The sequence below is a fragment of the Cyprinodon tularosa genome, unplaced genomic scaffold, assembly GCF_016077235.1.
Source record: "Cyprinodon tularosa strain WSP-4 unplaced genomic scaffold, ASM1607723v1 ctg54, whole genome shotgun sequence".
NCBI classification, from domain to species: Eukaryota; Metazoa; Chordata; class Actinopteri; order Cyprinodontiformes; family Cyprinodontidae; genus Cyprinodon; species Cyprinodon tularosa.
This window is the reverse complement of record NW_024039274.1, coordinates 1166955-1311133: the sequence shown is the minus strand read 5'-3', so window position 1 is coordinate 1311133 and position 144179 is coordinate 1166955. Positions and strand designations below refer to the sequence as shown.

At 38.7% G+C, this 144179-nt stretch overlaps 1 protein-coding gene across 9 annotated transcripts; it reads right to left on the bottom strand.

The window, feature by feature from the left end:
• Positions 1-48942: 48942 nt before the first annotated feature.
• Positions 48943-122415, bottom strand: fgfr3 (fibroblast growth factor receptor 3). 9 transcript variants are annotated; one of them, XM_038304683.1, is made up of 18 exons: positions 121950-122415; positions 113891-114121; positions 91613-91876; positions 88647-88712; positions 81491-81660; positions 70533-70656; positions 69865-70055; positions 67025-67169; positions 64833-65014; positions 60211-60356; positions 59065-59186; positions 58832-58942; positions 58563-58753; positions 57762-57884; positions 56291-56361; positions 52149-52286; positions 51868-51973; positions 48943-50376 (listed from the first exon to the last, which is right to left on the bottom strand). In XM_038304683.1, exons 2-18 carry the CDS (start codon positions 114036-114038, stop codon positions 50212-50214), a joined length of 2463 nt encoding a protein of 820 aa, XP_038160611.1. In that variant the 5' UTR covers positions 114039-114121; positions 121950-122415; the 3' UTR covers positions 48943-50211. The 9 variants fall into 9 exon arrangements, with proteins under 9 accessions (XP_038160611.1, XP_038160614.1, XP_038160610.1 ...); XM_038304686.1 differs by having other exon boundaries at positions 64833-65011; XM_038304682.1 differs by lacking the exon at positions 67025-67169 and adding an exon at positions 65521-65665 and having other exon boundaries at positions 121950-122414.
• Positions 122416-144179: the final 21764 nt, after the last annotated feature.

The window sequence follows — 144179 nt, the reverse complement described above, 5'->3', positions numbered from 1 at the left end:
TCAGTTTTCTCTTCCTTCTGAATTGTTCTACCATTGGTCAAAAATCTCAAGGAGCTGTTGATAAAATTTGATGAAAGAGCAACAAAGAGTTAGTGCTACACATAGGATATGTGGGAAATGTGTTTGTGTGGGAGAAAGCCCCCCCCAGATGTCTCATTAGCTATATCATTAGGGAGACAGCTGGAAGGGGGCAAAGACAGCTGACATAGGCCCTGTAGTGGCAGGATTAGCCACAACTTTAGGATGGCTGAGTGTTTGGGCTGTCTGATGTATTCAGTGTTTAAGTGTCCAGAGACCCAGCAGAAAATTTACTTTTATTTTAAGCATTTATTGCACCATTAAGTTTGTTCAAACAACAATTGCTGGGTGGGATAAACTTTACTGTGATACATCAGCAGCTCTAACCGGAGCACCTTTTTCTTTTATGAGATTAGCTGCTGTTTGAAAGTATTGGTTTAAGTGAAAAATGTCAAGGTTAGGCTATAACTGCTCAGAATTTATGGAAAAACAGCAATCTAATTTTTCACTCTGCATCAGGACCCTTAATATTTCTAGTTTGCAACTTGCTATACCTGAAACAACAACAGTTTAATCATATGTAAAATTAATTTATGTGGATTTGTTGGGTGTGAACAGACTGAGTCTAGGCTTTGTTCTGTGTCATTTGAATTTATTATATCTGTTCCATCACATAGAAACAAGTGTTTCTGCAAAATTATAATCAAAACTATCTTCTTCCATTTTAAAGCTGCAATGTGTAAGATTTACTTTCATTCAGTGGTGCACTAAATTAATTACAACCAACTGAAAAGCAGGCTCTGTGAACAACAACAGACGCCTACTACAGAAGAACACATCTACTTCTGCAACACTTGTCAAAATCAGCTAAAATTAACATAAATAATAGTGGAAAATATCTCTGAAAACAGGTCTGAAATATGCTTATGATCACCAACTGGTATGACGCCTGTAAAAACATAAGAGCAACAGAAAACTGCTGCAACCAGTGTAGGCTAAAAACAAATTTGCCATCTCTCTGCTGGCTGGGACAGACTAGTTACTGGATTATACCACACTTTCTAACAAAATGTCCAAATAAACATCACTATTATATTAAATTATCTTACCTGTTCATCCCCTCATACATTGCCTCCACCTTGTACACAACAGAAAGAGGAAGGTACAAAGACTCAGGGTCATTTTTGCTTATTTAAAAGTGATATACTCCTCTATAAACAACACATTTTCAGATACAGGTAAAACGCAAAAAGCTGAGAAGTTTGTCCCCTTTCAGCTACTCTATTGATAAAATGGCGATAGAACATGGCATCTTCCATTGGGTGCACCGCCCAATACTATTAATTCTAAGCTACTACTAATTCAGTTTTGGAGAATATGTGTTTATGAAAACAATACTTAATTTTTGATAATAAAAGCAAAAATCGTTAAATATAATCCATGTTTATATTGAACGTTTATCTTTAATCTGACTATGCCATTTTTAAATAAATGCAGGATGTATTTTTTATTGTTTGCTTTATTGAAATTTCCTTATTTTTTGGTCTTAGGTAGTTTTATTTCTACCTGTAGGCTTCAACTGCCTATTGTACTTGCTAGGAACAACTGGAGGGCGAGAGGCTCAGAAATAGCTGGTGTTGAATTTTCCTTGTATATATCTGGGTGGGTAGGGACGGGTGAAAAAAAAGAGAGAATGAGAAAGTACCTGTTATGTCCAATATATAGAGCTAGGGAGAAGATGAAAGAAAATGAAAGGAAACCAGCCTTAACAGATTATATATCCAGCAAAGAGAAAAACAAACTGTTTAAAATGACAAATTGTAAATTGACAAGCAGGGTTGTCATTTGTTGTGGGTTATTTTGGGCAGAAAATCCTTCAAATTTATGAGATAAGTTTCAATATGTTTTATCTCAGTTAATCCAGAAGGAAAGCCTGTGTGTAATTAAGCACTGGTACTAGAAGAGGGGCATATCAGTCGACTGGTACCCACAAAGACCTATGTGTCTCCACAGTGTAAAATATTTTTAGGTAAATTGGCATTAAATTGTCTGCATTATGTAATAAACACACGGCCTATGTGTGTTTAGGCCTACATATGGCCTATGTAACAACCCTCAAAGACGAGATGCACACCAGGGGTTCAGCTGGTCAACATTAACACACATTAAGACCAGGGTGTCCGTCTATCAACTGCAATTCCAGCATGGGAAGATCCACCTGCAAAGATGATGCACAGTGCAGACAAAACGGCAGGCAACATACAAAAAGCTCCCTGAAACTATATAATATAAAGAATGTTCATTAATCTTTACATGTTTTACAACCACGTACATGCATTCATGAGAACAACACACTAAGACCAAGGTGTCTGTCTCTCGACTGCAACTAAAATCTAATTAAGAAAATAAATAAGAAATCAAGACCTATACTTCAGACATTACTTTTTCAGTTAATCATTTAGTACTATTTATATACATTCATATTCAAACAATGATTTGTAATTAGAACACATTCATTTAATAAAATATGAAGTTATACCCGGAGCCCTAATAAACACTGCTTAACTTCAGCATGGGAAGATCTAGCTGGAGGTATGGAAAGCGCAAGCACACAAAAAATACAAAAAAGACAGTGCAGGCCCATGGTCAACCAAGTGAATGTGGTACAAAATTTAGAGTCATTTCAAACAAAGAATAAAAAAGGAAAATAAAAGATTTTGGTGAGAATTCTACAAAATGAGCATATTTTAACTCAAAATCCAGACCTTTACACTAACTACTAACCTATACCTAACCCTAAAGCTAACCAAAACCCAAAGAAGATAACTTTAACATTTGGGAACCAGAATTTTGGTCCCCATAAGGATGTAGATCCCCGTGACATGACTGTGTAAACAGATTAAACTCCCCACACCATGATAAAAATGACTCTAAACACTCCAACAAAGGTATGCCTTTAATGATAGCTGTGCAGGAGTTGGGATGGGTGTAACATTTTTTATGGTGTTACATACCCTTCCACCCCCATCTATTGCTGAATCGCGACTGCAACCCTTAGTGACCGAGCGGTTGAGCGGGTGACAGCTGCCATGCTAGAAAAACAACGGCTGCTATTTTACTCCATGTGAACTCATGAGATATTCCAAGAATGGCTGTGATTCGACTATGGCCCTATAGCGTTTCATAATGAGTGCGCTTTATAAACATAATCTCTGCTTCCTTTTTCTTTCCTCTTCCCTCAGTGACACCTTCTCATCTTCTGCCTGAGCACAGGCTCACTTTCTCTTAGAGCTGGATCTGTTTCCCACCCCTTGCTGTCTTTTTACATATTTCACATTATGCATTTGGAAGCACACAGCTGCGCTCCCACAGCTGTTATTTAATTGCAGTTGAGATTTACTTTTGCACATTGTGGTGATTTTTAAAAAATATTCTAATCCATTGGCGCTGTCTTTTGCTGCACAAGGAAACCTTGACAGGGCTATTTGTCTGTACAAATAAAAACAAGAAACAATTATAATATGACTATGTACAAGTCTTTGTGAGAAAGTAATCTTTTTAATTAGAAACTTCCACTTCCCACTGGGGATCTAAAACGACAGAAGGAGACATACAAAGGGAACTCAACAGCACGCACTGAGCCACCTGTTGATGCAGCAGTATCAAGGCTAATAAGGTGCATGCTGGGTTGTAGCAAGACTTTAAAAACTACTGAGATCAATTGAAATATTTTTGTAAGCGAACAAAAATATATACAAAATGTGCTGCATATAAAAAAGAAAAAACACTCACTGTATACATTTTAATGAATATAAATTTTAGCTTTTATTTAAATCAGACATGGTCAAGGTCTCTACAACTTCTACATAATAATTACAACTAGCAGACGCTGCTGTTGAGATTAAATCATTTCTAAACAGGATAATAAAAATAGGATTAACATGGAGCCATTTATAATATCTTTGTTGCTTCTGAATTTATAGGTTTCATAATCTTCGTTCGTTTGAAGAAGATCATTGTTGATTCAGTAGTAAATAACTGCATGGACAAAGATTCTCAGTCACAGTCTTTTATTCTCCCACAGTTAAATAATCCAAAGGTTGGTCCTGATTCTCTCCTCTCTGCGGGGCTCTCAGATCAGCTGTGTGCACGTCGGGGTGGTCATAGGGCTCTGATGAGAAGAGGCGGACAGGAGGCGGACGGATTGGACCTATCTACGCAGCTTTTTAAGAAAGCAGAGAAATTCCACAAAATATCAAAGCATGTGCTTTATTTGAGCATTAAAATAAATTACTGGAATTTAAAAAGCATTAAAATATATGCAAAAATATATAGACTTAATATTTCTTATGTCAAATAACAAGCTTTATGCTTTTTTATTTAGAAAAATTTGTTATTTGCCTACTATGACGATTTTTTATGAGCCTCATTTTCTTTTATATATATAATTTATTTGGTAAAGGCATAAACCATTTCTTTACAGCATTTCATAAATTGTTCACATTATCCTTTCCCAAAGGTGTTGATTTAGAAATACAAAAAAAATAAAAAAAATTACAAAGGCCAAAAGAAATACAAATACATAATTAAGAAAAAGAAAATCTCAAAAGTTTAGAGAGAACACTATAACAGTCTATTCTGTATTCATATCCATTCCAAAGATGAAAATTATTACAGTTAAAGTTCCAGAGCAGTTAAGGTTTTTCTATCTCCATAAGTACAGGTGCCAATGTCTCTTGAAACAATTTATCTTTAAACTGTAATTTTGCTGTTATTTTTTTCCATTCCCATCACTTCCTTAACTCTTTCCCAGTCCCATTTTCTGGCAGTGCGTAATGCGTCTGGGCGGTGCACCGGAGCTCGCAGCAGGAAAAACACCGTAGCCCAGACCTCGGAGTCCTCAATGGTAGCTACGACCATGGATATATGTTAAACGTTTGCTTCTTCTAGAATCTTAAGCATTAATTTCAGTCGCTGTGGTTACGACAGCTTCCTGTTCCAGTAGTGCTAGGGGAGGCCATCTCAAAAGCAGAGGTTGTAGTTATACCCTACAGTGTCATCAAGGGGACTCAGTTCAGCAAAGAGGGAACTTCACAGTTAGTGTAGTGTGAAGTGAGTAGGGGGAGGTAGGAGTAACCTATTGGGCCCTGAGCTTGGTTAAGCTGGAGCTTCCTTCTTATTAAAAATAAGGTTTTCCTCTCCACTGTTTCTGCATGCAGGCTGTTTGATCGATTGCTGTAGAGTAAACAACACAATGCAACTAAATACTCTTGACACCTGCTCATGCAGAAGAAGTGAATCCTGCAAAGTCAATGACTGAATGCAATCAGCTGGTTTTCCTTCAATAGAAAACTTTTAACCAATCTGTCTGCATGATTCGATTAACTGTAAAATTCCTTGAAATAATGTGTGACGTGAATTGGCGCTATATAAATAAACTGAAATAAACCGACACTTTTCTGCCATTATTTTTCACTGAAGGAAAGTGAGTGAGTCTTAAGTTTTGTGGATTTGTGTGTTTTTTTTTGTGCCCTGCCCATAGTCATCAGACAGTTTTGGTTTTGTGGTTCAGACATCGACTCATGAGAATACACAACTATGACAATAACTTAAACAGATATCAAAGCTGGTTTTATAATGAATAAAGTCTTGCCATGAAATCGCTTTATAAAACTCTCCTGTTCAGTTTTCATTTTTGTACCAAAAACCACTTTACTCGTTGTGCTGGCAGCCTAAGCTAACAAGTCTGTGACTGAAAGAACTAACTGTACACATTTCCTCCACAACAGAGAGAGTATACAGTTTAGAGCCAGATCAGCTTCCATATGCTGAGTTTTGTTTAAATAGCATCCATCCTCATCTCTGGCAGGCTTTCTTGTTTTTCCATTTTCTTTTTTTTTTTGAGCAGCTGTGCCTCTTAGAAACTGGCCCCCACTTGGCCCCCAAATGTCAACCTCATATCAGAAACTTATGAAACAACACCAGAAAATACTGTACGACTCTAAAAGTTTTTTTTTTAATTCTCTTCAGGTAATGTGTGAGTCAGTTTTGAACCTGCATGAGGCAACTTCTACTCCAAAAAATACACTTTGACAACTTCAGACTGCCACTAAGAAATCCCACAGTAGTCTGAGTGTGATGTAATCTTCAACGCATGTTAACCAGGGGATCAAAAAGCTACCTTCCATATCAGACTGATTGACCATGATTTAATACCCCCCTGACTTTCTCACCCTGGATGCATTTTGTCACTCTTACCGCTTCACCCTTGAGATACCCCCACCCTTTTCACCCTTCCTCCTTCTTTCTTCAGACTGGAACAGCAGATGAAAGGGAGCCAGCGCAAGCATTAAAATCCGTGCTTTGGCAGTCAAGTTGACCTCCAGGCTTTGCTCTTCTGCTACGTTTTTAATCCACCTCCCCTCACTACTTACCTGTAAAACCCTCCATGTGTGCTCACTCTCCTTCTAACCCCAGGGTGGAACAGTACTACTTTAAAAGAAGTTCCATAATTCCTTTTTTTAAGGCTCTAGGAAGACAGGTTCTTTATTGTTTTTATCTTTGTAATATTTTACCTTTAAAATCTTTATTATTCTCAGAGCTATATCTATTTTTTCATTGGGGTTGCAGCTTTCTTTAGAAGCAGGACATGAAAAGGACAGGCTAGAGCAGATAAAAAGTCTGAGTCTGATTCTCAGGGATCATTTGGCTTTAAAAGGAAGTGAATTATTATTTGAATGGACTGCCAAATAAAAAGAAATATACAGATTTTATTTATATGTGAATATTATCTTTTTAAATAATGTAATTATTCTTAATTAGTGTTGCGCCGATGCCATTTTTTGGCCCCGATACCCGATACCTGGCTGTGCAGTATCGGCCGATACCGATACCATAATAATGTAAAATAATTGCCTTCATGGCTTTGTCAAGCTGCTGCCTACCTTTGTGAAGCAGGAAAAAATCTAATACAAAGTGAATCCAGTAGAACTTTTTGTTGCCTACCAGGAGTGGGTGACAATAGTTGAATAAACTTATGGCTCTCAAAATGGTATCAGTGTCCTATTTGTTGGTACTTGCCGATACCGATACCAGCATTTTAGGGCAGTATCGGGGCCCCGTCCGATACTGGTATCGGTATCGGTGCAACACTATTCTTAATAAAAATAAAGCAATACAATCCATGCTCTACTGCTCATTCATCAGGATCTGGGGGCGTGGGGACCATCTCCAGTAATGCTTGGTCTACAAGTGGGTACACCCAGGACAGGTTACCGGTCCACCAGAGAACAAGTAAACAGCCTCAAGTGTTTGTTAAAACAAAACCATTTTAACTCTGCAGATTAACGCCAACTCTTTGCCAACTAACTCTTGCATAAGTGAAACAGATAAAACAAGTGATTTAACACAGCAATTTCAACATATAACCTCAACACAGGAAATGTAACATAGTTGATTTTGCTGTGTGCAAGTCTAACCTTTTTGTACAGCATCAGTGTTGGGCCTCATGCATTTTCTTCTTGAGGTTATTCCACATAAAGCACACAGCTAAATATTTATACATACATGTTACAAAAACATGCAGAAATCCTTTACAGATTAGTCAGTTTTAGAAACTGCAAAGGTGTGGGCAGGCATCATATTAAACAGTCTATTTTCAGATAAGGTTGCCACTCAAGGTCATATGTGTGTTTAAGTGAACAAGGAAATAGTTTGTTGATGTAGTGTACATACACAGGTACACACAAGTACGCCACTTTCATGGAAAATTAGAAGTCGCAGAGTAAATACCCAAAGACTTCATATGAATTCTACACACTTGATCACACAGCACATGTAGATTACACAACATGTGACAAGATGAGTTAATTTTAAACAAACAGCAATCAGTCCACTGTTGTTTTCACCCAAGTTACACATATTATGTATCTTGTAATTACATTCGATGGAATACAAAGTGACAGCAAAGAAAGAAAGAAAGAGATGTTTAATAAAGCTGTATTTGTTCAACCACTCACTATTAGCTCCCTCTGTTGCTCATAGGAATTGGCTCTTTCTTTTTGTTGCTTCAGTACAGTATCTCCAATTTTGGCTCCCTCTACCTCATTGGCATATTGGTCTTCTAATTTTCTGGAAAGAAACTGTTGTCAAACATTTGTGGCAGTGCTTGATTTCAGCTTTTTTGTTCCTCTGTTGAAACCCTTCTGCTCTCCTTGGCCTTGAGACAAAGATGTCGCTATATGGGAGCAGCAGATGCCTTTACATGTGTTGAAGAAGAAACAAGAACAACTGGATGAACTCAACATCCCTTCAAAGCACCTGTCAGGCTCCCTGGTTGCTAGGCAACAGCTCCCCCTGCCCACCTCCTTCACTCAACTTCCTTCTCATAGTCTGCTTTCCTGCTCCTTGCTTTGTACTGAGCTAAACCTGGGTTTCTGCTTAGTGAAGGGGTTCTTATTACCCTCTGGGAGAACATCATTTCATCATGCTGAGAAAGAGAGAGCTGCATCCATCTACTGCTGATGTGTGGACAACTTTTGCACTTTGGTTCACTTGGTTTAAATACCCCCAAAAAATGTACGTCATTGCCCCTCCTCCCTTGGTTTTCTCATAATGATAAACAGCAAGGCACTAACAACCATAAGAATGCAGGCATGGTATTACTCAAAAAGCAATTTAGTCCAAACAGTGGGAAAGAAATGGAGGTAGTCTTTGACTGAAGTAGGGCGCAGGTGGAAAACCCTCACAAGACCCATTTACTTCACCCTTAGAGTGATTTAAACATTGAAGCAACATCTAAAAGACTCTGTATATAAACTTTACAGCATAATAACTGGAAGATGGATGTTTCTATTCAGTATAAAGTCTCAGATTTTATTGAGAGCCTCAATTATTTTTTTATTTCAGTTTATACTATTATCATGACATCAATCAGCTCACCATAATTAAAAAGCAGAGGATTCTTTAAGGTATGTTTGTTTTTACTTTGTTCCCTGGAGGCATTTTTACTGCTGCTCTGTAGGAATATTGCTTGTATGTGGACAGACTTGGATTATGTATGATTAAGTACATAATATTATTTCTTGTGTGTCCTCCCTGGTCATAATGAGGTGTGACTGAAATTATGAAGTCAGACAAAAGGCGACAGCAAAGGCATCCCATACAGGTGATCTCTAAGAGAAACGCTACCATCTGCAAACACATTTGACTGGTTTCCTGTAACAATCGTGTATCATTTGTTCAAAGTTGACATTTTTGTATTGTTGACATTTTTGTATTGTATTTACTACTATTGTTGTACTGGTAAGAGTATATTTTTTCTTGAAACTTAATTTTTTTATATATATGTATGCTTTATACTCGGGTGTGTGATTTTTGTATGTTTCACTTTAAAAACTTAATAAACATATATTTAAAAAAAAAAAGTTGACATTTTTGTATATGGAATTCATAGCAACCTAGATGTCATGTTATGACTAATTTGCTTTTGTTTTGTTCTTTTGCAAGGTTTATTTTAAATGTGCCTTTGTGCGTTAGATGTGCGTTCAGATTTTTTTACACAGCAAGTTTCAAGTCTTACTAGAGATTTACATTTGGGCTTAGGACTTGACTTTGGCTGTGCCCTTTAGAGACATTAATATACTTTGATGGTCATTTTCCAGCTAGAAGATAGAAGATAAACCTCTAAAATGCTTTATACCAGGATTACAATATATATACTGTGACCCTTCTTTCTGGTAACAGCAATAAGCTTTCTTTCCCTGTAAAAAAAAAAAAGCATGAGGTTGCCGTTGCAGTTCAGGGTGATGCGTAGTCTGATATTAAAATATCACCAAAATAAGAAAAGCCAAAAAAAAAACTAGTCCATTTATTTCTAAATTAGTTGGAGTTCTGATTAAAGAAAAATTATAATATTTTTCCTGTTTTAACCTCCTTTTATCTGCTTTCTGTTAAATCGCTAGCTGCACGGTGTCGCAGTGGCTAGCACTGTTGCAGCTGGGTTGATTCCTAATCCGGGCTCTTTCTGCATGGTATTTTTCATGTTCTCTCTGTCCATGCGTGGGTTTTCTCTGGGTACTCTGGCTTCCTCCCACAGTCCAAACTTGACTGTTATGTTAATATACTCCTTTAAATTGTTATTAGGTATGAGTGTGTGTGTCCATGGTTGTGTGTCTTAGTGTGTCTCTGTGTTGCCCTGCGACAGACTGGCGACCTGTCCAGGGTGTGCGCTGCCTCTTGCCCGCAGACAGCCGGATATAGGCACCGGCCCCACCGCAACCCTGACAAGGACTAAGCAGGAGAAAATGGATGGATGGATGTTAAATCATTAATAGGATTTAAAATTCTCCTCTTAATAATAAACCTACATCATACAGAGATCTGATTTTTGCTTATGTTCATAAAAGAGCACTTCACTCTCAGTCTTCAGGTTTGGTATTGGTTCCTAGAATTTCTAAAAGTAGTACAGGTGGCATATCTTTTAGATTAGGCACTTCTCCTTTGGAACCAACTATCAGTTTTAGTATTTGAAGCAGACACTCTGTCTACGTTTAACACCGAGAATTCATTCTTGATAAATCTTGCAGTTAGAAGGATTCTTTGCTATGCATTTAGTTATGCTGTTATAGGCTTAGGGTGAAGGAGGACATACTGATGTCTTTTCCTTATTATTTTATTTTCTCCTACTACTCTCAAATTTTATACCATTTGCTTCCTTAGGCTCCTACAACCTTTTATTTTTATTTTATGCAGAATGCATTCTAGATCAGTATTTCTGTGATGTTTATCGTATTTGTTAGTGTGTGTGCTGTCTTCTTATATCCCCAGTCAGTCAACTGTTTCTCCAAAATGTACACCTTCTCCATAGTTACCAAGCGCTGGTTGTTGCTCTCCTTGTCCAGCTGGTTTGTTGTTTTATAACGCAATCCTGCTTTAAACTTTGGCAACTTTGTTACTGACCTTAAAGTAAACTAAAATGGAACTTTATGTTGCTAGATATTTATTTCCCATTGGTGGGGTGCACCAAAGCTGTTGCTCAACTTGCTCTTTTGTTTTTAGCAGCCAGTTTTCATACCACAGGTTATGAAATATGTTTTATTTATTTTTACTGAGAATCAAATCAAAGTCTTGGTAATATTATTTTCTTTTCTGACCTTAATTTTACAAACAGCGGCACATTTCTAAGTAGCAATAGAGTATAATTTAACACAGGAAAAGAGCCTCAGTCACTTCTCGGTCTTGGAAAAGAAAACTCCTGGTAGATGTTACAGATTATTACCCAATGTGTTCCTGCTCCATTTAAATGAGCAAGTAAAAGTTCCAGATGCTCACTTAACGCTGACCCGGTCATCTCTGGTCAGATGAAAGGTTGAGCAGGTGGTGAATGTTTGTTGAGGAGCGAAAAAAGTCAAGAAGAATGTTTCACATGTGATAATTGTTCACAGTTGAACAGGAAAAAAAAGCTAAAAGAAAGATAAAAAAAAATCTGAACAGATGGAGTAATCTCTTACTCAGCTTAGCAGAACCTAAAGTAATGATTTCTGTTTGAAAACAAGACAGATGTGTGTTAATGTTTGTGTGTATTACACACAATTGAACATATCAAGAATCTCATAATTTCCTTTATACTTTTGTGCACATTTTCCTGAAGACTCTTTAACTTTTCTGTAGCAGTTGCAACCCCAACATTACATTATGGTGTGAATTTCATTCCATTATTTTTGTTCAGAGCAAATAAAATGTTTTTTAAATGGAAATAAAAAAAAATAAATAAATAAATAAAATAAATCCAGATATGAAACTTTGAAAATTTGTTTCATTAAAGAAAAAAAAAAGCGAGATTGTATTTTTCTTTTAATTTTTAAATTCGGGTTGCAGCAATTTTTTATGTTTTTATGGGTTTTATATTTTTAGATTTTAGTTTTCAGATTTTACAGATTTCATATTTCAAAAAAATATTTTTCTTCTGATTGAGTTTTCAGATTTTAATTGTTTCGAAACGTCATGTTATAGATTAAATTCTCTTCACTGAGGGCGGGCTTTCCTATGGAGTGAGAAGTAAAGATGCATTTGTATTGGTCTACATTGACATTAGCAACAACATGGTATTAGTCAACTTGCTTGTCATGAATATTACAACAGAAGTGAAGAGAATGTTACTGTTAAACACAATATGAAAAGGTGCAATTTATAAAGCTCAATCTGTAAAACAGATATGGAAAAAATTAAACTGTAAAAAAGTGAAAATATGAAAAAAAATTATGAAAATGATATATGTAAATACATTAAAAAGTAAAATTGGAAAAACTTAACTGAAAAAGTAAAACATGAAAACTTATTTGAAAAAAGGAATAATTAAGATAACAAAATCTGAGAAAACAGCAAAGTTAGTCTCAGAACCAATTTTTCTTTGATTTAAAAGGTTATTCAATGCTTAATTACTAGATTGCATATTTTGTAACTAAAATGTCTTCCTTGCTTGCAACAATATTGGAACATATTCACTCCCTGCAAATAAAAGCAAATTTTTTTTTACAAACGTCAAGTTTGGTCAGTATTTATAGGCAAGGCAAGGCAAGGCAAGGCAAATTTATTTGTATAGCACAATTCAGTACAAAGACAATGTTTTACATGATTAAAATATAGGAAAATAAAACAAAGCAAGTAGGGAAAAAATAAAAAATGCAGAAACAATAAAGAACATTAAAAACTGTTGGACTAAATAAAATAAATTTATTTAACTAATGATGTTTCAATTGAACTTTTTAACTAGAACAGTCTGAGGCAATCCTAAACAAATGTGTGTTTAGTCTTGATTTAAAGGAACTCAGGCTTTTCGCACTTTTACAGTTTTCTGGAGGTTTGTTCCAGATAAGTGGAGCATAGGAACTAAATGCTGCTTCTCCATGTTTAGTTCTGGTTCTAGGTTATGCAGAGCAGGCTGGAGCCAGAAGACCTGAGTGGTCTGGAGGGTTGATACACTGATAGCAAGTCTGCGATGTATTTAGGTGCTAAGCCATTCAGAGATTTATAAACTAACAGAAGTATTTTAAAGTCTATTCTCTGAGATACAGGGAGCCAGTGTAAGGACTTTAGAACTGGGGTGATGTGCTCTACTTTCTTAGTCTAAGTGAGGACACGGGCAGCTGGATCAGCTACAACTGTCTGATCCACTTTTTAGGCAGGCCTGTGAAAACACCGTTGCAGTAATCGATTCGACTAAAAATAAACGCGTGGATCAGTTTTTCTAGATCATGCTTATACATTAGTCCTTTAATCCTGGAAATGTTTCTCAGGTGATAGAAAGCCGACCTTGTAATTGTCTTTAAATGCTTTTGGAGGTTCAAGTCTGAATCCAGCACTACACCTAGATTTCGGGCTTGATCAGTGGTTACTAGCTGAAGCGACTGAAGCTGTGTGCTAACTTTGGGTCTCTCCTCTATTAGTCCAAAGATTATTACTTCAGTTTTGTTTTTATTCAGTTGAAGAAAATTATGGCACATTCAGGCCCCGTCCACACAAAGTCAAAACGAACACGAAACGCTAATATTTTCCAGAACGTTTGTCGTAAAGACGGAGACGTAAAATAAATGTGATCGTCCACACGAATGCATGAAAACGCTGCAAAATGTATGAAAGGCCTGTAAGTGGCGCTGTCGTGCCAAAGCAAAAATAGGCGACGAAATGTTGGGCATGCGCACTAATATTTATACATGGTTGCCCTGCGGGTCCATTTTTGTGGTTCAGTAAAATTCAGGTGCTGAACTATGTCGTCGATATTGCTCTGTTCTTCCTGGAGATATTCCAGAAGAAGAAGATTCTGTTGTAAGCCCGACAGCAGGGTGAGTAGCATGAGCAGCAACCATTCAACACAGTACGGCGCCATTGTTGTTGTGATACTGTGTCGCGCATGCGTGTTTAGAGGCGACGCTATGACGCATGCGTGTAAAAAAAAAAATGCGGTTAGAGCTTAAAGATGGAAACGCGAAAACGGCGTTTCAAAATCTTCCCACTCTGAAGCCTGAATAAAAAAAAGATCGTTTACAGACCCCCGAAACGCCGGCTTCGTGTGGATGAGAGGCTGGTTTGGTGAAAAATTTGTGCGTTTAGGCCAGGGTTCGGCTTCGTGTGGACGGGGCCCCAGGCATTGATTTCTTCTAAGCATTTCCTCAGTGCTTGAACTGGTTTATAATCACCTGGTGACATGGTGATGTAAAGCTGTGTGTCGCAGGCTGATTTATAGTCAGTCCCCATCTATTCATACATTTTACAATCACTGTTCAATGCAATTCTAGCCATAGCAGCTTTTTAGATCTGGAGATATCTGGAGATTTAAGCTCATCCTTTAGTATTGATAGATTTTAAAGTGTTGCCAAAGAAAGAAAGATGATCCCCAAAGCATGAGGCTGGCAGTACATTGTCTTACTTTGGCGTGGTGTGATTGGAGGTGTTTGATTTGTTTGTCAAATGACTTCAGTTTCAGCTTAAATTATCAAATGGAATTACTTCTAAATGTCTGCAAATAACACATAAAACTTATTGAACTTTTTTGTGAAATACTTTGCAAAAACATTTCATGGTACTACAAAGAAATAATATTTGTCACCAGATATACTTTAATATTAAACACCATGATCATGGTCTGTTGAGTAGGTATATTTTACAAATTTTCCTAAAACAATGTTTGTGTCAGTATTTGATACTGAAAACTAAGTCTAGGCTTTCAAAATCAAAATATCTATATATGTCTTTGTGTTAATTGAATCCATGTCCTTCTTTAGTGTTGCTTTCACGCTTTTACTTCCCTGTTTTTTCTACTCTGAATTCTCCTCGTTTAGTTTCTAGTTGTTTCTTCCTGAATTTGCCTCATTCATTTTTCCTCATTGGTCCCGCTGACATCTCTCCTCAATGTCTTCCTTTCCCCCTCATCCCAGCCTTTCTCCCCTCTTTCTTGTCTCCTCTATCATCCTTTTTTTCTGTGTTTATTTCCCTGCCTTCAGGAAGCGCTTTATCAATGGAAACCATTCAGTCTTTGGGACTTTGGCCCAGTTAGGCCCCTCTGGCTTGTCAACAGTTGTCTTGGAGAGGCACTGCACTCACCAGGGCTGGCTGTTCTCCCACTGTGCCTCTTTGACCCGGCCCGGCCTGATGCTGCTGGGCTGCTACTCCTGGCCCAAATCAGTCGGTCCACAGCCAGCTCTAGTGCTTTTAGGAGTGTGTGTACAGATTTGTGTGGGTATATCAGTTTGCTGGCTGAGTCACACCACCATAAATGTCTGAAGTCACTGATCTGATGTCATAGAAAACAGGTAACTTTTAAACTGGGAAACTGTATAGACTTTTCCATTTTGATTAACCATTATTCGATAACCATATATTAACCATAAAACAGTATGAATCAGAAAAAGGTGCTCTTAGGACATGATCTTCAAATATTTAAAATTAGGAGTGCTAAACTGGGTAAAAAAAAAACATAAGAGCGTTGCATCAAGAGAGCATGTGACAAGTTATTCATAAAGATTGCACACAAGAAAGGCAAACAGTTCTGCCAGATTAAAATGAGCAAATTGTGCAATTATTTGATAACCGTTTGAGAGCAGCTGTATAAGAAAGATGAAGGTTATATTGGAGATGAAGGTTATATCATTGGTTATTTCAAAAGCAACAAAGGTAATATGGTAACAAATATTATTTATAGTAAGCTTTACATACGATTTTCAAAGTGGTACAAAAAAAAAAAAAAAAAAACAGAATTAAAATTATGCAAGACACAAAACCTAAATATAAAAGATTTCATATCAGTCATAAAACATGTAAAACTTGTCTTTTTCTGCTTGGTCAGGTTTACAGTCAGGGGCAATGTAAAGTAAATGGGAAATATAATGTAAAGATAACTGTAAACAATGACAGAATAAAACTAGAACAAAGACTAGGGAAGGATGAATAGGAGACAACTAAATAAAAACACCAAACAGGAACAGTAAGACTAAAAAGTAATTTAAAAAGGATATAACTCTTAACAGTAAAAACAGAATAACATAAATCCAAGACTATCTGAAAACCCAAAGTGAAAACTAAACAGAGCCAAAAAATCCCAGAATGGCAGATCATAACTTGAACTGTTTGATTTACCTTCTTAACCCTAAGATCACAACGCATAGATCCGCCCTGATACCATCCATTCTGGGATATGGGCCAAATATGTACATGTCTTCGGTCAACACTATTTACTTCTTATATAGCTGCTGAAGGAATTTGCTTGACATGGATTGTGTTTGGGAGTGTCAATAGGGAGGTGGCCTTACAGTATATATATATAAAATATATCTTTAAACAAAATATTGACAAACTATTTACAGTTTATTTCACTTTCCAGTTACTTTCTGCTGCTCAGCGACAGAAACTCCAGTGAAAACGCTCTGGAGTTTATGATTATACTCTAAAATCTAAAACATCTTTGTCTGTGCTCTTGAAATTGAATGCATAGATTCCCAAAGTAGGAGTTGGGATTCCAAGGGAAGTCAGGAGGCACCAGATGGAGGGTCGTGAGATGGTTTTCACGATCATTTTGATATGATAACAAGATATACTGAACGCAAAAATATGAAGATATTTATAAAAATTAATAAATATGGAGTACATGTTACACATGTTTAGTAGATGTTACATTTATTTACTTATTTTTTCATCTGTACATTATCTAAATATGATATACATATTAAAATGGTGACATCATCTAAATAGTTAAATGTCCCAAAATACATTACAACATTACAATAATTATAATAAATGATTAAATGTCACTTAAAAACCTATAAAAAGGGTAAAGTCATTATCTGTATTTTTAAGGGTCACCAGTCTGTTGCATTGTTATTTTTTGGATCATAGGAATAAATACTGAAATCCCGCATCTAATGTAGAATCATATAATTATTTTATATTTCTGATGTATTTATATACTGTTCAGAAATACACCCGCTTTCTGAACTCCATACTTCTGTGGGTCGGGTTAGGTTGAAAAGATCTATATCTGTAATTATGAGCTGCAGTGCATGTTTGAAAATAGAGCCAAGTCTGAAATCTGGGACTCATGTAATTATACATTTGTCTCTACAGAGCATGGCATCTCTGAATAAGTGCTTAAAATTCTATAGAAAGCAATGGAAGCCACATTTGTTGCCTATGTTGTGGGAATTTATTTTTTTCCTCCATGGCACAATGAAAGGAAAGCTATGTCCAATTAAATGGTTATGCAATACTATATTTATGTGATGTGCATATATAGCCAAACTCTAAATCACAAGCTGTACTTTATCTAAAAAAGATAGCCTTTTGTTGAGAAAAGATACAAAGAAGTTATCTTGAACAACAAGGCTGTAAATGGATATTGCTTACTGGAGTCTGAGGAAGTCACATACTGCTGCCTGGTAACACTTAGCCTCTACATATAAATGTATTTATTCAAATAGGTCGCAGCGCAAGGTCAAACCATCAAGTTTTGCTTGCAGATAAGTAGACCAAACTGGTGACATTCTAGAGATATCTGGTTTCACAGCAGTTAAACGCTGAGACATGATGTCAGTTTTTGTAAAATCAAACCTTCCCTTTTTAAAAAGACACCCATCCTGGTAACTGCTTACATTATTACTGATGTTAAAAATACCTCAGATATGAGCTGAAATAACAGGCAAGTACTTTTTTTTATCTTATTTGTTATGAACCAGGAAATTTAGGGAGGGTGATACTCAGCCAGGGGCGAAGTTGTGTTTTCAAATATGTTTATTAAAAAAATATATCAAACTTTGGTGCAGACAGTTTAGCAAGGCTGAAAGTAGACAGTGAAGTAAGGCATGCAGGCAGAGCAAAATGGCTTTGCTAAGTTTGTGCTGCAAACAGTCTAGGTTGTCAAGAAAACAGGATGATTAGATGTCAGGCAAGGGTGAGGGAGGAAAATCCAAGAGGAGAGAAGTGGGTTATTAACAGGTAACGAACACTGGACATCTAATCTGGATTCTGGGTCCTTGTAAGTGTAAGCAGGCAGATGAGCAGAGCGGATTGGCTTGAGGAAGCTGCTGGCAGAGGAACACGGATGCAGCTGACGATCTAAATCGCTGAGCAGCGGCAGACGCATGGGCTCGATCCGAATGCCTCACATCATGATGCAAATTATAGTTCTGTTAGAGAGGAAGGAGAGCAGGAAACTGGATGCTTCCTACGAGGGGCGTTCAATATGTAATGCCCCTGACCCACTTCAAGTTTTCTGATCTAGATGAAATTTTGCATGTGTGATGATTTACATCTTTATGGGTTATGTTGCAAAAACACAGCTCTTAACTAATTGTGGTGTCTGTTTTACAGGTGTTTGAACTGAGTCAGGTGTGAAATGGAGCCAGTTGAGTTTCACAAAGTGATCCGTTTTTTTTTTTTTTTTTTAAAGGACGCACACCAAAGGAGAGTTTTGATGAGATCAAAGAAACTTATGGTGATGATGCCCCATCATATGACCTTGTAAAACACTGGCATCGTGAATTCAAACATGGCTGGAAGTCTGTGGAAACAGCTCCCAGACCTGGTCGTCCCTCTTCTGCCATTGATGAGGCAGCTGTCCGTCAAGTTGAGGCAGCCATTTTGGAAGATCGATGCATTACTGTTCGCCAAATAGCCCAAGAGGTCAAGATTAGTATAGGGTCTGTGGAAACAATCATTCATGTCCATTTGCATATGCATAAGGTGTCTGCCAGATGGATGCTCAGGTTGCTCACAGTGTTCCAGAAGCAAGAACGCGTTGAGTGCTCGAGGATAAATTTGGAGTCCGGTTAGCATAGGCACCTCCTGATGTCCCTAATCACTTCTACACAGTAACTGTTGCAGTGTTAAAGTAACACTTTAAAAGTACATTTGATTCCACTCAGACGTAGTGTGGGACAAAATGTAGTTCCTTCACAGTTACTGTGAAGGAACTACAGGTTGCCCACAACAGGCAACCTGTGCCTATAGACAGCACATCTCACAAAAATAAAAATTTTCTTCTCTTGTAATCTGCATGACACATGCTAATATACACACCTTTATCTGTTTAGGTTTTATAAGGGAGAGCTTCAGCTGTTCACCACGTTTGTATTGTTTTTTTGTAGCTCTTTTTGGGAGAGCTGTGGTACCAATTTGACCAGCATCATTATTCCTACCCTGGATCATTTTTGTACCGTTGTCCCTGCAAAACAGGAAGGAATAGGAGCTGGTAACAGAAGAAAAGGAGCTACAATTTGAGATATTCTGATAGAGCCACGGACAGCAATGCCACAGTATGTCGTACACTGCTGATCAACATAATGAACCGCAGACTTTCAGTACACATACGGTTTTGATCTCCCATTAAATACCTATCCTCAGTATATGGATTGTATTTTTATAGCATCTACCACCCTCATGTAGCGTAAGAGAAATATATGTGTATATTAGGGCTGCAACTAACCATAATCTTGCAAATCGATTAATCTGTTGATTCTTTTATTAATTAATAGTTGTATAGCCAAAGGTTCCTTAAAGAGCAGTTTTTATGACAAAAACTGCTCTTTAACAACAGTTTTTTATCTTAAATGCAATTTGTTTTCACAATTTTGATATATTACTGCTCTAATTGGGTCGCTCTGTCAGCTAAAGGCATGTTTTAGAGTCTCTATACTCAAATGAATGATCAATCGATCATTTAATTAGTTGATGATTATTTCAGTAATCAATTAATCATGATTAATCACATTAATTGTTTCAGCCCTAGTGTATATATATTTATATACATAGATATATATGAATTCAGTTCCCATCTTTGACAGTCCAAAGCCCAAACCAACAGGCAATGTGAGAGCAGACGCAACAGAACACGAATAAAATTTGTGAATAAAATTTGAATTCATGTTAAAACCACAAATCTTACATCAAAAGAAACATCCCCTTATGATAATTTCTATAATTCAGAGTCCGAGGTTAGTTTTTCATCTGATACTGCTCCCAGGTTCTAATAACTGTATGTATCTTTCTTTTGAGAAATTACAACCAGCTGTGATACAGCTTTAGGCCCTCAGAAGGAGCAGAATCAAGTGGAGTGGAGTCTCGTACAAAACACTTACACTTCCTGTATCCAACTACATCAAATACAAATGATTTTTAATGCATCAAAAAGATGTGCGATCAGTGTCTACATGGATTTCGCTCTTGTGACTAACAAAGACATAAAAAACTCAAACTCCACAGTATACCCTAGAAAGGTGTTACATTATGACAAGCAGGGTAGTAGCATGTTCATTCAGCCGCAGACCCTAGGTCTCGTAAGGTACGAAGAAGGACCTACATCAATCAAAAATAAAATGTGACATTAAAAAAACACATTTGGAAAAAATAAAATGTGAAAAAATTTAATGAAAAAACATTTTCAGAAAAAAAGTATGATTCAGGAAAACAGCATAGTTCCTCTCAAAACCTTTTTTGAATGCCTGATCTGTACGTTGTGGTTAAAATTTAAGTTTAGTTTTTGCTTCACTGCGCTCTCGCTGCTGCCGGCATAAACTCTGCCTTATCCTCCATGGCTGGCAATTTCTAAAGCAGCTCTCTACCTTGATGTGTTATCTTTCATCATCATTTTAATTAAACTTCCTGAAGAGTGCTTGTGGTCCCTCTGAGCGCCGCTCTTCCATATTGATCACGGTGAACAATAGAGACCTGGAAGGGCTTTTAGTCTGGCTCAAAAAATAAAAATCCTATGAAGAGAGTTACAAACTGCGGCATGCAGCACAGAGCCGCTGGAATCAGCTGTCACTGCACACCGAGGAGCGTTTAATCTTCACCAGAGCTCATCCATCACACCCTGACAGCAAAGGAGACAGCGGCTGTGTTTACATGCCTATAGTATTCAATTCTAAGTAACCCAGTTACCAGACCATGGCCAGTTTTTTTATTCTCAGGGAAAATAAAGGACTACCTCAGCAAAATATAAACTCCAACACATCCAAAATTAACCAAGCTGCATAGTGCTGATCATCTGAATGTTCAGAAGTTTTTTTCTTCCTTTTGGATGTTTCATTTGAATGCACAGAGGCAGCCTGGATTGAATTGCTGAATATTAATGAGTCGACTTTGAGCAACCTTCCAGAGCTTTATGATTTAATTATTGGTCACAGGTAGATTTGAATGTCAATAAAACGACAAGGCAAGCCAGGGGTACAACAATCACAGATGCCATGAGAAACCTCCTTTATAACCTCCCTGTGGGCTATTAGGGGAAGCCTCTGCCTCACACAGGGAGCTGGTAGCCAAACTCTTTCATGTGTTTTGTGAAGCAGCATGCTGGGAGCAGACAGGAATTCTCTATTAACTTATTTTCAATACAAAGAAAATTCAATCCCAGCGTATCAAAGGTTCATGTCATGGTATGGCACCTTAACCTGAATAACATTTTTAAGACGACCAATGGGACTGACTCTGAACAAGACTTTCTCCCTGGAATGTGGGCGGCCATTTTTAACACTACCTTAGTGGGATTTTAAGCTCCATCAGTTTTTTTGAACAAGTTTCCAATGTTGTTTGAAACACTTTAATCGCTTGTGTTACAGTGTACTTTGCATTTGAGGACAGGAATCCGAACAGGCTGTCCATTTTCAGTCAGGCCGAGAGGTGAATTGAGATTCACCTCTCGGCCTCTCTCTCTCTCTCTCTCTCTCTCTCTCTCTCTCTCTCTCTCTCTCTCTCTCTCTCTCTCTCTCTATATATATATATATATATATATATATATATATATATATATATATATATATATATATATATATATATATATATATATATATATATATATATATATATATATATATATATATATATATATATATATATATATATATATATATATATTTTACACATATATTAGTTAATGTTGGCTGCCATTTTGCAGGTGGACATAGATACAGTATATACAATATTCTATTTACAAGATACAAACATTAATATTTAAATGTTACTTCTGAAAAAATTGTCCATTAAATAGGTAAATAGTCCATTGATTTGAACAAGAACAGGTTGAACAGCTTTGGGGCATCTTCTGTTTTTGTTTTAGTCAAAGCGGTAGGAAGCCCGCTCAGTGGAACTATCAGAGGACCCGGAGTCCTAAGTAATGAAGCTCATAATGTAGGACCCAGAGTCCGAGGCCCAGTCAGGGAAAGCGATGAGAACAGGAACAGGCTGGTCAAGGGATCCAGGAGTCCACAGAGAGCTCAGGCAGAACGTTCAGATGGGAAGAAGCAAGCTCAGTAGTTGAGAGGCAGAACAGGGCAGGGTATCAGGAACTACGATATGCTAAAACGCGCTCTCTCCGATGAGCCAAGACGGGAACAGGGCACACTCAGTGGATAAGAGACAGAACATGATCAGGAAAACAGGGACTCTACGATACACTAAAAAACCCTCTGTCAGCACTGGCCCCCCGAAAACGAGAACATGAAATATGGCATCAGCAATGATCTCCAACTCAAAAACCTCAGTAATCACAAACTCAGTGATCTGGCCCCAATAGCTGGGACTGAGGCATATATAAAAAAGCAGAAGTAGGTGGATTATATGAATGGTAATTGTAAACCGGGCAAAGTTAGACAGGTGAGTGAAATGAGCAATTAGGCCAGCTCTCCCAGAGCCATGATCATGACAGTCTGTTTGATTGATGCATTTTTACTTGTCAGACTAACTCTCTGATGTAAAACTTAAACAAGTGAAACTGTTATTCTGGGTGAAGTAAATACGGATTTGTTACGTTTTGTTCTGTGCTTTACTCTTACAACACATGTTCTATTTCCAGTTTATATTTAGACAGTATATATTATTCCAGTAAATATTTTTTTTCTTCCTAAAAGAAGCAACAGCTGACAGAAAAACAAAGCAGAGACTGTTATCCTGTTTAAACACAACAAATCCACATGAATTACACTACTAAAACTATCTAAAAATTTGTCATATTTAAGAGTATTTACCCTTATTTTGAACAGGTAACTAAGATGATCTGCAATTGGAATGAGTATTTTTATCCTTAAAATAAGATAATTAAATATGCACTTGAAATAAGAGACTGCAGAAAGCAATAATCTGCTCAATTCAAGAAACTATGCACTTATTTTAAGAAAAATTGACTTACTTAGGTTTCTATTTTTTGCTTTGTAAAGATGATAATTTGGCTGTTTTTGAATCAAAAGGAAACAAACTAATTGCCTTGGAATTACACTATATTTATAAGTTTCTCAAAAGCACAATTTTATTTCAGGCCTTGCACAATTTATGCCACGTAATAAAGTTAGATGTTTTTTTGTATTCTTGCAGCTCTGTGTTAAAAATTAGGCCCACATGCAAATCTCTAACATGAAAGTGGTAGTATTTAACCCACCGGTGTCACTGTGCGTCACACTGTGTGGAAATATCCTCCATCGCTGGCTGAAAAACGTCCAAACTTCCTGTTCACACCTTCTATCCATCATGCTCCCCCTGGAACTGTGTGAAAGGACTTCATGAGTTCTGTCTCGAAGGAGGCAGAGAAGTTTAGCGCAGCCACACGAAATTCCACACACGCAGCTTAGAGCCACCTTTGTGTCATGAGTCATGCTCATTTCTGAAAAGGAAGAAGTCAAGTTTTACTTTGTCGGTTTGTATTAAAAACATACAAGGACAAATAAATATGCTGTAAGGTTTCTTTTGGTTCAAATCTTTTAGATTCGATATTTTTAGGCAAGTCTACCTGCAAGCAGGTTCTAAAAATAAAGGCGTAGAAGTGAGAGGGAGCGATAAGGCTCCCTTTCTTTCTTGGTTGTTTACCTTTAACATTAGAGGGAAGGTGGTTTCTGCATGTGGAACCATTTTTCTCTAGCCCTAATGACTCTTAATTTCATGGCAAATAAACTAAACAATGATACCTTTGAGTCTTGTTTCATTTATGGAGCATTGCAAGACAAAATCACATTCTTTTCCAGTCAAAGTCCAGCTTAAATGTTCCTTTCTTATCTACTGATCGACCTGTAAATGCACCCAGATTGTTTGGATTTAGTTGTTCAGGCTGTTTGAGCTCTGGTCATGTTTTTTTTTTTAATGAACAAAAAAATAGTAGTTTTAGAAGTGTATTTCTTCAGAAAACTTGATTATTTCTCTGGTTTTCTAACATATTTGAATACCTTATTTCAATGTCAGATATACAGACTCTGATGATAGGTCCAAAGTTGTAAAACTTTTGAAAGGCACTGTAATTCTCTTTAAAACTCAACACTGAACTCTTTAAAACCTTAAGTTTAGGAGGAAATATCAGATAATAGCAGCAGTACCACTAAATGCCTCAGTTGCTATTATCTGATAGTTTTCCCACTATGGACTATTAGTAATTCTTTTTGCAGTACCCTTTTTTAAACCACCGTGGGCAGCCAGTAAATTGCCCAGAGGAAAGCCAGTGCAACCTTCTTTCCCTTAAATCATTCCAAAAATGCAATTTAACACTGAGAGTTTATGACCTACACAGACTTTTTTCATGCCGTGATCGCGCCTTATAGTGGAAAAAATGTCAAAACAGCTCAGGGGCAACTCTCAGCAACCATGGGTTTTCCTGTCACCTTCTAATCCAGCAATTAGGGACAGAACAGATGTTCCATAAATGGGAATGGCAGAAGAAGTCTGGATTGGAGTTGGTATTCTTATGTCCAAGAACAATGACCAACGGGACAAAGATAATCACTACCATGCGTCTTCTTTAAGGGTCAGGGGTTTACCAGCATCACTAGGCTGCATTCCTATGAGGTGAAAAAATTAGCATTTAGAAACATTTTGATTAAACACGCATTTAAATAGGTTCTTTTATACAGTTGAACTTTTAAAAAATACACATTAAGTCAGTCCAAGCAACTCATATAGTAGGATTCAAATGAATTTCAGTGTATTCCATTCTAATGCTTTCGTACTTATAATACAATTTAGTCTGTACCTCTGTGAATGATTTATTTAAGGAAACTGGGGCAGCTATATCGACACACTTACACTGCAACACGTTATTCTCCTGCACCGGCAATAAGCAATGGCAGGCTGTTCATTTAAATTGCTAACTTAAAAAAGAAAAAAAATCAGGATTCTGTCAAAAAGGAATGCGTGTAATAAAATAATCGCATGAATGTTTTTTTTATTTCAAAGACATGCATGTAAACTACTATCCAGATGCATTTTTGAATGTTTTAAGCAGCAGATTCAATACAATAAGGCCGGATATTTCACAACCATGAGTTCATGCTCATGGTTGTAAACTGCCTGTGATTGGCTACTTTTCATAAAATCCAGCCTCTTAAAACAGTACTGTTGTAACTAGTATCGTTAGCAAAGCATCTTTGGGCCAATAGCTGTCCTCCTTAATATTAGAATACATATGTAGATCTATATCTAGTTGTTTGTTACAGAGAATGGGCAAAATACCTGCTGTGAAGAAGAGGTCTCATTGACAGTTACAGAAATTGTTTGACTGGAGCGATTCCCTCAAAAGCTTGTGCAAAAAGATTTTAAGTTCAGACTGTCTGCTGTTCACAGTATTATTTCTGACGGTCCATATGCCCATGCCTCCTTTGTGCCCACAATGACTGCAGATATTTTAGTGTGTCAGTTTGTACCTGAACCTTAGAAGTATTAAAAAAGACAGCATCTTTTTGGTTGGGTTTCAGATGTTGAAAATCGTTTAGCACGTGGTAATTGTTTACATTGGCTTATCCTCCACCCATGAATTTGTACAATATATTTATTAGGGCATGATCTGCGTATTGATAAATTCAAACATGCAACATAGGGTTTACAAATGCCTTCTGCTGAATTGCAAATGCCAATAGCAAAAGGTTTTAATCAAATATTGAATTATTGTCAAAAATGTTTATTTGTTAAGGTTGACCATTGAATGTGGATCCATCTTCAAATAATCAACTAATTCTAGCCAATTAACCAATGTTGAAAAGATGTTATTTAATATGTTGTTTAAAACCTTTACTGTTTGTTGTAAATTTAGATAATAGTTGATTGAACAACCATTACATGTTGTAATAATAAACTGAAAAACCATTTATTCAACATATAAGTTGCCAATAATTTTTTGTATTAGTTAAATATTGCTGCCAAACTATAAGCCTAACCAATCATATTTTGTTAACTGCATTTGGACCCTCTTTAAAGATGAGATCTACATGTACAGACATGTAGCTATTTTAGGACATGCTATCTTTCTAAAGATCAGGCCCCAACATTAGGCCATTAGCATCTATGTCTGTCTAAAAAAACTTTAATGGTAACATCAAATTTCCCTTTTGGATTAATAAAGTATTTTTTAATTAAATTGAGTTGTATAATCATTGACTGCAATTAAATAAAATTGTCAGAATAAGTGATAGGTCAATCAGCTTTGAGATATGAAGCCATGACATATTATTGCACCTCTGCTACAGGTCACGTCATTATCTGAGGTTTATGTTTTCTCAACTAACTTTAAAAAACGTTCAGTTTTTTCTTCATTTTTTTTTTATTGTTGACTGTTCAGACAAGGCATTGGTCTTCAGCCACCCTGAGTGTTCAGGTACAGTTATAACTACAGGTGTGAGTGCACAGAAAACACTGTCAAGACACTGTCATACATTTTATCTGAAAATATTTTGTTTAGAGACACATCAGTTAAATTTGATGAATTTTAAGACTTTGATTTTCTATGGGAATTTTGCAAATACAGAATGTATAAAGGTTGGTTGTTTTTCTTATTTATATTTTCATATAATGAATATAAATTAGATTTCTTGTTGGAACTCACCTTAGTTGATGTGCATGATCTGTAGATAACAGAATGACGTGGGTGTTTTTTTTCTTTCTTAAGTGTATTTGTGTAGCTGCTTGAACCAATTATGGTCAGAGCATAATACCCCCTGTCAATCATACAAATATGCACTCAACAGACATTTTCTGCTACATTTACAAATTTCAGAGCACCAGCAGCGGCTGCCTACTGCCAAGAAATCAAATGTGGATTGGCAGGGGGGTAAATCTGTTGTTGTCAAGTGGGAAGCAGATCATAGCCGGGGGCAGGTCATTTAGCCGTTATAGATCAGCTTTCCAGGAACATACATTTTCATATTTTTAAACTAAACATTTTTGTAATACGTTGCTTGCTAACAAACAAGCAATAAAAAAGAAAACAAAATAAATCCAGTTGTTCACCCTTAGAAGCCTTCAAGGCATTTAGAAGCAAACATACCTATGTTAGCTTCAAACTATCATCAGGTCTATTCCTGCTGCCCAGTGAGGCTGCATTTCTCCAAGGAGCTCCAAAAACCAGATAGCTTTACACACACCTGTTCCTTGATGTCACTCGACTACACGGCTGTCTCAGTGGAGCGCAGTTAATCGCTGATTTGGCACACTTACAGTGACAACATACCGAGGTCCAGTTTCAGGAACACACCATCCACGCATGCACATAAGCAAACACCCTTTCATTCTTTTCCTCACCCACACAGGGAAAACACATATCACTTTAGGAAAATTTACACACAAACACACAGAACAGAAATAGCTTATTTCCACCCAAGTCGCACATTAATTGAGCAACAGGCATGGAGAACGGCCATGTCTGACTTCCATCTGAAGGCCTATTCTGCAAAACGGCTTCAAACTGTGCAAACCAGCACTTTCATAGCCAGTTTGAAATGTACAATTATTTCAGTCTGCCGACAGTTTGTATATGCTGGAACACTCCAAGTTTTGTGGCTTTGCCTAAATGGGAAACAATTAAAGAGGCTTTTGGCAGCAGATGAAACTAGACAGATTAAAAATGGCTGAGAGAGCAGTCGGAGAGCCTGGCCAGGGTCGAGTCATGGGAATCTTATTGTAAACTTCACTTTTACTCTCGATGCATTTGTATTTGCAGCGTTTTTTATGTATAGTTACCGGCACAGTTTTTCACCTCATTTGCAAGCCAGGAAATGAAGAGTGGTTTTCAGTTAGTGACATACTCTGAGGTTCATGACTGTTATGCACCGAATTATCTGGAGCCCAATGCACAAATGTATGAACCGTCAATACAAGTTTATATTTTACTTTGAGCTTAACTGAATCATTTGGTTGCTTTAAAAGCTTTTTTATTTTTGCTTTAATCAATTCCACAGAAACTAACATGGTAACAGAAAACGTCATATTTTACATATAGTCTAAATTTGATTAATAGTTAAAATTTATGAATATTTTGTTTTATCACAACTGAAAATTGTGTATGATTCCACATTATTTATATAGAAAGTCTGCGTAAATCAGTCTGAGCCATTTGTGTGAGCGGCCTGATCGGGATAGGAAGAATCTCGTCCACATAGACGTTTCTCCTTGGCTCTGCCTTTCTCATACCTCATCCAAGTAGGTTGTCCTGATTTATGCTGCTGTAAGTTTAGGCTGCTGGAGGACATAGGGCCACTTTTCATCATTCTGCTTCATTCTTTTTTTATTTAAAATTGATACTCTACAGTATCTGTTAACTTAGTTTATAAATGATAAAGTTGCACTTACTTATTCAGTGTAGTTCTGTTTCTCACACTGTGACTTATTGCATGTGTTTTCTTTCATCCTTTGACATGGGAAATAGCACAGGGCTCATCTGCTGGCTGTGTCTTTACTGGACACGAGCTAGTTAACGGTTACCTTTTGTATATTTTCTTCTTTTTGTATGTCTGCTTCTATCTCCCTAAACTCTAGTCAGTCTTGGTAGAAGGCTGCTCACACTGAGTTTTGTTTTGCTAGAGATTTCTTCCTCTTAAAAGGGAGTTTTTCCTCTTTACTATCACTGCATGCAGGTGCAGTGTGAGGTATTGCTGAAGAGTCAATGACAAAATGCAAGTGAAAATTGTTAGAAGCTCATCCAGGAGTGGCATGTTTTGCAAGTCACTGACTCGATGCAATCAACTGGTTTTCCTTAAAGGAAACTTTTAACCAATCTGACTGTGTTGTCTCTGTAAAGTGTTTAACGGTCACATGTGTTATGAATTGGGACTGAATCGAATTGAACCTTTGTGGATCTTTGGATTTTCAGTGCGGCTCTTAATAACATTGGAAAAAAAAAATATGAAGAACAACAAATGTTTTTAAGTATGGATAAGATATTAAGATTCTAGCAGGATTTCAGTTTTCCCTCTGAACATATATATATTTTTAAATTTCCACAACAGAATAAATCTCCAGTAATAGATTTTCTTGCGATTGCGTTTCACAGCATGTGCAAAAAATATTAAGATCCATTGTAAAATGTATCCATCATGTTTTTACAAAAGTTTAAATCTTTTTTTAAATCTAAAAAAAATAATAAAGTTTTGTTTTGTTTATTTACAAATGACACATTTCCTGGGCAGATATATATTTAAAAAATCAAGTTCTATTTTTAAAAGGTTATGTCAAGTAACTGCACTGAGGGTCAAAGTAGCTCTTTATTCCCTCAAGGTTTCAGAAGCTGCTCCATGCTAACCCGTGTTTAACCGGTTGTTACAACAGAAAATCAAGTTGAGAGACATTGTTTAGTCTTGAGAAATAATCTTCTGCTGGGGTTATACCAATTAACAATCTAATAGGCATGTAAACCTGACAGATTACAGTTATTTTGAATGAAGCAAGCTGACCTAAGTAGTCTGCATGTGCACCCTGGCTCAACATGACGTATATCCACCATGATTGGCTAGATGCCCTGACTAGATGCTATCACAACATTCTAATTGGCATTTTCACGCGTGATACACTTTTTAGTCTGTATTCTGATTACCTGTGTCAAAAAAACAGAACATTCAACTATTTCCTTTTAAAAAAATCTAATCCCCCAATTCAGTGATTTCACTCTTATTATTTTATTTTTTTTGGTACATTTTAGATCACACATTTATACAATTATTAATGTTTCCAAACCCAGAAATCAAGCTATGTTTTCTTACAACAGGATTAATGTCCTGAACCTCAACATGACAGACAGGTAAATGCTCTTAATTTAAGCCCCAACATTATCAATCAGAGAAGACTCTGTTGAGATTCTTTATAACCCCTTAAAATAAAAATAAAACAACTGAACACCCCACAATGATGCATTCATTCACATAGTATGCAATCATTCACATAATTTCTAGACGTGCACAATTTTGTTCCTTTTGAGACAAAAACTTTCAGATTCTGGGTTCTGACATCACAGACCATCCACATATACCTTTAGACTTTTGTCTTTAGACAGATTTTATTTGTCATTTTGTTTACACAAGTGTAAAACAAAAATAAATGTTGTTTGGAAACAGCTCACTGGACAGTTTCATCTTTTTTAAAAGTGCAGCCTTGAAAAATTGTAAAAATGAATGTAAATTTACAGATTTACCTAGGACCTCTGCAAGAAAAAGTTATTCAAAAAGGAGGACAAACACATGTTTAACACATGTAAATTCTGCTTAAACAAAAAAATAAACAAACAAACACACAAAACAACTGTATCTGTATACTAAGAGACAGCAGAGACAATCCAAGAGAGACTCAATGGTTGAACATTATTGGAAAATTGAATTTTTGTCTGAGGTTAAAAACAGGCAATGTTGGACAACAATGGAAAAGACTCTTTTTCAATCCAATCAATGGGAAGACATTTAGGGTGATCTATTTTCTACTTGCTTGGGGCACCCCTCACAATATTTTTGTATGTGTTTTTTTTTATTTTTTTTATTTTCTGTTTTGTTGTTGTATGGAATAACAGAAGATAAAGAGTAAAAATAAAAAGCCAGTTTGCACCAGCTGCCTGCCCAAGTTTCAGCCAAGGCCTGAAAAAGCGTTTGTGGAGACTATGCTGTTACCTTCAACTTCCTCAGTGATTATATTTACTTTACATCACCACCTCCAGCTCCTCCTCTTTGGATGAGAGAGGAGATTTAATGCTTGCATGGAGGGCCCAAGGAGCTGATAGATGCAGTTAGCTAAAGGGAAGTGGGCAGAAGAAGAACAGAGGAGAAAGGAGGTATGGTAGAGGAGGAGGAAAAGAAGTGGGGGACGGGAGGCTGGATTTGTGGAGAGCAGCCACTGCAGCAAACACCTCTGAAACAGAAACATCCATTTAGCAGCGAAAACAAGCTCCCCTCACAAGATGTCCATGAATGGGCCACTTCAGCCGGCTAAGGAAGTTCCAACGAGGGGCAGGATGTTCTCCTCAGGATGCTCTTGAGCCGGGCCCTGTGCCAAAAGTATGTTTACATAGACCCGTCTTTCTCTCTCCCTCTGTCACCGTCCAGCTTTGCCCTCCTTCTCTGGCTGAGTAGAAAAGAAGTAAGGAAAAAAAAGTACTCTACTATGCCTGCTTGCCCTCTCCATCCCCTCCTACCAACCATTTACAGAGCGGCAGCCAGCGAGGCGGCAAGGGAGGGCGTGGAGCTGTACTCTGCAAACAAAGACAGAGAGGCAAAGACTTTCTTTGATTAAAGAGCAGTTAAGATGCTATGAGAGACTAATTTGTTCACCATGTAACAGAATCAACAGCAATGTGGTGCAAAATATCTGGGGCTTATAATTCTTGTATCGTTTTAGAATAAAACTTTACTTTTTTATTCATATCAAAACTCATTTATTATTCCAAATCCTCTATATAGGATCTGGTAATACAAAATGCTCTTCATAAGTCCTTCATAGGTACAGATCCCAAAACCAAAAACAAAAAAAAGTACTGAGCCGTACTTCCTTGGCGCCACTGACAACCATCTCATGGAGACAGCAGAAAGGTTAAATTCAATTCAGTTTATTTCTATAGCGCCAATTCACAACACATGTCATCTCAAGGCACTTTACAGTACACCAGATCATACAGTGAAATTGATTCAAAGCTTTCTATCGAAGGAAAACCAGTTGATTGCATCGACTCATTGACTTGAAGGCAATCCCTCACACTAAGCATACTTGTAGCGACAGTGGAGAGGAAAAACTCCCTTTTAACAGGAAGAAACCTCCAGCAAAACCAGGCTCAGTGTGAGCGGCCATCTGCCGAGGCCGACTGGGGTTCAAGGAGACAGAAGCAGACATACCGAAAGAAGCAGAAATACAGAAGGTAACTGTAAAAGGCAGCCCCATACAGGAAACACACAGCCAGGCAGACGAGCTCCGAGCCAGCTCCCATGTCAGAGGATGAAGAGAGCACATCCAGCAAGTCACAGTCAGAGAAACAGGACTACACTGGAAAACAGGCCGATCTCCAACACTTATAAACAAAGGTGTTGATGGCAGCAGCACAGCTGATATTTCTCTACAGGATGGTATCACAGCCAAACAGGAACAGATGAGGCGAAGCTACTATGAGAAAAAGCAGAGAGAGCATAACCTTAGAGATTGAAATAACAGATTCTGCAGAGTGGGAGAACAGATATAGAATGAAGCAGAATGATGAAAAATTGGTCCCTATGTCCTCCAGAAGTCTAAGCCTATAGCAGCATAACTATAGAGATAGCTCAGGATAACCTGAGCCACTCTAACTATAAGCTTTATCAAAAAGGAAAGTTTTAAGCCTACCCTTAAAAGTAGACAGGGTGTCTGCCTCACAGACTAAAACTGGTAGTTGGTTCCCCAGGATAGGAGCCTGATAACTAAAATATCTGCCTCCCATACTACTTTTAGAAATACTAGGAACCACTAGTAAACCTGCTGATTGAGAGCGAAGTGCTCTGTTAGGAAAATGAGGAACAATCAGATCTCTAATATAAGATGGAGCTTGGCCATTTAAGGCTTTATATGTGAGAAGGAGGGTTTTAAATCATCTTCTGGATGTAACAGGGAGACAATAAAGAGAAGCTAGTATAAGAGAGATATGATCTCTATTTTTAATTTTCATCAGAACACTGGCTGCAGCATTTTGGATCAGCTTAAGGCTTTTAACTACAGTTCTTTCTTAACTTCGCTCGGTGTTTCACTATGGGAATCGCCTTGGCGTGACCAACTACGGAAGCTCCAATGACATCACGTCTGTCTGAGACAGACAGGTTGAGCCGTGTCCGTGGCTCCACCCACCAGCTAGATCACGGCCAACCTACCCGCCTCAACTCATTCTCGCTTTCTTCTCGTGTGAAGACTACAACTAAGCTCCCTCAGCGCGCTCAGGCTAGCTTGGACCTGTTTAACTGTTCTCAGGCGTTCCGTAAAGGAAAACGTCGCTGAACGCAGGACCAGGACAGGCCTGTACCGTGCTGAGTAAGCGCTTCGGCAGAAGCACTTTCTGGAACACAAACGCTGGGAGCGGTGACCGCGTAAAGGCGAGCTGTCCCTGTTTCTACTCCGTTTTAATTAACGGAATAGAGAGCGCTTGTGTCAGCCGAGCTAACACGTAAAGGTGGGCTTGGTTTTTGGCTAGCAGTGTATCGCTAGCATAAGAGTCCGGTTAACGTGTTGTGGCGAACGGACTTTATATCAGTAAAGAGCTAACGTGTAGCGACGAGCTCCGTGTTTAACCACAGTCATGTCTGCGGCTCCTACCCCTGCCAAAGGTTCGGAACCGAAGGCTAAAGAGGTTGTACCCGTGTCCAGCGTCATGCGGGGCATCTATCTCTGGGCGGGACCCTCATCCGATGTGTATAGCATGTATGGGCGCTAAGCACGCTCAGGCATCGCTGGCGGACCCTCAGGGATGCCAGCACTGCGCGTTGATGCCGGAAAAGATCCTGGAGAGGCGGCTGAGGGTGGCTGTCGCTAACAGCCAGGACCCTTGCTTCTCCTCACCTGCAGCCGTTGCGGCGGCGGGTGAAAACCATCCGCCGCTAGCCTCTAAGAGCTGGGCGGACGTGATGGAAGAGGAGTACCCGTCCATGCCTCCTCTGTTTGAGGGCCTTATGGACAGCGGGAAACTCGAGGCAGACATCGACGAAACGGAGGGTGAAGCTAACTCCGACCTCCTGGAATTGGAGGACATGGAGGAGGAGGAGGAGGAGGAGGACTCGACCTTCCCGGGTCATCACTCCAGGCCTCCAAGCGGGGCAGAAGTCACCTCCCCGGGGGATAGTGATCTGTACGATGTGTGCAGACGGGCGGCTTTAAAGCTGAACATCCCCTGGCCTGCAGCGCAGGATTCAGAAGGAGCAGAACGGGACCTGTACGACGGTAAAAGGCTTCCACCAGCTTTACCACCAGCAAAGCAACTTTTACCAGCCGTTCCTGCTTGCATGAGAGAAATGAGCCGTTTCTGGTCCAGCCCATTTAAGAGTAAGCTTCCCACCAAGGGCTTCTCTAAGCTGGAGATACAGGGCATGGGTGAGCTGGGGCTGGCCGAACCCCCAGCTGTAGAGCCTTCAGTGGCTTACCACCTCGACCCTAACCGCAGATCGGTTTCAGCATCCTCAAACATTACCAATGGATGTACAGATATGCGGGTCAGTCAGTGTGCTCACTTAACGCGGTTACACTGCTGTCTGCGTACCAAGGTGAAATCTTGGAGGAGATGGGGCGTCAACTGGACTCGGGGACACCTAACCCCAGTCTATGGGATGAGATCTGTGTGGTGAACGATCTCATCTTGCGCTCCTCTAGAGGTGCTGTTCAAGGTTGTGGTCGGGTCATGGGTCTGGCTGTCTCAGGGGAAAGAGGCCTATGGTTAAACCTGTCAGGCCTGAGTGATTCCCAGAAGGCCGAGATCATGGATGCGCCCTATGACCCGACAAAAGGTCTATTTGGCCCCTCCTTGGAGAAGATGAGGGAGACGAGTACCCTCAGAAAACAGGAGGGAGAGGCTTTTAACCTTTGTTTGCCTCGTAGGCCCAGCCAAACCCCCCCACAGGGACCCAGACCTGGGTTTGCGGCTGCTGCAGTGAGAGTACGGCAAGGTGGAGCCAAGCCTTCAAGGAGACCTGCCACACAATCCACCCAGCAAAGCAAAGCGGAGAACCCAAGACCATGGGGGAAGCACTCTTTTGCAGCGGCCGCTGCAAAAAATCGTCCATCCCACCCTGGGGAGAGCAAGAAAAAGCGGGCAACCTAACCCCACTGTTAACCATCTCCCCTCTGAAGAGAAGGTTTCCAGGCACCAGGGCAAACTTCTCTGTCCAGGATTCAGATGCTCCTGTAGTTCCCAGTTCACGAGGAGGCATGTTAAATTCTCCCTCTCACGTTCAGAGAGAAGACATTTTGGGGTGGAGGACACAGTGTCACAAAACACTCCACAGCACGTTATCAGTGTCACCAAGCACTCAGCTGTGCCCAATGTTACAAAGTGTTGTTCAGGGGGAATTAGAGAAAATAAACACAGCTTTTCTGCAGCCAGGCATGTTGCCAAGGGCAGAAAGCCCCCCACAAAAAAGAAAAAAATTAACACAAATGGCTCTCTGCCACTCCCCTCTGCGCCCAGCAGAGGGAGCTCGCGCTCTTTACAACAGAGCCGAGCGCAGCAGTGCAGAGGGGATGACGTCACTCAGCAGCGACGCTTCTCCTCTCTCTGCTCGGGCAGATCAGTGGCGCGCATGCGCTGTCTCTCCATGGGTTTTGCATACAATCTCCAAGGGTTACAGACTGCAGTTTGCCACGAGACCTCCGAGATTCAACGGAGTGCTCTCCTCGGTTGCCACCGGGGATTCAGCTCACGTCCTGAAAGACGAAATAGCATCCCTGTTAGAGAAAAAAGCGATCAGAGTTGTACCGCACGAGGAGGTTCGTCAGGGCTTCTACTCGCGCTATTTTCTCATTCCAAAGAAAGACGGCGTACACTTACGCAGATATACATTCAGGATGCTCACACACAAAGCACTGTGCCGTTCCATCCGTCCGGGGGATTGGTTTGTAACCATCGACCTCGCGGACGCCTATTTTCACATCTCCATTTACCCCCCACACAGAAAGTTTCTCAGGTTCGCTTATCAGAGCGCAGCCTACGAGTTTCAGACCATCCCGTTCGGGCTGTCATTAGCCCTGAGGGTGTTCAGCAAGTGTGTGGAGGCGGCGCTGTCCCCTCTGAGGACGCGCGGGATCAGAATATTTTCGTACATAGACGATTATCTAATCTGCTCTCGGTCAAGCGAGCAGGCAGTCAGCGACTCCCTGGCAGTGATCAACCACCTCATCAACCTCGGGTTCAGGATAAATCAAGCCAAAAGTCGCCTGACTCCCGTGCAATGCACGGAGTATTTGGGTCTCAAAATAAACTCCCTCTCTTATCGTGTCACACTATCAGAGGGGAGAATCCTGTCATTCACCCAGTGCATGACGCGTTTTCAGTTGGGAAACGTCGTTACATTCAGACTGTGCCTGCGGCTCCTCGGTCTTATGGCATCCGTGATTTCAGTGGTCCATCTGGGGCTTCTGATGATGAGGGACTTTCAGCGGTGGGTCGCCTCGCTGTCCCCGCCGTCATCTGTGCCGCAGAGTAAAAGTGACACAGACATGCGTGGCGGCTCTTCAGCCCTGGAGAGACCCGACGGTTCTCACGTCGGGCGTCCCGCTGGGGACCGTAGTATCCAGGGTTACCATGACAACCGATGCTTCCCTGACAGGTTGGGGCGCAACTATGATGGGCAGAGCGGTGAATGGCATATGGTCGCCGAGAATGAGGCGGCTTCACATCAACATGCTGGAACTGCACGCAGTGTTCCTAGCTCTGAAGCACTTCATGCCATATGTGATGGGTCGCCACGTCTTGGTAAAGACCGACAACTCCACTGTGGTGGCTTATATCAACCGTCAGGGCGGCACCAGGTCCCTGCAGTTACACAGACTGGCCAGGGACATAATTATGTGGAGCAGCACCAGAGTTCTGTCGCTCAGAGCAACGCACGTAGCGGGAATTCTGAACAGAGGGGCCGATCTTTTATCCAGAGGGAACCCTCTCTATGGGGAATGGAAGCTGCATCCACAGGTGGTGGAGCAGATCTGGCAGAGATACGGACGGGCTGCCGTAGATCTCTTCGCCTCATGGGAAAACACTCATTGCCCGCTGTTTTTCTCCCTGTCAGACCCAGACGCTCCACTGGGTATGGACGCGCTGGCGCACCCATGGCCAGACGCGTTGCTTTATGCTTTCCCTCCTCTCAGCCTGATATCCCCAACTCTAGTCAGAGTGAGGGAACAGGGGCTGTCTTTGATTCTGGTGGCTCCCTGGTGGCCATCGAAGCCCTGGGTGGCGGAGATAATCCAAGTCCTGTCAGCCGAACCATGGCCCCTCCCCGTTCGAAGGGACCTGCTGTCTCAGGCTCAAGGGGAGATTTATCATCCACACCCAGATCACCTGGCTCTCTGGGCCTGGCCCGTGAAAGGTGGAATTTAAATGCAACAGGCCTCCCCCCAGAGGTGATCGACACCATACAGAATGCTAGGGCTTCTTCTACTCGCAATCTTTACAGTGGTAAATGGCGAGTGTTTGAGGAATGGTGTGAGGAAAAACAGACCATTCCTTTTCAGTGTTCAGTGGGGGACGTGCTCTGCTTTCTGCAGAGCTTGTTGGAGAAGGGTAAGGCTTTTTCAACAATTAAGGTTTATTTAGCCGCAATCTCTGCTTGTCATGTAGGGTTTGGTGATAAACCTGTGGGGAAGCACCCCTTAGTGTGTCGTTTTATGAGAGGGGCCCGACGTAAGTTACCAGTTTCTAAGCCTCTGGTGCCATTATGGGATCTCTCTCTGGTGTTGGATGCCCTCTGTCATCACCCATTTGAACCTTTGGAGGGTGTTGGCTTAAAGTTCCTTTCATTGAAAACTGCCCTGCTCTTAGCGTTGGCTACGGCTAAGAGGGTGAGTGAGTTGCATGCACTTTCAGTCAGTCCGGCCTGTTTACAGTGGGCACCCGGGCTCTCTAAGGTGTGCTTGAGACCCAACCCGGCTTTTGTGCCGAAGGTGTTGGATTCAGCATATAGGTGTTCGATGGTGGAGTTGCTGGCATTCCATCCACCCCCTTTCTCTTCAGCAGATGAGCAGAAGCTTCATTGCTTATGTCCAGTGAGAGCTTTAAGAGCTTATGTGGACAGGACAGCCTGTTTTAGAAGAGCTGACCCTCTGTTTGTATCCTGGGCTACTGCTCATAAGGGCAAACCTGTCTCCCGCCAAAGATTAGCACACTGGGTTGTGGAGGCTATATCTCTGGCATATAGGTGCGCAGGATCAGAGCCCCCTAAAGGGGTGAGGGCCCATTCTACCAGAAGCATGGCCACCTCTTGGGCTTTGTTCCGTGGTGTGTCAGTTCAGGACATCTGTGCTGCAGCCAGTTGGGCTACGCCGCACACATTTGTGAGGTTTTACAGGCTGGATGTGGCCCGGCCATCGCTAGCACACTCAGTGCTTGGAGTAGGGATGTTAGGGTCCAACTGAGACCTGGGTTGTGATTCCTATCATATATGGCTTCGGGGTCATCATGCAATCCGGGAGTGGGCCATATCTCCCATAGTGAAACACCGAGCGAAGTTAGAAAAAGAACGTTGGGTTACTTAACGTAATCCCTGGTTCTTTGATAACAGAGTGAGGTGTTTCACCAACACATCCCTTCTTGCATGGGCACGGAAAGAAACCTGCCTAGAATGAGTTGAGGCGGGTAGGTTGGCCGTGATTTAGCTGGTGGGTGGAGCCACGGACACGGCTCAACCTGTCTGTCTCAGACAGACGTGATGTCATTGGAGCTTCCGTAGTTGGTCACGCCAAGGCGATTCCCATAGTGAAACACCTCACTCTGTTATCAAAGAACCAGGGATTACGTTAAGTAACCCAACGTTTTTGGACTCCCTGATAAAGAGGAAGTCCAGGCTTGAACCAATAAATGCGTGGACTGGTTTCTCAGCACCACATTTTTGCATAAAACGAAGAACATTATGGACATAGTGAGCATCCTCTTCAGTATATTGCTAAGCAGCAACAGTGTCTCCCGTCAAAAACTTCTCCAGATCTGGTGCAGGACAGACCGCTACAGAAGATCATTCCTGCATACAACGTTCAAACCCCAGAAGAACTGGTTAAAAAACACAAACTATGAGTTACTGCAACATTTAATTTTCCTTTGGAATTAATAAAGTATTTTTGAATGGCATTTGAATGAAATAAATAACACCCCTTCTCTTTGAGAACTGTGTTTGTTTGCTAACATGGTCATGCAAAATGATTAATTGAAATGATCATGTCTCAAGGATCCAACTTTAGAATTTCCATTTGTAATACTTAAAGCCCCACAATTACCTCAAAAATGATACAACCCTTGTTGGGTTGATGACGCTGTTATGTCTTAGTGAACTGGGACCTACTGAGCAAACACAGACAAGCTAACTTTACAAGAGCTGTCTTTTTCCCCACCATATTTCATTTGACTGGTGAAAATCTAGACAGTGCCACACTGCCTCAAAGGTTTCATGAGGCCTTATACATGAGCTATCTGTTATTGGCTCATGATCTACTGGTCACTATACTGTATGTTTGCTTTTGACTACTTAAAACCCCAGTTAGGCTCAGCAGATGGCCGCTCACACTGAGCAATAACAATATTTAATTTAAATGTATTAAAATTGAAAAGCTTGCAGTATTTTTTTACGGAATTGGATTAAAATTGAAAATAGATACTTCTCATATAAAGACTGTTGTTGCAATGAAAACACAACACCACAAGACAACTTTTTTTTCCTACTCATCCCCTAGCTGAAATTCTTTTTCATGTTAAGCAGAACTCCAACAAACAATTAAAAATGTTGTTTCCATTGTTGTGGAAATACTACTTATGGCTCAGTTCTATAATTTCATTATTTTTAATGAGACGAGCAAGCTAAACACAACAACACAACATGAATACTCCCAAGAAATAAAGAAGGCAATAATTCTTCCTATCCCTTAAAAATCATGACTTTATCATTCCCCAAACCTGCAGTTACACACTCAAACCAACAATTTGTGTTGATCAAGAACAAACCTTGTTACAACATCACTGAGATAAAACAAACTTGGGCTAAGCAGCTAACATTTGTACTCTGTGGTACTTTCGGTTCTGGGTCATTTAGATATTCTTCTAAACATCAAGTCTGCTGGAGTTTTGTTTTTTCACCAACAGAAGTGTTTGCTTTGCAGAGACACAGCAACAGCAACACTGCTGACAGAAAGTTCTGTTATAACTTGTTTATTCAGTACGAGGTTTGACAGCATAGTTTGTCAGGCACGGAGAAAAAGAGGGAGACTGTGATGTTATGAAATACTTCTTTTTTTCCTCTTTCTCCCATGAGGGGAAATGTCTGCCCAGAGGGATTGTTGAGGTGGAATGTTTCACTGTGATAAAATACAAAACAATACATGAAGACTGGCAAAAAAAACAAACAAAAAAAAACTCTGTTAGCTCCACCTTTCTAGAGGGAGAAATAAATTATGGATGAAATGATACAAAAACCCAAAATGAAATGTGCCAAAATAAGATGAAATTGAAATGACAAACTAGGCTCACATAGCTACATGAATATCTAGTCATGCACATCAGCAATGTTTAAGCATATTTCTAACTACAAATTGATCCACAATTGAATTTCAATCTTTTTAGGAGAATAAAGAGGAAGAGTTGTTCAGAAAACTTAATAAACCTATTCCAAACATCTACTGTAGCTTGATTATCGTTAATTTCTAAGTCACTGAACACAACAGAGAATCATCAGGTTTCCTAAAATAGAGACCAGCGATGATTTAGGGTCAATTAATGCCTGCATGCAATGTTGAAGAGTCGTGTCAGTCAACACAACCCCACAACATCCAGGACCTTGAGGAACTCCGGGCGGATCTCATCCACCCCCGGGGCCCTGCCACCGAGGAGCTTTTTAACCACCTCGGCGACCTCACCCCCTGGATTGGCAGACTGGGGTGGTGGTCCCCCTATTCAAAAAGGGGGACCGGAGGGTGTGCTCCAATTACAGGGGAGTCACACTCTTAAGCCTCCCCGGCAAGGTCTATTCGGGGGTGCTGGAGAGGAGGGTCCGGCGGATAGTCGAACCTCGGATTCAGGAAGAGCAGTGTGGTTTCCGTCCTGGTTGTGGAATGCTGGACCAGCTCTACACCCTCAGCAGGGTCCTGGAGGGTGCATGGGAGTTCACCCAACCAGTCTACATGTGCTTTGTGGACTTGGAGAAGGCGTTCGACCGTGTCCCTCGGGGGGCCCTGTGGGGGGTTCTCCGGGAGTACGAGGTGCCGGGCCCTTTGATACGGGCTGTCAGGTCCCTGTATGACCTGTGTCAGAGTCTGGTCCGCATTGCCGGCAGTAAGTCGGGCTCGTTTCCAGTGAGAGTTGGACTCCGCCAGGGCTGCCCTTTGTCACCGATTCTGTTCATTACCTTCATGGACAGAATTTTTAGGCGCAGCCAAGGTGTTGAGGGGATCCGTTTTGGTGGCCTTAGCCTCTTACACCCTAAGGGGGTATAAATAAATTTCTGCCTGACAAAAACACACAAAAGTAAATCACTTATAGCCTCAAAGCTATTAGATTTATTAAGAAACTTTTGGTACGTCTGTAAAGGTAAGATGTCATAGAATGGTTTTCTGGTGTCAGCACCATTGTAGCTTTGACCCTGCCTGAAATATTAGGGACAAAATACAAAATATTTTGCATTTTTTGAACCTCGCCAAAATTTTCTTTGAAATAAACATTGCAAAACACTACCAAAATATTATTTATAGCACAAAAAAGTAGTACAGACTTTCAAATCTAAATGTTGTGTAAAAATATACAAAATGTGGACTCAATCAGATGAATCATATTTATTTTAGAATGGTATTAGTGAGAAATTTCTTAGGCGGAGAGGCCATTTTGGCACATTTATCCATAAATGTCACCAAACTGTGCCAAATATGGTTTTTACATCAATACTGGGGGTTTGGTAAAATTACGAGGTCATGTAGCAGCTAGACCCGCCGGTGGGTCCGTAGGGTTCAAGGGGTTAGGATTGCATCTCTGCTTTTTGCAGATGATGTGGTCCTATTGGCTTCATCAGGTTGTGATCTGCAGCTCTCGCTGGATCGGTTCGCAGCCGAGTGTGAAGCGGCCGGGATGGGGATCAGTGCCACCAAATCCGAGGCCATGGTCTTGAGCCGGAAAAGGGTAGAGTGCCTTCTCCGGGTCAGGGGGGGTGTCCTGCCCCAAGTGGAGGAGTTTAAGTATCTTGGGATCTTGTTCACGAATGAGGGAAGAAGGGAGCGGGAGATCGACAGGCGGATTGGTGCAGCGTCTGCCGTGAAGCGGGCGCTGTACCGGTCCGTCGTGGTGAAGAGAGAGCTGAGTCAAAAAGCGAAGCTCTCGATTTACCGGTCGATCTACGTTCCTACCCTCATCTATGGTCATGAACTCTGGGTCATGACCGAAAGAACGAGATCGCGGATACAAGCGGCCGAAATGGGTTTCCTCCGTAGGGTGGCTGGGCTCTCCCTTAGAGATAGGGTGAGAAGCTCTGTCATCCGGGAGGGACTCGGAGTAGAGCCGCTGCTCCTCCACGTCGAGAGGAGCCAGTTGAGGTGGCTTGGGCATCTGTTTAGGATGCCTCCTGGACGCCTCCCTGGTGAGGTGTTTCGGGCACGTCCCACCGGGGGGAGGCCCCGGGGAAGACCCAGGACACGCTGGAGAGACTATGTTTCTCGGCTGGCCTGGGAACGCCTTGGGGTTCCTCCTGAAGAGCTGGAAGAAGTGGCTGGGGAGAGGGAAGTCTGGGCCTCCCTTCTTAAGCTGCTGCCCCCGCGACCCGACCCCGGATAAGCGGAGGAAGATGGATGGATGGATGGATAATGCCTGCATAGTTATTTCCCATTTGTTTGTCCAAAAGAAATTATTGTATTTAATAACAATAAATATACAGCAATATAGGCATAATCTTAGGTTTCTTTTATGGGGTAGTTTGAGGTTTTAAAGTAAGGTGTGGTGCAGATGATACCTTAGCAGAAATTGATTAGTTACTAATGAAACAAAAATATTTTTCCCGCTAATGTTTTTGGGAGCACTGGCAAATCTCCAAACCTAAAAATATCAATCTTCCAGCCCAGAGGTGAAATGTCAAATGTCTCCTAACTGATGAGAAATGATTTCTTTTTACTTTGATTTATGTTTTCTGTTTTTGAGAGAGAGAAAATGTGCTGCAGGGTCTTTAACATAGATTTTTATTTCTTTTAAAGAAAAAAAAAAAATCAATAACAGGATAAATCCCAATCATGCATGACAACTTATCTATCTATAACTTTTATTGGCCTTTTGTTAAACCTAAAGAAGCATTTCTTAGTGTGATGGCGAAGCTGGCATAGATCCTTCTGCACCACAGAGAAGGATGGAAATGAATACCAGAATGCTCAATTTGTACATTTGGCTTATGAAATAGATAGATAGGAATTATTCTAGCCTTTTTTGAAGGATTTTGACAATTTTTTAGCTTCAAAGTTTAACCAATGAACCAACAGGAAAATTAACAAGCAAAACATCTGTATTTTCCAAACAAATCACTGAAGACAGACCACATTTTCTTGAGGCCCTTGCTAATAAAGTTTAACACATGTTCATAAACTGGTGCTGTTTAAATTAATTTATTGTTCTACAGAACATATATGGTATATACGTTGAGCCGTTCTTCTTTATCTTTGTCCACGTAGAAGACACCTTGATGATTGCAGTGACAAACTCTACCCTATAAAACATGAACTTTCATTTCTGATAAAGCTTATATTTAGAGTGGCTCAGGTTATCCTGAGCTATCTCTATATTTATGCTGCTATAGGCTTAGAGCTGGTTTACAGTTACCTTTGCATGTATGCTTCTTTCTGTATGTCGGCAGCTCACACAGCCTGCCTAAGGTGGAGGCTTCTTCCTATTAACAGCCTTCATGCATGCTCAGTGTGAGGAATTGCTGTAGCGCCAATGAGTTGCCGCAATCAGCTGGTTTACATTAGAAAGAAAATTGATCCAATCTGACTGTATGACCTGATTGAATCGTCTCTGTAAAGTGCCTTGAGATGACGTGTTGTCAATTGGCGCTGCATAAATAAACTGAATCGATTAAAAAATACTTGATAGTCCTCTTTAATTAGATTATACTGTTGTAAATAAATCATTCCTGTGTTTTCGTGGTCGGTTTTTGATCAACATACAAACTTTATGATGGTATCAATGCTGCCACCCTCTGGTTTCGAGGTGCTGTTCCATATCCAAGTGACATCAGTTCACCTGGCAGGGTTGATGGGGCCACAGGGGGACAAATGATTGGCTAAGAGGGGCCATGGCTCACCCAGCGTTTCACAGATCACATTCTCTTTACTTCTGGGGGAGGACTTTCCTATGGCATGAGGAGTGAAGACTCATTTTTATTGGTCTTCCTTGATGTTAGCAACAAAGTTTTATTGGTCAAGAGAAGGTGTTTGTATTGGGCTTGATGTGAAGAGAATGTCTACAACAGAATGGCGACCAATCCATAGTTTTTTATTCATAAACTGTTGGAGATCCAGCCCCATAGCAACCCTAAAGAAAAAGATGGATGGATCCTTCCAAGCGTTCTGTAAAATAATTCTGTTAAATGAATGCAATTCATAAAACTGAGTCTGAGAAAATTTAATTTGAAAAAGTAAACTATCAAAAAAAAAACGACAAAATTAATATTTGAAGAAATAAAATCTAAAAAACAGCAAAGTTCCTCTAAAAACCTTTTTACTACACATTTTTTGATTAGTACAATGATGGACAAAATTTACTCCATAAACAGAACTCCTCATAATTGATCCTTTTAAGAGCTGGCAGAAAAACATAACTCCTTCAGGTTTAACAAGTTTATCTAGACATTTGTGGTGTCCTGATCCAATCAAAGAGTTTATAATTAAAGTGTTCTGTTTTCTTTTTAATGATTTTAATCAAAGTGCGTGATGAAACTAATCTTTTCAGACCTGTTGATGGTCCCCTATCTGTGATTAAGTTCCAGTAGTGAGAATATTGGTCCGGTTTTGCACAACTTACAAACTGTGTTACAACTGGTTAAGTGCTGATTCAATGTTGGATTTTTTGATTGGGACCTGTATGTGTATATTATAAAAATAATTTTATAAAATGAATATTGGGTGATAATTTAAAGATATTACCAATCTAGTCAGGTGGAAAAATCTCTTTAATTTCACTTCAGTAGAGACAAAACAACAAAAGTCACAAAGATTACTTTTGAAGCCTAATGAAATGCATTTATTTCCAATCCTGCTGCATAAATAAAAACTATGCCAATGGAGTCAGTTCTAAAGTTAGTAAGCTATATCATTCCATTAGAAACATAAAATAAAAAAACTAAACAATAAAAAAAAAAAAATCAGAAACTGATGAAAGTCTGCAAACTTGCTGCCAGAAGAAAGACAACCAAAAATTATGTTTAGAAGTGATCTAACATGAGAAGGAAGCAATTCAAAGATTAAAAAAAGCAATACAGAAAAGAAATGAAACCAGAAGCAGAGTGTCTTTTTAAGTGTCTAACAAAATTCCACCTCGGCATTACAATTCTCCTCTTCTGGCTCCTAATAAAAACATTGAAAATCAAACACCTCTGAATAAAACACTCTCACCATAGGGAAAGCTTTTACCCAACATGGAAGAATAAATAAGAACAAAACACCATCTGTTTCATTATATCCATTCGTTCTTTACAGAAGTGCTTTTTTTTGTCTGTTTGGCTCACTGAATAATATTAATAACATTAGTGAACAAATCAGGCCAATTAGCCCCAAAATCCATAATTTAAGATCTACATTTTTCAAACATTTTCATTTTTGTAAATGTATTCATACATTCATAATGTGATAAAATCAATCCCCTTTTGTTGATTTCAGTAATTGAGGCACAGTTGTGATATGAACTCAAACAGTATCTCCAATAAAAGCTTTCTGGAAAACAATGTTGAACTACGGGCTTCTTTCTATGACAGAATTTGGTGCCAATAGCAAAACAATCAATCATTGTAGAAAACCTAAAGTTTTTACTATCTTAAGTCCTTCAAATATAAAAAAAATGATTTAGGTAAGTACTGGCGCCAACTTGTTTGTGAATTCCAGCTCATTTCTCATTGCACAGTAACATGTTCCCACTGTTTTTCCATTTAGCAGCGACTAAAATGTGAACCCTTCAATGCCACGTAAAAAAGACTTTTCCCACTTGTGACTTTGCTAAAAACAGACTGCAAGCATTCTGAATGAATGTTTTTCTATTGAGGGCTCAATTAGAAAAAAACCCTCAAATACTAGTATGCTTATTTTGCAATTCTCTCCTCCACTTGGGCAGCATTTGGTTCAGAGACCGGATGAAGTCAGGCTTTTAAGACTAATTTGGCACTTTTCTCAACACTATCGAATGACACACCACTGACTTCAAATTCTCTCATATAGATGTACATATGTTTCATTATTTTGCTGTGTGGCGTGAGTCACACAACATGCCTTCATTTCATTAAGTAATAACACTATAGAGAGACAATAAAATAGGTATTTTTTTTGTTCCATTGACTACGAAACGTGATAGTTTTATATTTACCCTTTAAGCTGAACTTAATGAGTTCTTAGCAGCATTGACCGTATGATCGCTGAATGCTCTGTGATTAAAATCCATCTCTTTTTATCTGTACCTGCTGTAACCTTCTGTGTGTAATCGTCAGTAGCCACATGCTTAAGGGATGTGACTGTAACTCTATGGAAAGCCACCAGGTAAAAAAACATCTGATGCGTAGACCATACGTACCTGTCATGTTCATAGTGAATACTCAACATGTACTCTACACATTGTCAACATGAAAAAAGTGTGAAGAAATTAACAGCTAAACAACACTTAGAGTAGATGTGTACTACAAGTTAACAATGTCACAGTCATATATGTGCATATGCATAGATGTCATGGGATTTTGAACCTGGTGGCTTTCCATATTGCTTATTTTAGTTGAATTTTTGAATAAATTACGCAAGAAACCCATCGAGTCTAGTCTGAAGTAAAAGGAGAACCTTTGGCAAGCAAAGATAAGAAAAAGGTGCTGAAGTGTTCATGTGCTGCATTGCAAAAAGCACAGCTCAAAAATGTAAACGAATGGCCCTTTAGTTTTTAGAGATGCACCGATACTGGAAAGAAGCAGTTTGAATGACTAGGGAGAAATTTAAAAATATTTTTTTAACAATTTTTGTTAATTCAGCAATAACTTAGTTCCTTTTATTTGTTTTAGTTTTCGATTTGTGGTCAGAATTTTACATGCAAAATGCTCTCTGTGAGAGGTCTAATTGAAAAAGTCTAGAGAATCATGATGGAGAAGATACTTCCTAAATTTAGTATACTTCCATTTAGACTGCATACTGACAAGAAGATTCTCTCTTAATACCATCAGCATATGTTAAGCTGGCTCTCATGATAGCAATATTTCAGTTGTTCAGTTTAAACTGTAATTTCCTAAATGATTAATACACATTTATAAAGACCCAAAGGCTGATTAGTCAAGAATAGAGCATCTCTGACAGAATATCCTGAAGTCAGACTAGGCAGATTTTATTAATTGATTAACTAACTAGTGGGGAAAGTTACATTTTTAACCCATGAGCTGTAGCCCTCTTTTCATCTCTTGTTTAATGAGCATAAACCTGAACCAGTTTTTGGTTAGACTTGCAAAAAAACAACCTAAAAATTTGTTTTAATGTAACTTAACTTCAGTTTTAGATGAATAGATTTAGTTTTTAATTGCTTACGTGTAAACGTCACTGCCTTTTAAAAAACACCCATTGTAGCTGTTGGTGCCGTCCACACAGAGCGTGTAGCCTGGAAACAAATAATGAATAAACACTTTCCTAAACATCTCTGCAAAGCAACACCAACCTTTAGTCACTAGGGGCACTACACCTGTAACTTCCATAATTAGTGGCCCTGAAAATAACTAGAAGAGCTGCATCATTACACAATTAAACAGCCTCCCTTTTGGAAAAGAAGATTGAAAGGTCATGGAGTTGATTTTAAAACAAGGCCACATTCATCCCTATGGCTTAAATCCCATATGAGAAGTAAATTTCGTTCCATTATTGATGCAAGCAAAGAATACGATTTATAAATGGAAATTGGAAACTAAATGTGAATGTGATTTATAAAGCGCAATTCGAAACACATGCAATTTTTAAAACTCAGTCTAAAAAATTAAGAGAGAAATTTGAAAAAGCATAATGCATGAAAAAGAATTTTGATTTTTTTTTTAATAAATAAAATAAGAGTAATTGAAAATACGAAACCTGAGAAAGTTGCCTTTTTTTATATGACTTTTTAAAATTCTTTTCATCTATTTTAAAATTTCCATGTACAAAACTTGTTCTTTGCTTAAAAAGTTACGATGGAACATAAGAACCCAAAATATATCTGATTAAGTAAGTTTCATATCTGTTTTACTTCCAAACCACAGTTACCTCTGGGTCACATGACTCATTCAGTGATAGATCCCATCCACTTTATTTATACAGGCAAGTTTTTGATTAAAGTAAACTGCTTGGAGCATCGCTACGCACCAAGTGCTTAATATTTACCAGATAAATTGTTTTATATATCTTAAATTAAGCTAATATTTGGGTCGAAAGCCACAGCTCTTAAAAGTAGATATGAATAAAACCTCTAATTACTGGTCAGAGCTTTCAAAATAAAAGTGGAAACCGACCCAACAGATTCTGATCGGTGCATCTCTAATTTCTGTCGTTTACTGAGGTTTTCTGATGGCTCCTAATGATTCACAGATCGTTAAAATTGAAAGCGTAAAAACAGTCAAGAGTAGAAAGAAAGTTGCTTGATTTAAATGTAAAAGTTTTAGAATAGCTGAAACATAATTGAATTTTGACACCATGAAGGGATCTGTGGCCTGTCTTTTGCCAGCACCGATAAAAGTACTTTTAAAATCTGCTTTATATGGTCAAACTGACAAAAGGTTTGCTTAACTTTGACCATGAGTGTATATATGAATGGTCTCTCGGTGATGCACTGCTATTTCTTGCCCAGCAAGAGTTAATCATTCCTTTCATAGTGCAAATGCCATCATTTGAAACCAGAACTGGAACTGAGTGGAAGCCTTCAGCGCCTTTTGGAGCCTCGGGGCCCCCAGAGTCCCTCTCTGGCTGTTTGCACTACACTCTTTGACCAGCAGAATCTGTCACACAATCTTATGTTTCTGTTTCAAACTGTAGCAAACCGACAGAAAAAGGTGGATAAAAAAAAATCTGCCAGTTTATGACAAAAACATCTCATTTCTGCTGTAAAATAAGTTACAAAAAGGTTGAAATAAAAATCTTTGTGTACAGTACTAAAATCCTAACCTAGAGATTTTAAAATTAAGAACCACATGTTAAGTCTATAAATACCTTTACAAATATACATGTTAATTATTCAAATAAAACTTTTCTAAATGATTCAATGTTTTTAACGCTCAGACAGTGTCTTTCATCCTCAAATAAAATTATTTCTAAATGTTCTTTTTGTGTCTTTTTACGTACATAGCTATGGACAGCGATATCATACATATTTGCATTTATATATTTACAATACACCACTTTCTAGTAATAGAAAAAAAGAATTCCTCCAAACGCCAAATGTTCTTATTACTGAAAGGCCCTGAAACTTTGCCTCATGAGGAGTTTGTTCGGAGGCTATTCCAAAATTGTTCTTAAGATGTAAAGATGTGGAAAGAGAACACTGATGAAACCAACTCTGTAGCTGAATGTCTTCAACTTTTCCAAGTTGAGTCTGGTTTTTCTGGCGACTTCTTGCAGGATTAGCTTTTAAAGTCATCCATGGGCTCCTTTCGAATGAGACCAATCGAACGTCCTCCTGCACCCCTTGAAATGCCCTTTGTGTCCTCCTCTAAAGTTTCCCATGGAGGTTTAATCCCAGTAGGCACGGAATGGTTTCACCAAGCAACCGTTTGTAGCAAAAGACTGGCCAGAGTATAAAAATAGAATTTCATTCCTGACAAGAACGCAAAAATGGTTCATCAGCAAAAAAGAGAAAAAAAGTCCTTCAGTGTCCAAAGTGTCTTTTGGGGAATTAAAGAAGGAAAAACCTAAAGACAATGCCAGACCAAGAGTTTAAGACGAGCTCAGAGCTGCGGAAGTATTGCATGAAGTCTTTCTTTCCATAACTTGAGGACTCTGGAGTCACTGAGAGGTGATTATTTGTGACAAACTGAGAGCGGAGAGATCCAGACCTGACCTCCAGGAGTTCAGGTTTTATGTCCTTATCACACCGTTGCTGGGGAGCTGTTTGGGAAGACAGGGCTCATCGGGCAGCGGGTCGTGGGCGAACACCGAGTCATCTCCGGAGGAGCAGGTGCTGTTGGAGTCTTGACAGGTTGGGGAGTACTGCTCGAAGGGTACTGACAGGTCCAGGTACTCCTGTCAGAAGAAAGCTCAAAGGTTAGACTCGGATGTCATTATCAATCCCTTCTGTGCCCATATATGTAGGAAAAGTATCCTGCATGAATAAAACCTTGTAGATTTTTAGGGTTTGAACATCTAAAGTCCATTTATTCAGTGCCTTAAAAAAGTATTCATCGCCCTATGAGCTTTTTCCCATTTTAATTTTGATTCCATTACATGCACTTAATGATTTCATGTTACAGAGCACCAGACAAAAAGCGGTGTCTAAATTTCAAGTGCATGTAATTGCAATTATGCTTTTCTTCCAAGATACAATATATAAAACCCACCTTCCAGCAGGACAAAGATCTTGACCCAGGGCTCCAAAACCTATTCAACCAGTTTATATGTGCAGAATGTGACTCATATCTGTTGTTTTGCAATGTGAATTCAGTGGGAAGAACCAATGCAGACCTATAATAAATTTGTCACTATTTTTTGCCACCAAACAGGAAACAGCAGCAGTTTGCAAAGCAGACAGAAGCTGCAATAGTAACTGCTAAAACTGATACAAAAATAAATAACGTTGTCCTAAATAATTGTCCTAAAATAGGCGCATTGACCCTTAATTTAAAGAGAGAGATAAGATGATCCGGCAATTCAATGAGTACTTTCATTCTTAAAACAAGATTATTAGATATCATGCACTTCAAATACTATTACAGGATTCTTTTTTTCTTAACTTGAATGTAAATAATCTTATTTCATTGGCAAATATTCTTACCTTCCTGCTCAAATCAAAGGAAATATACTTTGCTTGGCTTCTGGTGCACACTTCAAACACAACCCCCACTTCTCCATGTTTACTGTTTTCTGTGTGCAATGATCATTTAATGTTTTTAAGTGCATGTAGCTCAGTTTGAAGCTGCAAACAGTTCCCACTGATGTCAGATACAGGCCACATTTTAAAGGTAATGGGAACGACAACAGAAAATCTGGTCTAAAAAAAAATCATATTTGAGCATAAAGACCTGCAGTTTTAATGCAGCCTTAATCATAGTGGTTGGAATAGCCCTGGGGGTTGGCAATTCCAGTTCATAAAACCTTTAGATTTTTCCTAGGTCCAACATCCCTGAATCAAATGGCTGAATTACCTCCTCAGAGTCCTGTTAACTATCCAGTTACTTCATACAGATAAGTTGGGCCAAGGAGGGGTCAAAAAGTTGCAGATTACCAACCTTGAGGAACTGGATTTGCCCACCCCAGGACTAGCCAAACATTTCACTCGAGTAAAAAGTATGAAAGAAAATGTTTTATCAAAAAGTTACCAAAGTAAATGTAAATAGTCACAACCCACCTCTGACTAATATGAAAAATGGCTTTATGTTTAATTTAAAACATGAGAAAAACTAAATTTGTTCTGCTTACAGTTATCTTTTATTTCACTAAAAATGAACATTTAGCCATTTTTTTTCTTGCATCAGGATCAATCACCCTTGCAATATTGCCATTCATTGAGACACTTACATCTGTGGAGGTCATTGATAAAATCCGGTCCAGATCTTCTACCAGCTGTCTGAACGTGGGCCTCTGAGACGGGACGGCGTGCCAACACTCCCTCATGATCATGTACCTGTAAACCCAGACAACGAAGCGCTGTTATTCTGCAGCTGATGGATTCAAGTTAACGACAAACATAAAAATCGCTGATCCTGCTGATTTAATATTGACAGTCTTATTCCAGAATCATGAGGAGTTCAGCTTATTGTTAACATTGTGATGAAACAATAAATATGTCAGACACATACAGGTCATGCGTGCAATTGGCAGGTTTGTCCATCCGATGTCCTTCTTTCAAGAGTTTGAAGAGTTCCTCCACAGGGATTCCCGGGTACGGTGAGCCTCCCAGAGTGAATATCTCCCATAACAAAACGCCGTAAGACCATCTGAGCAACACAAAACACACACAAAACAAACACTTATCACCAGGGTCGTAACGTTTGCCTTGAAACTTTAGGCTTGTGTGGGTGACGGCTAACTGTCCATGCAGTTCAAAGTCCTTTTAGTTAGAATCCCAAAGAAATACTGGACTCTTCTCAAGCTTGATAAGTCCCAAAGCAATGTGGTGTAATCCCTCCCCCACCTGTTGCTGTCATGCTGGCTAATGGAGGGCAACTACACATTCTCATTTGTGACAAAGATTGCGGCTGAAATATTTAAGCTCACCAACCACTTTTTAGTTCTCCCTATTATGACCTTCTTCTCAAAAAAACCCAACAACAAATAAAGTTATGTGTATTTATATAAGGTACTTTGTTTATTCAATATTTATTTAGGGAATTAATTTTGTAGGCAAAAAGGTCTGAGATGATTTTATTTTAAAGGACTGTTTTGGAAACTGGACTCTTAACTTCCAAGAAGTTATAAGAACAGTGTTTGCATTGACATAGAAGAACATTTGGTGACAAGCTGGTGATGAATAAAAAGCAGAGACCTTTGAGATTTATAGCTTTTTTTCCTTCGGATTGTACAGCTAATAAGGTATTATATTAGTTTTTTTGGTAAAATAAAGTTTTATAAACATTATTTCCCTATTCTTTTAAGACAAACCCACAACACTGATATTGTTTCTTTATTTCAGATCCAGTTCCTGCACTTCATCTCCGTCACTGACACATGTCCATGTCCAACCCCCTCCCCTTAATATTCCCCCAGTTCAAGTTTAAGTGTCTGGGATCAGGTCACTGAGGCCTCCACTTCTGACTGCTGACTGATCCTCTTTGGAAGGGTCCCTTATGGTCCCCCTGCATATGGTGGCTCACTCAGTCATGACCTGGTCAGGTAGCTTGCCCTCTACAGGTAAGAGGGTGTTCCTAACTGAAGAGGAGTTTAAGTATCACAGGGTTCATGAGCGGGGGGAGAAAATAGCAGGTGATCGACAGGCGGACCGGTCTTTTGTGGTGAAGACATTTAACAGTCAGTATATTCCTACCCCCCTTATGGTTATGACGAAGAGAACAATATTCTGATTGTGAGTTGAAACTGTAAAAAGGAAGATTTTCCTTTATCAAACATCAATCTTTGTCTTGGGGGAGATTTATTGATTCTAAATAACAGCACATTAGCATAATTATGAAAATCAGTTGGATATCCTAACTGCTTCTGGCGCTGGGGATTTGTGAAAATTGTGAAAAAGAAAACATCAAAAACAGAACCAAGGACAGCCTGTGTTTGTTCTGTTCTCCTTTCTGACCCGGACACTGATAACTTTCAGTTACTGGAATTACATCATCCTCATGAGACCAACAAAAAGACACAGAAAGCTAAAGAGTGGTTCCTCTAACACCTTCATCAGACAACCAGCAAGGTTCAAAATACTGATTCTGAAAAAAGTCATTAGGCTGGTGATTTAGTGGAGGCTGATCGCTCCAGTTTTCACAGATATTATTCAGAACAAATGGGGAATTTTTATGGATTGTTTCCAGCTGGGAGCTAATCTGTGTTTGCTGCTCCTCTGAGATTTCTCAGCAGGTGGACTACTGGGTAGTTTTAAGTTTTCAGTGTGATATTTTCTTATTTTAAAGGAGTACCAGAGACTGCTAGTCTCGCAAAGCAAATTAAAAACCAAAAGATGCTCTTTCAACTTAGAAACACTTTTGGCAATAAACAGAGAGTACATTTCCATCCCATCTAATGTTCCATCCACTACCTATTGTGCCTCTAAACCAAGCCATCATGTCACATCCTTTCTACTTCTATGGCAGCAGCTTTATAAAACTATTGAATTATTTCTAAGTCATAAAAAAAGTGAGGGGAGGTGATCGCATAATGGGCATTCAATTAACCCAGGCTGCTATTGTTGGGCTGTTCATCTTTTGAATCCCAGTTCCCCCTCCTCCCTTTAATCTAATTATCCATGCACTGATCTGCAGCCTTATTCGGCCAGGCCGGCTGGTCCACCCTCTGACTGGGGAGCTGGACAGAAGCCAACAAGAGCGGAGGAAAAATAGTGATTAACAGTTTAAGGCAAGTTGTGCTTGACAGGTCTATGTGGAAAAGAGACGAGAGAAAAATGAGGCACAGCATTTTATACTCAATGCAGCTTTTCCCAGCTGTGCATAATATTCTGGCTGAATCTAGGGGGGCGTGTAGGGCACAGACCGCAAACTTACAACACCACACTACACGTAGAAGTAGAAAACAGCTACTTCTAACATTTGCTTAAAAAACGTGCAATTTAATTCAATTAAAAATACTTAATTAATCCCAAAGGGAAATCATATTATGTAGTTGGTTTGATTTTCCAAGAGTCGTAGATGTTGATAGCTATAGGCAACAAGGACCTTCTATAATAAAGAGTAGTGAATCATCTGGAGATTACCATTTGTGAAATCATCACCAGAGGTTTTCCAGCCTCTTTAAATCTCTTTAGGCTCTTATGTATGCAGAAAGCATAACCCATTGATGGAAGAGATGGCTTCTATTTCCTCCTCTTCTTTCATCTCTTTGCTCCATCTCTACATCGTCTGCTCCTCCTATTCAAATCAACTGCTTCCAGGTGTGAAAATGATCCTTGCATTATTTATTATGCATCATAATAAATATCCAAAAAGAAAATAACTGGGAAAATCCTTCCAGTTGCACACTATCCAACACAAAAAAGTAAACTGATCCACAAACAGAGAATCTAAAGTTCTCTTAAAGAAAATCATAAGAATCAAGCAAGCAGAGCTACTCGAACATGCAAATGTAGTATGTATTTACATGTTTGTGTGTATTTAAATATTGATCAGTTACTAAGCTGCATATCTATCTATCTATCTATCTATCTATCTATCTATCTATCTATCTATCTATCTATCTATCTATCTATCTATCTATCTATCTATCTATCTATCTATCTATCTATCTATCTATCTATCTATCTATCTATCTATCTATCTATCTATCTATCTATCTATCTATCTATCTATCTATCTATCTATCTATCTATCTATCTATCTATCTATCTATCTATCTATCTATATATATTGATATAGATAGACATATATAGATATTGAGTAAATACTAGAAGGTGTGTTGACTGAAATGTGACTAAACATCTAATTAATGTTAGTGTTTAGAGCTTCTCCAGGGTTAATTCAAATGTTTGAAGTGTATCAGACTTTATGCCCAAAAGTCAAAGGCCCTCCGCGGTGCATAAGGATAAACTGGCTCAGAGTGACTACTGTATAAAGGGAGAGAGGAGGGGGATTTGGAGTCTGTAATCCAGACCTGCTGAAATAACAGAGAAGGCGAATTCTCCCCTAAAGCCGTTCCCAGTCTGCAGTAATCAAACGGCCTGGCAGTGTTGACAGGGGCCCTTGTTTGGCTTGGATGGCTGTGATGGGGACACAGCGTCTGGCTGTAGCTGGTCGGGGGAAAGGAACAGTTTAGGCAGCCGGAGCTACTGCAAGATAGATTGACTTTGTGACCTCCCTGTCTGAAAAGGCCCGTCTCCTTTACATCAGAGCCAAAACAAATAAAGTCTGAGGTGGTAAAAGGTGTGTTTATCTTAGAGAAGTCCGGCCTGAGGGAGCACCTTGCAATAAATCCACAGTTTTTTCTTATCTCCCTATCTTTTGGATTTAGCCTGATATAATAGGAGCGAGATGCTGGGGCTCAGGCATCTTTCTGTCTTTGTCTTTGTCTGATGTCGTTTTAGAGATTTAAGAACAAGCTGTGCTAGAAAAGCAGAGCCCGCGAATCCACAAGATGATGGGGATTTACCAAGCGAAGGCAGCTAACAGCAAACAGGAGATAGTTGGCACAGGAACCCATCGGTTTAATATTCACATGCTTGACGCTAACGTGCCCAGTCACTACATTTCAACACCCGCATTCCTCCGCTGTACAGCAGCTCCACATGAGTGGGCAGTCGGCATGTGACAGTTAGTTTTTGCAAACTCACACATCGCTCTGGTGCGTGTAGACCCGGTCGAACAGTGCCTCTGGAGCCATCCATTTCACGGGCAGACGACCCTGAAACCAGAAAAAAAAAAGTATAATAGAACCGCTTTTGTCAGCAGAACCTTTCTGTACCAATCAGACAGAAAAAAACTCAACCCAGTCACACAATCTTGCTTCATACACTGTCAGCTAATGGCTGCTAAAATAAACCAGCCTGTTTGTTCTAAGCTGATCAGTCTAAACATTGCAGTGGAGAATATGGGGTAAGATAACGGTCATTAAAAACATTTCCGTAGGTGTGAAATATTTCTGAATGAAAGCAAATAATCTAAATAAATGTAAGATTTTTTTGTTTATTGTTTTCATCTACATACATGTTACATCAGATTATCATCTGTGGGCATAGAAGATTAGAGGCCACAAGTACAAGTGACATCTTAACAAGTAAAAATTCCAGATTTATTAATACGGATCACAACTTTACAAGAAATGATTCTACAAAGTTGATCGACTACCGAAATTAAAAGAAGAGAAAGATGAAAACCAAACAATTGAAATTGCGGTATATCTTTGCTGAAATGTTTTTGATGCACAAGCAGTGTAAGGTTTGATCAATTGTCCTATTTTCCTTTTCCTCCTCCTTGTTTAAAGATTATTGCTGAACAACCAACAGATGCTTTATCACGACAAGCTGGTAATATATAAGAGCACCATAAGGTGTTGTTGATTTTTTTACTCGTAAATTTGTGATCTGTATCAGATTTTATACAAAGATGCAATTTATTCATAATGGCAAAACTTCTACTCTTACAGATATAACATCTGATTTCACAAGTATGTATGTGTTGACAACAAGATACACATCTTAAATTCAATTACCTATTTTCAGTCACATAAATTTAGACAACTAAGACAACATGGAATGCTGTAAAGAAAGAAAAGAAAAACTGCACACATTTTATGGTATTTTTTGTATGTGTCAGACAGAAAGTAGTGCATTGCAAAAATGTAAATGTAATTAATTCTATTTTCTTGAAATAAATGTATTTTGTGATGTTTGAGCAGGTAGGTAAGGCAATTTGCCAGTGGAGCAAGATGATTTAAATGATTTAAAATAAGAAAAAAACAACAACCCTATTATCTTATTTGAAGTGCATTCTATCTAATAATCTTAAGGCTAAAAATACTAATTTCATCGGCAGATCATCAAATTTACCTTGTCTGTTTTTGAATTGTTTTTCTTTTAGTCATCTTTTAGAACAGTTTTTACAGTGAAAGGCATTTTCTCAAATCGGATGACAAGATATACCCTAAAATAAATCCTGTTACAGGCTGCAAGAAACTTATAATCAGGAGTGCAGGTCAGTTTACATCATGTGCCACTTTGTATTCTACAATGTAATCTGCTGTAGCAGAAATGCAGCGACAGCTAAATCCAATAAGATAAAGATGAAATTATTATGAAAACGTACATTTGTGGTCTTTTTGTAGTAGTCTATGTTGTGCACGTCTCTGGCGAGACCGAAGTCGGCAATTTTCATGACGTTGTCGTCCGTCACAAGAACGTTTCTGGCTGCCAGATCTCTGTGGATACACTATAGGGAAAAACAAAAAAAAAGATGTAACATATTTAATAGTATTACAAATGACATAAGAGATATATTTCATATGTGTAAGAAATATACATGTTCATTTGTTTTCCATTTGTTTAACTTGACTTTCTAACTTGACTTTCTCCTGTCATGGAAGCACTTTAATAATCACAGTTTAAGGGTGCATCCTTACAACCTTTTAAACTTTTTAGATTGATATACTAAGCAAACGTTGATTCTTCTAGATTATATATCTTCTTATAAGAAGATTGTACATGAAATAAGTGCAATAAGCTTCTGGTACAGTAAGACAATTGAACTTCAAAAGAATCATGATATATATGGTCAAAACAAGGTAAGGTTCAACATGTTGTAATCATGCTAATTGCTGAAAAAAGAAGAAACTAATAATTCTTGGTCACAAATCTTTGATTAGAACATCTTTACTGCCTCAGCTTTTAAAATGATGAATAATACATTGAGTATTTCCAATATTGTTGTAAAACCATATTCTGCATCACCAATTAAAGCTACAGCAACTGCAACCTGAATGTTTTCCTGAATTTTATCGAATCAGTGACGTATTTGTTTGTATTGCTATAAAACAGAATCCTTCACATGTAATAACCAAAAATAAATGATTCACAAAGTAGGAGAGAGAGAGAGAGTGGTGGGGCTGACCTTCTGCGAGGCCAGATACTCCATGCCTCGGGCGACCTGATAGGCACAGGACACCAGGTCTTTAAACGTGAGCTGCTCGTCAGGGATCTTGCAGGTGTCAAAGGAGTAATCCATGCCCGGAGGACGCCGTGCCCTGAGGTACTCCCTCAGGTTCCCCTTTGAAGCATACTCAACCAAGACGTAGAGAGGGCCTACGAGACAGAGAATTGCTTTTCAGATATCTTTTCCCTCTAGGAGTTAATATTTCTCCATTTTATATTGAGGCTCACCATCTTGAGTGCATGCTCCCAACAGGTTGATGATGTTCTTGTGTTTGCCTATCATCTTCATCATCTCCATCTCTGACACCAAATCTGACAAATCTTTATCTGTTGCATCATCTGGGAAAATAAATAGTGCCAGTATCAGAAACATTGCTGATATCTCTATTTATTTTTGGTGTCTGTATTAGACATTATGTAAATATAATATTCTTTTAAGGGCAGGTATGGTGGTAGGTAACCTTTTAGCATCTTCACAGCAACGGTCAGAGGCTTGTTGGGCTTCTCCTTGTCAATGCCGACGGCCTCTGCCATGACCACCTGACCAAAGCAGCCTTCCCCCAGAGGTTTACCCAGAGTTAACCTGAAAACACAAATCCTTTTAATCCCCAAACTCTTGACTACTTGCTTTAAAAATTCCCCATAACCTCCACAATGGCTGAAAGGTGTTTTCCATAATATAACTTGACAGCTGCAGTGTTTTTATTGGCATTTTATGTTTAAAACCAACTCAGAGTAGTGCAAAAATACAAATGGAAAAAAGAGTGTGCCTTGCTTTTTTTTAAGTTCAGAGTCCTATACTCCAATACTGCTAGAAAAAATGTAGAGCAGATAAAAGCATTTCCACCTTAATGGACACTCTGGACAACAGGCTATCAATAGGCTCACAATAAATCTGGAGGAGCAGCAGAGCTCAGGTATAAGAAATCATAAACAATTTTAGGGTCCATTTATTTGTATAGCACTTTAAAAAAACAGATGATGACCAAAGTGCTTCACTTTGAAATAAAACAAGATAACAACAATATGAGCATGAAAAAATAAATGTTCTTTATAACTATCATAATGAGAAAAAAATTTAACAGCAAAGAATCGACACTGTCTTGCTTACTTTGCAGATATGTTTGAACTTCATTAGCAAAGCAATGGAAGAGGATATTATCTTTGGGGGACCCCACAAGTCAGGAAGCCTTAGAAGAACATCTCCTAAATGAAGAGACAAGCTCCTATTCTTCAGGTGGGATTCAAACCCAGATAAAACTTTGCCTTTGATACCAACCACTTACTCAAGCCTGGGAATTAAAATCCTTTGTTCCATTGGAAACTAGCGCACACCTTAATGTTTTTGTTTTATTAAAAAAAAATGTAAAGAAAAAAAAATATATCTTTTTATGTTTTGTAAAAAAAAAGAAAAGAAGAATACCATTTGTGTTTTTTCTTCTATTACTAAAAACTCGTAGAATTTTGTCATTGTATTGTGACATATCAAAAAGTTCAAGAAGTCGGACTATGTTTGTATTAATTTTTTTACGCAGACAGCTACACAGCACAGAACAGGTTCCCTGCCCTGCTAAAACATATCCCTTAGTGCTGCTGTTCCTTCTCACCTTGTACGGGGAAACTCCCATTTAGGGTCGGAGGGCAGCTCCAGCTCTGAGACGTTGGCCAACATGGGCCCATCACTAGATGACAGCCGAGCAATCCGGACCAGAGGGGTGTTTGAGTTCATGGAGGAGTTAGAATCCAAGGAAACCTGCTTGGGTGCAAAATAAAAAAAATATCTGTTATAGATTCTGAAAAAAGTACAACACACCTAAACAAGGAGGTAGAAAGAAAAGTGAATTACTACATTCAGTCTTTATTTCGTCATTTGACTACATTTTCTGCTAAAATCTTCCCTTTTTGATCATAAACACGCTTAAAAGATCTAAAATTAATAATAGGGTTAAATCATAATCCAACGAGAGGGTTACTGAGACTCCATATACAATCCTATAGCAGGGGAGGGTGAATGTTTTTAATCCAGAACCTCCAGACTGATAAACAGAGAGGGAGCAAGAGCCTGACCCCTTGCTCACACTGGCTCCGGTGCGGTTACTGAGCCGACGGAGACCGCAACTCCCGCACACCCCCTCTCACACCGCCCTTTTGACTACGGTGCGGTGCGGCTCTGCGGCTCCGGCAACAGGTCCGGAGATTTAACAGAAGTTCACTTGAGTTCACGTAACTTCACGCGATAACACGGCCCAAATAAAGGATTTTTGCGAGAGCTTGTTGCGGAGGGCTCCGGCACGCCGCAAGGATAGCTTTCTTGCGGAATTTTCTGCAGCGCCGGAGTGTCTCGGTAACCGCAGCCGGACAGCTCAGCAGCCGGTGAGAGAGGTTTACGTCTTTTTAATGACTTGGAATCACTGCGGCGCTGCACCCACCGCACCGCAACGGTAAGACCGGAGTCGGTGTGAGCCTGGGGTGAGTGCAATATCTGTCTTGCAAGTGGCAGGATAGAAGCTTTTGCCCAGGAGGTTTTAGAAGTAATAACCACCTAAAAAAAATACAATGAAATTAAATAAATCTAGAATAACACCGACATCAGGACCTATCCTGAGTTCTGCACCTTGAATGCAGTGTCTTTGGTGGATGCAGATCAAGGGGCGTTGAGAGATCCTGCAGCACATTTCGATGCATCCTAAAACATTTCGAGCAGTGTGTTTTGACCTTCCAAGTTTTGATGCACATCAACCAATCAGAGAAGCTTATATGGTAGCTGGCAGGGAGACAGACGCTGTATCCAAGCTGTGATCTCTGTTTACCTAGAGCTGTCAGCATAAAACATTTATATAAAATGGAAATATATATCTAAAGGTCTTCAACTCTGATAGATTAACATGAAAAGCCATGAGATGAGATGAGATCTCCAGCAAAATATTGTTTTACTGGACTGTGGTGAATCAGTTAAGAAATTACCTGCATAATATATGCAAAATTGCCAATGTAGTATGTAAGATTTTATATTCAGTTTTTCATGTTTCTTACCGCATACCTAAAATATGCTTATATTGACTTCTAACCGCTACGATCAGAACCATGAAATCTCTAATTGCCTGGGCGGCTGAGGGAGCTATTGCTGGATTCCCATTGACCGCCTGCCCTACTGGTATATGGGCGATTACTGCTTGGAAAAACTACCGAATATCTTAAACCAGGATAATAATCCTGATGAACTGACGGCACAGAAGATGTTTTAAAGTCTACTCTCTCACTTAAAAACATCTTGAAACCGCCTCTTTCCCACTCATCATCCCTTTATGGCATCTACTGTTGTACAAAGGAGTCCGGCATTGAAGCGTGTGACTTTAATAAGCACAAACATCTAAGATGAGGCGTTGAATATCGTTTTGCTAAAGATGAAAGTTTTTTTAAGGTAACTTATAAAAGCATTGATTAAGGCACTTTAAGACCCTTCCCAATGTTGAGGACCTCTGGTGTACATTAGAGCATTTCAAGACGGACATCCAGAGCTGGCGACCACTTCTGCAAATGGAGGAATTAGAAGTGTGTGAAAGGGTTTGGAGGCTGGTCAGCCATCTATATTCATCATTGATCTCCAGCTTAAGATTTTAGGTACTTTCTCTCACCTTTCATCTTACAGCTTCGGGGTGGGGGGTGGGGAACTGAGTCCTAGGATTTTGATAAATATGTTTGTGTCAGTATACTGAACCGTCCCCTTTGGGGGAAAAAGGGGGTGCAACGCCACCTACTACCTACAACAAGTCATAACTGTAGAATATGAGAAATATGACTTTAGAAAGCAAAAAAAGAGAACAGAAAAAAAGCTACAGTTCTAATTTGAAGCATGAAAGTAATATCTGACAGAACATGCCTGCAGGTTTACAGGAGATTTACTTTGAGTTATGAAAAGAGAGGAGAGAACTTGGAGATTAGCCTTACAAAATTGAAGCAAAGATTATAGAAAAATGCAATAAGAACTTCCCCTCTGCTGCCTTATAAGACCATGCACTCGAAGGTGGAAAAATTAGAAAGGACTGTCTGATAATCCTCCTGACTCCAAAAAAGACTCTTCGTTATATCTCAGAAACAGAATGCTTAAAGTAAAAGAATCTCTGCTTTGTTGTTTTCCAGGAACGCTTCTAGAAGTATAATTTGAGGTTAGCAACCTGTCAAGTACAAAGCCAGGCAGCTGGAATTTGATCAAAATAGTTTTACAGCATATATTCTGGACACAGAGTCCCGAATGTTGGTTCCTTTATGTCTAATGTCTTATTGCTTTTTAACAATAGAGAATTTTCTCTACTATAAAGGAATAGAATTAATTGATAAATATTGATTAATTCAACCTTGTTTTGAACCAGTTTCTGATTCCATTTTTAAACATAACACGATTTCGGTCAAAGTTTCCTTCAAGACCTGACTTTGTTTTTCTGAATGGAGCCTTGGATCTACCTCCAGCTTGTTTTAGAAGCAGCCCCCAGCAGGAAGAGACATAAAGGATTCTTCCAATTGCAGGTTGTGCTGAAGCAGCTGCTTCAACTTTCGTGTTTCTCTCCAAACAGTTGAGTGTGAGAGAGTGTGTGTTACACACACGGTGAAATCTAAAACTGACACTGACAGTTGGAGGAGGGCATAAATATCCATGTGCTGAATCTGCTCCAAGATAAATGTGAACACATGTCACCAGTGATGCCTTACAGTATCCCAGCAGGACAAGGGGAAGATCCATGACAGACAGGTGTGTGATACATGACTGAGTCCATTTGTGTGTTATGTAGAATCTGGAAATGAGTTCAGTTTTCCACATTTTGCGCTTACTAGGGTTGCTGAAGATACCATGTTAGTTTAGTGCAGACCCCAAGGGAGTAGCGAGACACCAAGTGCAGGGTCACATGATGCTTTCATTATTGTGATCTGATTTCTGAGGTATATGGAGGGCAAAATATACAATGAAATACATAATTGTGAATAAAGTAAATAGAAAAATGTATAATTTATTTATTTATCAAATACAGTAGTTCCCAAAGTGGGGGTGGTTAGACAAAAAGTGGGGTGTCTGAAGTTTTTTGACAACTGTGATGTGGTTCCTGAGACATACGGAGCGCCAAGATCTATTATCAAATACAAAAATGTGATTGAAAGAATCAAATTTGAATTTCTCAAGGCATAACTGTGAAGTCCAATAGAAATAATGCAGTTTTTGATTTTTTTCCAATTATTGCTGATTGTTTTGAGTGAATTGCGCCAGTATCAATAGCAGCACCTTTCCCTGCAAATAAAGCTGCAGGTCTTTTGTCGTCTGAACTGAAATTCAATTTCAAATTCAATCAGCTTCAAATTATTGAAGCTGATTGAAAGAGATAGGTCTGCTGACAACAACATTAAAAACACAACAGATTTAGATTGAACAGGCTTTCTATCAGGATCAACCAGTACTTAGCTTTTTCTACTGGCCCAACTCTGACTACCTTCTCTGTCCCTGAAGAAAGGCATCCCCACAGCATAATGCCCCTACCGCTCTGCAACTCTGTGGGGAAGGTGCTTTTAATGGTGCTGCTTTTACACTAATAAACCCCTGAAGCCTTTAATGAAAAGCTGTAGCTGCAGGTGACCTCTAAAGCAGATTTGTGGCCCAGGATTTTACTTATAGGTAAGATTACAGAATACAATGCAAAAACTTATCCAAAAAGGCATTATTTAAAATAAGAGTGGTATTTGGCTTAATTTGAGATGATAATTATGATCTGCCAACTGAAAGAGTAGTTTTGCACAAAAACATAAGATATAACATATGCACTTGGAATAAGAAAACAAATTTCTTTTGCCTTATTATTTTAAAAGGAGTTTATCCTATTCTGTTTGCATATTGTCTAAAAGGGAAAATACAGTTTCAAGAAAAAACTCACTTAATTACATTTTAGTTTTTCCAGTGAATAAATAAATGCCATGTAATTAATATATTGTTTGTTCTTTTTAGATTCCTGGATAATTTGCACAATAAAAAAATAATACCTTAGAGAGGTGAAGATATGGGGTGTGAATACTTTTGCTGTGAAAAATATAAATTTGGACTTATATCTGCTGGAGATTGTTTTTTTTTTTTTTTCAACCTAATGATATATAACTTCACTCTGATTTTCTGCATCCAATTGGACAAATCTAAACAAGTAAGAAGAGAGAAAAGGAGTTGGAAGATTGTGCAAATCTTGTATCTACTTTCTGTTACCTGTCTCTTAAGGGGGAACTTTGACAGTTTCTGCACAGGAGGTGTGGGAAGAGTCTTCTGCATGGTCATCCTCATGCGGCAGAGGAAGACGATAACTACGGCGAAGACGAAGAGCACGCAGCCTGTCAGGTAGATGAGGATGTCGGCGTAGTAGTCATCTTTGCTTGAGTTCACTGCTTTCAAAGGAGGGGGTTCAAACACATTAGAGACATTTTAGCTTTCAGAGTCCAAAAATCTACTTCACTTTTTCTTTTAGTCGCAGAAACAAATCAGAAACCAATTTTTTTCAGAGTAAAGAAACATGCATCACCACTAGTTTAGAAGTGCAGCAAGTAATTATAGCTGTTTCTCCTCATAGAAGCAATTACAGTCTTTAACATAAAGCACAGGGGTATTTTAAGCTGTCTCATAGCCTGAAGATGTTTGAAGAGATGATTTAAAGTGATCAAAAGCTAGAAAGGCTTTCAATTTCATGCCTTGTCCTTTCAAATAAAAGCATAATAACATGTACTCAACAAATTCTAACTGTTGGTAATGATGCACTAAAATGTACAGTAATCAGATTAAAGAGCAATGCAAAACATAACACTGCATAAACACTTCAGTAGACATTTGCCTGAGAGAAAGATGAAAGAGATGAACAAGAATCAACAAGAGTCCCGTGTAGTAAAGAGGGATATACCTGGAAGCACCGTCAGCCAAGCGGAGTGGTGAGCAAAGCCGATTGAATTCCCTGCCAGACAAGTGTACTCTCCCGCATCCTCAAAAGACACATTGGTCAAGAAGAGAACCTCTAGCTCCTTATCTGTTGTGTTAATACCGGCCGTCTGTGGAGGATGAAAGGGGCATAGAGACAGAAGAGGACAGAGAGGAGAATCCATGAGCCCGAAGGATTTTTAGAGTAAACACCCGACACAACCTGGAGAAAAGGAGAGGGCCAAGGAATCAGCTTTGCTGCCACCACCAGCTTAAGAGACACCAAAGAGGCCCAGATACCACGCTGTGAGAAAAAAGGAAAACTTTTCATCTGAGCTCAACTGAATTATATATATATAGATATTTTCAAGGGTCTGTAGGGCTTTTTCCAATGGAAAATTCAGACGCTACCTTCAATCGAGGAAGATTGGTAAAGGTCAAAGGCTTGAGTATCTGTGAGTTATTGAGAGCAGAGCTTTTAATGGGATTTATTTAACAGCACAGAGTGGTAAAAGATAAGCACTTTCAAACTGAGACACTAACAAACCACGAAAAATACAGCAGAGGTAAAAAAAAAAAACTTGGGAGAAAATGGTATAAATATGGCCGCAAAGAACTCCACAAATGGGCAACCACATTTTGACGTCCAACGATACCCTATTTTTCTTTAAGTTAGCAACAATGGCCAAAAGCTAATTTAAATCTTGTCGAATAATCTAAAACAAGATACTTGCAAATTAATATTTCAAAATTTAAAAAGAAGTTTGGAATTAGGAAATAAATGTATTGCACATTTTAAATTTATTGTAAATGGCGAAACAAAACATATATGTACATATAAAAGCAATTTTATATATACGCATAAAAAGAGGATTTTATAATCTTAAATGTAATGAGTCTCAGTTGACGTTTATTTCAATAATCGATTAATCAGGATTAATGCTATTTATAGTTTCAACCTGATATCACCTGAGCTATGAGTTTTTCAACATTAACTAACATTAGAGCAGTATGGAGGAGTCAAAGTGCCTCAGTAATGAATGTTGCCATCACAGCGCTGTGCTGCATACTTTGATGTAAAAGCCCATTAATATTGGTGGTGAATGCCTTCTCTGGGAAATCAATAATAATCTGTGTGTGTGTGTTTGAAAAAGATCTGGTCAGTGAGGGTTTTATAGCTGGCTTTTAGGTTTATAGTGCGTTTTGTGTCAGGGTGAGCCTTTTGAAGCCATCGTCATAATTAAGAACGCAATGTTGTGTTTGTTATTGATTAGGGTCAACATGGCCCTTTGGAGTTAGAATGAATGATAGCTACTCACTAGCAAGATGTGATTATATCAACTCGTTTGACGGATGTGTGTCTGTGTGGATGTTTGTGCTATTAGCAAGTCAAGCAGACCCACAACCAAGAGGAGCATTGCAGGGGAGGGCAAGCAGCGGAGAGCATCAGGTGTGGCGAAGGTGGCTCCGGCCGAGAGCTCAGTATTTACCTGGTTTGTGTACCATAAGCCAGAAAGCTTTTTCCGACGTGCCTACAAAGTTTGAAGCACGAAGCCAGTACTTCCCAGCATCTTTATCTGTCACGTTGGACAGTTTCAGTCTACTGTGAGTCACTTTGTGTTTACTGACATTACTCTGTGAAAGGAAAATCAAGAGGCACAGTGAGGTATTGTCACAAAAACCTGCAGCAGCTAAAGAAAACCTTTTATTGTATGAGCTGAGCTGACTGAGCAGCCGTAACTGTTGGAAATGTCAGCTTGGAGATGAAGTCTTTAGGGAAATTGTGACTAAAATATTTTACAGGAAGTCAAAGAACAAAAGATTTGACTTAGACTTGCAATTTAAAAACTCAGGTGTGGTATAAAATCTCATACACATTAATGCACCTGTGATTACATACCAGCTCTAAGCTGCCCTCTATATACCTCAACTATTAACCCAGTGAAACACATTAAAGAGAAATCAAATTGTGTTTTAATGCTTGCTAAATAAACATTAAGGGTTTGACTCTTCTCTTTTGGCATGCAGAACCACTGCTTTGTCGTAAAGCATTTTTCCAGGCACCAAAGATTAATTCAGGCGGATCTTACAAAAAAAAAAAAGAAGAGGGACCCTTCTCAAACCCTGAGCTGTGTTTAAATGCTGCAGTCTATGCCACACATAGGAAAGTATATCATGTCTGAATGAGCTGTGGTTAGTCCAGATAGAGAGGCACACACTAGTTTCTGTAAATACTGTTTCAATTATGCGGTGGTCGAAAAATAGAGCCTGGAGCCGCAGTCTGGGCCAACAGACTTGCTTTCCCCCTCTTCACACTGTCTGTCCCTTTGCTTATCCATCTCTTGACTTCATCTTGTTTTTTCTAATAAAAATAAATCACTTTCTCACACTCTCCGTAAGTCTGCTGGATGATTTATAAGTTAACTTTTTTTTATTGAGCGCTCAGAAGGATTTCTTTGCATGAAAATTTACATCAATTAAACTATTGACAATTTAAATGCATGGTAAATGAATAACCAACTGCAGTCATGGTTATGTAAAGGTAGCATAAACAGGGGACGCTTGTTTTTGTTCTAGTTCTAAAGAGCGAAACGACATAAAGATACGAACACTTAAAAGGATCCATTAGTTTTAACAACAGACGTTATTTGAGAAATACTTTTTTAATACAATATTTTAAAAATTTTACAAGACGTTTAGCTTTAATTAATTAAAATCAAATAGATGTCTGTGCTGCAATGCACTCTGGGTAAATGCTAGTTACTTCAGGGCTAGTTTCTCATTTATTTTCTCAGGAAATACATGAATAACTTTTAACACAATATATTTTAGTACGCTTAGCATTTTTGGGGAGGGAAAAATGTAATTTAGGTATTTTTTTTCTAAAATTTTTCATAAAATATAGGGTGACCCGGATGTATATCTGGATGCAATTAAGCAAATATGATTTTTTTTTTCCTGCCACGAGTGTCAGTAGCTTTTTACATTAATAGAAAAATCAGAACATAGTTAAGCCAACATATTAACTAGTCCTGGATCCCTTTAGAAGCTATTAACGCTAGATAAAATACCAGACATTTTCTTAACTATAGTAGAAATAATAATAGCCTTTATGTTTTAAATAGTTCATAATTATATGTGTTTTTGTTTAAAGCTAAAAACCTTTTTATTAATACAAAATATAACATTTTAATCCAATTATAGTTTGAAGAAATGGATTTGGCTAATATCTGGTGGAAACAGTGGTTATTCTAAAGGCTTTTCATTGTTTTACATTTTGGCCACCTATGACATTAAACTTTATACACTGATTGCTGTTCTTTTAGAACAGTTTTGTATTGTTATTTTTAGTTTTTATAAGTATTGTTAATTTTTCATTCACTCTTCAAAAGCAATTCAAATCCCTTATAAAACTTTAGTGTCATTAAATGAAACCTTTGTATGGTTAAGGGAGAATCATAATTTATTCAGACATTGATATTTGAGACAAAAGCAAAACAATCGATGACTACAGCTGTGGAAAAATGCTCTGTCTCTCATTCTAGCTCTGCGGTCATACCCCTTTTTGTCTCTTTTCTCACACAAGCCTTCATCTAACCCCAGCCCTCTGTCACACGTTCACTCTCTCCCTGCTGACTTTGCCCTTCCTTCAGTATCCCAACTCATTTTTTCCATGGCTTTTTTGGGTGCCTCTTTGCTCTCTCATTCTCTCCTCCTCCTCAAACCACGCGACGCAGCACATCTGACGGCAGCGGCGGTTAACTGAGCCTGTCTCCCTCCCTGCGTTGCCGCCACCACAGCAGTTAGCTTAGTCCAAACCAGATGTTTGTTTTTATTTCTTCTCTCCAGAGGGAAAGACAAAAAAAAAAGCTTGGGGTGCAAAAGCCCTGTTGGTTTGCGACAGGAGTCTTCCAATTTTGAGTTAATAATGGGTTTAAGTTTTTTTGTCCTGAAGAAACATTTTATGCTCTATTCCTGAGAACCAAAGCTGCTTATGAAACGAGACCATCTAGTAATTGGACATTGTGACGGGAAAAATCTTCCAAAAGAGCATTGAGATTATGCAGAGAAAGAGCAGAAATGACTGCTTTGATTTGCAGCAATATCATTGCTTAATGGGTTTACAGTTTCACAAACTCCAGCATCTTGTAATGATGCTTTAGTGTTAGCAGAAAGATGAGCTCTTCAATTAAATATGGCTCAGTAAACTTGTGGGTCCTGTAGACCCACCTTCTGCAAAGGCTGGTTAAAAAAGACATCTGGGGAAAAATGAACGGAGTAAAATGATCACGAGCTGAGCCTGGCTCCAGGCAGACTCATCTGAACCCACCTTTAGTACGTTCACATAGGGAGCGCCGTCAGGACCGTAACGGCTGCCGTTCACCTCGATGTGTTTGAGCCATTGGATGTGCGGCTGAGCGTCACTATAAACCTTACAGTGAAACTCCACGTTGCTGCCCACCACCACTGTCTGATTGGCTGGCAGGCCGGCCTGCAGAATTGGCCTGTGAGGTGATCGCTCTAAGGGAGACATGGACATATTAATTAGGCAAGAAATAATGTAACAGCTATATAAGGTTTTAAACCAGATTGGACAGATAAAATATTTCCTGTATTATAAGAAGCCCTAGCTGAAAAATGAAATCTTAACCCCATAGGAAAAACAGGAGCTGTTTGTGCCACATTTAAGATCTAGTTATTAACATTTAGAATAATTCTATTAAAGCTTTGTCCAATTAACACGGCTCTTAACAAAGTGAGGTTGCCATCAAAATGAACTCCCGAGTGGAGCAAGATGATATGGCAAAAACTAACATCAGAATATATATCTTAAATCTAGTCAAAATGTTATAATTTTGATACAAACAAAATAAAAGCCTAAAGAAACTGCCCTCAACACAAAACCTATGACCTTTATTTTTGTCATTTAAAACTTTTAGAAATTATGCTTTAAAAAAATTAAACTTATAAAAAAAAAATACAGAAGTAGAAGTTTACCTAAAACATCCAGCTGATAGGTGTGGCTTATAGTGCCGTGCTTGTTCTGCACCACACAGGTATAGTTTCCCCGATCAGACGGAACAGCACTTTCCATCACCAAGCTCCACTGCTGATGTCTGAGCTGAAGAGAGAAGGGGAGGGGGGTTGTATGTGTCATTACAACAGTTCAGATTAGAAAGTCCGTCTACAGTAGTCAAATCCTTCTAAGATGAAGAAGAAACTTAGTTTATTTTTAAAGGATTGAATACTATCATGCATCTTTGTAGAATGGGCTATTTTCACATTGGATTTCTTTGATATAAAAGTGTTGTGTAAAATCTATCAAACGATTTTTCTTTCTCTGCCTTCAGTGAGTACAGAGGTTTTTTTTTTTTTCTCATTTGCACCTCTGAAATTGGTTCCACTCTACTATTCAAGAGCAATCCATCGCCGCAGACTCAAAGGCTAAATTTTGCACAGTAATTCAAACCAGGTGCAGCTGAAAAGCACAACAGACAGACAGACACTAAGTTGACAGGCTCAGAAGGCGGACGAAAGGAGGACTTAGAAACCCAGGCGCAGTGAAGTGAGAGCAGAAAAAGCTGCAACGCATCAACAGGGGGAGACTCCGCTGGCCAGAGGGGGACGACCTGCGTGGTTTTGGGGAGGCGGCGTGCGTCGCAGATGCCACAGCTGGCCAAGAGTGGGGTGAACTTCTCCAGAGGAGGTCAGAATAACTAATAAGGGGAGTGCGTGATGTCAACAAGGTGACTTTTTTCAGGGTGGAACACTTAACCTCACCTGAGAAGGAAAATGTGCGGACCCAGGAAGTACTTTGTTTTGGTTGGGGGCGACATGCAGCCACGCGTCTGCAGGCCACATATCCCTCTCTCCACCCTTCGTCTTCCCTCTATGTATTAGAGCACACACTTCTTCACCCTCTCTCTTGGAGGTGCATTCGGAAAATAAAGCAACAGTGTAAATATTATGCCTTAGTGTGCTTCTTTTTTTTTTTTTTTCGCAGTTGCATGGTAACATAAACCAGGCCGCCCACTCAGCATTGGCAAATGGTTTTTCTGTGAAATGGCTGGCTCCACCCAGTCTACCCCCTTTTTAGAGATGAGGAGTCAAACTCAAGTCAATGGCTGCTCTCATGAGCAGATGAGTGACGCCTTGTGCTGTGGTCGCTGAGGGGGGAGAAGAAAAAGTGGTGCATGAGAAGGGAGGAGGCTAAAATGTGGTAAAATATGAGCTGAAGCTGATATTCAGTAAAAGCCAGGACCACCAACAGAACCGGGGAGGCTATAATCAGAGCTATGCCATACATAAACCATACTTTCTCTACTTCTGGGACTTTGATGTGCAAAACTTCAGTTTAGTAGTTAAGTTTTGACCGACCCTGCAAATTCTAAATCACATATTGCTTTTAAAAAGGGCATTTCATCACTTTATTTTTACATTTTGACACATGTGTTTTAATGGGGTTTTATATGATACAGTAGTCCAACATAAATAATGGAAGTGGAAAAGAGAATAGATACATTTTTTGCTTCTTTCATTAAACTGTGGTACTATGAAGCTATGAAGAACTATGAAGAGCGCTCTGCTTTCATGAATAAATATTCACTCAAATTCAACCACTTAAGCCTTAAGTTATTTCAATTATAATCTGCCTGTGAAAGTTAATAGATACAGTTATAAAAGGTGTGAACTTTTCGTCTTGCTCTGGTTACATTAAAGTTGAACTTAAACAGCTGTAATTCATGCGAATACTGGTTAAACATGCAATGACTCCAGTGTAGTATGGCTTTGTAGATATTCTGGTATACACCCAGTCACTTTTTGTTTAGTATGTGCAAGTTGGATTAAATATTATCAAAGGTAAATAGAACATTAATTTGAATTTATACGCCAGTGACTCACTCTGGTTGTGTGAGTGAATATTGCCTTTCCGTATATATTGACATAACAACATCCTGTTACTAGGATTACGTCACTGCACATAAGTACAATTGGTCAACAAGCCGAAGCAAAGGGGGCGAGCGGATCTGGAACTCCCAGTGTAGTTTAGAGAAGTGAGAAAAGTGTAAAAGAGATAAAAGTCAACAATCAATTGTAGAAAGACACAAGGTGTGAGGTTCCAAAACTGAAATCAGACCTTGATTTAAGCTGTGAAAACAGTCTGATCTCTGAAGTTAGCTAAAGTTCAGGAAGCGTTCTGATGTCGCTTGAAAGTTGAAAGACACATGAGTACATGTCCTTGCTAATAGTGCTACTGTAGTAAGCAATGCTTTAAGCCCTATCTTCTGAGCTTATTTAGTAGCTGCAGTCACCATCTGGCTTTCTGGTAGATCAGCGGTACTGCCAGTAGACAGCGCCACGTCTGTTTATGTCAGCTCATCGCGCTTTTTGCTATAAAAGAATATATCAAGATGGATGCATAGAGTTCACAGTATATATCCCTACCATATCAAAATAAGGTTGTACTTATGGCCTATCTCAAAATGTTACTAACAAAAGTAATTAAAAAAAAGACATGCACAAAGAAAATGTATGTTTTTAAATTCTTTTGATATTCTATTTTGTTAACCACTGTATTTAAGATCAGTCATTTTTATTGATTTATCTACTTTCCTGCTGCAGTTCTTTGTGCCAGCCTAGGTTGCCATTTTTTCTTTAATAATGTTATTGTCCTATTGTTAGTTTTGGCATTGTTAGTTTCTATCAAATTTTCAGAAGTAGTAAAAAAAGAAGCACAAATAGTTGGGTTTTAAGATCTGGAAAACTGCTTTGCAGATGGCAAACATTTACATGTGCATATCTTCCACCAATAACTTGTAATTAGAATATGTTCTGCATATTGAACACACATAGAAAATGGTCTGCCTCTGCTCTCTGCTGAATTGCAAAAGCAAACCACTTCAAAAACTTCTTTAAAGATCTTCTAAACGCAATCTTTGTTTGAATGATTAACGACCTGCACATCTTCTCTAGAGCAGGGCCTCGGTTATGAAAAAAATTTATTCAACTCAGTATTGGTGTTAAATTAACCCCTGAAAATGTCATTGTCAAAGAAAAAAGTTATAAGAAAAAATTGCTTTTTAAAATCTTGATTTATTAAAACTACATTTCAGCTGTTAATTTATACTCAACTTTCAGTGACTTTCATCTTTACAATCCTTTGCCTTTAATTGTCACTAAAATTATCTTAAATGCATGCTGTTGGCTTTAATTGATATGCTACAGTGGCTAACCCCTGTTGAACCTGCAGCATTAGTCCCCAAAAGTGATAATCCCGTTCCTTTCAATCATGCCAGATTCCAAGCAGAATTAAATTATTAAGCAGCTTATGTTTGAGTCATACAAGGCTTTAAAGGTTTTAGGGCTTAGGCCACAGATGTACAGAAGGGCGCAAGGCATGGGAATGGACGAGGGCCTTTACACTGCAAAAAGTCTAAACCTAAAGAGGACAAAACCTCCACAACTATACTTGGGGACTCCAGGACCACCATCTATTTCATTTGAAGGTTCGGTTATTTCACTTGTAGAGTGAAGACACTGAATTACGCTTTAGTTAGCTCATCCCAGCTGCTGGTTCTTTTGCGTATTTCAAAAGACAAAGCGAATTATCCTTGATGGATGTAAAAAAAGGTCAATTTTTTGGCAGTGCAGCAGTTGTCTGAGCAAACACAGGAAACGCTGTTCCCTTTATAGTCCAAACTCCTCTGTCTTCACCTCACAAAATAGCCCTGTCAGAACAAGTGGGGCCAGTTAGCAGAATTTATGACTGTGTCAGAGCAGACCAGCGGCCCGGATCCGTGCTACCGTCTAATTTGACCCACAGAGAGGGCGGAAGCAGAAAGATGTGGCCCTATGGGCTTGCTATTAAAACTGGGAAAGTTTTGTTAGTCTGTTGCCTGACTTTGGCTCAGCTTGACATTGCATCAACAAAGAGGATAAAGGTTGTAAAAGCTCAATGTGCAAAAGTGACAAAAACGGAAATAAAACCCTGTTAACAGCAAGACCTGTCTTTTACTATCACTGGTGTATTTTCAATAACACAACAGGTGAAGAAAGTTTATAAAGTTAAATTTATTGCTAGGGGTCTAAAATTAGTCCAGAAAAAAATAAGGCTCTAAAAATAATCTTGGAAGCATAGAAATTCCTATGCGGGTGGTGGAGTCTTTGCTAAAAAAAAACTGTAGCGGAAACTCCAGGATTTTGAAGTGCTTAAAGTCTTAAAAAGTAACAGTGTGGAGCCAGTTTAAGAGCCCCTTCTTTGGAAATCTGTCAAAATAAGGGATAAAAATTCTGGATGGAAATAAAACAGTTATAACTCTGTCAAGAACACAATGAAACCCCCCTCTCTGCTGCACACAGCAGCATAGCCTTTATGTGTTGACGACCCAGGATGGCTCAATAGGCTAATGCTGCGCCTATCTCCTGCCACGTACATCTAACAGCTCAATAGAGGGTTTAACTCTGACCTTCAATAACCAAGAGCTCCACAGTTGTCTGGGATGACACATGGCGCTCTATCAAAGCACTCTGCTGGAATCTTATTTTTCCATTTTAACAAACACGGCACACATCTTTTTGCGTGTTTCATTTAGTTTGCTGTTTAGTTTTCTATTTTGCATTTGAATCAACCTACAAAGTGCTTTTGATATAGAATAAAATGCCTGACAGACACACTGTGAAAGAACAAAATACAAAATAATTTCTGGGAATGACACAAAGGAAATGGATGTGGAACAACTGATCATTTGAAATGTGTTGAACAACTTTTCTATTAAAGATATTTATTTTTTGACATCTGTTCATAACAATGTTTTTCCTTTTAAAAAGGTGGTGAAGATTCTCACTCACTGAGGACATGGTAATTCAAAACAAGGTTTCGAAAAGAAGGGTTTATAGTTGAGATTTGTATCTGAAGGGCTTTCTTTATTCAAACCCACCACATAATATATAAACAAGATTTTGACAAAAATGTTCAACACTTGAGGCTGGCTTCAGGAAAAGCACCGATCTCTTATAATGTCACTTCACTTTTCACTAGTGTACTCACATCAGAAGGAGTGTAAACAGTCAGAAAATGGTTCCTAAAGATACAGACCTCATCAAACGACCAGTTTTACTACATCAGCTCTTTACTCAGCTAGACCCCTGCTATCAATCATAATTTATTACGAGAACAATGACAGTGTGTTTAGAAAGAAACATGGCTGTTTTAGATCTTGAGTGTCTGTGTTTACCTAAAGAATGTGGAAAAGATGGCCCTAAACTCATTCAAGGGACTGAGTCAGCACTCAAACTCAAATTATTGAGGGCCTGTGTCATGCACCTCTTTGATTTGTCCCTTGCCCTACAGACCTGAATCAAACGGCTAATCTAGCTCACTAATAGCAGCCAAGGGCTCGATTTGAATACATAAAATCAGTAAGGACAAGTCCGATCCGCAGTCGCCATATTGTGCTATCCAAACAGTCAGGGTTGACAAAATATGCTTCCTAGCGCCTATGCAGTCACCACAGGGACCTGACGTCCCTACCTGTGCTAGAAAATTGATTTGCTGGACATATAGACACAGCGCATTTTACTGAGTTTAACAAAATAATTTTTTATCACCTTCATGGTATTTTGTTTTTTAATAGAGCTCTTTGTTTGTTCACTGCATGTGAGTAACTTGATTTATCCATTTATTTTCTGGAAGGCTTTAGTCCCAGTTTGGTCAATGTCATTCATATTGCCTGTCCATTACGTAATGACGTCCTTAAGAATGAGGGCTGTCTGGATTCAGCAAAGCAATCTGGAGCTACAATTTGAGGTATTCTGATGGAGTCAAGCTCTGCAGAGCTCTGCTAATGAGCTCATATAGAAGTCAGGTGTGTTGAAGCCGAGACGCATCAAAAAGTTGCAGAACTTTGGCCCTAAAGGACTGAAGTCTGAGACCGCTGCTGTAGACAATACCTTGAAATTCACCAGAAAGGATGCTAATGGCCTGTTTGGTGCATCTACACAGATCAGGACCTTCTCTTAGACTCTGCTTGAAAACAAACCTCCTGTCATCAGAACTCAACGTTATGAAACCAACCTCTAAACAAAAGGAATAAAGCTGAAGAGCAAAAACATTGACAACCCTTAGGTTTTCTGGAACATCTGAGATTTTTAGAAGGGTTTTCTCTAAACAGAACATCCAGATGTATTTCTGACCTAAATAAAACTCCTAAACTGAGTGACGGGGTGTGTGTTGTTCATTGATGCTAGGAATGTCTAGAAGTCCTTTTTGCATTTGCTGAACAACCTCTGCAAAGATGCATGGCTCACCACAGGTAAACAGGATTCAGCTACAGTATAAACCTAAAGGAAAGTCTTTGAGGACTGAAATGTTCATATTCTGAACAGATAAGAGAAGTTAGTTTTTAAAGCAGTTCACACCTTCTTCCATGTGACCAAATATTTGGTGAACCATGATACCAACAGCAATGTCAATGTCTGATCGTTAGGGGAGACAAATCTTCTCCTCTAAGCAACAAAAACTAAAGTCAAGTTGTATGTTTTAAAGGTTTTTGAAGGTAAAATAGGTTAAATGAAGCCTTTTTGAAAATGTTCTTCCCTCTCCAATAGCATATTTTGAAATTGCTGCAGTTAAGCTTTGTGGAATGGGATTTTTATGACGGAGCTGAGATCTGATGATCCAAAATCTACCATCTCACTGAACTACACACATTTAGCTGATGATCTATAGCACTTACATAAAAAAGTTGGAGTTTTCAAAACTGAGGCAATGATTAAGGTTGAAAGTTGTGGGGATTTATAGAGGTACGTTTTTTATAACGGTGCGAAACAGACAAAAATAAAATCACTTGTCAAGGGTGTTCATTATTTTAGAGCAAACATCAGGTTCTGGGTGAAGTGTGGTGCCAAAGTTGGCCACTGATGGTATCATATCTTTACAGCACTGGTTTGCAGTCCTTTTGTGGGTGGCCTAATGGGCCATAATGGTCTGTTCAATCACGAGGATTTTCTCACCCCTCCAAGCTCTGAAAGCACTTAGAAGAAACGACTAAATGGCTTGCAGGCTGCGATAACGGGACAAAACTCCATCGGCCTTATCAAGTGTGGGTCGGTTAACTGGTCATCCTCAATCCCACAAACACACGCCTCACTCAGAGAGAGATATAGTCCTCCTATGACCAGTCCAAAGGTTAAAAATTATCATAGCTGTGATTCATTCAGCCAAAATTAAGCATGGCTGTCAGTGCAAAGATGACGTTGTCAAGTCAGAATAAATGCAGGAGGGAGATGGTTTCACCTTGAAGACCCCAATGGGGGAATAGAGTCTTTGGTATTTCATTGTTATGCTGTCAGGACTGCGGACCCCTGGACTCTATTCATGTAACCCCGGCCTTCTGAGATGAACTCATCACATCAACAAGGATGATGGTTTCTTTGGTCAGTGACACAGGGTGACAGAATGCTGTCTAAATCTGTCTGCTGCTCATGCCAGCATGCAGACAATTCAATCTGTTCTGTTTTAAATAAATACTTGGTCTGTATTTCTTTATGTTTTTGTTTTTGATATTTGGTCTGAAAACAGCAGTTAATAATTTTCTTTCTACTTCCCAATCATGTACATATTTGGATTGTTTTACTTTTTAGGTGACATATATTTGTCGTTAAACATCTGCACAGTTTGGTTTGTTGTGATTGGAGTCCTACTTTACAGGTCGTGACTGCTCTAGGCCAAATTTACCTGGGCCACCATGGTGGGGCCAGTGTTTTTTGTCATGGGGGTACAAAACAAAAGATTTAAGCAAATAAACAGCTTCATACCTATTTTGCAGCCAACTGAAAGCTGTTAGTGTGCAAAATAATAAATGCCAAAACAACTTATCATCTGCATGATGTTAATGCAACTCATTTGTCAAACCACACACATAGAAAGATAAGTGATGATTAGTTTTCAATATTTTCAGATGCTTAGACCCTTGAAAGAATTATTCAATTTATGAATAAATAACACCCACCTTATATTCAACATTGAACCTCTAGATATATTTAAAATTCCAATAACAAGAAAGTTTTCCAAATTTTTTGACACTAGATCATTTGGCTAGTAACGAGTTACTTTCACTGAGCAGCACTGAGTTACTAACTCAGTTACTTTTTGGAGAAGTAACTAGTTACTTTTCTAATACACCTTTCCCGCTGGCTAAAAAACTTCTTTAAACCCAGAAAGAAGCGGCTTGATGCATGTCTACCCGAGTCAAACGACTAGGCAAGCGACCCGTGCTAAAATTGCCTCGGCTCTGATCGGCATACTGTGGGAACACCAGACCCAGGTTGACTGTAGGAACTGGAGAAAGAGTTTTTTTTTAATTCTCTGTAAAGTAAAATTTTTTGTACAAAAGTTTTTGAGCTGACGCGTTAAAATATAGACAGCTGAAAATATAACAAAAAATACAGCATATAAGTGATACATTTCCTTTGCCTTTTCTTTCTTTTTTTTTTTTTTTTTTTTAGCTAAAGCTTAATTTTTCTTAATGATTTAATGAAATAAATAAAGGATGTAGTAAGCATTAGTATCACTAGCACAGATGCCTGAATAGAACAAAAACAGAAATAACTAGTAATGAAGATGCGAGCCACTTCTTGTCTAGAGAATGGGAGGCATCAGTCATTAGACAAATAAAAAAAATACAAAGTACTATTTACCCCTCTGGCTGGATTAAGGAGATGGTCAGCAGAAATGTAAAAACTCATATGGTTTCAAGCTGTTACGCCTGACATCCCTAAAGCCTGAGCATGTCACATTTGGGTCTTTCAACCAGCACCGTGGTTCTATAGAGGATGACCTCTTCCTTCACCTCTGTGAGGGCAAACACTGGCCACATGGTGACTAGCTCACTGGATTTTTAAACATTTCTGGGACAGAAGGGAGGGGAGGAGCATGAGAACATTACTCAATAAAGACACATGGGAGAACGTCTTAATTACCCAACTTAGACATAAAAAAAGATGTGGCACTTCTTTGGCATGTTTAAGGAAAGAGCAACATCTTAATAAGTCATTGGTCAACTCTGAAGATCCCACTTTAAATCATGGCAATAGGCCAGTAAAATGGCTTTAATGTCAAAAGAGCTAAAGGAAAATGTTAAAAATTACAATAAAACGCATGGTTTGTGTTATTTAATAGTTTAACATTTTATTTAATTTGTATTTTTTGATTTCAGTTTTTATGAATTGCATTCCTCTTAAATGCCGTTTTATAGGTCACATTCTCTAAACTACAAGCGCAGTACACCTGCTCGTTCTTGTCCACATTGACCAATAGAAAGGCATTGTCACTCATTAAGGAACCCGGCCACTAGGAGTGTGAAGAATGTGATCTGTAAAACTTAATTTGAAAAACCTTTGAACATTTTTTTTGAACAGCAAATTTAAACCTTTTTTTTTTTTAAATAAATTTTTTTTCAAAAACTCATTTCTGGATTTTATTTCCTTCAGATTGACATTTACAAAAAGCTTTCTTTTTTTGTGCCAAATTTCCATTTACAAAATATGTTCTTTGCTTGCAACAATAATGGAACAAAGTTCATTTCATTTAGATTGAAGCATAAATTTTACCATCAGTTTCCCTGCTGTAGCAGGACAGCTATCGCAGGGCTTTAACCCAGTATATATAAAAAAAGGCCCATAATGCAAATTGCTTTTGCACAAAACTTATAAATATGTTCATCATTCTTTCTTGCAGGAAAGCTATTATACATGGAAACTATCAAACAAACAGTGACAACAAACAGCTTGGTTTGTTGTTATCATATAATATAGTAATTTTCCACACTAGTGTGTTTGGAATTTTTCCCAAGACGAGCCTTCTTTGGGGGGGCTTCTTGGAGAAGCTGAGGATTGGATGAACAGGTGGAACCAACATGTACATACTCTGAACAGTCACTGGGGGATTAATCCGCTGCTAACAACGTGGGACCAACCTTATCATCGGCAAATCATCATGTATACTACATACGCTAAAAGCTGCTGTCGGGGAGCCACTTCAGTCAAAGTTAGAATGTCCTGAGGGCTGCAGACAGGTGTTTGTGAATCTGTGTGTGTGAGAGATAGATGCATAGATAGAGACACAGAGAGTGGGGACAGAGCGAGGGAGACAACTGCTGTTGGTCTGCTGGGAGCAGATGTTGGAGATCTCAGTAAACTGTTAATAGCTGCAGGATCTCGTTACATTTAACTCTTTAAAGGCCAAAGTTCCACTTGTGGAAAATATGTGCTTCAGTACCTCGCTTCCTGAGTAAGACATGTTTACCCAGCTGACATTGGGAGACACAGCTCTTCCAAAACACAGTGATCACTTAGTGCCAGCTGCTTTTGAGATATAAAAAAACAAAAATAACTCAACTTTTCAAAACCAAATCAAAACCTGATTTAGAATATGTGTGTGTAGAGGTGGACCTAGGCCCGGTACAGTACTGTTCTACACAGGAGCCCAGCTTGAGCTGAATGTGATTACCAAACCGAACCCAGCTTCACTGTCAACGCTGAACTATCATGCAAGCATGCTTGGTTCCCGCGCTATTTTCGGAAGTGCATTTTGACCCCCGCTGAATTTATTTTTGTCGTTTGTGGGTAGAGAATGACTCTGTGGCGTCTTTCCCAACCTTTATTCACCGTGAGAAGATTCACTGGGCACAGCTTTCTTTCAGCACTCACTCTTCACACTACTTCAGTTACGGAAATTGACGTAGAGGAGAATCGTAGCAATTCCCTACACACAGATAGACCGCAGCTTTACTGCCTTCCCAAGGGATTAAAATGCCTTGCTAAGGGACACTCAGGCAGCACCTTGAGAAGGCAGATTATGACCTCCACCTGGCAGAATTCTTCGTGTAAAGATTTGAGTCTATAAATCTCATTCCTGCTCCTCTACCCTTTAAGTGTCAACATGCTCTTCCTCTCACCTTGATGCCTCCCATTCGCTCTTCGCCCTTGAACTCTTTGCCGTTCTTAAGCCAGTGGATGGTCGGCATTGGATTTCCCTCTGCAGCACAGCGGAACTTGACAGTGTTGGCTGCAGGGACGGCCAGGAGCTTCTTGTCCATCCGGTCGGGTCTGGTCCAATATGGAGCCCCTGTGGGTCAAACATTAACTGTTTTAAAGACTTTATTAAGATAATAAGGAAAATAAAGTCATTAAAGCTTGACCTTTAACTGAAAGGGTTTTAATTGGATGCAAAACACGGACACATAATTTTCTGCTCCTGGTTTTCTTTGGTGTTCTTAGAACATTTGAGCATGTATGTGTGCATTCCCTTTGGGAATGCACACATACATGTCTCTGTAATTGCCAAAAGATGGCCCAGATGGGAAAACTTGATCTTTTGCCCAATATTCAAAGTGATGCAGTTTGGATGAGTTATGTGCTTTGCCAGAACAAATGTGAGATTCTGGATGGCGACGAGCAGTAACGTCAATGTTGTCTTCAGAGTTTGTGTTTTGTTTTTGCAACCTTGGATGCCAGTGACAAAGAATTCCTAAATCAAAAATCCTAAAAGAAAACTAGATTCTGTAAAACACCAAGGAGAGGGATGCATAATTATGATGGAATGGTTCAGTTAAAATCCAGATCTAAAGATGTCTGAGAAATCGGAAGACTTGTGAAATGCTGTTTACACTTTTACAGCCAATCTGACGGAGGTCAAATTATTTTCCATAGAAAAATAACACAATGTGTAAAAATAAAAACTGAAGTGTATTTAACCCCTTCTGGCTTATAATGGGATGTTCAGTTTATAAACAGGGTGCGGAGAAAAACACAGTTTGACAGAAATTGAAAAAGCATAAAACTATTGCCTGAAGCTCTCTGAGGCCTGGACAAAACTTATCATCTCCTTCACCTCCAAAACAATGATAGAGTTCGTCTGAATTGTGCGATCCTGGGAGTTTGGAAACCTGTCAGTGCGATTTATTGAGTTGTATTGAGAAGCCGGCGGACAAAGAAGAGCGCAGCCAGTCAGACCAGCTCTTTGTCCCATATGTGAGGGTGAGGAGGGTGAGAGCCACGGTTCGCTCACTCTCTTTATCCCCCTATGTGTGTGTGTGGGGGTGTGTGTGTGTGTTTGTGTGGACAAAAGCTGGGGAGGTGGCTGACCGGTCATCAGATGTCTCTTTTACTTTTCCAAATGCAGGAGGGGAGAGAGGAGCTAATTACCATCTAAATAGCAGGACCTCTGGCCGTGTGTGTGCTCTATCAGGCGTGGATGAGATAATAGTTAAAAAGTAATCCAACCCCTCCACACCAGGAGTAATGGTTTTACTTCAGGTGGGATGTCAATCACTGCCGAACTATGATCTCAGAGTCAGATCTGCTACATGTGCTTCTATCACTATGCCTGCGGTGTTCTGATACATTTCTGACACATATTTTTTTGGCGATTGCCTTCAAACGCTGGCATTGGCTTCACAGAGTAATTGCAACCAGACTGAGAAAGAAATTCAGTGTTGAGAGACACAGACGTGTCCTTTGAGAAAGCAAACAGAAGGATACTAACGTCTATCAGACAGACAGTAAGCTGTGTGTGTGTGGAGCACAGACTGCGATTCCTCCTCAGCTTGTGAAGACAAACACAACCACTCGCACGCCACCTCAACAATGAAGTGAAGAAACTGTTAGGCTTTGGACTTCCCTCCCCAACGTCCCCCCGCGTAGCTGTAGCGACCCGTCACTCCCTCTCAGTGTGGGACAAGCCTCTGAGGAGTCTGAACACATTGTTTTCTTGGCATCGTAGTAAGTCACACACACCCGGTCAAAAAAAGTAACACACACACACTTTTTCAAACAGTTTCTTTCCCTGATGTGTGGTCCTTCTGTTCCTGAATTCATCTGAGCCTTAAAAACTCTTTCCTGCTGGTGATCCCTCTGACGTCTCCAACCCAAAATAGACGTGGATTTAATATGTTGGATGAGCCTCTGTGGTTTTGTCCCTAAGTGCTTTTTTTCCTCTCATAACTTCTTGTTTAATCATTGAAATGTCCTAAAATTATTACTTTTCAATCAATTTGAGCCAAAAATGCAATCCTTTCGGATTCTTCTTCTAGAATATTCTGATGATATAATACAGTTCTTCCTAATAGATTTTACTGGAAGAAATAAGAAAGTTAAAGCTTTTATTTTTTTTCATTTTATATCTTGATAGCACTATGATTTTTCTTTTACTGTATAGTCCTGCTTCATGAGCTCTGCAAAATACTGGGATTCTGTCCGATGTCTAATTGGCAGGATGGTATTTCCTCTGCAAGGCAGGAGTTTCTTGTGAGGGCAAAAGTGGGTTGGGGGCACCTCAAAAGATCCACAGACCCCCTTCCTGCCTTGATATTTGCTGTCACGGAAGTTCCTTCAATTAAACATCCCATTTTAGATCTGCAACTTCAGGAACAAATCCACCTGACAGCTGGAAAAAGGAGGAAAAACAATTCCTGAACCTAAAACTACAACACTGAGTTCCAGGCTGTTTGTTTTTTCATATAAAAAACGTTTTTTAAACCATAATTAATCTGGAGGAGCTGAAGAGATCCACAACCATCTGTCGACCCAACAACTATCAGCACAAACCATTGAATACATAGCTTGCTATGTTGAAATATGGTGATGGCAGAGTCATACTGTGGGGTCCGCAGGGATAGAGTAGCTAGTCACAGTTAAGAGGAAGATGGATGGAGCTAATGAGTGATTATTTCTGACATTTAAGCATTCTTTTCCTCCTCACATTTCTGTCTTTTTTTCAGGTCAATACATTTTCAACAAAAGTTTGTTTTTAATTATAGTAAATGTGACAAACTTCAAATGAAAAGATGATCTAATACATCTCTACATGCAGATGAGCACATTTCACATGAAAAGTAGAACTCAAACAGAAGGGATTTTGCAGTCTCAGTAGGGTTACACATAATTTTTCTTTACACTGTTCTACCCGTTGCAGCTTTGAATCCTGCATCCATCTCTTCATATTCCCTCTGGCTTTGTGGTCTGAGACACATGACTTTGCCTCTTCTATTGACCTAGCTCCAGTGCAACAGCAATTAGACGGAGCAGCACACGGGGAGCTGCCGACGGCCGGAGCTCACACTCCGCCGGCATACAGACATCGCTCCGGGTGAAGGCAAAGAGAGTGTTTTAATTGCGTAATTGTATAATTTGCCTCCGCTGACGCCTGCGAGCACACAGGCAGATTTCATTACAGATCACACTGGGGCTTTTTGAAGGCAGGCTGCGCCAGAGGGCCTGTAGGGACTCAAGGAAAACAGAGCTGGTGGAATGGCGGCTGTGGAGCAGCGTTGCGTGGCCCGGCGTCCGGCTCTCTGCTCTCCTGCCAGGGTAAACAAGGAGGCTGCATAGCTCGGCAGCACAGCGCAGCACAGATTAGGCTCTGTTAACATTCCGCCCTCCAGCACACACAGACACACACTACGTTACTCTACTCAAGCTGTGTGAGTGAGTAGCATGGCCCAATAAAAAATCTCACTTTCACATGTCCTATTCACTGTGTGGGAGATCAAATGATAACTGTATGTTTTACAATTTAAGACAAAAATCAGATGAGATATTTCAAGACTTAAAATAGTAGAAACTCTAAACATGGAGACATCAGTCTTCGAATGTAAAATTTGAACAGTTCCATATTTTAGATGTTACAAAAAAGGGATAAATTTACTTGATTGCAGCTGACATTCAGGCCTGCATGCAATATGCTTCAGGGGAGATAACTAACACAACAAATTATCCTGAAAACCCCATCCATTCATATTTTCTTCTACCAAAGCACGCCAACCAGTCACACCATCAGTAGAGTCCTGTGAATTTACGGACGTTCTTCTGCTCGCCATCAGTGACTCTACGGCTGGCCATGTGGCTCGTCACATGGCTCCTTCCTGCCACAGCCCACTAATTAGCAGTGGCTTAGCGGACATTAAGCTGTGATAGGGGTTTAATGTTTCTGAGCTAATCCCTCTCCTTTTGGCCAGGAAATCGGAGCCTCATATGTCATGAGGTAGACTTACACCCAGAGATTAAGTCTGGCAGTCAGAGGGTATTTACCGGCGTGCAGGATGTCTGCCCAAAGCTGTTGCCTTTGCTGCCACTTATGTCCGTTTGTAAAGAGGTCCCAGCTTTTACTGTGAACTGAGCATGTTATTCAACAAATTCAGGTTTAACACTGAAAGTGTTAAGGTTATCCACTCTGTTAAGCAGCACAGAGACAACAACAGGTGGATTTATACAATGCTGTGATTGAATGAAAGCTAAAGAAGTTATTTTTCTTTGGATCAATCAAAGCAACAAAATTTGACAAAAACTGAAAAAGTTGAAAGACCAAGCTGTTTAATAGCATTTTTATTCTCAGCGTGGTACAAAACAAAACAGAAAACAGCCAAAAGAAAGCACTGAGGCTATTGCTGTGACTCATTGAGATATTTCCATGTTTGTTGTAGGCTGCAGTAAAGCGAGAGAGAGCAAGACTTCAAATAAATCTAATGGGGTTGTTGTATTGTTTATTGAAATGGTCCAAATTATTCTTACAGTGGCTTATTTTTCCCAAATTTTACAACTAAATTTTCCCTCTTTCTCATACAAATATCCTATGTTTTGTCGCTTTAAATTTAAAGATCTGTTTCAAATGATGATTGTGATTAAATGGCAATAGACTTCATCATGCAGTCAGGCTTTTACAGTAGCAGAGATTCTGGCTCAGCATTCAACTTTGATTCAAGAGTGGCGATATTGTTAGGAGGTCTGATGAGCCTGGAAGGTAACTTTGATTTCAGAGCTGCGCTCATCTGCCGCTCTGTCACAAAAGCTGTATGATGTCTTACTTCTGCACTGGGTTGTTTTCAAGCTATAATAAAAAACATCAGAGTAAATATTTCTATTTTGCCCAACAAGAATCTTTAAAATATGAATGATGTCTCTGCTCTCTCTCCTCTTCCTATTTCTCATCTTCCTTTATTTCTCTGCCTTTGTTTCTGATCCTCCGCAGTAATGTAAGCTCTCTTTCCTGAGTCCCTTACACCTGTCTGTGCCTCACCTTCCCGCTGTCTCCCTCCATATGGTACAATAAAGGCAGCGCAGTGTGTTGCCTGTCTGGTCCAGGGCTGTCAGAGAGGAGGAGACGCGTTCCGTCTCTGCAGCCATGCTTGCTGACAGAGAGGAGTGTGTGAAGTCTGCGAAGTGGGCAGAAGCCATCCTTCACTGTTCTTTGTTACCCTACACCTGAACCCATGCTGAATTGCAAATCAGTTAACATCCCAGCAGAGCACTTAGGGGGCCGTTTCTGCTTAAGAGAAAAAAAAATCTTAACCCTGAGCTTTTGATCTGTGCAGCAGAGATATGCATAACGCCAAGCTTATAACACTACACCTCATGACAAAGTAGATAACACAGCTGTTTTCTTCATGTCTTCCAAGAAGAGTTTTGTTGACTGCAGTTACGTTTTGTCCGTGCGAAGGTGGAGAAACTTGGAAGCAAAAGTGGCATGTCAATCAAATATCAAACTTGATTTTGGTCACTTTTAGACCCTCTTTTTAATTAAAAAAATTAAGGACACACTGGAAGGCGTGGTTGAAAAGGCTTCTGTTTGTCAAAGTGTTCGATATGACGATGGAAGGTTTTGTAAGATTATTTTTTTGACCACTTTCTAATCAAAATTGTGACCGGGTTTTGAACTTTTACCATCATATTAAGTTCACTTTCATTTCAATCTTAGTTTTTCAAGATTTCTACTTATTGTGTTTTACATATTTTTGTTGGAAGTAAACAACATTTTTTTCAGACAATCAGGTCAAGAGTGCATTCAAGTAACAAGCCACTTGTTGACATCCACAGACTTTCTTAAAAAAAACATATATATATATATATATATATAAAACTGCTAGAAGGTAAATGCTATCTTCCACAATGAAGACTGATGATGCCCTAAAAGGTCTGAAAAATATCAACATCTATAAATAAATATAAAATTTTTTCCATATGCATGCTTAATGGTCGGACAAGACAAATCTGTATCATATCATACAAACATGTTCAAATCATTCATGGCCAAAAGGCTGTTGCACAAAGCAGATGTAATTTAAAGGCTGTTGTTTTATTGCTTGTTGCTATGATCTGTTTTCTGGCTTGTTGTTTTCAACAGCATATGTAAAATAGTATCAGAGGTAAATTACCTTTGTATTAACTACTTCAATGGCTTAAACTAATCATAGAGTTTTAAGGCCAATTAACCAAGAAGGTCGTTAATGATGCGTTCTTTACCTCAGACATTTAAATTAAGTGGGGAAAAAAGGGTATCATTTTTCTGACAACATGTTACAAAAAAACTGTTTAAATTAAATTAAAGCAGAAAAGTTTAGCTATTTTCTTATGTGAATAGAAGCCTTTTTGGATATATGACAGTCACATGTTCCTACATGTCTTTCCACCTTTTGGGTGTATATCAGTTAAATACGTCCTACCGGCTGGAAGTCTAGCCTAGTGTAGCCTGTATGTGAGTGATCTGATCCATAGGATCATCAATGGAACCTCTAAATCAGCCTTTACATCCAAAACAGTCTCTCGCAGTTTGGTTTATATTGAGATTAAATTGTGAATGCTACAACATCAATTGTATAGTAAGGCTTAGGGTGTATGTAGCTTTTCTATGGATTGAAGAAGGCACAGTCTACTCTCTCAACTTTTCTCAGTCTTTGAGTAGACAGAACAATGTTGGACCTTCCTAGCTCTTTAAAAAGAGCTTAGATTTTATTTATTTTTACTATACTTTACTATACTTTTACTTTTAAAAAGATGAAATTGTCCAGTGAGTTGTTTTCAAACGAAATGTCTTTTTGTTTTACACTTGTATAAACAAAATCTCTAAAGTCTCAAAGTCTCTAATGTCTAATGTCTAAAGATCCTTTAGAGCAGAAAAAAAAATCATTTTCCATTCTCCTGACTCTGCATAGATACAAAATAAAGTGATTTTTTTTTTATCTTAATTGAGGATAAGTCCATACTAAAAAAAAAAAGCAAACAAATATTAAAAATTGTTTAAAATATCTATATTTTCATGAGGAGTAGAAAAGTATTCACCATTTCCATTACCTGCTTCAACTGGATCTTCATCATAGTCTTCATCATCACCGGACGACAGAGAATCTGAAACATGTGAAACACATGAGCTTTAGAAAAACTTGAATCTTTCTACTCTAAGGAGGCCAGGTTCAACCCGGTCTGGAGCTTTAGCTAAAGGTGCATGCGTTTCATTAATCACAGCTATAAAGTCTGCAGCCCAGAATTATGTGTGAATTAAAGATTAAATGGTGTGTAGCAACAAACGAGGTTGTGCAAATGTTCCTACCTACAGATTCAAAGATGCGTGAGTGCACATTACAGCTGGCTGTTCATTGAGAAAGTCCTGAATGAGTCTACGGTCCTGCAGAGCGTGTCAGCTCACAGATATTACAACCTAAACATTCCCATAGACGATAGGAATCAGGGGGTCATTAGAGCTCCTGCGCCAGAGTGTTTGGATCCTCGAACACATGCACACATTCGGTACTTGCTATCGTTGCAGCATACAGTAAGAGTCTGCAAGAAGCTTTGCATGTCAGACTAATTTTTTTGCAGTGCCAGATTTGGTTTAGATTTGCTTTGGCGCTCTCTCTCTCTTTTTTTTTTTTTTTTCTGCCAGCAGCAAGGTAACTATTTTCCGCGTGACCTTGGACTTTTCCAGTTCAGATCCACAGGTCTGGTTAATGAGAACCAGCTGTTACCCCGACAGCCCCGGTGAGCTGAAACTGCTCCTAAAACTCCTGACTAGCAGGTCTTTGTTTCTATCATTCAACACCTGAGCCTAAAGTGTCGTACTACTGCAGTCTACACAGCAGAGAGACGGTGTCCCGAAAAATGCATCCTCAGGAGTAGCGGGGGCAATATTGGAGATATATCTGATGTATCAGGGTGGTAAACTAAAACAAAAGAACTAGGAGTTTTGTTAAAAAAAAACCTTTGTGGTGATCATGTATGGTGTTTGTACAACTAGCCAGCAGCGAGATTTTGTAATTGTAGAAATCAGTTCTTAAGAGATATGAAAAGTAATACTTTTACTCAGTCAAAAATCAGATCACTGCACAAAGTTTGGCCATCATTGTTGTTTTAAAAAAAATCTTTTTGGGAGAATTTTGAAGCAGATTTGATGCATCACAGCTTGCAACTATAATAGAACAAAAGTGAGGTAGGTTTTTTTAAAAGGAAAAAAATGCTTTCAGATGCTAAGATACTCTGAAATACTCGGTAAATGCTCTTTTTTTCTATAAAACGTATATGCCAACATATTTTCCTCACTAATTAGACCTATTATCACCTTGAGCTTGTATGACAATTAAGAGCAACTTCTGGATGAAAGAAAGATAAATCATGTTTATTCTCTCTGATTTTGCTAATTAGCTTATTTGATATTGTTACACATTGACAGGCTTAGAAAATAACATCTAGACATTTAATCCAGATTAAATGTCCACCGCGCAATGGCAGCGCACTGCTCCCCAAGGGCATGAGTTAAATGCAGAGAGTGAATTTTGTTGCTCTGACAGTGTAATGACAATAAAAAAAAAGATGGAACACATACCTAACCTTAACCTAATCTAAACTAAATTCACAACTTGGTCCTAAGACTAAAGTCCCCACAGTGTAGAATATTTCTGGGAAATAGTACCAACTTGTTAACAAAAACATGGCTACTAAAATCTCTCACAAGCCGTACGCTAACCTGCTTTTACCCGAAAATCGCATCCACTTTGGTGCCTAAAAGAACTGCCATAGAAAAAAAAAAATCCATATAGACATGTTGTGGTTGCAACAGCAATGGCGAACAATTCACTCCATAGCAATTTGGATGAGTTTTGTCTGTCTTTACTTATGCCTGGATTAGCTCGAATCATCAAACTTGGATTGGATTATTCTACATAACAATCCTTTTTTAAATAATATTGTTTGAAAATGTTCATTTTATGAACATTTTTCTCAAGTCTCATCGTACTTCCATGAACCCAACACCAAGTATCATCTAATAATACCACTAAACTGGAGGTTTCTTTCACCTCTCTCTTCTAAGCATCTGCAAATATTTGAGGATCAGCACAATGGCTCTCTGTGTATTTCCAGATAGAGCAAAGGTGGATTGTTTAAAGTAGTGGGAGGGAAGCAGTCGGCACTAAAGGGGAAAACAGGATATTGTCGCCTCATGCTGTTAAACGTCAGATTTTTCTGTTGATTCATGCAGGCACACGAGCGTTAAAATTGCACTTCACTAAAGCTTCACTTCACTAACACTTGCAATAAAATTCAATCAAATATGATCCTAATCCCTGAGGCATGCTGTGAGGAGCTGAAAGCAAATGTGCTTATCTGGTTTTATTTGAGAAATTCATTTAAGGGATAAAACATATAATATCTGACAATTTTGCTTAGAAATCAATGATGAGGAAAGCATGACATTATAAAGCAAATATGCTGGACCTAAAGGAGATTTCCAGCTCTGAGTAGTGCAGGAATAGTATGTATGTATCTGAGGAGGTAAGGGGGGTAAACTTGTGCATTTATTGCCACCCCATCTGTTTTCAATGTTGCGATCTTTGAAGCTAATTGCTTTCTAATTACGTGTCAATAGAAGACTCAGCTGGTGTCCTGAGTTTTACGCTAAAGCGCCTCCTGACTTTTAAGCTGCTGCTCGCCTCCTTCTGACCCAACCACCACCACCCACAGTCCCTACCTCACTTCCTCTTCTCCTTGCAGTCTTATTAGCTCCCGGCTTTCACCACAGAGCCCTGATAATGAATTTCACCTTCAACTGTGCATCAGTAGGGGGAGATCTGGCTGAGTGTTCACGGCTGAAAGCCTGTTCCAGTATGAGGTGAAAACACAGCCCATATAACAGAGTGAAGGCATGGTGTGTGGAGAGGAGAAAATCATAAAGGTAACCGCTATAATTGGACAAACTTAGTAAGATTTCAGCAGGACATAAAGAATCCAACTCTGGTTCGCCACTTATCTCTCACCTGTCACCTTGATGGTGTAATTGTTGAGCAGCGCGTTGGTATGGGCCAACCGGCACGTATAGACTCCAGAGTCCTCATACGACACATTGATGATGCGTAAAGTCCGTTGGATGACTCGCGTCCTGTTGCCAGACACCAGTCCGACGCCGTCTTTGAACCAGACAACAGGCTTGGTGGGGTCCTCCGGGTTGCAGGACATCTCCAGAGTCTCCCCTGTGCCCAAGACAAAGTTCTCCAGAAACGCTGCTTCACTGGATACTGAGTCTGAAAATAAAGAAAGAGAAAAATATATATACTTTTTATATATACAAACCAGCAAAGGTTGATTTAAACCACATTGAATGAACCAATACGCATAGCTGTTTACAGTTTCTATATTTTTAAATACTTTCAATTAATTATTTTAAGTATTTATTTAGCAAATTTTTGCTTTGAATAAAATTTATAATTCAGTAACATTGTACATTTACTTTGATACCTGATCTCAGATATTGCTTTCATCAGTAACACCAACCAAGAGCAGAAATTATGGTAAAATCGTGTTCATTAATTTGGTATTTAAGAAAATAGATTTCTTTGTCTGTAGATATGCTTTATCTTTAAATCCTTAAATTACATAATTTTATAGCTTCAGCTTGTTTAAAAGCCGTGAAGTATTCTCTATTTATCACCTTCATTAGATTATTTAATGAACAATACAAAAAAAAAAATCTGCAGATTAATCAACTAGAAAATAATCGTTAGATTTAAACCTAATCCTATTGCTTTTAGCTGGACTTCCCCCCATAGTTTCCTTCACCAATGCAGCCTTAGTTTGCTTGGCCAGTTTTTAACAATCATTGTCTATTTTCTGGTGCAAAGCTCACAGAACTGTATTATAGGCCTGGAAAATTCTTCCGTTGATCTAATAAATCTGGGGTTTTCCACAATAAATGCTTTTTTCACCCTATACAATGATATTTTACGGTTAAAAGGAAAGTATACTGCCTGGTCTGTGTGTGTTTGTGTGTCTGCACCCTGCACTCAGACAGCAAAGGATGAAATAAATCTGCTGAGTGCTGTGCTTATATTCTATAGCTTTTAAAGCCACAAAGGTCTGACCGTTGAATTTCTAGAAGACTGAATTAAATGGGGAGCAATCACGATACAGATATAAAAAAATGAGTTTTTCTTACTCTACTTAAATGCTACTGAGTTTTAAAGCCTCAATTTTGCTGATGTTTCAGGGTCAGACCTGGATTTGGCAAATAAAACAATCTACATTGGTGTGGAGAGTACAGCAAACCTGACTGTGACATAGCTAATATTTACTGGTTTTCATAAATGGCACTTTTCTTTTCTTCTAAATCCAAATTGAGAAAAAAACTTAGTCATGCTATTTTGCTTAAAAACAGGAAAAGCTGCTGTCAAGCCATAAGGCAAAGCACAGCTTTCAGAAGATGACAGATCTGGGCTGAGAGGAAAGCCTCCTCTGCGCAAAACACCAGCTCATTTATTCCTGCATGGAAAAATCAACATGTTTACCAACTTTACTAAGGATGCAGACCAGCCAGGAGGATGGAGGAGAAAGACAAGTCTGGATACGACAATGAGGTTCTTTGTTGATTCATATTAGGTGTCTCTTCTTATTCATATTCCAAAAACACAATACAAGGATTTAGCATAGCCTAAAGGAAACAATTGTACACAAGGACACAAAGGCCACTTGTGAGGCTACTAATGCTTGCATACTTTAAGTACGTCTCCAACCCCTTCTGAAACAAATTACTCAACATGCACCTGTTTACACACAAAACCCAGAGACGGTCCAACCCCCTACCGGAGCTGAATATGTTAAGATTGTGATTTATGTTGGCAAAGACACCAACTACAAAAAAATGACGGGTAAAAACATCCTTCAGCAGCCCTTGTGAAAAAGATGACCCCAAAGCAAAGTCAGAGGACAGGAGAAAAGGTCAAAATAGACAACCACACTGAGAACATTGACTGCATAGCTGCAAAGTGGAAGGAAATTCATTCATAGCATAGAACATTTTTTTTACAAACATAAACACGAAAAGTGTTGCATGCATTTGTGTCCAACGTTTTTTTACCCTGACTTGCATACATAAAATCCACCAATTTCCTATGAAGGCTCCCATAATGATAACTGTTTTTTTGGGGTGTAGTTTAACTAAGATATCCTGATTAGGGCTGAGTTAAAAATGATACATATCTAATTTCCTGTCTAATTTCCAATTACACAGTCATGTGATTCAGATTAACAGCCCAAAATACATGTTTTTATTATCAGCAATCCAATTAGAGATTAGAGTGATCGTATTGGATTGAAAACAATCAATTCTAAATCTTGAGAATCCTAATAAATTCTCGAGATTTAAACCAATACCCAGCCTTAGCCCAAATACAACTTTATTTAACATACAATACTTTCAGAATTGACAAATATCAATACTGACCTGATACATCAGCAAAAAATCATGCTTATATTTAATATTTATCACTTAGTGTTGAATATCAGAAAAGGCTTTATAGAATGATATTCAAACAGAGAACCATAATTAAGAATTAAAATAATTGACCCATGTATGATTAACCACTGGATTAAATACATTTTAAACAGAAGTTGATTGCTTCTATCAGTCATATTAGGTGCAGGCTGATATATTCCGTTATTTGTTTTTTGGCTAATATATCAAACTGATTTCCCATATCAACATCAGATCAGGACATCCCTATTAAACCTAAGCATAAATGCAGGTTTTTCATGAAGACAAAAGAGACAAATAACGGAAGCAGGGCCAAGTCATAAAGGTGTATTTTCCCTTGATATTAGTAGGCAAATAAGACAATTTTCTAAAGAAAAAGGGTGGTTTACATTTAAATAAGTGAAAAAAAAACCCAACTCCAATATCTTATTTTGTGACTGTCTGGATCTTTATCCTCTGACATGGGAGATGGCTTGGAGCTTGTCTGCCTGGCTGTGTGTTTCCTAGACGGGGCCGTGTTTTATAGTTTCTTTTTGTATCTCTGCTTCTGTCTCCTTGAACCCCAGTCAGCCTTGGCAGATGGCCGCTCACACTGAGTCTGGTTCTGCTGGAGGTTTCTTCCTGTTAAAAGGGAATTTTTCCTCTCCACTGTTGCTACAAGCATGCTTAGTGTGAGGGATTGATAAAGAGTCAATGAGTCGATGCAAGCAACTGGTCTTCCTTAGATAGAAATCTTTGAATCAAATTGACTGTATGATCTGGTGAATTGTAAAGTGCCTTGAGTTGACATGTGTTGTGAATTGGTGCTTTATAAATAAACTGAATTGATTTGAATTTTGTGAGCATAATATCTAATTGTCCTATTTATGGCTAAACTCAGTTATTCAATTGCCAGATCATCTTATTAACTTGCTCAAATTAAGGACAAATACAGTTATTTTACATTTTTTTACTCATTTGATCGATTTTTGAAATTTGTAGACAGACAGTTTCGGTATCTAAACGCATCATTGGGACAGAGAGGGAGTGGAAGAGTGGTTGGTTTTCCATGGCACATATTAATACAGTTTTGCAAGTAGAACGAAGTAGCTTCACTTTCCAGAATGCAGCGCAGATTACACTACCTGCAATATTTATGGAGCAAAGTACTAGGGGGTGAAAATACCTCATATCTGAGTAAGCATTTATTTTATCAGGAGTTCATAAAGTCGGTAGTTGGACCCACCAGGGGGGTCGTGAAACACCAATTGAAGTAAATAAATGTCCAATCAAATAAGTAGATGAAACATTTATCCATTTATCTAAAACACAATTCAGTTATTAAACAATATACCAATAAACTATGAAATAACTATTGAATTAAAATGAAGACTTAATTAAATGTCATGAAAATACATTTCAAAATGAATATTATTACTTCACGCTATATTCGTATATTGAAATAACAACGTAATGTTATATTAACGATGTATTTATATGTTGTTATCAGTTTGTATAACTATAATTTATAGGGTCACAAGCTGACATGTTTGGGAACCCCTGAATTAGATGAATAAATAAATGTCACATCTACTTATTTCATAGGAAACTCAAATGTATTTGTCATGATGTATTTTGGCCTTCTGTATATCTCAGGGATTTACTTCACGATGACTGTGAAAAACATCTTGTGACAACGCCCCCGGACCTGGGGTGGGGGTGGGGGGGAACCCCACTCTAAACATGGGAGTCCTGGGTTACAGTAATAGGTAATGCTGCCTAAATGAATGTAGGATAAAAGGCAAATGTCTGTACAGTCTCAAAAATGTTTCTTGAAAATGTTTCAAGGATTCCCAAGAGGTCCTTTTGTCTTTATCCGTGGCAGAGATGTTAAGTAAATAATACACCAACAGGAGCTGCTCAGTGGCCTCTGGATTCGACTACCAGATTTACAGCACTTTTCTTGTTAAAACAAAAAGCTCCATTCAGGAGAAGAAAAAACCCACTAAAGCAGCAGAGCACAGCGCATAAATTCAAACCCAGCATGAATGACTCCCTACCTTTTTGTGTTTGAGAAGGAAACCTGAGAAAATGGACTGTAGAGTATTTTCAGGTCTTAAACATGAAAAAAGCAGCTTTATAAGGTAGATATAAAATTCTCCAGAGAGTCGTTGCTCATATTGGACTTTACAGATTCCTTTCTGAATGGACAGCAGCATTCCTTATATGCAGCACACATTTTCTCTTTAAATGCACAGTTCATTAAGGCTTTATAAAAGATTTCCAAACGCGACAGTTTTACCGGCAGAAAATATTCAATTAGCATTTGTTAACAGCAAGTCGGGAGGGTGCAATGTGTTTGCGGATCTTTTGCTTTGATCTTGGGCAAAATACATAAGAAGAATATTCCTTTTCAACTTTGATGTTTACAGAGCCAGAAGCTGAACAAATGCAATATACAGAGAGAGCAAAGCAGTGCAGAGATGCACAGAGCATGTTCTAAAGAATCCAATTTCTTAGGTGTCACACAGAAACAAAGCAAAGGCCACCTTTCTTGTTCTTCTTCAAGGCTAAATTATCTGCTGCTACTTTGGATTCTGAACTTTGAAATGTGGATTTAAAGCTGCAGTGCATTAAAGTGTCCTCAGCTTGAAGGACCTCACATTTTGTGAATGCACAACTGCTAGGCAGCAGATCCTCAACTTGTGGAGCTTTAGTCCAGACTGTAAAATGGTAGAAATCCTGCAGTTTGAAGTCAGAGGTTTAAAAAAAACTGTTCTATGAATGAGCTAAGGAGAAATATGCATAGAGGAATTCCTAATTACTTTCAGCCATTATTGAAAGAAAGGAAACAATTGTGCAGCTGTGTGGCCAGCTGTGCCAATCTGTGTTGGTAAGAAGATCCCTGTTCTGAACTTATGGAGGAGAATGATTTTAACATATATTTTTACTTGGACAGGATGTGTGGCTGAAGCAAACATTTTTTAATCCTGAAATAAAATTAGATTTGTTAAGGTAAGGTTCTGTGAAGTTATAAACAATAATAATCTGGGAAAGTAATCTTTAGAGGGGTGAAGGCATAACAACTGGTTTTAAGTGGATTTTGCAGTTTTTTGAACAATTTTTAAACTAAAAAAAATTAGATCTTAAGAAAAGAAATGCTGCATTATGGGTTATGTAAACATTAAAATGAGACTGTTGTCTTTTTGCTGTTGTTTTCCAGTGAACCATTGATGGAGACTGCAGTTGGTGTTGGTAAACTCAGGCAATTAATCTGGGTTTTATACTGATGGTCAGGAGTGCGGAAAAACTTCCAAAGCACTACAAAGCCTGCAAAAGAACAGGATTGTTGCAAAATCTAAAGTTTGGTATATTGAGTATTATGATGGAAACTTCACACAGAAACAAACACTGGTCACCTGAGAAGATCTAAAACTTTAAACAAGAAACACACAAAACACAAGCTGTAGATTGAAAGTGGAAAATGTTTGGATCTAACAAGTAATCAGAATTGTGAAATATAAATGAAATATTAAAAGTAACTACAAATAGGCTCTTCACTGTAGAAGTTATAACCGAGTGAAAAATGTTTAATAATTGCAACATTAGTTTATTGGACATAAAAAAAAAACTAAAGAAGAAGCTTCTTTCCCTTTATTTTACAGAGACATAGTTTGTGGTTTGTTTAGCAAAAACACCAAAGAGCTTAAGGGAAAACACTGTTAATTTAGTGATCCTAACCAAAGTAGCTATGCTAGTTGCCAACGTGAAAGATTGTTTCAAATGTCCTTTGATGCGAAATAATAAAACCATGTTTAGTAGTAATTCCTGTATTGCACGCAAAAGTGAAAGCACCAAGAAACAATCCTAAATCCTGTTCAGGTTTATTTTCCACAATCTCACTCTGAAATAATATTCTTCTCCAAACCTTGATGTACAAGAATTGACCTTGAACTGTTTTGTTTTTTTTTTAAACAGGACAGAAAAAACATTGCTGAAATCCTGATAATTTGGTCTACAAACAATGTATGTGTTTATTTAGGTAGAATGTGCTGATGGTTTCTTTTTCAGATCATTAGCACCGTTTAAACTTTTAATGTGTGATGCTAAAGATGTCTGATAGAGAAACAAAAACTAACAAAGCAGATCACCCAAAGTTCTGTTCCGGCTTTCTGGTTCCATCCAGCTACATATTAACATCTCCACATTCCCGCTGCTTTCCCGTCCGGCACACCATGTGTGAGCTGTTGGAGCAGAGGGTCGCAGCGCTATCGCCGGAACCGAACCCCAGCTGGAAGCAATGTGTGAGATCTACTTTTCAATGTGGATGTGGGTTCAGATGTGTGTGTGTGTGGAGGATTGTAAACGAGGTGCTTTGTCTGTGTAGTTCTGTGGCCCTGGCTGGACAGTCACTCCATAAATCAAGAGGCCCATGCCCTCCTGGCCCTTCTTACCCTTTCAGAGCAATATCATAACAAATAGCCCTTCAGAATAATATAAAGTCTGTCTCTCAGATACTGGGCTGTGTTGTCTGTTAAAGTGCCGTACAGAGCCTCCATCTTTTCTGTGCGTCTGAAGAGGTTTATTTATCCTCTACAAACTTCTTCAGGGTCCAGTGGGCAGGCCAAGGCCCCAGGGATAAAAAGTGCTCTTTATGTGGGAAGTCTTTCCAAACGTCTCCCTCTATAATGTGCACACATAACGCTGCAGGGTTGAGTAAAAGATCTTGGAGGAACAGGAAGAAGTGTAGACTAACCGTCTCTGTGATGTCTGTCATATCAGCTTGATTTAGTATAGTCGGATTTAAAATGACATTTACTGAAACACTGCAGGGTGTCAGGTGCTCTGCTACAGCTTTCACACTACCTGAAAATCTTATCACGACCAACAACTGCAATGTGTTTTATTGGGATTGTGTTTGACAGACTGGCAAAAAAAAGCTGAAATATGCAGCCTACAGAGCCCCATGAGGCCCACAATTCACCTGGGATCTGGTGCCTGGACAAGTATTTATAGAAAGCCATTTTTAAATGACACCAACAAAAATGTTGACTGTTTGGTTTGATGATAACAGAGCCCTCTGCCCAGCTGCATCCCCATCGGGAAGCATGATGGCAGCAGCATCAAATGCACACTATGTTTTTCAGATTATCAAACTTTTTGTTGGTTTTAAGTATAGAATCCCATATTTAAATCCATTGAGGTTTATGGTATTAATGTGACAGAATATGAAAAAGACACTAATAAATACATTATATATATGTATTAAGGTAGAAATTGTTCACCCATGCCCTTTATTTTGCAGCCATCCCCTCCTTAGGGCCAAATAGCCTAACAAGATGCCATATAAATAATAACAGATTATTGGACTGACTTACCTAACAGGTACTTTGATTTGATTTGAGTAGAAAAGCAGCAGAATTTGCCTTATTTAAAGCCATATCTGAGTTGAACTGCTTTAGAAAGCAATGGATTCCAGATGATCCGGGGAGACATTTATCTTTATTCTTCTCCCTTTTTTCCTCCTCCTCACTACATTTAACTAATCATACGACAAGGCCGTGTTTCCCACATGTGCAGAGCAGGTCTGCTCCCAGAGCAGCAGCATATAGTTCAGCAACAAATGGCCTGTTGCAGGTAATTAGTTTGCTTCTACTACTGTAAAAGGCTGGATTCCCGGTTTCCGAGCATTCAGCAATCACTCAGAGTTCCAGATGTGTACGGAGCCTGCACCGGAGACAAAATAACCAGCAGAAAAATGGGATTTGCATGTATGGATTCAATAACTTATGCAGCTAAACTTTAGCTCAGATATTTCAACTCAAATGCAATAAACATCCTGCAAATATAATAAGAAATGAATGCTGATCAGCAAACAGGTTCACAATATATGGCTGCAGCTATTAGTGATGATGATGTTTCCTATAACCTCAATCACTTCCACAGCTTTTGCTTTCACACAACAGAGCTGATTTAAAATGAAATAACAAAGCTGTTTTAACATAGGAACTCTGAATTCAGTGTGGTGGAGATTTGGTCTTTTTGTAACATCATTAGTATAACATTTGATTCTGTACGCTAGCTGTTAATAACGTCAGTCAAACTGAGCAGTATTTTCACAGTATTTGTTTTTTCTAGTTCTAGTAAGTAAATTCTTCTTAAAGTAAGTTTATTTTAACAAAAAAAAAGTTTTCTATCTTGTAATAGGATGATATACTTTTAAAATAAAATAAAACATACTTCATCATTATCTTTGTATCAAGTGCATGATTTCTAATTATCTTATTTTAAGACTTAAAATCTTTATTTCATGGTAGATCATCTTATGTACCTGCTCAAATTAAGGGCACATTTTAAAATATTTAAAGAAAGGTTTACATATTTTTATATCGGTTTCTGCTGTGGAAAAATGTACCTTTGTCCCACAGGGTCTGTAGTTTTCATTGCTGTACACAGATTACATGTAACTGCTGGATGTAAAGCCCGGTGGACCATTTTATAAAATTCACAACTATACAGCATATTGTTGGGTTTTTTCCAAGAAAAAACAAAAAACTCAACAACAAATGAACTTAGATTTAGAAAAGTATGAAAGTTAATCTTGCTTTAATTGTTCACTTCTTATTCTAAGCATCCATCTATACACTATATATAACGTCTTTTTTGTCGTACTTTTATCGTATCTGTCGCTATGAAACCCAAAGTTTAGGTGAACACCTTTTATACACAGAGCTGGAGCGTTATAAACAGACAGGCAGCCTCAGACTGGGATGTTCTCAGCAGCAGCAGCAGCAGCAGCTCGTCTGCTCGCTGTTCCCGCCAACAGATTCTTCAGCTTCTACTTCCTCTGCTCTAAAAACTGCAGCGGCTGCCAAGCGCTTGGCACGCTCAGCAACCTGTCAGACAAGCCAGTATCACATGACCTTCAAACAGGATCTGCACAACCCCCCCCCCCAACTTTGCATCTCACCACCACCGACAACAACAAGCATCTCCTCCCCCCTCAACAAAGAGCACATTTTTCTTCCTTCATTTCAGAACCACTCAGATTGTAAATCCTGCTCGTCTTTGGAAAGTCTCCCTCTTCTGTCACTCGTTTTTCTTTTTCTCCTCTCCTTTCTCAAATGTGCAGTGAAAACCCCTAATCTCTGTTTAATATGGTTTGGCCGGATGTAAATACCTCTGGACAATGCCTTTAATCTGGGCCGGCCTGACAACCTCACACCGATGCAGTGAAGCCTGCCAAGAGGAGAGAGATCAAGGAGGAGAGGGAGAAAAGGGGGAAGGGTCTCTCTACCAAGCTGTGCCGCTTCATCAAAAGAGCCCCCAAAATCAAGTTAAAGATAGACCTCGCCTCTAAACATCCCGCCCCGGACTGTGCCAGCATGAACACCCCTCCTCCCCCTCCACTCCCGCTCAGGCCTGGACCTAAGCTCAGCTGCACTAACGAGCATCGGAAGCGACTGTACATCCAGAGTTTCTTGGCAGAGCCCAATCGTCTTCGCTCCTTTCAGACCCTTGTTGCCCCCCCCATCCCTTCTGCCTAAGAACAGGGTGTGGGTCTGGCTCATGGTAATTGTCATTCCAAAGACGAGCTGGCCTAGTTTCAATTCAGCAGACAAGTGTAAGAAGCCGGACCCCCAAACAGCCAAGATGTCTGCAAAGTGAGCGCAAGGAGGGGGTTACTGGACAACATAATTAGACTTCTCAAAACAACACCAAGGAACCAATCTGATTACAAGGTGGCTTTATGAGGTATGAATGCTCACTGCAGAGTCTCTAGTTTGAGCAGCAGGATCCCTTCATGTTCTGGGGGGCGATTTTCATGAACGTTCCCAATGGAAGTCAGGATGACATGGAAATGTCAAATGATGGAGACAAACAACATTTTTTTTTTTTTAAATCTTTCAAAAAAACTGACTTAAAGTTATAAAAGTCAGTTATAAAAATGTCAGGTTGCATAATTTGCAATCCTGGTTGAAAACAACTTTTCAAAGTTTGAAAGTAGTGCCTGAACGTCTCTTATCTGGACGTCTGGAGACACAAAACAGCTGATGGAAACCATCTTCAAACACACTGACACAGCATGAGGAGATGGCTGATTGAAATGTTGAACTCTGACATTCGATGACCTCAACTAGAACCCTGCCCTGACCTCCCAGGGCGCCAAGTGTGACCTCTTCACAAACACACCTACACACAGGGAGAACTACTAAAGCAGCCCAAGATAAACGCCAGAGATAACAGTGTGTATCCTCGCAGAAAGGGAAGAAATTCACTGATTTATTAAAAGTGTGATAGGCGGCCATATTAGCTTGGATCTAGAACACAAAGTCTTATATATTCCCTCATGTCTTCTGAGAGGAGTTAAGTAAGAATGTCAAAAAGTCACGTTTGATAAATAATTATACAATCAGTTTAATTTAAATCTATTCTCCATACACATGAATGTTTTCTGTGCGCATATTAAACCATGAGGCAATTAATACGTCACATGTATGAGATGATGCTCCTTCTCTGCACTCATGCAAATGTCTGCTAATCCAGGAGGGTGCATGTTGATGACTGGATGCATTTACCTGGTTAAGCTTATAGAGAAAACTTTTTCTGGCTGGATGATCTGATTGAATTGTCTCTATAAAATAAATCAAGATGACGTGTGTTTTGAATTGAATTTACAGAAATAAACTGAACTGAAATGTTAAATAAAAGCATCTCCTGCTGCATGATGCCGCCTCCATCTAAAGGGGGCTGAAAATCCAAAGCAGAAACAGTGATAATTGTGGTTATCACATACCAAATGTAAAAAAAAAAACTTTTAACTAGAAGGTTTTTTTTGCTTTATTTACAGTTGTTAGCTTTTGTAGCGTCTGTTGTTATCACTTATATCCATGCTCTCTTTCCTGCGCAGGACTGCTTCTATGGTTTCTGTCAGTTAGAGCCTCACTTTATCAGCAGGCTGTCAGAAAACCAAACCAGTTCTATCACAGTTGTTTAAGTTGATCCTTCCAGATAGACACCAGCCCTAAACCCCTCTGAGTTCTACAAAGCTTTAATGATTAGCAGGATTTTATCCTGTGATTCACACCAAACAGGCCTCTGTGTGCTGTGATAAAGATCACAATGGAAACAGTGCAGACTATTACCAAACAGACATTTAAAACTAAGAAAAAAATCTTTTCACATCAGATATTGAAAAAAATTATGAATAAAATCAGCTGCACAACTTATAGGCAGAATGACATCAGCTCCTCCTTCTTCTTTCCAAAGTGAAGACGGCTTCCATTACACTCTGCAGACGGTACAAGGGTTTATTATTTTAGCTCTCCTGGCAAAATAACATAAGGGAATACTGTGTGTGCATGTGTGGGGTGGGGTGGGATGGGAGGGATTTGGTTTCAATATTAGATGTGTCAGCTGTGCTGGAAGTGGGAGAGTGTTAAACAGAAGCACATATCAGGGTGAGAGCACAGACCTCTGGATCTTTTCAGCAGTGAACAAAGATAGATGGATGAAGCACTACAGAAAGAAAGGAAAGAAAATAAAGACGGAGCGAGAAGTAGGTGACCTAATTAGACTGTATTAAGGAAAAGGGTAAAGTTAGCAGATGTGTAGGAGCATGCATTTGGAAGAGGAGACAAAGAGAGGGACGGAAAGTGAAGAAAAGAGGAGGGAGACGTGAGGAAGAAGATGAAAGAGAGCGGACACACTTCCAGAGCAGGATGTACATATGCAGCGTTGCCTTCTTCCCTCAACCTCTGACACAAACTGTAACCCTTGTCTGTTGGCTCTAATTTTTATTCACAGAAATGCTAATGCCGAACAGCAGAGCCAGACTACAGTTTATTCATGGTTAGAGGTCGGAATGATAGACAGATGCAAAGGGGAAGATCCTCTGTGGCTCTATTTTACAGCGTCCAACATGCTGAGCTAAAGAGGCCTTCTTACTGTTAGGCCTCTGATCGGAAGGGGAGGCAGACATAGAGTCCAAACAATCAGCATATCCAAGGTTAGCTTCCATTCTGGAGCTTCTGTGAGGTTTACACCAGGCATTAGCTGGCATGAGAGTCTCCATCCATACCAAGCAAAGCAGGGGAATTGAAAAAATGGGAACATACAGACACAATTAATTAGGATTTGGTAATTAGTGCAAAACATCAGGGGTTGTGCAACAATCTACGATCCACATCGGCGTTTCATTTACAGGGAAAGTGTAGTAAAAGAATGGTTGTCCTGTTGGCTTTACTCTGTCTGTCTTCCTGCGAGAGCCTCAGCTCTGCTGAGTGGGACAGACACAAGCACAGCAGAGTGTTGCTAGAAAACTGCTCATTATCTTCAAGGTGCAAAGAAACACAAACTTCTTCCATGCCAGTAAGTAGGGGTTTGACAGAACACATAAATCCTGTTTTGGGACAATTGCCTATTTGTTTACAGAGACGAATAAAAGGTATAGACTACAGAACTAAATAGAAGAACCAATTACCACTGATTGGATGAATGGTTAAGGTGTGTTGAATTATCATAATAATATAATTGTCAGCCTACTTTGGTGATAGGGGTGTGGTTAGGGGTTGCTGGAGGTAAATCCAATTGTTTAGAGTCTGATCTTGCTATAAATCTAAACATGGCTTCTTATCTGTCAGATGTGGGAAAGATTTTTGCACTACAAGCAAGTTGATATTTCACATTAGGGTTCCATTGTTTTCATGACCTTGAAGCATGCTTTAAACTCCCTGTGCCTGGTTGTGTTGTGCCAACCCACATTAAGCATATTAATGCCAACTAAGGGCCGGTGTGAAAAAGTCAGTGTTAAATTTTTTCTGAACAACATTAAGCACCTCGGTGATTTTAAAAACTACATTTTGTTAAATTGCGATTATACTACAAATGCAATTAACTGCAGAGCCCAAGTGGATACTATGGGTTAAATTTACTAATGGACTTAACAAACTAAAGACATTACGTGATCTTAAAATATCATATAAATGAAACCCTTCTCATTAGAATTGAAAGCTCAAAGCATGGAAAAACACATCGTAAAACAGGTTAAAACTTGCTTGATATATTGGCAGCTTTTTTTTAACGGCAAATACATTCCGACGATTCACTGAAGAACATTCAGCTCAATAACTGATGGCAGTAAATCTAAATGACAGTGGGACAGGTGCATATCATGATAGAGAGAGGGTGAAAAACCAGATATGTTTTAATAAAAAAGCAAAGCTGAATAAACTGTTTTTTTTTTGGCTGTAAGGAAGAAATAAAAAAGGCTTATGTTCCAATTTTAGAATAGTCATTCTGATACGACACAATGAGTCCTTCTGCTCCCCATGTTGTCTGCTTGATCTGTTAAGTATCTCAACAATTGCCTTAAGGGGGAGCTTTGTAATTAAAAACCTACCGTATGTCAACAGCACTGTCAGCCTACGGGCCAAGAACTGCCCTGAACCGCAGCCAGGGTAGAGCACAGGACATGTACAGGTGTGTATGAAACAGAGAAGTGTGTGTAAGTGCCTCAAAGACATCATTAGACTGCAGCACAGTACATGCAGCTATGGGGTGGGAGGGAGTTTCTATCAGCTTAAAGGCTGATAGAAACTTCAAAACAAATCAAAAAAAGGAGAAAGTAAGCAGATTTCTGGGCCAATAACAATGTGTTTCAAGTACAAAAACTCCTCATGTAGGTGCACTGAAAGTCCAAAGAAACACAAGCAGAGAAAAAAACAGGAATATGAAGATGGCACAGGTTAGACACGGGCATGGAGATCTGTCTTTTCATCCATAATTCATTGAACGGCTCGTAGAGAAGATTTCAAAGGGCCTTAATGATGTGTAATAACACACAGACAGGTGAGAGCACCAGACAGGGTCTGAATGAGGCAAGCTGGCTGAGCGTGACCTGCTGATCTGCAGCTGGCAGCTCAGATTTAATAAAGACGACAAACATAAGCAGACATTTAAAACCAGATAGTCCTCTGGAGCAATTTCTACTTTAAAAAGTAAAATTAAAGAAGCAACCAAAGCTATCCCTGCCCTGTAGCACAGAACAATAATTTCGACTCTCATATTTCAGTGCAAAACTGTAATCTTAAAGATTTCCTGTTTTCTACTTTTGTGTTACCAGTTACAAAAGTTTCAAACAATTAACTCTTCTTTTTTAAACAATACTTCCAAAACACCCTTGCCCTATGTGAAAGGTAATCTTCTTTAAAACCTAACATCTGATTACTGTGCACTATCAACTTTCGTCACTTTTAAAATGTTTTTTTTTATTTTTTTATTTGAAGGTGGAACTTATATGAGGAAGTAAACTACTTGTGACTGGCTACATTTCGGGATGTCCCGCCTCTTGAGACAGCACTATTTTCTTCCTAGCTGCAGCTAGTATCATTAGAAATACTTCTCCTTTTACTAGCAAACTCAGGCTAGTAATTGTTTTCACTACCCAATCTGTACCAGAGGTACGATTCGTATTACCAGCTCATTTGCGCATGCGCAACCAGATATACATTCGGGTTTCAATAAATAATGTAATTATGGTACTAGAATTACTTTTTTTATATCCTAAACTCACTAAAGAATGCCACGCACATCTTTAAACCATGTTTTATGACTTTTCTGAGACAATTTGATGCTTTTTATATTTTCTCCATTAAACTGCTTGTCTGACGTCATCATCGGACATGCTCAGAGCTGTCCGGCAAAATACGATTAAACCAAATTTTTCTGCATTTTAGTTGTTTCTTTCTTTAGATTACCCACTATATACCATAATGGTAACACGAAAGGAAAACACAAAACTCAATAAGACCACATTAAGTTAGTGGAAGTAGCACAGAAATTATTTTAGGGCATTTATTTTGTCTGGAAATACTGTGTAAACCTTTAACAAATTATAGTTTAGTACACTTATTTCAAAAAAGTAAAAAAACAAACCACTGGACTTTGTTTTCTAAATTTGAAGATGTTTCGTTTTCCATCCAGGAAGCTTTTTCAATTCAAAATGAGTACAGTTACTATTTTGGGGAGGGTTCAGGTTAAATAGGTCTTTTTTTTACAAAATAAAATCAAGCAAGACCCCGATGTATACCTGGTTGCTCATGCGCAAATGAGCTGATGGTACGGCTCGGGTAGTGACACTTCTCTTCAAAAGCAGAATTCTGGCTCAGACCAACCATGCAGCTCTTTTATTAACAGTAGCAGCACACTGGTTGGAAATATAAATGTCTGTGTTCAGCTGTAAATAAGAATTCATTCCATCCTCCATTTCCTCAGTATAAACAGTGAAGCTAATGTCACCTTAGCTAATACAAAGTTTAAATATAACATTAATAATTTTTGGAGCATATTGCTCAACTGTCAGAACACACTGACTGTATTAAACGGAGTTTCATCTCTTTATTTGACAGATAATTTTCTAAAGGTTTGGGGGTATTATGGAGATTTTAATTAGGGAGTTTTTATGAAATGTGAGATTGTCCTTTGTGTTATTTTTTACTCAGCAGTGGTTTTTGTTTTGGGAATATACCATGGAGGCCTTTTTTGCCTTATCTCTAAATCATTAATTTAACCTGAGCAGATGTATTTCAGGCCTGCTTTGGTTCTTGTTTTTTTTTTGTCTTCTTCATGAGCTATTGATGTGCTCTAATTATGTTAGATTGGTGACTGTTAGGAAGGTTCATGTGTTTTTTTTTTTGTGGATAATGCCACCTGGCAGTTGTTAAATAAATGCCAGAAGCATAAGAGATGATGTATCAATGGAGTGGAGATATTTTCACAGTGCCAGGATGCTTTGAATAGTTATTTCCTCTTACTTTGATAAATTAAAACTTTCACAGGAACGGTACATTGCTGTTTGTTCAGCTTATCTTTTCTTCATAATCATATTTTTATTTATTTATCTGAAAGTATATAAGGATGTGGTCCTGTACTAAACAGGGGAACTGTTCAGTTTTTAATACCTTCACTGAAAGGTGTCTTAAGTGTCTGCCTGATTACTTGCATCACAGAGTTAACACAAAGCTGCCATTGTTTGAAAAATCAGCCTTCTCTAAAGCTTGTTTGACCTGTATTTTTCCCACGCATTGCCAAAAGATTTCCTGATAACGTTGCCAGGGAAGTATACATCATACAGGGGCTTAAAAAGCTAACATATTTCTGTTAAAGAGTAAGAGCTATTTAGAGGCAAGTTTTGATAAACAGCCTGATTTCTCCTGGCTCTTTAGCCCACACATGAAGCACATAATAGGATGATTTCAGGGCACTGATGTAGGTTACTTCATAATTTATACATGGATGATGATATTCTGAAAACAAATCCCTTCAACATGCAACAGAAAGGCAAAATTAATCCGATAAAGCAAAAAGTAGCGAGATATCACCTAAATGAGAAAACATACAGTAGTAGCCCCTCCTCCATTTGCTGCTGCACACTGTCAGTCAGCTGCCTGAATAAAAAAGGATTCTACTGTTTTTTTTTTTTTAAAGAGGGAATTGTTGATCTGGAAATGGTTAAACTTGTTACACTTATTTTACTCTAAATAAACATTGAAATTTCACAAAATGACAAAACAAATAGATGTGGTTTGAAAAATAAAAGAGCCCAATTAGTTTTTTTAAACAAAACTACATCTACAAAACATCTAGAATGGTTCAGATAAAAGTTTAAAAATTCATATATATTATAAAAGAATGGTTTTGTAGAATTTGGTGGATCCAAAAAATATAAAAGTTTACTTTTGGTTGGCGCCATGAAAGGATTGAACACTGATAGAAAAAGTAGGTTGAAGTCAAATGAGATGGAGCTCAGGTGTTGCCATATCCTTGTAGCTCCATGAAAGAGAAAGTAGTTGCTTCTTCTCAGCGTTTCATGCTGTTGGGACAAAAGACAAATGGAGCTGGAAACAGGTGAATTTTGAAATAAAATCTGTTAAAAGCGTCAAAAGATGGGTTGGACGGATGACCTAAAGAATTCCCCAAATCTATCTGCAGCAGAAGGTGTTTTTTTATTTCCTTCTCCTCACCCTTTAGCATTGCAGGCTAAGTATAGGTCTGTCACAAAAATACTAATGGAATACATCATGGTTTGTGGTCACAGAGTGATAAAATGTCACATAAAAGGCCACCAGCAGGAGGTGTGTGTGGCTGTGTGTGTGTGTGTGTGGTCAGTGAATAAAGGTGGAAGAATGAGCCACACATACATACAGCCTCTGTCCTTCATCACTGCTCTCTGACATCAGCTAACCGGGTTTTCCAAAATGCGTTTTCCCCTCTCTTCCAACATTCAGGAATGCCACCATCTTTTGGACAAATAAACAACCGTGCAGAGTTAATGGAAATGTGGGACTGCACGTCACACTCCCTCACAGACAGACCACAGAACCGCCTCGCTATACTAAAGCACACAGGGAATAGGTCTGGAAATGACTCTTTTTAAAGCTCATTTTATGATTATTTTTTAATGGGCAGTTTTGTTCTTTGGGTGAGTTTTTTTTATACATAAAATTACATGCTTTCAGGGCCTTCGGTGAAATAAACCCTCCCTCGAAATAATTACAGTTTTTTTTTTTTTTTTATTGAAAATGTTCCATAAGCGAAAAGCAACTATTGTATTTCTTTTAAGCAGAAATAGCTGTTTCACCTCTAAGAGGGATCCTATTACCAGCAAAGAAAAAAAAAAACAAATTAAAAAGAGAAATTACCACTGTCTGTGGTCAAAAATGAATAAAAAAGGCAAAAAAAAGCTTTCAGGCTGTTTCAAGCTTTTAAGGACATTTCAGTCCACGGCACCTTTTGATCAGTTTCTGACACATAGATATATCAAACCTCCATCCACCTCTTCACACCCACAAAATCACAAACTGAAAGCGTCGACCTAAGGAACAACTTCACCTCTCTGAGGGGAAATCATGCCATCTGCCACTAAACGACAGTCATTTTACCCCCACAGCTCATCCATCTGTGGACACGGGCACTCTGCTGGAGCCCAGAAAGCAGCAGGGGGGACAAGCCGGACATACCTACTAGGTGGGGACACGCAGAAAAATGGAGCAATACCAAATATTGATGATTTATAGAAGATGAAGTTAAAGAACCAATACGTAAAAAATGTACAGAAAAATTTACAAATTCTCATCAAACACTCAGATTGGAAACAAATATTTCCTATGAACAATCGGCCATCAAGACATCAAGACAAGTTTTTCCCTTCTAAAACCTGAAGGTACAGAGCCGACGACTTTTATGCATGAAGCTCTTATCTACTTCCTGGTTCCTGAGCCTACTGTAAGAGAATCGTAAAAGTTGCCAATAGAGAGTGAAGCATTTAGTGTTTTATGTTGGCAAACGCTGGCACCCTTCAATCTGAGCACGCACACATCAGCTGGGCTGCTGCTATCAACAACACCATTTACATAAAAATGACAGAGTTGAGCCTTTTTTTCAGTGCTTTGTCCTGTTTCTCTCCTAGACATAGCTATTTATAGACAGTTTAGTTTCATAATAATTTATTCATATCTCTCAACACATGTCACCTCAAGACACATCAGATCATACAGTCAGATTGGTTCAAACACACAGAGAAAAAGATCCACACGTTAGTAGGAGCGAATCTATAGGAGTATAAAAAGCAGGAGAGCAGATAAGGAGCAGGAACTCATGGTAGTGGTATATTGGGGGGGACTCGAGTTATTAAATCTGACTGCATAAAACATTCAAAATGTGAGTTGAGAGTAGTTTACATATGTGCATTTACACATGTATATTATGCATGTGCACTTCTAGCAGAATTATGACATAGGAGCTGTGGCATCAGTGAGGGAGAAAGAGGGAGAAAAGCTAACAAGATCATTTAAAAAAGAAAGACTTATAAAGTGTTGCCTCCAGTGTTTATCAAGGATCATAAGGGTTTATTAAAAATTTGATGTTTCAGAATAGAATGGCGACCTTTACTTTGTACTTTCAAACCTAGTTAAGAGATTTTTTGCAAATTTTTTAACTGATTTGTGAACATAGACTTTCAGGTTTAGGTGCGTTTGTCTTCATGGACAAAAAAAAACAGTAAATCACCAAAAAAAAAAAAAAAAAACAAAAAAAAAAAAAAAAAGGTGGCAATAAAAGAGAAACTGGAACAGAGCCAAGAAGCTGTGGACTGAATTATGTGCAGGGAGAGATAATCACCTGGTTATATGTTAATTTAATCTGTTAAATTTGTTGCTCTACATATAAATAATTATATATGTTTTTTTGTTATATTGAAAGAGTCACATAGACTTTACACAATGATTTTCATAAGTTTGCATAGACATCTGTAGGGGGTATTGCCTATCAGCTTTTTCTGAGGCTTTCATATTGTTTATATAAATATAATCGCCCAGCCTTTTCTATGTGTAATTTAATGCAGATGGTGAGTTAGGGTGGCAGCATCATGCTGAGGGGATTACGCTCTTCAGTCTGTGATTATGGCCTTGCAAACCTTAGAAAATGTTGACCTGATTGCATAATTCTCTGCACCATCATTAAAAAAGTTCTTTATTTCTCCACTTTAATCTCTAAAAATCGAAAGCTGTTTCTTTGAGACAAACAGAAACAAGCTTCATATTCTTGCTTCAATGAAGCATCTTAGAAAAGACTTGTATAAATCTGCCCATTTGGCTTGATTTGATCTTAATCCATAATTTCCAGGAAGGTAGGAGCAACTAACAATGCAGACACTGAGGAGAGTGAGATAAAGCCCTGTCTTTTCATCAGAAAACATGCTGCCATCCATTTCACATCAATTGAACCGTCATAATCATGCTTAGAACCAGCAGCGGCGTGAAACTGTCTGCTCCTCTGAGGCATGTGTGTCTGCTGCATTTCTGCAAGTGCATGAAGCTGTTTAAAAAAAAGGCAAAAACAAAAAATTGCCTCAGATTCTGAGGCAAAAAGTGATACGCCATGAGGGCGCCAAGATGCACAGAACCACAACAGCTTCTATTGCATCACTGGCGTACAACATGAGAGAGGGCAGCTGTTTCAGTCTGCTCAGCCTTTAATTCCTAAGATGACATCACATTGAAGAAATTTTTTACTAAGTAATCATGCATATTAAAAAAGCATTCGATCTGCGGTCCAAATCCCTTCTGTGAGCTGCGATATCTAACAGATAGCCCCAACATGTTCTTACACTCACATGAACGAGTGGGAAAAAAACATTTCTTGCACAACACATCTGGATCCTCTCCAGAAAACACACAGCTCCTCATCTTTCTTAATCCAACTGCAGCATGTAAAGGGTGTCAAAGGATCGTTTCAAACGGCTTTTGACTTAAAGAGGAAAAAAAGAGGGAGGAGAAAAAAAGTCAACTCTTGACTAATGCTTTAGAAGAAAAGATTACTGTGCTTTGTTTGTGCCTTTTTGTTTTGTTTTTGCGCAATATGGCGAGATTAAAGAAAACACAGTTGACTTCTACTTTGGATTGATCTGTGGGCATGTCTCCGCCTCAAGAACAAAGAGAGGAAAAACCACACTAAGCTCAACAAACCAAGAACAGTCCAATTAAATCCTCCTTGTAAAAAAAGAGGGGGGAAAATGAAAAAGAGCACATTTACATAAACAATAAATGAATTAAAAAACACTTCTTTTATTTGAAGTGGGATGTCATATGCATGGAAAACGATGCAAATGAAGAAGATCCATTGTTTGAAACACACTAAACGCTGCTGCTGAGTTTTAAACGTGCAAAACCACAAGAGATCATATAATTTCTCTCAAAAGTTCTAACACATTTTTATATTTACCCCCACTTTGTAACTTTAAAGCCCTTCAACAATGTATCATAAGGAATGTAGAGTTTGTTGTTGCTGTAACGATTTTCTAAATAGCTCCAACTCTTTAACACAAGATGGAAAGTCTGAGAAAAGGAAATTACTTAGTAAAGATTCTTAACTGAATTTACTTTTGAAATCGATTTACCAAAAGGGCTTCATATCGGCAGCATTATGCTGCCACCACCGTGTTTCATAGTTTGGATTGTGTCTTCAGGTCAGATGTGGGAAGAGTACTTTTTATTCAAGTAAATCTAACTGAGTAAATGTTAGTAGTTAGTACCCATCCCTGCTTCAGGGTGGGGTTCTAAAACGTATCCCTACATGATGGCAAAAGAATTTCTGTTTTTATCACGTGACTTTAGCCAGACGAGTTTGTTTTACTCCCCCCATAGCTGACGGCAAACCTGAACTTCTTCTGGCTTTCTTTTGGAAATATGTTCCTTTTAAAGGGAAGATTAGCCCTAGTAATATCTGTTCTGTTCCAGCTAAACTGTGGATTAGTTCAATCTTTGCAATAAAATGCATTATGAAAATAGATAAACCATATAAAGCACAAACAGAGACTAAGATGTTGATTTATCTTTTTTCAGTTCTTTTCTGTTCTTTTCTGTATTTGAACCGCTTTAACTAGGTTGAAACAATTGATCGGATTAATAATGATTAATCAATAAATGAAATAGTTGTGAACCTACTTAATAACAAAACAGTAAATAAAAAACACCTTTAGGTAAAAGATAAACCTACTTAGAGCTGTATTTATACTGAAATTGTAAAAATGTATATAGAAATTTTGCATTTAGGGTGAGAAATTTTTTAATAAGTAAATAAGCTCTATCCACAACTCCTTTTATAGTTTTCACCTGGTTTATTATTATTAATTGATTAATTGAAAAATAACTGCATGAAAAATAACTGACAAATAAATAGATTACCAAAAATAATTTTTAGTTGTAGCCCTAGCTATAATAACAACATAAATGGGAGAAAGAGGATTTTCTACCTGTGGGCTGAGCAGTGGGAAGTCTAACCGCTGAGACACTGAGAGGCAGCAGGAGGGAAAGCCAGAATGAGCACCACAGAGCCGTCATTCCTCTGGACGGAGAGGTCCGACGCAGATCCGCAAGGGCCGACTCCAACTCAGGCACCATCCTCCACCATCTGCATGCTGTCCGGGCGGCCAAAGATGCCGCAAAAAAGGCAAAGAGGGGTCCAACAACTCCTCTTCTCCGACCTTTAAAAAAAAAAAATAATGAAGTCAGAAAATAATTTGGAGAGAACAAGTTATGCAATCTTCTGAGAGTTCACTGGGTGAGAAATCAACCTGAACCAAAACGGAGTAACGCCGTGGGCTCTGTGAACATAATCGAATATTTTGACATGACATTCCGAACAGATTTAAAGATTAGGGTGGAAATCCCTCTCTTCTGTTTTGCTCAGAGACACTCTCACTACACCTGACTGCTAAGGTGAGTTAACAGAGACCCTGCTCAGAAGAAAGCTGTTTCCAAAATCTCAAACCTACTATAAAAGATTGTTAAATCATTTTTTAAACAAAATTATTGGAATAGAGCAGATCTGTGTACTTTCAGAGCCAAAGAAACTTTCACAAGGCTCACTTTCCATTCGCAGGGCGCACTGCATGGGAAATTCCTCTGCGTGGTCTGGCAGCTGATTGATGCAAATGTACTGCTCCTCCAGCAGGAATACCCAAGTTTAGAGCTGAGTGTGAGTTAAGGGTGAGTAGCAGGGGGGAGGCAGAGACACAGCAGGTACAGAGTGAGATGATGAAGAGCTCTGCCCGCTGTTTGCATAAGCTGGGAGAGGCTGGAATGTACTGAAAGCTCTGAGTGAAGTGCCCAAAAACAGCAGAGCAAAGCCCATGTAAGGTACATACACTTATACCACTGGTATCTCTAACCTTAGCCCATCTCCCCATACTTAGAATGCTTCAGGCTAGAGGTTCTCAGTTTGGTTTATCTCAAGCTAAGCATCTATCTAATTTAAGCTTCCAACTGGTGCTACAGAAATTCTTCAGTTTATGTAAAACAATCTGTTCTTATTCAACTTGCTTTAAAGGGACTGTGTAAAAAAATGGGATTTTTATGAGCAAAAAGAAAAAGAAACAAGTACTGCTTTAATAAATACATATCCTGCAAAATTACTAGACGAAAACTTAGAACTGGTAGTTTATAGATACATAAGGAGTTATGAACCCAGCCTAGTCCTCTTTGTCATGTGAGCGACAAGAAAAAAAGAAACGAAAAAGAAGTAATAGCCAGGAGAAAACGAGAGTCTACATCTGTGCAGCGGGGAAACAGTTTATACCTTGCACTCTGGACAGGTAAGTTAATTCAATTGATGTGTTTCTCCCTTGATACACGTTGATGTTCTCAAATTATGGCCTGACAGTGAGATGTTATACAGCATAATCAGTCGGTTATTTCATTTAGTTTCATTTAGTTTCCTTTACTGCACTTTTGAAGAGTTTCTGACAAGGAAAGGATCAAAGTGTTCCAAACATAGATTTTTTTTTCTTTTAGATTATAGTTTCAGTATTGACTCAGACGGGCTGAGCAATAATGCACACAAGAACCAAGTTCCATCTCTTATCAGAGATATTATTAATCCTTATGTTCCTGGTGGTTCCTAGAATTTCTTAAATTGAATTGGAGGCAGATCCTTTAGTTATCAGGCTTCTCTCCTGTGGAACCAACTATCAGTTTTAGTCAGTGAGGCAAAAACCCTGAGTACTTTCAAGACTATCCTTAAATTTTTCCTTTTTGATAAAGCTTATAGTCAGATGGGCTCTGGTAACTATTGCTTTAATCATGCTGCTATAGGCTTATACTGCCGGAGGCACCTTCTTAATTGTTACTTTCCTAGACGATCTACGGAGCTACTTTATTGTTACCTTTGCTAGCATAGAAACTATTTATGAATCAGTGTTTATATATTTCTCTTGTACTGTATCTCTGCTACTGTCTCCTTGAACTCCCCAGTCCGCCCCTGCAGATGGCCGCTCACACTGAGCCTGGTTCTGCTGGAGGTTTGTTCCTGTTAAAAGGCATTTTTTCTCTCTCCACTGTCAATGCATCAATGCTCGGTGTGAGGGTTTGCACAATCCAAGCAAATATCTACTGTCATCACATGCTCATGCAGGACAATTGAATCCTGCAAAGTCAATGACTCAATGCAATTATTTGGTTTTCCTTAGGTAGAAAACTTTTTACCAATCTGACTGGGTGATCTTATTCAATTCTCTAAGTAAACTGTCTTGAGATGTTTTGTGAATTGGTGCTATATAAATAAGCTGAATTCAATTGTGTTGGTCTTTTACATAAAAATATAACATTTTCAGTTATAGGGAAGTTAAAGGGGCTTAAATAATTTTGTAAGCTAGTGGAAATACTTTAGTATTTTTACAGAAAGCATTTCTGAGCATGTCCCATGCCAAAAAAACAGCAGAAAAATAAAATGTATAAAGCTTCACAAAGACTCATTTAAGCAAGGATTTTAGATGAGCACATACACAGGGGTGCTCTCTGCACCCAAACAGCTCAGGATAAGGTTGTGTTGTCTTTCCTCCTAACAGCAGCATTTTTAATTCTCTTTGGAGGACCCGTGACAGATTCCTTGCTCAGCATAAACTGTTAGACTTTGGTTGCACCTTATCAGCTTTCTGCACAGAAAAAAAACACTTGGACCACTTCACACAAACACACACTTGGTGTTAATCTAAAAACCGCACATTTCATGCTCTCAGCAGCCTTTCATATCCTCTACACTTACAGGAGGGAGCTCTCCTCCTCTCTAAGCCCATCCTCAGCGTCTTAAACACAGGGACGCCTATATGCTGTTGCAGTTTGTTCATCTAGTGCAATGACATCTGCATTCTCCAGGCGCTCATTAAAGGACAGCTTTGGCAAGCACAGAAACATATAGAATTAATAAGAAAAACAAAATCATTGTAACTCTTTTTTTTTCACATCATAGCTGACCTTGTCATAATTTCAGAGACGGCTGTTGTCAGATCTGTGATCTGTTTGGGCAAGTTGCCTTTCAGCCATGTGAGGAGAAACTGGGAGACGATAACAGCTCCGATTGACTAAACATGCAGGTAGTTTAGAGAAAGACAATGAAGAGAAGCCAAGTGTTGCAGTATGACAGATAGCATTACACTGAGACGGATGATCCTTCCCTGTAAGACGAGTGGGTCATTAAAGCCGTCTTTTGATAAAACAAGATCTTTTTTTTAGCAAACATTGCGGGATAAATAGAGAGACATCAATCACATGGGCAGAGAACTGGTTTTATGGGGTAAAATAACACCCAAAAGAAGAGTATGCATAGGTGTCTGGATTTGTAAATCTAAGTTAAAAGCGAAAACTGGTACATGCAACATCTGATTTTTCTTCTGTGAGACTATAAGTGTAAAAATTGTGAATACATGTTACAGCTCCTGAAAAATACAGGTTCAAATCACAAATTTACGCTAATGTTTTAGGTTTATGAATATAAACACTTCTGTTACAAGTAAGAATCACATATTTACACAAAAAAAATACATTTATAAAGGATAAATGAAAAATGAATGAGTATAAATCACAAACTTACGCCTACAAATTATTTTAATATGCAGGAATCGCAAATTTACAAGTAAGAATCATTAATTTAGGCGTATGAGTCCCAATTTTGAAGTAAAATTCAGTAAAGTATGAGTACAAATCAAAAAATTTCAAGTAGAAATCGCAAGTTTACAACAGCCAATCAATAATTTAGAAGAACAAGTCACATATTTCAAACTCTTATTCTTACAGATGAAGCCTCTGATGCCACATTAATGTATGAGCTGACAACAATGAACAAATTGAAATCTTCAACTTCTTCATATTTAATGAAGAAGATTCACAAATATAAAACGTTTTTTATGGAAAGTAACCTTCCCCTTATGCTTGTAGCTCAGGTCTTTTGTTTGCAGGGTAAATACTAGCAAAGATCTTTTTTTTTTAAATACTTTCTGCTCAGTATATTTGTAAACCAACAGTATTTATTCCTTTTTGTTAGTTTAATAAACATGTGATGACATGACACAAGAAATTGATTTAAAAAAGCTGTCTCTTATAAAGAACCTGCAGCACATGGAAAATGGAGAAAAAACTGGGAAGCAATACAATCTGATACTAAAGAAAATTGGAGACCTGTACTGGCTGCAAAAACAACCCGATCGGTGCATTCTCTAGTGATAAAGTCAAATAACCAATCCAATTATAATAAAACAACAACACAGATTGGATCTGAGGGAGGAGCTCAAAAGCTCAAAAGTGTTTTCATGTTAGTATTTTCTATAAAGCATGAAAAGAAAACAGAACCAAACCAAAGCACTAAATAAAACATGAAGATTAATCATGCAGAACTGTTTTCACACTGTTAAAGCTCAGGGGCAGAAGAAACGGGCTCTGAGCACAGTTCAATTGGGCATTACTCCACCCCTCTTGGGTGAGGATCAATCCCAGGCAGCTTCACTTCTCCAGAGGTAGAGCAGAATTTAATCATTAGAAGAGCGGTCGGCTTTGGGGAAAAGAAAAGGGGTGTCGAGGTATTTAAGGCAGCCAAACATAGAGAAACAGACTCAGCTTCTCTTCATCGGTCTTCCTTGTTTGTCACCTCACTTCCTCTCTAAGCCTCAACCAATTGGACATGTTCACATCAGAGCTGCAGCATCAATGAGAAGAAATATTGATCAGCTGGGAAGGAGGAGGAGCAGCAGAGACCTCCGACTGAGGAGGTTCAGCCTCACCTCCTTCACAGCTGAAAGTTACCCTCATCTGGAGGCACAGAAAACTGGAAAGAGCTTCAGTTATTAATTCATCTATTTGTCATATAACAACTAACTAAAACAATAATAATAATAAAAAAAAGGAAGGCAAAAGGATTGAAGTAATCATAAAAATCCACTATTATTGCAGCATTTCTGAGTGATCAAGCTTTTACCTTCAAGCTGAGTTTAACTGTCTGTCTGCTAACAAATCCTTCATGTCCTTAAAAACTGAAGATGGTACATTTATATCTGCTACAGGTTCTCCAAAATCCAAAGTCCAAATCTAAATCTAATAGAAAAATTGTGACAAGACTTCAAAAACATCAGAAAGTGATGCTTATAGAGTTCATCCAATCTAAACTGACTGAGCTTCAGCTGTTCTTCAAAGAAAGGAAGACAATGTAGATTCACTCCACACTTTTAAGATTCCTATATGTAAAAAAAAACTAAGTTGATCTTCCTTTTGCTTCACTTTTTTTGTGTTGGTATTTTAATCCTCCATAAAAATAAGTTAACAACTTAAGTTTTTGACTGTAATGTGATAAAAATATTAAAAAGTTCAAGAAAGCAGACAGCAAAATAAAACTCCTGAATTCTGTCACATCCCTTTGTGCGTGAAAATCAGAGTTTATGAAACAGTTCAGCATTGTCTCTTATGATTAAAAAAAGCTGAGGCCATCTAATTTGAAAATAAAAGGGAAAAAAATGGAGGCGCCATAACTACAAGCTAGATGATAGTCTTAAAGCAATTTCAGTCATAAAAAGAGGCAATTAGTTTCTCATTTGGAGGCCGAATGTGTCTGAGCAGACTGGCAGGCGGTGTTCCTCGGGTCAATACGTGCAATTCATTTACAGCATTAGTTAAACTATTATCCTCAGCACCTTCATTTTGCAGCTGCAGCATCCCTGACTCATACAGAGACCATGAGCCTGTTGCTTTTTGCTGTTAGATCAACTCTAAGTCTAATCAAAGCAAAAGAGGAACTCAATATAAAGAATATGACATTTTCTATCATGATTTCTATCATGATTTTAGTTTGTAAATATAAAGTTCACTAATGATTCTTACATGCACCTTTTCCTGAACAGAATTTGCATTCATTTTGAACTGACTCAAAGATTACCCAAACAATTAGGTTTATTTTTTCATACAGGTCGTATGAAGCATGAATATATGAACCTAAAAAAATCTATAAAAATTCATGTAACTTTTGTTTAAGAAACTTTCTGTGCTGCAGAAAGAATTTCAGTATGTATCCAGATTTAGATTGATCTATACTAAAGTCAGACTAGCAAGCGGAGCCTCCTAACCCTGAGGCCGTCATTACCAATAAATGGCATATCATAACTGTGGCAGCGAGAGGAAAGTTCACAGATTCACACATTTATCAGTTTCAGCATTGTATTCCCTTAAGACAAACACAGCCTCATATTGTTTTATTCTTCATGGGGTTACAAACCAGATGAACAGAACAGCATAACAGCGAGAGCTGAACACATTTTAGATGTGCAAAAACTTTAGTTGGTAGACCTTAGTTCAAGTTCTTTTTTGCTGTTTATTTGTGTAAATAAATATATATCTGCAAACTTGCAAAGAAATTATTACTGTTTTAGTGACACTTTAAGTCCTAATCACAACTAATGGTAATTTTTGTTTCTTATTAACATGGATGAAAAGCTTGATTCTGATCAAACAACCTGAGTGAAGGGATGCTCTGCATCCATGAAACTTTTCCCTGTGCATCGATTACTGCAGCTTTTAAACCAGTTCCTTGATTATAGGCTTAGGAACATTTAAGGAAGTTGTTTCAGCATTGAGAAGAAATGGGCTGATGTGTTGCATAGAGGATGAAAGTGTATTTTCCCTTGTTTTGAGGAGGCAAGTAAAACAATTTGCCACTGGAATAGACAAGCTACGCTTAAAATAAAAAAGAAAACATCTCAATTATCTTATTTTAGGTGCATAACATCTAATCCTCTTATTTTCAGGGTGAAAATGCTCATTCCACTTGCAAAATATATCTATAACTGCTCAAATTTAGGGAAGTTTTACTTATTTTTAGATCAGGTTTTGCTGTGCATCTTAAAACTATTACTTATGACTTTAAAAAAATCACAAATCACAATATCAATTTATCTCTTTTGCAGATTAAACTGCATGTTCTGCACCTGCTGATAAGAATCAACAGATGTATCTAAGATGAACCATATGAACAAAATATGAGACAAAAATAATCTATTAAAAAAATTTGAGTAAATATCCAATAAAATATAAAGTTTTTTTTTTGGGGGGGGGGGGGGGGGGGGGGGGCAGTTCATTCTAAAGTTTTTTTTTTGTTTGTTTGTTATTAAACAAACAAACAAAATCCTATAAATATATACAGTTTAAATAAGTGCAGATTATATTAAACTGCTTTTTTGTTCATGCTGCGGCCCCACGTTAAAAAACATAAAAATAAATAAAATACAGAAAATATTGCTCTGCTTTCTGGAGAAATTTGAGATTGGATCAAGGAGCATCGGAGAATCAGAGAGGGGAGTGGGGGGCCAGGGGCTCCGGAGAAGACGTCACCGCTGCAGAGAGGAGACAGCAGCCTCAGCCACCCAGTGGAGCATGCCACGCCGTTTTATTGCACTCTTTCTTAACATTATTGCTAGAGATAAGATGTAATTATTGTGAATGGAAAGGGGACTTATCTTTATTGCACATAAAGAACATAAAATATTTCCTCTGATTGGACTCCTAACGCGCGTAAAGTCCAACCACATTCCCATGTACCTCCATCCGTGGTTCAAGCGTTTTCCAGGATTTTTCTGGAATCAGTGAACTTTTAGTTATTTCCACGAACTGTAAAATAAGGCTTCTCTAAACTCCAATAAATCATCATGAAGCAGAATCTCGTGGATGGGTTTTGTGCGCATTTTAAAACCTACATCCAATTTCCATTCAGCTTAACAAAAAATCAAAAAGCCGCAGGAATCTTGATTAAAACCTTAAATGTATGTGTTGATATTGACGCGTAAAATGCGCTCGGAGTGAGAAAGGAGCCTGACGCTTCATTAGTGCGCTTCTAGTCATGTAAATTCAAGTTGGAATCGGAGTTGCGCAGGACAATTCATACTGTACATGACTGAGTCATAGGAGCACCGAAATGTCACAATCCTGGTACAAGGAAATGAAGAAGGGTTTTAACATACAAAAAATAAATAAGTACATAAATAAAAATAATAATAACCTTACCTTAGTGAATCAGTTTTGGCAGAAACTCTAGTCTTCAGGTTCCCAGATGTCCACCAAATTTTATCAGAATAAAACCTTTATTCACCAAAAACTTGTAAAAAAAATCCACCGATTTGTTGTCAGTTTCAGCCGCTCTGATTATAAACTATAAAAACCCAAACGCAGAGTCCTGCGCGCTCCTCGCGACTTTACAGAAACTGAGCTCGCGCTGCCACCACCAGCAGCTTGTCTTCGTCTACATCCAGCTCGTCTCCGCGCGCGGCGGCTCAAATGGTCCAAACGCTCCAAAAACACGACCAGCGTCCCCTGCACGCGTAAAGAAGTTGGAAACGGGAACGTGCGCACGAGGGCAACTTGGCTCCTCCGAACGCGGTTCCTCCGCTTCTAGTCTGAGAGGATGGCTCTCGCGCGCTTCTTTGCCACTGGACAGCCAACTCCGACTGGTGAGGCTCCCCTGACTGCTCCCCTGTCATGTAGTGGGAGTTGGTGAGGTGTTAAAAAGTCCTCTTGGTTCAGACGCGGGTGACACTTCCGTTGCATCCTTACAAAATAAATGATCGGCACATACAACCTACAGACTAGGCCTGTCCCAACTGTTTGCAGCATCAGTAAAGTTTTGGCTGATTCTGGAAAATAAATAAAACAACAGAAAATCTCGCACATTTCAGTTTTTCTTTTTCTTTTTTGTTTGTTGAGGAGTTGAATTTCATCCATTCCAATATTGCAGAAGAAAAAAATAAACCTTTTAGGGGCTACAACGGGTCGCAATTAATTCAAAGAGCAAACTTGCAGCAGGAGGACAAGCAGAAAAACAAAAACAAAAAACGGTTAAAGTAGGTTCACATTGGATTTGATACAAGCGTATTTGTGTGGACAAATACAGGAACATAATGCCAAAGATTTCTATTTTCTCCTTTTAGATCTATTATGATCTCATGCTGCACCTCAAAAACAAAAGCAGTTAAATATTCTTAATAATTTAGTCCTTTTTAAGTTAATTGACTCTTTATATTATTACATTCATACATGTCTACATAATGTAATCGTTGCAACAATGTATTTATTTCTAGTCTTGCCAGCGCTAACTTTTGTCACTTATTTAATATTCCCGAAAACAGTAAAAAAATAATTCTTAGAGAAACAACTATACTATCAATAATAATAGTCAAAGGATGATCATAATCAAAACAATTCAACACGATTGTATAGAAGTCCTCCAATAAATCCCTCTCGGTGCATGGTGGCTTTTATTTTGAAATTCATGTACGTGTAGATTGACATGAATGTTGCAAGTTTGACGCTTTTGGCGTGCGCCGGGGACGGGTCCGCTACACCTCTCACTTTCAGCAGGACAAACACTGGATGCAGGGCAGAACCGTAGCTTCTCTGGACCTCCTCACGGCTCCGCTGAAGGCATGTAGTGATGTAGAGGTGTCTCTTTTTGTCTCCTTCAGAAACCTCCCTGGACCAGAGCAGCAACCCTGATTATCCTGGTTCCAACCACGTTAATAAGAACAGCTTTTATCATAACTTGGAAATATTTGTATAATTAAAATACAAAACAAAACACAGTTTGGATTGGTGACAGTTGAAATTTCAAAAGATTAAATGTTGAAAAGCATTATGTGTGATTTAGTGTAAATCTGCAGTCATTGAAAAAAGCTGGGGGAAAAAATCCCTGATTAAACATCTTATTGTTCCACATTCAGCATAAATAGGGTGGCATGAAATGGCAAGAATTTGGAAATGGGATCATATGCATCACGAATAAAGAATGATAAATAAAGATGAAGTATTTTGATTTTTCAGTTTATTATAGAGCTGCAGAGCAGCCATTAGCCTAAATAACAGGCTAATGAACTTGTGCCATGGGCGTAATTTTGGGGGGGACATGTCCCCTGCACTTTTTCAAACATCCGTTTTTGTCCCCTAGACTTTTTATTGATTTTGATTAAATTTTGATTTTGATAGTTGTTGAAAAATAATGCAATGCTACAGTACACAGGCACTCGTGGAGCACTAGGACCAAATGGAAAACCACAGCTCTAGCTGAAGCCCGCTTCCTTGAGTTTAGACCACCCACAAGCTCCTGGTTGGCCCACCGTTTTTTCTTGTGTGAGTGGCTGTCACCACTGTCACTCAGGAGAAGCACACTTTAGAAACATCTGATGCGCCATTGAGTCTGTGATTGCATAGTCAAACACACTGAAGTTAGTTATATAAAAAAAATTTGCGTCCACCCCAACTTCTGAAATCAAAATTTCCTCTATGACTGGTGCACTGCCAGCTAGTGGCCGGAGGTTAAAGACGTATATAAAATAAGAATGACGTGGATGTTTGCCTACAAATACATTTTAACTTTTGAAAACTACTCAGTTAAATTTTTGATCAATACCAATATCGTCCGATGCATTATTGCAGTTTTGTGATTTTAATGAATACAGATCTACTGAAATATTGCAATATTTTTTTTTACATCCCTAATATATCAAATATATGTTTTTGATGAAGTTCATCATACATCATGTCAATGTTGGGGAAGTTGTTCCTCTCTCTTCTGCCAAATTACATTAGTTTGCCAAATTTTTGAATTTGTTCCTCTCTCTTTAGCCAAATAACGTTAGTTTGCCTAATCTTTGAATTTGTTCCTCTCTCTTTCGCCTAATTACGTTAGTTTGCCGAATTTTTGAATTTGTTCCTCTCTTTTTAGCCTAATAACGTTAGTTTGCCTAATCTTTGAATTTGTTCCTCTCTCTTTCGCCTAATTACGTTAGTTTGCCGAATTTTTGAATTTGTTCCTCTCTCTTTCGCCTAATTACATTAGTTTGTCGAATTTTTGAATTTGTTCCTCTCTTTTTAGCCTAATAACGTTAGTTTGCCTAATCTTTGAATTTGTTCCTCTCTCTTTCGCCTAATTACGTTAGTTTGCCTAATTTTTGAATTTGTTCCTCTCTCTTTCGCCTAATTACATTAGTTTGCCTAATTATTGAATTTGTTCCTCTCTCTTTCGCCTAATTACATTAGTTTGCCGAATTTTTGAATTTGTTCCTCTCTTTTTAGCCTAATTACGTTAGTTTGCCGAATTTTTGAATGTGTTCCTTTCTCTTTCGCCTAATTACATAAGTTCGCCGAAGTTTTGGTGCAATCACGCATGTCGTCTAAAGCCTTTCAGTCAGGACGAGGTCGGGGCTTTGATTTAGCCCTGAAATTCGGTTTATATTGGATTGTAATCAACATGATTTTATTATTTCCACATTGTGTTTAGTAATAGTAATTTTCATACATCCTTTATAAACAACCAAGTTGAACTTTGCTTTTTTGCATGAATCTATTAAGAAAATATTATTTTCCCCAGAATTCCGCTTGGCCTAAGATTTAGTCTAAATGGTTTTTAAACTAATTATACACAAAACTACATGTTGAAGGAACCAGTGAAATGTTTTGTCATGTTTATCCTAATTGGTAAATCAGTAAGAATAACATCACAGTCAATCTGACTGATCTTTTGTTGGGTCAAATTTCCATGTGTATGAAGCTTATACAGACATACCCAAAAATGTTAAACAGTTTAAGGATTGCCTTCTGGACTTCACCGTCCCAAAAGGAAACTAGCTGCTTTATTTATTTACTGCTGGTTGCTTCATCCAACAACATATCTTTCTTTTGTTTGTTTTGCTGCTGTCCTTACAAACGCTTTAAGCAATTACACAGAATTACCATTAACACCCATTTAATCTGCAGTGTACTGCAGCCGCTGGGCTAATCACTGCCATCAGGATAGATGTGATTGCACCCAACAAACCTTTAAACAACCCGCTAATTACTGTCATCTCATAAAACTGTGTTTTGAGTAAGCTGCTTTATGGCACCGTAAAGTAAAGCAGCCCACTGCTAAGTGACCATCAGGAGGCCCAGGAAGTGTGCCGCTGTCGCACAGGTTGTAGGACTGCCTCCTTCTACACGATTTATGGCAATCTGTCAACACATCATGATTTACCTGGAAAAAAGGATCGACTGCCTCTGCGTCATCTGGTTGACGTTGCTGTTTGGTGAATGTTACGATCAGATTTTCTCATATGGTCTGAATGTGGCAGTTTAGATATTAGTAGTAAAGCACTTAAAATAGACACATATGAGCAGATAGAAAGGTTTACAAGTATTAATTTAAATGAAACATATAGAGGATAACTTAAAACCGATTGGTCTGTGAAGTCAGTAATATTGGTTATTTTGATATGAATGGGTGATGATGTTGGATGGATATGTTAGTTATTAATTGAAGGAAACCAAACATAAATCCTGGGGGACAAGCATGATGAACATTGGGGAGATGTGAGCCCATAACACACACACATAAATCCATCCTCATCTTGCTGTATATAATGAGGGCTAGAGATTGGGTGATACAGGTTCTTCAAAGTCGATTTAATTCTGATTATTTCCACATCAGTCAAATGGATCCTCGATGTGTGCTGCCGATATGTTTAGGCCGATTTTTATACCTGATATTCCTTTTCTTCCTCCGTTTATATAATAAAACGGCAAAATGATAACAATTATTACACAATTCTTAATTTAAGCAAAAAACACCGCTATTAACAAATCAAGCAAAACATTGAAAATTGAAAGGAAATGAAGGGGAGGGACAATGCATGCACTCCAAATGATCTCATGGCATGGCGTCTTAATTCACTTATGAATAAACCAATACTGATATATAAAAAACACACTAATATCAGTGAAAAATATAGACCACTGTATTGGTGTATCTAGTGAGGACCAGGTGTTGATTCGTCCAGAAGGATCGTCCTACAAATTCAACTGCATCTCAACACAATCAGCTAGAAACCGTTTCACCAATCTGACTGTATGATTGAATTATCCTTTTAAATAGCTTTGAAAATCTAATGATGGTCAACAGGATCCTGATTTAAATAAAATCTATAAAGCCATCAATCTTCTCAGACTTATTCTGTCAGGGTCATGGTGGGGCCAGTATCTCCAGCAGTCCACGGGCGAGATGGGGGACACCCTGTACAGGTCGCCAGTCTGTCTCATGGCTATACAAAGTCACACAAAGATATACAAACATGCACACACACTCACGCCTAAGGGTCATTTAGAGATGCCAATTAACCTAACAGTCGTGTTTTTGGACTGTGGGAGGAACCCATAGTACCCAGAGAGAACCCATGCATGGACAGAGAGAACATGCAAACTCCATACAGAAAGAACCTAGGCCAAGAATCAAACTCAGAATCTTCTTACTGCAAGGAAACAGTGCTACCCACTGTTCCACCGTGCAGCTCCGTTTTTATAAACTTCTAGAGATAAATTATTAGCTTTACCCTTTGTGAAAACCATTAGATGTATATCAGTTCCATTTAATCACACTTATTTAAATCGAAGAACTAATATTCCTTTTTTTTACTACTTGGACAGAATAACACAAAAGACATAACAGTGAACTCTAAGCATTTTTATGAGATTTATTTGCAAATTAATACCTTAAATGTCCTGGCTTTTTGTCTGAGGATTCCTTTTAGCAGGTTCCCTGAAATTCTCCTACCCAATTAGTCCTGGCAGACTGCATCAGCGCTCAGCATCATGGGAATGTGTTATAGTGAAAAAACAAGCTGTAATGAAGAGGAGAGGTGACTGATGATGATGAAGACCGGGCTCGGCGACCCTTCAGACTACAGTGCCACATGAGAGATGTTAAAGGGAGGGAACTAAGCTGGGGAACAAAAGCTAGCCGGTCAGGAGGAGAGGTCATACAGATGGTGAGAATGCTCACTCAGACAGCTCAAGTACTGATGGGCAAACTGACCAAATGACCCCTTCACACACACACACAGAGCTTCCCACAACTCCTCATGTTAATAGGAAAAACAAAACTTCTCCCAACACCCCTGAAACTGCCTAACATCTAATGAATTCTCACAGCACAGACAAACACAAGCATTCACACAGACACTCTGATACACAAACCAGTGCCCTCCCCTCCCCTCCACTTGCATTCCTCTCACTCCAAGCCCCCCAGGGAAGTGATCAGCGGGAGATGAAAGGTGAAGCCTTTTCATTTAAAACAGAGTTAAAAATTAAACAACAAAAAGAAAGGGGCAGCGTTTAGAGTTTAGTTTGATTATCCAGGATGAAGACGTTCAGAATTCTTTTTTTTCGAAACCTCAACAAGGCCTCCGGTGCTCAACAGATTGTGTGGCTGCTGATACCATGGTGCATGTTTTCTCTGATAACCCCACAGTGCTGGGAGCTTAGAGTGTTTTCCCTTCTAGCTCTCTGTGTATGTGGCTTGTGTGGCAACTGCCAATTGACTCAAACTGGGGTGGACAAAAGCACAGGAGCTAATCATTAACAGGAGACAATGATGCGGCACAAAGGGAGCGAGCTGATCGCTGGGGGAACTTTGCACTCTGCTACATGTTGCTCTCTCATCAACAGCCTGAATGGGAATTTTAGTTTGCTCTTTTAGTGATGCATTTCATCTGCTCCTTTTCCCACAGTTGAGTAATAATATCATAGATACATCACTGAAAAAAATAATGCAACTGCTTTTGGCATTTACTGAATCATCTTTAGTTACTTTAATTCAATTGTTTTAATGTCCTACCCTGCTAATATGAAACAATTGTATTAAAGTAACTAAATATGATTAAATAAATGCCAAAACCGGTTGCATTATTTTTTTCAGTGTACATATTTCCAAAAAACAAACAAAAAACAACTGGCTGCACTAGTTAGAATTTAAAGCAGATTTTCTCCAACCACACTGGTTCAGAATATATACATGTACATGCTACATATGAAATGTGAAATGTATTTCAACAAGTTGCAGAGGAACAAAGCTGGCTTAGCCTCAGGATAGACAGGGGCCCACAAGCCAGATCCATCTAATACTTTATAGTTGGATTTCTAATTAAGACGTTTTTTCCCCCACAAAGAAATTATTGTGAAGAAATATATAACGTTGAGGAAATATGGAGCCAGAATCTTCATCACTTTGATATAGAAACAATACTGTCACCTGAGCAGGGCTGGAGCTAGAAGGGTAGCGGAGTGGGCGCAGGACACCCTCTGCTATCTTTTATGCTGTGACATGATTGACATGTCACAGTATTTGGTGGAAATAATGAAAAAAAAAAAAAAAGTAAAAATCACTTAAACAAGATTATATGAAGTTAGATAAAACTCTACCTCAAATAAAATAAAAAAATGCCTAAGCAGAATTTAACTTTAAGTAAATGCAACATGAAAAGCATTATTTTTCAGCTTCATACCTATTTTACAGCTGAACACTGTCAATGTAGAAAATAATAAATGCCGAAACATCTTGTTTTTCCTTTGAGTATGAACAAGAATCATCATCACATCTACATGATTTTATTGCAACTCTCTTGTCAAACCACACAATAAATAGAACAGATTAGTTTTCAATGTTTCCGGATGTGTAGACCTTAATATGAATTACTTAATGTATTAATTAATAACAAACACCTTATATTCAATAATTGAGTTGCATTTAAAATTCTAACAAGAAACTTTTCCGAATTCTTCAACACTTGCTTAAATATGTTTAGTGTTTAAAAAACTCAATCTCCCAATAGAGAAAGAAATTCCTTCTTATAGTCTGTGGACTCCAGTTTGTTAGTGCTCTTATGGCACTTACAAATTCAGCATTTTTTTTAGGGATACATTTTTTTATCTCTGTAGAATAAATTAGAATAAGTCCAATTGATATCTTTAGGATGCTGCACTGTTTTTTATTTGGTCGATTTGGTTAGGACTGACATGATGCATTTTCACTGCACCACCTGCAGGATTGGGTGGTTAATGTTTGGACACAATTGGTACTGTAGTCACATAGCAGAGAACAATGCTCAGATCCATAACCTTTTTCTTTTTCTTTTTTTTTTTTTTTTTTTTTTTTACATCATTTCTTTTCATTTATTTCTTTTACATGATAGTGTTTGTAATGACATGAAACCAGTCAATGAACATAAAGTCACTGGATGCATAGGCATAGCATTGCATCTGGCATTAAATCCTATGTAGATTATGATTATTTTTTCTTTCCAGTTGAACAGATAATTTCATTAAAAAAGAAAAAAAAGAAACTAAATAGTTACTTCTCTGTCATTTTTCATCCTAAAACTGCAAAGCGAAAAGCTGCACATAATTAGGTGAGCTGAGGACTCTGCTGAGGTTTTGCAGTGCTCCAGCACACAGTGTGTCTCCCAAAGAGCTTCAGGACCTCAGCAGTGGGAGATGTTTGGTTGAGGTGGCACAGAATTGAGCCGGGTCACCTGCACAGTCACTTTCATTTTACCTTTTCTGAAAATCAATGAGCCATAAGACATTTTCACTTTGCAGCTGTGAGTGGGCACAGGTAGTCAGTGATGTGACAAAGCACTTTTAATAACTTGACTCTGAGATCTTGGATGTTTCATAAAAAAAAAAGAAAGAAAGAAAGTTGAGACTGAAAAAAAATGTTAGAAAAAAGTTTGAAAATTCACTATATGTAGTTCTGCTTTCAAAGAAACAGTTAGTGCATGTTAATACACAGTGGCCTGAGGAGGAGAAGAAATGTACAGTGTGGATCAAGAGTTTACAAAAATTTTATCTGGACATGGGTATAAGGTTACCATATCTAAAACAAATACAACAACATGGCACAGTTAGGAGGCTTTTAAAGATCAAAGCAGGACAGACACAGGATTTTCAGCTGTGCCTTTCTTTTGCAACTCACTCTTACACATTTATCTTTACATCATATTAGTGTGGTTTAAATTGGAAAATAATTTGTTAAACTTCAAAACAGGCATTTTGAGACTTTCACTGGTCTAACCCAGTTATAAACCCCTCCACAGTTCACAGTATTTTTGTGTGACTGCATCTCAGTTTCTTTAAATGTATATTCCGTCAAATTCTGTATTAAAATTCACCTGTTTGTGCCGAGCTTGGTTATGATGTGGGCCACTGGCACAGCTCTGTTGACGATGACTGCTGCAGCTCTGCTGTCTTTGTATTTAGGAAAAGTACCTATGGATATTTTACTTACTGTTAACTTATTTTCCAATTTGAGTCACTCAAATTCGGGACGTTGTTTTGACTTGTGGGACAGGGGGAGGATATTAAACAATGCAGCGCTGTCCTTCACAAATCAAGACATCTGGTCATCCTACATGGGCAGAGTTACAGCAAAACTTACAGCTCAATTCACACAATTTTCATACTGATGTTTTTATGCTGGGTCAGTTTTCTCCAAAAACATGGGGGACAGTACATCACATAAGTGTAAGTGTAATAAAAGAGGGGGAAATAACCCATTCAGACACACGAAAATATCTGTAAAATGCTCATAGAGGTAGGCAATGGCCCCCCTGACCTCCCCTCTAGATTGGCCCCTGTTCATAAGAATGAAACAATTAAGAGGAAACTACCTCTGAATTGTTTGTTAACAATTTAAACTGGACCTTGATATAACCTTTTTCTTTATAAATCACTTTAATTTTTCTTTTACTTTCTCTGTTTTTTTCTTCTTCTGTTCTTCAATTAGTGATTTATTTGCGTAAAAGTTTACAAAATCTTGGGACCGTAGTTACTGTATATGCATTTTAACCTCTTAGGTCTAGTGTTGAGTCTGACTGTAGACAAGCAAAACAAAAACCCAAACAAAAAATATTTAAACTTGTGCACTAGTTCTAGTTTTATACTTTTTTTTCCTTACAGATGTTTATTGTTTAAACATTCCAGCTAAAAATTAAAAGAAAAAACAGATAAGAAGCATTTCATTAAGGTTTGTAGAAACATCTCTAGGTACCAATGGTAATTTGCTGCAAATCTAAATCTGCATCACATTGGAAATTTGAATGATCCAGGTGCAGTTAAGAAACAATGTGTAAATGTAAAGAACTATTTCAAGCTGTTTTGGCACAGAAACAGAAGGACTCCAGATCTTCTCTCCTTTGTGCCAGCACACAGTGGCTGGTTGTTTCATGTCTCTGCCTTGGCAGTCTCCGTGTATGTCTTTTTCTAACTTTGCCATTACTCCCCGCCTGCTCTAATTACAAGCTTAGGACAGAGGCAGTAAAAAAAAAAAACCCAACAACAACAAAAAACAACCCCGCCAGCTGTATTTGTATTTGAACTAGATCAAGATATAAAACAATTCTGCTGGTATATAAAGAGTTTTATTAATGTCCTATAAATTAATTAAATAAATTCAGAGAATAACAGGTGTTTAAAAGGAGATGCAAAGTATCGTACTGCAACAGATTAACAAGTTCTAGAACAATCTGATCAAATTACACCAGAAACCATGTTAAACTGCAACATGTAAATTAATCCTTTTCCAATTTAACAGACATACATAATCGGTTTGCCAGCTGCCTTAAAGACAAGGAGGCTGCGTGGAAAAAAAAATCTGGTTGAATATGATGATCTGTGTTTAGACTAAATAGGAACATAGAACTGTCTTTGTATTCTCAGAAAGTAAAGGAAGCAATAACTTTATTTTTATATAAAACTAAATCTAACAGTTTCATGGTAGAACTGACATAGTACTGGCAGCACGGTTGGTAGCCAGTTACTGCACATTTTTCCATAAAGCTGACTTTTACTGTCACTTCGGTAAAGTTGTTACTATACTCATAGAATACACAAAATCCTACATTTAAAATGTTTACAAAGACTCAGTATTTAAGCCTCTCATCTAGTAAAATTTAAATGGCAAGTTCTCCATCTTAAAGCTGCAATGCTTGTCTGATTCACAGAAGCAGTTTCTAAACTAATGCAAAGGCTCCATGTATATCCTTGCTTCATGGATAAGCTAGTAAATAGGTTCTGTTTTACAATACAGATTTCTGCAAACAAGGCTTGGAAAACAAGGATGTGCTGCTGACCAATTGAATTTTCCAAGGGTTGCTAGAACATGAGGGTAACATTGGCTCATTTATCAAATAGAACAGAAAATAGATTAAATTTGTTCTGTGGAAGCCAGTGAGAATCAGACAAAGAACACGTTTCTTGCTTTTAAGTGTTTCAAGTCATTCTCCACATTTCAGTCTTATTCTAAGAAAAAACAATTAAACCAAAATAAATGCAGTTTTAAAATATGTATACAAAGTGATGGTTCCCTAGTCACTTTCCCTAGCCAAACCCAGGCCTGATTTCTGCCATACCTGTTCTCTATCAAGAACTCAATCAAATAGGACTAATCTGACAAAGTGAAGTATGCCAAAGATCCTCTGAAGCTATACATAATAGCAGATCAAACAACAAACTACTGAGATGTATCAGTATGGAAAGGGTTACAACAGCCTTTTTAAAAGCTTTTAGACTCCAGTGAAAGTGAGAGCCATTTTTCAAAATTGGCAAAAACATGGAACAGTGATGGCCCTTCCCAAGAATTACAGCCTCTGCTAGACCAATAAACCCCAAAGAGCATGACGGCGACTTATTAAAAAGGTCACAAAAGACCCCAAAATAACATCTAAAAACCTCACTTCAATTGAAATTGAAACAAACCTCACCGTGGTAGAGAATGCACTGTGCTCTGCTTTGCTGCTGGAAAAAAATGCACTGGACCATGCAGTCTCATGCACCTCAACAAACAAATATAGTTTGAGAATTTTGTTTTATCTCACAGACTTTCACACAGACTTTCTATTTGAAAATCATACAATGCAGGCCACTTGAGGTTCGATCACTCAGTAGAGTAATTTTTTTTTTATCACAGTTGAGTTATTTTATTATGACACTCGTTGCGAATTATAGCAAATTTTTCATCATATCTGCACATATCTTTTATTAGAAGATTTTCCTACTAATTACATTGGGGTTGCATCTGCTTATCTCCCCTCAGCTGTGTCGTGTTGGAGTTAACCCAGTGGATTGAAAGGTCAAACCCTGTGCCTTGAGGCAAGGGGAGAGGTCTTTGTCTGTTTTCTCAGGCTATGGGCCAAGCTGCAGCACAGAGACATAGGCTTTCTTAGCATCCCTGATGGGGGTACTAGATATTACCCCTCTAGAGGACATCATCATTCTAATGTTGGACTTCAAAGCCTTTGTGGAAAATGACATTGATACCGCAAGAGGAGTGACCAAGAGGATCGGACCCCTGGCTGTGAACCTGAGTAATGGTTTTTATTATTATGTTATGAGCAGTTATGAGCAGTTCATGGATTTCACACAAAAAATACTATGTACAAGCCTAAGGGTGTTCATCAGTGGCTCCAGGACTGCACAACTCCCACCTCAAGGAAAGCTTTGCTTAGATTCCGGGCAAGGTTGCGGACCTAGAGTCTGAGTAGAGCATGTATTTTTTTCCTCTATTGTCCATGTGACCAGTCATTGGACACTGGAAATAAGGGATGCCATCAAGCAGAAGAAGCTGAAGTCCTATCAAGCCAAGTTAGCTTTTGTTGCTTCTGAGGCAGCGACAACTTGCCACAATGTGCTGCTGCCTAGGCAGTTGCCGAACAGGTTCTGATTTGGGGACAAATGGATTTTGTCTCTACTTTTTGCATATGATGTTGCTCTGCTGGCACCCCACCAACCAAGACCTGTATAATTTGCTGAGGGGATTAAAGCCGACTGAGAAGTGGCCAGGATGGAGATCAGCTTCTCCAAGTACAAAGCAATGGTTCTTGCACAGAAGCAAAGGTGACTTCCCCTCCTTAGGTTGGAGGAGAGCTCCAGCCTCACGTGGAGATTTTCAGGTATCTTAAAGTCCTCTTCAGAAGTCAGGGGAGTGATAAATCAGTGCAGCTACAACCATAATGCAGACAGCTGCACTACTCTATTGTGTTGATGAGCTACGCCAAAAGACAGAACTCTCGATTTGCTGCTTTATATGTTCCTACCCTGACCTATGGCCATGTAATATGGGTCATAATCGGAAGAACAAGATCCAGAATACATAAAAAACAGACTTCCTCCAGAGGGTGGCTAGGCAGTCCCCCATCTGGTGGAGGGCAGGGAGATGAGACAAACACATTCACACCCCTGTAAACAGAGGCATTCTAGCTGACAGTCTTTTTCTTTCATTGCTACTAATTTTGTCTCTTACAACAGACATAGAGGACTATAGCAGATACTGTGACGGAAAAATTTGCATAAATATTTTGGATGCACATTTCTTGACTGTGGGTGCTCTCAGTATGTTGGTTGGCCTCTAGACCTTTTTCTTCACTGCTAGCTTCTAAGACTTTGCCTTTCTACCACAGGCCACTAAGATCCTGCTCTGTTGGCTTCAGTCATCCTTCGCTGCAGCAGATCACCAGACATCCTTCATCACTGAGCTTCTAGGTTCATTTTGGTCCTAAACCAGAAGTTAGGACAGTTTTGAGCTGCAAGTCATTCTTTGTTCCTTTTAGTGTGTGACTGATAATACTTACTGTCTTCTCTAAGATTTTCATTTCTCTACTTATCAGCTTTTTTTCTTTGACTTCGTTCATTTCTGTTTTCTCTTAAATTTTTGAAAATATTTTTTGTTCTTTCTTGTCTGGAAACTTAATATTTTGGCTTTAATTTGTATACACTCACATTTCTCCCCAAATATACATGCATTAACCTGCTACAGTAGTAGCCATTCAAAAATGTTCCCACTTTCCTTTACGGGTCCTTAGCTGGTCCTTGGCTGGTCCTTGGCTGGTCCCCTACAATTCCTTTTTGAACATCAATATTTTTACTAAAATATTCTTTCTGTCATGAATTGTGGAGATTAAGATCTAAAGTGTCATCTCCTGTTCAGACCCTGTAATTTAAATGAAAGGGTGGAGTAAGGGTAAAAAAATATGGAAAAGGTGTTCACTCCAGTGGCTGAAAGTCGGATTTTGCTGGGAATTGGAGGGAAGTGGGCTGCCAATCGTTTGACTGGGAAGGGCCACTCTGAATGGCTGTTACTTTAATTTTACCAATTGTTTTTCCTGGTGATCATTTTGCTCTTTTTGAATGTGTGAATCCTTAAAGATTTGATTTGTGTTTGACAATTAGGTAAAAGACAAACCATGATTATCTTTTTTTTTTTTGTAAATACAAATCTTGGACTCACTGTGTCTATTCACCCTGACTAAATCAACATGTTTTTCCAGAAATACCACAAACTCAGCTGTCTTCCTCGTCTCACAGTATCACAGCTTTTGAGTTTTATGGTTTGGATGTGCTCTGATCCATCCCACTGTGGGAGTAACACAGAAGATGGGTGTGCTGCTGATACAGTGACAGGAAAGTGGAACAAAGGAACGGATGGCCAGTAAAGAAGACATTAAAGGAAACTAACAATGAAATAAGAGAGATGAAAGGGATATGGAAAAACATCCTGCAAAAAACTCTCATCAGAAAAAAAAGATAGTATAATTGGTATCACTGGTGATGTGATATCTGGTTATAGAAATCCTGAGAGCTGCTGGAATCAACTACACCGCTGCAGCTAAGCCTGGGAAAGGAAATTCAAAGCTAATATTTCTAGGATACAGTCAGAATATTTTTTTACTGGCAGTTATAGGGAATACAGATGAGTTATGTTTCAATTTAGAGGAAATGATTAGAAGTAACTGCTGACAGTAGAAGCCTCGGTTTCAACTGCAGATAAGGCTGAGTTTCACATTCTAGTAAATATTTTGTTATATCTTTTCTTGGGAAAACCGTGGATGTGACACATTGATACAATGTTTGCAGCTCACAGTTTACAGTGTAATTTGCTTTTAACATAGTAATTAATGTCTAAACTGTTAGTACATCAATTCTCAACAATCTGTGTGTTATTCTGTAAATAATTTGTCTTTGACCAATGTTGACCACTTTTTATTGGTAAACATCAACATATTCAAATATTACTTCTTTCAGAATTGAAGTTAAAAGAACAATTAGCTCTAGAAGTGTAGAAAAGGCTATTTTTTGTTAGCATAAAAACTAAAAAAAAAAATCCTTTCTCTCTTTCTAAGTTTAGAAACTCATATTATTTGCCACCTATCATTTCAATCTGAAAAACTCACATGAAGAGAAAAGACAATTAGAAGAAATTTATTGATATAATTACTTGGTCTTTGTTACTTAGACCTCAGCAGGAAACATAGGGCTGAATCTTGATACATATGCATGAACAGGAGTAAATACCAGGCCTGAAACTGGTGGTGGAGTGGAGATAGATGAAGTTGGTCAGTCTGTAGACTGCTGGTTAACGAGATGGTATGCTGAGACTTATTAGGAGATCCAGTGGATTGCATGAGCTGATACTAGAGCTTCCCTCAGGGACCTGCACGATGGAAGTCCAATTTAGATAACACAGGTCGAGAGAACCTGTCCATGATGAGCAAGCATGCAGCGACAGTGGAGAGGAAAAACTCCTAATTGGGAAGAAACCTCTGGCAGAACCAGGCTCAACAATGCGGTCTTCTGCCAGACCGGTTAAAATGAGACGTAGAATGCAGTAAGAGTCCGGTAGGAATGAAACTCTGATGAAGTTGAAAGGGGTCATCAGAATGAAGTCACACAGCGCAACCAACACTGTACACTAGATAGCACAAGAGTTGCGGATTGAAGGCCTTTTAGATGAACTTTGGATGCTGATTGGCTTTCGTGGAGGTATGGTTCAAAGCTGATTGGCTGTGTCGTAGGTGGATGTAGGCGAGCAATCAGTTTCTTCAGTTGAACTTCCGCCTAGGCTCCATTTTCCTGTGTGACTGAGGTACATGAAGTATTTCCAGTAAAGCTAACTTTCAGATATCAGTAAGCTGGTGTAAAAAGCAAAACATATTTATGCAGTTTTAGGGCTCTTTTATGCCTAACAGGCATACATTCAGAGTGGAGATGAGATGCATATGCATAATGTCTGCAGCTCTTATAGTCTGGGAGACTTTTTCCTGAATCCATACTGAGTTTTCACAATCTGTTGGCTAAAGTGATAAATATTAGGGGTGTGCATTGGCACTGCCCTCACGATTCGATTCGATTACGATTCACCAGGTAACGATTCGATTGAATTCGATTATACGATGCATTGCGATGCATCAAAATCCCATTGACTTCGTAAAATCCGAAATATGCCCAGATATCTGCTTTCCAAGCTTTTGGTGCGTTTTTAATTAGGCCTACCCGTCTATCGCGGTCATCTCCCTCCGCCTCAGCCATCTTGATTGTTGTTGGTATGCCCCCGGAAGTAATTGAAACTTCACAGCTTGTCCATTTGAGGCCAGAAAATAAACAGTGACATAATTGATTATGGCACGTTGCCGCATCGATGATGAATCGTGCATGCCCCGCATTGCAATGCATCGCTGAATCGATTATTGTTGATACCCCTAATAAATATGGACTAAATCTAAATCACAAGATGTTGCTCATTGTTTATACTCGAGAGCTCTCGCTAGCAGGAGGTGTTGCTGGTTCACGTTCATGTTTTTCTGCAGAGATTTCCAAGTTCGACAGACTTTTCTAGGTTTGGTGAAACCATTCGGAGGGAGAAACTAAAATGACTAAAATAAATGCAGGCCTGTTAACCTTCAAGACATTTGAAGGTTATAATGAGGTGCTTTATTATTGCCATATTTTGACTTACCTGCATTATATAAAATCAGTTTGGCAGCTTGTAAAAGAAGACATAGTCTTTTTTTCAAATGATTTAAAAAAAGGCCTAATAAATAAATGTTATGGCTCTATCATTCAATAAAAATGGAACTTAATTAATTTAGTTTGGAGCCTGTTGATATAATAAACTCTGATTCAAAATAATGTGTTGGGTTTTGTGTGAATAAAGAAAAAAGGAAAAGGGAGATCCATTTCTCAAAGAAAGGGGAACGGCTAATTTCTGCGTGCTCCTCATCCAGAGCCTATTTTTAGCCTGATATTTTATTTATAACCCCTCCCTTAGTTACTGACATCAAAAAGCTGCTGCTACAGCCAATAGTTTTTGAAACTTATACATTTATGAGTTATAGAGAATATGCATGCATTGATGTGTGTTTGTTTGTGCACACTAACCCAGCTGCACCGCAGCTCACAGGTGAATGGGTGGGGAGGGGGAATGGGTGGAGGTTAGTTTGTTTTCTGTTCATATTTGTGTGTTGTGACGTAGATGAGGTTAACAGTGAAAATTATGTAGGTTCCACAGCGCAGCAGCTTTGTGCCATAATTCATTGGTGCTGCAGTGGGGTGTCCTTTTAACTACTGCCAGTTCTCATCGCAGGAACACATCAGAGGATAAGTTCCCTTCATCTGACAAGAGTGAGATATTTTTTCCTCTCTCTTTGGCTGCATGAGGCACTTTTAATGACTGTGTGGGAGGGCAGAGAGGCACAACTCTGAAGTATTTTTTTTTTTTAACACAGAACCACAGGGTTTGGCCGGCGGATTGCAGGACTGTCAGAACAGCAGCGTAGGTGGAGAGGTGCAGGTGCAGGAGAAACTCACGCTGCCGGTCAGACCTGTTCGCCAAGCCCAGGTCAAAGCGGTGCATGGAGCGCCTGTGTGACTAACGCCGAGGCTTGATTTACTGTGAGTCTAGATGCTTGCTTCATGTTCAGTAAAGGTTTGTGAGTGACATGAGTCTTTAAATGCACAACCCAACTTTGCTGAACTGCTTGCTCTATTTAAAATAAAGTACACCAAACACTACTTTATACCAAAACAGAATTTCAGAAGTTTATTGGACATGTTGCTATGCTGGAATGTTAAAGTAAAGCAGAGAAGAAAATATTCCTTATGGAGACTGCTTTGTGCCTTGTTTTTTGAAAGTATCAACAGTCATATTCTATTAGGACAATCATTCCAAACAGCCCAGTTGTCAGATTAAAAGCACTTTTATTAAATCCTTTAAGCAGGTATTGCTTTTCATAAAGCCCACATTAGGTCACGACTAAGAACAGAGGGATCCAGTATTTAACGGAAGACAGACAGTGAGATAACTCAAAAAAGCGTTTATTAGAACACTGATCAATAGTTGCAGCTGCTAAGGCATCTGAGGTAGGAAACTCTGGAGAAAAAGAACACAGGTTAGTGACCACATGAGTCTAATGGAGGAAGATGTCCGAGATGCTACTGCCCCAGAGAACATGCAGGAATCTGAAGACAGGTCAGGAAAACCACAGGAACAGGCAGGCTCAGTGTTTGAGAGGCAGAACAGCTCAGGATCAGGTAATAGAAAGAACTAGGGTAATGATATAACCTCTCACCACTGGCTAGAGAGAAGAAGATAATTTGGCTTGATGACTGGATGCAGGCACCTTAAATAGAGGCAGGAGCAGGTGGATAAGATGATCACTGATTAGAAACCGGGCAGAGTTAGACAGGTGAATGGAATGAGTAATTAAGCCAGTCTGTCATGATGTGCCCTGATAGCTGACCTTAATTACTTACTTTATTCACCTGCCTTTCCCTCCGCACTCTCTAATTACATGTTCCCTCTGCTATATATTCGGTTTAGCCCAGCTATCGGGGCAAGATCATTGTGTGTTTGATGCCTGTTTTTTTGTTTATTTAGTTAGTTTTGGTTTATTCCAATGTTAATGTCCCTGAGCCAGTGATGTTAATTTTTGTATTTTTAATCAAATATATTATAGTACCTATCAATCTGAAATTCTCTGTGTGATCCATGTATTGGTTTAAGCTAAAATGAAACCATTTAACCAAAATATTTAATTTTTACGCAAAATTACTTCAAAAATGTAGTTGCAATGTCATTAATTCAAGTTGTTTGCCATAGAAACACTGTCTGCGAATGTATTTGTCTCTGAATAATTCCTTTTAGGATTTGTTTTTTTGTTATACTTTACAGACAAAATATTATGTAAAAAGGATAAACCAGGTTAATTCAGACTTTATTAAAAGATTGAAAAAAATACTTTAATAAATATAATTGAAAGTCTGAAAACCTCAAAAGAAAAACTTGATTGATTAAGGTCCTAAACTTAAAATAATATGCAAGTTTGTTGCCTTAAGTCCTTATAAAAAGACCAAAGTTTCCAATATTAAGAAAATTTGAAAAGTCTCTCCTCGATAGAGAAGGTGAGAAAGTAGATCAACGTTTGAGCATTTGTAAAGATTTTTTTTAAACATCAACAAAAAAGGAAAAGAAATCTGCTGATTTTGATCGCTGATATTACAAACAAGAGACCAGCCCTTTTGGGATTTGTGTGGTGAAGCTGCTAAACTATATTTCTTTTGTGGCGCACTCAGTGTGAACTCATGTTATCTTAACTTCAGTCCATATAGTAGAACTTAAAATCTTTTGTTTGTTCATACTTCTTAAAAGTATAGTCCCACTCAGCGTCTGAACAACTTTGTCAATGTGCTGGTCAAGCATATCCAGTATTGCACTTCCCATTGCTGACACAGATGAGTAAACAGGAGCACAAGTAAAAATCCAACAGCTCAGACTGGCTGCAGACCTCACAGTCGATAAACTCCTATGTTTGCATGTAGAGGGAGGATGAAGATGCCTGCTGTCAGCAATGTAAAGCCATGTGAAGAGGTGTTGTTGGCAGGCATCAGGTATGTCACAGCACTCATCACTCATCGTTGCTCTTCAGCTGGCCCCATCTGCCGTAAAAACAGAAAAATTCCTAAAATGGAATTTCAGCGAGGTCACTGGCTGTAGTTAAAGCTTTAGTGTTTGACAAGCTGCGATTACGAAACAGTGAACTCTTCCCAGCTTAAGTATTTTGAGAATTCAGACAGGTTGTTGTTTTAGCATGTTTTTGTTGTTTCGTTTCAGGTGTTGTATGTTCATCTAAACTTCCTCCTAAATGTGAGGACATTTGAGTCTGATTGATAATTTTGTTTTTGTTTTCTTGGAAATAAATCTCATCTCTTTAGGAAAGCCTATTCTGAAAGGGCTTTTGTGTTTAACAGCAGAGGTTTAGTATTTAACAGAAAACTCCTCCACTTGTCTCAGGTGGAGGAGTTCAAGTATCTCGGGGTCTTGTTCAAGAGTGAGGGAGGGATGGAGCGTGAGATCGATAGATGGATCGGCTGTATCGGACTGTTGTGGTGGAGAGAGAGCTGAAAGGGGGGGGGCAAAGCTCTCGATTTGCTGATCAATCTAGGTTCCCACCCTCACCTATGGTCATGAGATCTGGGTAATGACCTAAATGGCAAGATCGCGAATACAGGTGGCTGAAATGAGTTCTCCTTCGCAGGGTGGATGGGCGCAACCTTCGAGATCGGGTGAGGAGCTAAGTTACCTGGGAGGAGCTCGGAGTAGAGTCATTAAAAAGTTTTAGTCTCACTTGATCTTATTACTGTACATAAAAAGTCTTCTTAAAGGAACCTTTTGCTATCCGATAATTAATCGACGAATCTAAAAAATAATCAACAGATTAATTGATTTGCAAAATGATCGTTAGTTATAACACTACATGGATTACAATAAATAAAACGCATGTTACCATAGCTATGCAGATTACAGCTATATATTATAATGTCAGTAGATTGCTATATATACCTGGATATACTGTATATATATTGCTTATTCTTAATGCACCTTTTTCCTCCCTGTTTGCGCCTTCTGTAACTTCTATGCCAATATGTCACGAGTGAATTTCTCCGCTGTGAGATCAATAAAGCTCATCTAATCTAGTCTAATCTAATCTATGAATTCAGTTTCTGGGTAAATGCATTCTGTAGGAGAAACCAGTGCATGGATGTGCCAAAATTTAATTCATCTCAATTAAAACAAAACTGAAGTCGTAATTTTGGGCCCAAGGAAGAGTATTCATAGCATACAGCTTCATTTAATCCAGCTAGAAATCACCTCTAAATCTGGCTGTATTGATGGACTCAGACCTGAACCTTTATAGGCTCATAAGGACAATCACAAAGACAAACCTCTATCCCCATGATTTAATGACTAATGTTTTAGCAACACCATGAGAAACTAACTCATACATTCATCTTTAGTAGAATTGATTACTGTAGAAGTATTTTCACAGATCTGCCTAAAAAGAAGATCAGACAGCTGGAACTGATCCAGAATGCTGCTGCCTGCATCCTCACTAAAACCAAGAAAGTGGGTCCCATCATTTCTAAAGTTCTTCCACTGAATACCTGAATCTTAGAGAATAGACTTTTACATAAAGATTTTAGTCTATAAATCATTGAATGGCTTAGCACCAAAACACATTACAGTTAGTTGTCAGTTTATCAACCACCTAGTGACTCAGGTCTTGTGGCTTAAATATACTCTGCATATCCAAAACCAAACATAGAGAAAGAGCTGTTAGGTTTTAATGCTCCACTAATCTGCACTAAACTCCAAGAAAACTGTAAAGAATATTAGTTAGGTTTTCAGTACAACTTTCCTTTAATCTTTTATCGTTTTATTTTCATATTTTTGTCTTATACAGTCATCTTATATTTTAGCAACCCAGTCTCATGGGAAAATGTACCCCCACTACGTTGGTCCACACTGCAAAACGTAGTGGAGGTCAGTGGCGGCTGGTGAAAAATATTTTTGGTGGGGCTGATATAGCCTAGTGTATGTCTCACACTAATCCGAAATAAGAATTCAAATAAACAATTGGAAATGAAATACAATTTAACAGTAATGATTTCATTTACTATATAATAACAGTAACAGTGATGATTTGGGTCACTGTGACGGGGTTCTTTGGCCTCCAAGAATCCAGTCTCAGTCGGGTTACCGGTGTTGGTGATTTATTGAGCTCAAAAACTCAAAACAGGGTGCAAAAGAAACTAAACATATACAAGATACTCTGGGCCTCAGCCTCCCTCCAGTTACCAGCAATGTAACAAAGAAACAAAAAACAAAAATTGCCGCTTTTCTTCCCACAGCCCTCATTAAATAGTTTAAGCCCCTCACCTCAGGCTCTCTTATTTCTGATTTCTTCTCATTAATCAGTTTTGTCCATATATTACCTCCACAAACAATTTATGTACAAAAACAAATAATTTTTACAACTTAATTCTTTTACACAGATTCATTGACTTATTCAATTACACCAAACTGGGTTTAAACCCAGCAAAGACGCAGCCAGACTGAAGATGACAAGTCCCCGTAGCATATACACGTACACACACACACACCCCACACACCCACCCACCCACACACACACACACACACACGGCTAACCCCACTGAAATATTAAGTGTGCACCCTCAATATTATAGATATCCATAATAAAGGCTAGATGTCTTACGGCGGAGTCTCAAACGTCATCACCGGCGGCCATCTTACCTCAGGCAGGCTTTCCG

Excerpts from the sequence above, each read along its gene's own strand:
- fgfr3 (XM_038304683.1), bottom strand. The coding sequence starts at position 114,038 with ATGGTGCCTGAGTTGGAGTCGGCCCTTGCGGATCTGCGTCGGACCTCT. Across the intron at positions 70,056-70,532 it reads CTATCAGCTGGATGTTTTAG|AGCGATCACCTCACAGGCCA; the intron begins GTAAACTTCTAC and ends TGTCTCCCTTAG. Across the intron at positions 58,943-59,064 it reads TGCTGTGAAGATGCTAAAAG|ATGATGCAACAGATAAAGAT; the intron begins GTTACCTACCAC and ends TTATTTTCCCAG.